The sequence below is a fragment of the Xenopus laevis genome, chromosome 2S (genome assembly GCF_017654675.1).
Source record: "Xenopus laevis strain J_2021 chromosome 2S, Xenopus_laevis_v10.1, whole genome shotgun sequence".
Classification (NCBI taxonomy): Eukaryota; Metazoa; Chordata; class Amphibia; order Anura; family Pipidae; genus Xenopus; species Xenopus laevis.
Window position 1 is genome coordinate 128578660 of NC_054374.1, and position 144179 is coordinate 128722838.

The window sequence follows — 144179 nt, forward strand, 5'->3', positions numbered from 1 at the left end:
GGCCCCCATACATGGGCTGATAAAAGCTGCTGACAAACAGAGTCAGCAGCTTATTAGCCCATGTGTGGGGCCATCTGACGGGCCCTAGGACCCACGATTGGATCAGCCCCATACCGCCCACTTTAATTTGGGCATATCGGGCAGAGATCCGCTCGTTTGGTGACATCGTCAAACGAGTGGATCTCTAGGTCTATGGCCACCTTTAGGGAGCAAGATTGTCCTGTTTTCAGTGGTGCATAGGAAGTATTTTGTACCAGACCCTCAACGTTTAGTAGCAGCCTATCTTTGTCCCAACCCCACCTCCGACATTATTCAACCCCACACAGTATAACCAGCCTTTGTGTTTGATCCTGCTTAATGAGGAAGCCCTTTGAACCTATGGAGCTTGCATATATCGTGTGCATGTGCACATTAAAGGTGTTTTTTGGATGCAAGTACAGTTGTTCACATTTATTCAATAATGATAGCCTTTACAATAATTAAAATAGAGGCTCTGGTGCCTTTATTGCAGAAGAAACAAAAAAAATCATTATAAATAAATGCACTTTCTTAGGAAACAAGGCCACTGTTTGCTCATTGAGGGAACATTGCATTGAGATGTTTTTTAAGTTCTTGAAAGTGGTCAATCACCAAGGCAAGCAGTTTTATAGAGAGAGAAGCATGGGACAAATACAGTGAGAAAGCAGTCCATAACTGGGAATGAACTTCCCATCGTTCTTAAACAGCAACTAACAGAAGGCACAAAGAGAAGCCCCACATGCAGTTTGTGTGCGGATTGAAAAGTAAGGTGGTGCATCTTCCAGCAATATATATACATTTCCTCATCTACAAAAGTGTCCTGGAGGCTCTCCATTATGCAAGTTCTTGCTTTACAACTGCCAGTTATCGGTGATCAAGCTCAGTCACAAAGCTCCAGGTCACTGTAGCAGGAACAAACATGACTCACTGAATTCTTAATTCAGCACCATGGCTGTCAAGGTTTAGACGACTTCCTCGTGTAGGAGTCCAAGTGATATTCAGGTAAATGCTCTGAAACACAGATATATTTGAAATTCCTTGGTCGATATCAAAATATAAGCAGCTTGCATTTATTTCGGTTCTCTGACTTCACCTTTGAATTGTTTCCCCTCCATTTATTGTTAGCCACTGCACTTAATAGTTCTACTGGAGCCATATTTGAAATGTCAAGAAAGTGAAAAGGACCACGGGGTGCCATCTTGAATAGGCCGCAGTGCTTTCAGTTTTAATGAAGTTTAATAAAAGATGATATGGGCTTAAAGCTCAGAAGTGAATTCACTCCAACGCCTGTAATGTGCTGATGCCACAGCAGTGACCCCCTGAAGCAGAAGGGGTTAAGCGTCAGAGTGCAGGCTGAGGATGAAACGTTTCCGATTACAGTAACGTCTTTCTATTCAAAATAGCATTAGAATAAAATATAAGAAACACCCGCATAATCAGACGGATTTAGCCTTCTTGCCACACAGTTTATTGAAAAGATCAGAGTCTGTGGAGGGGGGAAACACAGAGAAGGTTAAGAGGAGTTCTGCACTGTGCCATCTTCACTCCAGTTTGTCACCCAGTCCTTTTTTTTAATGGTCCCTGTCTTCTCCTCCCACATCATTGGTCTCGCTTCCATTGGGATCTTCACGGCATGGTGCTGCGGCAGCTTCTCTTCTTGGAGGCGTCTCCTCTTGAAAAAGCCACACTAGGAAGAGATAAGAAATGTAAGGAAGATGTGGAAATGAAATAAAGAAGTCTTAAGGCAAGGGTCCCAAACCTTTTTTTACCACCATCAGCCACATTCAAATGTAAACAGAGTTGGGGAGCAACACAAGTATGAAACATTTTCTCGGGGGGGGGGGAGGTACAAAATAAGGTCTGTGATTGGCTGTTTGTTAGACCCCATGTGAACTGGAAGCCAATATGAGGCTCTGTTTGGCAGTACACCTGGTTTTTATGTAACCAAATCTTGGGATAGCAGAGCACCAGGGCCAGAACTAGGGGTAGGCAGAGTAGGCACGTGCCTAGGGCGCAAAGCTGGGGGGGCGCCAGGCACGTACCTCCTACGCCGGCTTGCCTTGGGCGCCTAAGCAGCACGGCCCGGCCCTGCAGAGCACAGAGCAACAGCGCAAGACATTTCTTTTCTTAGGAAATACATTTTCAGCCGATTGTACCTAGTTGGTCAATATGACCAGCAGGTGACACTGCTGTTTCAAATTCATTATATGAGCATGGTTAAATGTCTTTTGAGAGTTTACATTTCCTTTCAGGCATTGCAGCTAGAATCTAAACACACAGATTAATATTGCATATCAAACAATAAACAATTATCTCTTTAGTTTTACAGTTTGATCAGTTGTTTTTATATTGTAGGTTTTTAGTTCACACATTCTATTGATATACAAAATAAACTTTTTTCTATTAATATTGGAACACAGCAACAAACTCAGAACATAAACATGCCTCCCTTCCACTTTGCCGTTAATGAATGCCATTTAGGTAACAGGCCTTAGTCATGTTCTTGTCCTTTATTCTGACCATGCAATATAACGCGTGCAACCAATCATATTGGGTTAAGCAAAACCACTTAAGGAGTAGTCCCATTCACCTTCAAATTAACTTCTAACATTATGTAGACAAGAAAATGAATAAAATGTGCCAGGTAGTAAAGTTTCTGTACCAGATTCTAACTGCAGAGTTGCACAACAGGGTTATTAGCTGCCGTCTACAGGTGCATCAAGCTGGTGTCTGTCTCCCTGGCATTCAGAATTCTACTATGCATGCTACTGGTCAGCAATTGCTGCTGGGGAGATAGACACCAGATGTGGCATGAGTACTTACCTCACTGCACAACTCTGCAGATAGAGCACCAGTGCAGGGGGTTAGTTAGAGAACGGAACCTGTGCAACAACAGGATAAGTAAACCTTTAAACAAGTGAATATAGAATTGACGAGAGTGGTATTCTAAGCACTTTTGTAATTTACATTCATTATTAATTTATGTTTTATTACAAGATATTAAGGGATACGTGTACTGTTAATATGAACTAATTTTGTTACCACCGCGCCACCTACTGGTCAGTTTCCCACCATTCTGACCACCAAGTAGTCAAGAAAGAAGTTGTTGAGAAAGAAAGAGGCTGCTCTGATGTTCTGTTTAGGAAAAAAATTGAAACCCTTCTCAAATCTTTCCTAAGTAGAAGAACATCAGAGCAGCCTCTGTCTTCTCCTGACAAATTCCTTGACTACTTGGTGGTCAGACTGGTGGGAAAATGACCAGCAGGTGGTGATGTTGTAACAAAATTTGTTCATATTAACAGTAAAAGTATCACTTAATAGCTTGGAATAAAAACAAAATTAAAAAAATAAATAAATAATGACTGTACATGTTCATCAATTATGTATTCACCTATTTTAAAGTTTTACTTATTTATCCTTTAAAAAGTACATTTTTAATGTACAAGGTGGAAAGAGGTCGAAGTACTATGAAGGCAGGTAAAACGTACATATTTAAGTAAAAAAAAAAAAAGAAGAAGTTCTACGTATACTCTACCCTATGTAATAGTGTTCACAGGCCTGGATTTGTGGTACGGTCACTCACAAAAACTTGAGTCTAGGGTGGCAGAAATAAATATCTTGCACGGCAATCCCTAGTGCTCCAGAACCAGATAAACACGGGAAGGGGATGGGGTATAGGGAAGGTGGCCGATAAGCAGTGGCGGCATTGGGACTACTGGGGTGCTGGGGGTGGGACTGCACCAGGGCAGTCCATCGGGGCTCACCGGCGGTTTGCTCGTACATGAATCCACCGAGAAAATCACTTCTGGAGGGGGCAGCAGCACGACCTGCACCTGGGCCCCATGCTGGGGTTAGTTACATTACTGAATGGTGGCCTAGAGGAGCCCAATTTGTCGCCCCTAATCCTGAGTGTTAAGCAGCCCTGGATCCTTGTCCCTAGATGCACATGTGGGGATAAAGGGCTGATTTCTCAATGTTCAAAATCACATTTTACCACAATTTAAGGGTATTTTTTTTCTCAAAATTTCAAATTAGAGCTTTCAAAACTTAATTGTTATCGATTTATAAAACACAATATGTTTATGTTTTTATTCAATCAAGTTTTTTATATTGGAGTTTTTTTTTATAAATATGAATGCACTCAAGTTTATTCAAATTTGAAAAAGACTCCTCCCTGTATTCTTATCCATGCGGAATAAATCTATCCAGCGCAGAAAAGGCACTACTTAATCGGCCACTGGAAATTAACTTAAAGGTGAGTTAATCTTGTAATACTTCTTTAATAAAAACATGAGTCTATTAGTATGCAGCTTAAAACACACGCGTGCTGCTGTTACCAGCTAGGCCTCAACCTCTGCCTGCCTGCCTCGGAAGGCTGTACCCCCAGCTGAGCCTGGTAGTAGTTTGTAGTATACTTGGCTTGTGCATTGCTCCTCTTGAAGAAACCACACTGGAAGTCGAGAAAAGTTGTGAATTTGTGCTACGTATGCATGCCACGTCTAGCTTGTAAAACACAAATAGATACATAGATACAAGCTTAATGAATGATTAAAATGTATTCAGAAACAGATATTTTGCTGGAAAGAATAAAATCAAAAGAAAAGTTCCTTCTTTAGGCCAGTCACAACATTAGCATTGTTCTGTGAGCAATAGCGGCAGAAATCATATATTGTTTCACGTACTAAAAGGCAACCGAACCTTTCTTAAAAATGCTAAAATTTGTTGTCTGTACAACTGCTTCCCAGGACTGCAGAAGATTTAAAATCTTTAAACTAAATCTTTACATCTTACTAATTTTCCTCATTTTAAAATTCAAATTCTTGGCTCAAGATATTTGAATGAACAGTAACACCAACAAAATAAAAAGTAAAGAAGATGTAATGTTGTGCTGCACTGGTAAAACTGGTGTGGTTGCTTCAGAAACTCTACTATAGTTTATATAAAGAAGCTGATGTGTTGCCATGGGGGCAGACATTCAAGCGGAAAAGGAGAAAAGGCACAGGATACACAGCAGATCACATATAAGCTCTGTAGCATACAATGGAATTCCTCAGAACATACATGTTATCTACTGTGTATCCTGTGCTTGAATGGCTGCCCATGGCTACACAGCAGCTTGTTTATATAAACTATAGCAGAGTTTCTGACACAAACACACCAGTTTTATCAGTGCAAGGCAACAGAATATTATATTGTCATTCCATTAACACACTTTTAGTTTTCAGTGTTACTGTTCCTTTAAATTATTTCTTTTACCTGTCTAAAACCCCTAGTCCTTATCCATCCTGTTTATTTCTCTCCTGTACTGTACTTGCCTAAAGCAAAGGTTTGTTCTTCATGACGTCTCCTTTAAGTGGTATAAAGAGGGAGATACAAGAATAAAAACAAGTTTGAGGCAAATATCAGTGGACCAGACAGTGAGAAACAATGTGCAAACTGGTAATGGGGAAGAGAACATGGGAAACAGATAGAATAGTAACTAAAGATTTAAAGCAGGCCACCCCCCACCCCCCAAATTTAAGGACAAACTAAAGAGGCAATAAATATGCAAATATAAATACTAAAAGGTTAGGCACCAATAAATAGAGTATTAGAGACTGTGGAAGGCTGAAACCATAACCAAAGGCATGTGGAATAGATCAAATACTGCATGGAAGACAGAAAATAAATCTATACGGTAGCCTAGCAATAGTGTATTACTGAAAATCCAAACATTACCTTCCATAAGATGAAAACAAGAAGAGCGAGCAGCAGTATTCCAGCCAGCACTGCAATAAGGATAATCCACCAGGGAATGCCTCCAAGAGCAGCCACTCCATAGTCTGAATACAGCATCACATTTATCTTAAAGAAAACAAAATAGTAATAAATATGAAATGAAACTGTGATTTATGTTGAGGCTTAGGTCACACAGGGAGATCCTGGGTGCTATACGTAGCTGTCCAAAAATAGGTCTATCTGTTTATATGGATTAAATGGCTAATATCTATTAATATCCATGTCAAAAACCTAAACGTTTGCCCTAACGGATATATTTTGGTTACAGGAAACTCTGAAAAAAAACAAATGTGCATGATTATATATGTTGCCCAAAATACTACAGAGAAGCTCATGCTGCAGGATTCACACTGTAGTAATTCAGAAGGTTTACCCTAACATGTGCTGACCCAAAACATGGTATTTAAACATGTTAGCAAAATAAACGTGAACAAGACTTTGGGGCATGATGGAATGATGGCTTCTCTAATGGATCTGCTTTATTGAATCTGTTCATTAATAACTAGGAGGGGGTTATTTTTGTTTAATGAAGACTATATGTAGATGCAGAACAACTGAAACCCTCCGGGATGTGTCATTCTTGAAGGGGGATCTGGGCAGCAGATGAGATTCAGCATCCTCAATGTGAGGTTATTAACTTATGCAGGTTAGTTATAACCTTAATTTTGTCTAAAAAAATAAATATACTCTGTGCAAATTGCTACAAGTAGCCCAAAATGGAGCACAGAGACCTGCAACTTCTCCCATGGATACATCATTGCCTGCATTAGCTAACTTGTGCGTCATTCATTTCTTTCCCCACTAAGGCAAATTGGAAAGAGCTTCAGAGGGGGACGAGTCGTATTTTTTCAGATGCCAAGTAACTGTGCACGTGGGCAGAAAATAAAGATATACATATTGTTGAATCAGGTTACCAACTTCAAAACAGGAAAGGTGGGAGGCAATTAAAGAGAACATAAAGAGAGAGATTCACTGATACCTGTGTGGTGGCATCTCTCAGAACCAGGTTCTTGATAGAGGACTTTACAGTAATGTTTGCTCTGACAACCACTTCCAAGGAACTAACAGATGGGTATTCCTGGAGAAGAAAACATGGCAACAGAGGGCACAAGGTAAAAAGCAAGAATGTTTCATGTTCATATCTGCAGAGTTGGGCTTGCCTACATTAATATGATCTTACCAGATATTGAGACAAATAGAATAAAAACAGTAAAAACTGATTATATGTAATTTTACTTATGGTGTAGCAGGCTTTAACTCAGTCACTGTGTGGCTCATGGACACTGTACAATGAACATCGTTTCCACAAAGGTATAGCAAACAATCTAACTATAGAGGAATCAGACCCAGCAGTTGCAGGGGGCCCAGGGAACAGGGGGGCCTGGACTGTGGGAACTGCTTTCTCTATAGCTAATTAAAAAAAACCCTCCTCCTCAGCCACTCTCTTACCTGGGACAAAAGTCTGGGTGGGTGGGTGTGGGCTATGTGCGGGGCAGAGGGGACATGGGTGAAGGCAGGTGGGTGGGAGGATGGGGATTGCTTAGTGCGTCAAGCCCTTCTGAAGATTTTTTGCAGGGGGGCCAGGCGCACTCTATTTACACCACTGCCGCTGATAATTAAGGTTCTCACAGCTGCAAAGTCTTTAGAAAAGATTCATACAATGGGCAAGATTTAATACTATGAAAATTCCAACTTTCCCAATAGTGCAAAACTAGCGATCGTAACCTGATCTCCTTCTCCTAGTCTGTTCTGTTCTCATTTGATCATCAAGCCTTAATTCATCTTCACACCCCAGTATTTCTTCTCCCCTTTCTTTCCTTACTCTGCATATTACTTCCCTCTCTGTCTGCCCTCCTCAGTTCTTTGAGATTTTTACATTTTTTCTCCCATTCTGAATCCACATTTCTCTTACTGTTGTCCAACACTAAATAACCTTCTTGATTCCATTCTATAATCTCCTCTATTCCATTTCTTCCTTAATCATATCTATAACTTTTCTTTTGCTTTTCTTTTACCATATGCATATACATTACATAGTAGCCCAAAAAGTTGCCTCTATATGAAGCACAGGTGAAGCATACACATTAATGCCAGTAGAAAGGGAAGTTTGGGTGAGATTCAGCGCGGGCAACAAAATGCCCATGTGCCATTGCCCTTATATTTGCTGGTAGTCTAATGGTGCTGCTTATTCTTTTACATTATCTACATGAAGTGTAAGAGCACAAAGGCGTGCAAGAGTAAACTAATGAAATCTAATTGCTGATATGTTTTTACTGGTCAGTACACTAGGACAACTTTGCCACGTGTAAGCTCCTGTGAGTTTCCTACTTTTGTTTCCATTAGATAAAAGGTTATAAGCCTCAATGAAGAGACTGGTAACCATTGGTTCAATCTGAGACCCTAAGGCTGCAGGAGAACCCGAAAGGTATAGGACAACCTCTGGACAACCTCTGGATGTTTTGGGGGCCCTAAAATTAATTTGCTGTGGGGCCCAGTAACATCTGCTTATGTGACCGGGACTTCATATGGCTCGGCTATTAACTGGCAGACACCTTTTAGTGTTTCTGGTTTCATTTACGCAGTAATCTAAATAACAGGCTATTTTAGAACAGGGGTGTATGCAGCCATAAAAGATCAGATTGGATTCTCAGAATCATAACCATTAACTTTTCCCACCCAACTTTTCCCATCAATGTTTCTTCAAATTATTGTTTTAATTTCAGTTGAAATTTCTGCAACAGTTTTGCTGCATTCAAACAGTTAAATCAGCTTATGTATCAAAGCTCTCTCCTGCTTCAATCATTGGTTTTAATGAGTAAAATGATATTTCACTTTTGATTCACTCAACTCATTGATTCGAACAGGTGTCATAATCATGGTTGTTATAATTAGACACAATAGACAAAGGAAAAATGGGAACAAATTGTATGTATATTGTATTTGATTGAATAGTAACTGTATTAATACAATTCTCTCTTACATGACTACTGGAAGTTTTGTCCTTGGCACTTAAAATTGAATTTCATTGTGTTAGCAATTTTTTAATAAATCTGCCACTTAATGTAACCATCAAAGTGCCAGAAAAAGATGCATAAAACAGTAAGAAAAAACAAGCCCTACAGGGATTTTACCTCCAATAAACTGCTGTTCCAGAGCCGACCATGAACTTTTAGCACCACCTGCTGGTCAAAGCTGTAGAGTGGGCATTGGAAGACAACACAACGAGCAGTACCTCGCGAGCAATCCTGAAACACAATGGAGACACAAAGTTTAATGCACAACTCCTTATGCCCTGACACATTTTTCATAGACATCTACATTTCATTGTCACCTACCATTGGCAAAGTTTCCCATCTGGAGTGAAATAATCACCAAAATCAAATCCTTGGGTGAAATGTATTAATTTAAAGCACAGAGATTGCAAGTGAATCTATTCACCATATTCTTTAGCAAATCAAGTGCAATATGTCCCACTGTACAGACAGAGGAGCTGTTGCAATTTAACATCTATGTCATGTATACTTAGTACTAAATGAATGCTAAGTGAGGGGATTTAATGAGGGCTGCTTGTGTACCTGCATTTCAGATCCCACAAAAAAGCAACTTCCAGCACAGTTGAAGGCAAAAGATATTTTCTTAAAAGCTTTCTGCTAATTTTACTTCTCATGTTTCCTTTTAAACTCAAACATAGAATTTGTCTGTTCTTAATGAATAAATATATATATAATTTCAATATACCCTGTTTATAAGTAGGATATATATTTAATTTTCTTCAGAATGCACTAATTAATTACATAGTGGCCGGTGTTCTTGGTTGGCAGAAAGTGCTACTTGCCCAACAAACACCAACTACATACACCAACACTGAACTTTTAAATTCTGAACATGTAATATATTGTGGCATTGGCATAAGTCACTGTTGGCATTTACGAGAAATACACAAAGAGCTATATTTGAGAAGGGACATACAAACACCAAGGATCCTCTAATATAAAGTGTCTCACAATATCCCAATCTTTTCCCATGTTATATGCTAGTATCATGCCTTTTAATACATACTCTTCTCCCCCTTTGGGACTTGGAAGAAAACAGTCAACTGAGGCATCATAGTAAAGACAAATACAGAACATAAATGCCTTTTTTCTGCTCGGCAAATGAATATACATAGGCCATGATTCTACTACATCTCACTCGACACATACAAATCCAAAAAGAACATTCTTTACCAGAATGACGTCCTTTTTCTTTTCTGGGTAAGTTAGAGACCATCGACTAGCTGAATTTGGTGTTTGATCCCTTTGCATTGTATCTGCAGCTCCTGCAACTGTGTTCTGAGCATGAAGGAACCAAGTAGTGGGAATTAGAGAGAGATTAGTTAGGTGTTGTTCCCTGTTTTCAACTATTCTGTAGAATTTGAAGCCTATAAAGGAGTCTTGCCTACCAGTTTTAGGGGATTGATGGCTTTAATTGGGGTGCAGTCCATGCTGCGATTAGACTGCTCCTTTTCCTTAAGTTGGATTGCCATGGGGTACAGAAGCCACTTCCCATTCATCATTTCATGTGGCCACATGAGGTTCAGGAAGGCAGAACCCAGTGTACGTAAGGATTTCCCCCTGTTAGAGACCTGAGAAACAAATGCAAACAAAACACAGGAAAAGTTGAATACAATGCTTCCAAGGTAGGAACTCTAAGTCACAACATTGTACCCACATGAACAGTATGTCCATTTGTTTTAAGCAGAAGGAGAGATAGCTTCCTTAAAAAAGCATTTCAAATTAAAATACATTTTTGCTGCCCACAATGGAATTACAGTGGTGCATATATTAGAGTAGATTAGAGAGATTATGTAAATCAGACTTAGTTTTATGTTTTTTGTATGGCTATGGGCATACAAAATCAGTATTAAATCTAAACGTACAAAAGTTTCCCTACGAAGCTTTACTGGAAATCCCACCTGAAAAGGTCTCTAAAATGAAGGTCGAACTTTTAAATTACATATTTCTAGCGGCAAGACAGACCATTGCCAAATCCTGGAGATCCTCCACTATAAACGTTGCTATGTTCAAAAAGAAGATTGATTGGATCTTCACTAACGAGAAGCTAACTGGGATTGCAACAGATAATCTCCAAAGGGTTTTAAAGATTTGGCATCCATGGATTATATATAGATTTAATGGTACCCTCCCTACCTACTCACACTATAATGCTATGGACCCCCATTATAGATAAGCGGAATTCTAATTCATCCTAGGCAGTTAAGACTCCAGCAGTTTAGTTACATTAGTTTTGAGTTATTGTCTATTTCCTTTTTTTCTCCTTTGGTTTTAAGTTTGATTTTATTGTTGTTACAATATTAACCTACACATGATATTCCATGACATGATAAGTATCCTTCACTTCCACCAGAGGTTGACTACTGATTTCTCATATTTAGCTAAATAAAAAGGTACAGAATGTTATCACAACATATGGAACTGTTAAATGTTGTCTAATGGGGATAAACTCCCCGCTACTCAAGCATATTAAGCAATGTTTAACTTAAAACCTAATGAGGATCATATCTGTCAGTAGCTTCTGTCAACTTAAAGTGGACCTGTCACCCAGACATAAAAATTTGTATAATAAAAGTCGTTTTCAATTTAAACATGAAATCCAAATTCTTCTTTTTTATTAAAGCATTCATAACCATTGTAAACGTATTTAAAAATATCAGCTGTCAATCAAATATTACCTGCCCATCCTCTATGCCTTAGGAATAGAGGCAGGGCAGGCAATTACTTTCAATTTCCATTCAGCAATTCCTAGATGTCACTGCTCTCCCCACATTACCCCTGTCTCCTCATCATTTAATTGTGTAGCCAGGGCATGGGGATGAACATCAGGTCCCCCATTCTGGTGCACAAACAAGATTCTGAGATGATGCAAGGCTTACCTTAATAACGGTGTCAACAAAATGGCTCCTGCCTACTCACAACAATTATGAATTCCCAGACCAAAGGAAACAAGATTCAAATAATTTACATAGTGTAATTGAAGTTTATTTACCGTAATGGCAATGACAGTGAATAACTTTACAAATAAAAATATTTTTTTAAAAAAAACCAAAGTGTGTGGATAAGATGCATGGAAATGCTACATACAGTAAAAGTGTTCCCTTATTTTACACAGTTTTTTGTTGTCCCACCAATATGTAATGCATTTCACTGATTTTACATTTTCCTGGATTTTACACATTTTTTTGGTCCCCTGAAAAACATAAAGTGGGGGTTTTATTGTATACAAAATAATGTATAAACCTACTGTCACTTCAATATTTATTGGGCTGCCCACATCTTCCTCTGTTCGCATTGCGGATTCACCTCTCACTTTCCCGCTATAATACAGTCTGTTTGGAGTCGCCCCCCTGCAACAAAAATTGCCAAAGACACTCAGATACAACCTTAGAGATGCCAGCCAATCATTATATACAGTCCTGCATACACCCAGGTCTATTTTGCACTGTGCAAAAGACAATTTTGTAGCTTAAGAAACAAGAATATTCCAGCTTGTTTTTTATTTTTTTTAAAGGTAACATTTTTATTGTTTAAACCACAAATAAAACAACCCAAAACCAAAAATAATAGACATTTTACAGTTGTGATTGATATAATAGTTACAATTTGTGTTGGTACAGATACAGTGTCATGTCAATCGCTGACATTGTTAATAACAGTTGTTCGTGCCTGTGTAGAGTTGAGGATTTAAAGCAAATAAAAGTAGGTTATATGTGTTCCATGGGTCACACCAGGCACCCCAAACTTTGTTGAATTTTTAATGGAAGAACTCCCTCCATCAGCTGCCTCCAGAAGGGTATGGTAGGAGTGGTATTCCCCATCCAGTGCATAATCACTGTTTTTTTTTGCGTAGAACATAAGGGAGCGTAACCCGAGTTCTAGCAGAGTTGGTTGGTATTAGATCATCAATCACTCCAAGTGAGCATACCACCGGGTTGACTATCTGTGGAGTGCCCAGTTTAGTGGCTAGGGTCTCCATTACTTTGGTCCAGAATTACTGGACCAGGGGACAGGACCAGATTATGTGTATAAAATCAGCACCTGGAAGTTTACATTGGGGGCACAGATCGTCTTGACTTTTCCCAATTTTAGCTTAAGAGGAGTTATGTAAACTTGATGGGGAATCTTATATTGTATAAGTCTGTCCCTTATCAAGATTAAGAAGCTGTAGGCTGTTTCTATTGCCTCCTCCCACATCTCATGGTTGAGGTTCCGGAATAGCCTGTATCCATAGGAAGTAGGCTCTATTAAATGGGAGGTTTGACCATTACCATGATGTTCTGGTATAGTCTAGACAGTAGTTTAGCGGGGAGGGTGATAGAGAGCATCCTCTATATTGACCGTGGACATTGTTGGCGTAAGAGAGTGGAGGATGTTCCAGCTTTTAGCAGATATGTGCCACTATACCTACATAAACTTTAGCACTGCTATTCTTTTCTACTGAAAATTCCCCCTGCCTCCCCAGCTCCAGTAGAAGGGGTGTATTTACTATATAGGCTTGTGGCTGGGGTATCAGCTTTAGGGAGGCGGCCCTCTATATTGTAAATAAGATTTTTATTAATAAAAAAAATCTGCTTCCCCGCAGCCGCCAATTCTTCTTCATTAAATCCAATGGAAGGGGGGAAGAGGGTAGTGGGTACATGGTGGGCATTGATCTAATAGAAGTGACGTAATGCTTAGGCAGTTTACGTGACTTCAACGCATGCGCATCATGTCACTTTTGTAATGTAATGTAATGTGCCAATAGCACACACTGAGTTCTCGTACAGCTGGAAGTTGAACAACTTGTTGAGTGAAGGCTCATTTGTGGATGGACAATGTTCTGATAGACTGGAGGACAAATATAAACAGTGCCCCAGCCTATAAAAACATTGCCCCAACACAACAGCACAACGTAAACCAGGAAGCTGCTCAACTTCAAGCCATGTTGGAAAAGGGTGAATTGACGGCAGGCAAAGGAGCACATCCATTAGAGTCTTAGCCACACACTCTTATTAAAATTTGAATGTGCCACTATCCCTTTAATTAGTACCAAATATTTTCTTTATTCCAGCTATGAACGTGCAAATTGCATGGGTTATTACAGAAATACTGTTTCCCACATGAAGGACTTACCCAGACACAGACAATGGAAGTTCAATGATCACCTTGGCTCTGGCCTGTACTGCTGACAAGTTGATCTGCTCACTTATTCTACAATGACAAAGGCACATGTACATACATGGCTTGCTGGGTTTTCTCCATAGTATTATTACATAGTAATATAATGGTATGATAAATTCTGAACACAATATAGAGCTACAACAATTTATAGAAAAGCAAGTATATGGTAAAGGATCTTTTGCACTGGGGCACATCCAATGATGATGGCCATTCTCAGCCTTGTTTACATATGGAGAGATACTTAATATGTTATAATTTTGTATTTTAGCTTCTGCTTTTCATGTAGTAAAGATATAACCTAATTATTTTCCTCTGTAATTTGGTTTGTCTAATTCCCTTTGATGGTCAATATTCATTTAACTATATTTTTGGATTGTTAAGTCTAATAATAATAATAAATCAATAGTATGCCAGCTCTTTCCCATATCTGCCCTATGTAGCTTGGAAATAGTTTGCCCGGATAAAGACAAGCTTCCATGGATCTCACAGAAATGACATTATCAGAATTTATCTGCATTGGACCTTGTGTGCTTTGAATTAATGCAGGACTGTCTGGTGATGTGACTGTGAGTCTGAGAAAATGACTGAATTGCTAATAAACTCGCACACAATCAGGCAGGGAAATATATCAAGTTCTCCATGGGCTGATCTGGGCAGTACTGGATCCATACAGCAGCCTGCACTGACTGCTAATGCTAATCCATAGAAGTAAGTGGCAGTTTAATTAGAGCATGTGAGTTCAATTAGATTTGAAACTCCCTCTGCATTAAATGTTTAGACTCCATTTACTCTCACAGCTCTATTAGGCTTCTGCATAATGACATGAATGTATGAATACAATATGCAGTTTATATGAATAATTCTGTATTCCTCCTAGTCAAGTAACTAAGATTATTGAGGAAAAGGTTGTTAATAAAGGGTTCTCTTGTGACCCTCCAACTATTAATGGGTACTGGAGTAAAACACGTTATGTGTGAGGCCCCACTTTTATTGAATAGTCTACAATACTGTTTTTAAAAGATATATATAAGGAAATAGTTTTAATCATCATGAAATCTTCAGTTCATTGTTGAAAACAGTCAAGTAACTAAGGGCACATTTCCTGGCATTCAGACATCCTCTCTCCAACCGCATGTCATTTTAGTTAAGTTTAGTTCAACACATGTTATGGCACAAGGCAGAGGGTGTAAAGGAGACCAATACTTACAGTCTGGCCTATGACACAAAGATGCAGAGAACTAGCATGCCCCAGACGCAAGTGCTTTTTGAATGAGCACTTTGGGGGGGGGGGTAATTTTGTACCTGGTAATGATGTAGCACTAGCATCTTGTCATTAATAAGGCCACTGATTTTTACATTCCTGACACTTAATCTTATTTTGATAGGCACTGTGGAACATTGACTATCTAAGACCAAACTAGAATCCATAATTTGCCCTTATTTATCAATAAAAAAAAGGGGAAAAACTGCAACTTTTTCGGATTGTCGCAGGAAAAAACTATTTTTCATGTTTGCTGCCTGACAACCATGAACAATGTTGGTTTTTGTGGAAAACCCAGCATCAAACCCCGAAAACTCGGAACATTTTATACGGGTTAAAATACTTCAAATGGTTAAGGAGACATCTGCCATTAGCTTTTACATACATTTGGCAGGTTTTAGATGGATTATTTTCGGATTCAAACTTGGAATAGATTCTGGGCATAATTAATTGCGAGTCTTTTTTACCACAATTTTTTCTGGCTATTAGCTTCAAAACAGACGCCGAAAAAAAAAATCGCATCTTAATAAATAACCCCCTACGTGTACAGCCTGACTGTTAATGAAAAAATGCTAAAAGCTTTATAATTACACATATAACAAGATAACATAAATTATTAAAATCTTACGTGGCCAGTTCAAGTTTCACATCCAACTCTGTGGTCTCTATAGTAATTCCAGGGGTGCTAACAATCAGGTAAAAAGTGATCTGTAGAATAGAAACCAGCTATTGAGGTTGCACAAACAAAGCAATACAAGGCAGTTAATAGACGCAGAGATAAATACATAGCTAGAATGACAGCTAACTATGCAAGCATAGCCCTATTTAATAAAGGTAGCTTGGGTGAGGAAATAACTGATATTTAAACCGTGAACCATTTTAATGTCACAGAAATATTCTGTTCTTATGAGAATATCACCTCCAGAGTGTCACTGATACTTATTTTGCAGATTTTGGGGAACCCTGCTGGTCACTTATTCACAACATTTGAACTCTGCATGACAGTTTACTATCTGGGTCTAATTTTAAGGAATATCTGTAAAATGCGAGCTGCCAGGTGTAAAATTATTCCTTAGGAATGCTTGAGCCTTTACCAGAACTAAACTGAAAATGATGCTGCCCATGGAGGCACACTTTGCTTGTGTTGAAGCTATTCATTAAAGCTCCTTCATGCTCCTTGCATCTCCGTACTGTTGATGTAAGTGGCGTTGTGTCCATCAAACCTCTGTTGCTGAATAATACACAATTCCGTTTGACCCTGCCTGGCCGCAATTATACTGGAAAAGCTGCTTTCTGGGTAAAACATGCCCATTTGCACCCAAAATTGCACTTTGTACTTATAAAAAATCCCTAAAGATAGTGTGAGCCTGGAATACAAATTAAGTTTTCATTACTCAAAGTTTGTTGGCTGTCAAGAGTTTTAATACAACCCAACATATCCAGCCATTGTGCAACCTGCCTACCAAAGCTTTACTGCAATGTAAACTGTGCTTGTGACCTGCAATCTGATATTGCTCTGATCAGGCAAAACCCTTGTGATTTTGAGACTTTACTCAATAAACATGCCAGTAATTTGAATCAGGGAATTGGGAACTGATTACTGTTTGATGACAACAGCAGAGAAAAGGGATGTGTTGAAAGCATAAGTAATAAGAGCATTAAACCTTTATATTTTTCAATGGGGACAATTAAATATATTGTGGACATTGACGAATGACGAGGGGTAGATAGTATTAGTATAGCTTCACAATGGATAAATGCTTAGCAGCCCTTTGCATTTAGAGTATGTATGTGTTTTTACACTTCATCATTTAGCAACCCACAATTAGAATGTTGTTTTTGTACACTAATACATGAATAATGCTGACTATCTCTTGTTTTCCCTTCTTTTTACCAGTTATAGGAAGAAAATACAACAATAATACTGAATGAGAGAAGATTAACCGATAAGAGAAGAAATGAATAGCAGGCAGATAAACTGCAAATACCTCAGCATCCCGCTTCATGGGATTTCCCAGTTCACATGTCGCCTCCGAACCATTCACATTGGAAATGCAGACTATTTCCTTGTCCTGAATGGAAAGAAACACAGGAAGTTGAGCAACCTGGGGAGGCCTCATTGACACTGCAGGCTCTACAACATCTGTGATTTTTGTCAGATTTCCTTTAATGCCAATGGGACTGTTGCTCCATCTAGTTTGGTCTCAGAAATGTTTCTATAGGCTGCATGTTGGCAGATTTGTTTAATATAAGTCACTTATTGCCATAAACAGGACTAGAATTTGTCTTCAAAAGATCTGTTCCAAATTATACTAAAATCTGAGGTCTAAATCAGGCTTAATGCTGCCCCCTGGCTGTTTATATGAATATCAGAAAATATATCAGAAAACCTGTTAGTGAACTAATGTGAATTAGCTATGAATTAGCTCGAAACCATTGCTGACCAATTCGTGCATCATTAATAACCTTAAAGGAGAAGTAAAGCTTAACTAAAGAAGTAGCTAGAAATGTTGTACATTATGTTTTGGGCTTCTGTACCAGCCCAAGGCAACCACAGCCCTTTAGCAGGGAAGATATGTTTCTCCAAAGATGCCCCAGTAGCTCCACATCTTCTTTTCTGCTGATTCACTGCACATGCTCTGTGCTGCTGTCTTAGGGACCCACTCACAATATACTGTAAAATAGAAATGTCTGATGAGGCTGATAAGTAATTAATACAGATACTTATTACATGGCAGTACAGAAACTAGTGCAACTGCCATCAGAATGTAATAATCAGCCCTGTAGCATCATCTTATATTACAGACCAACCTAATTATTTTCTTTATAATTTGCAACAACCCCTAAGCTTAGCTTCTCAACAGCTGCTCAGAGCCCACTGAGCATGGGGGGGTGGGAGTGTCGCAGACACTTTCCAAGATGGTTACCTCCTGTGACACGTTTGAAGTCCTGGATCATTGCTGCTATTGAGAAGCTGAAACATTAGGATGGTGCAATTGGTTCAGTATATAAAATATGGCATTTTTAGCCACATTAATTGTTAGGGTTTAGTTCTCCTTTAAGTACTCCTCTAATGTGCTATAGAAAAATCATAATGACATAATGCATTGTGGGAAAGCATCAAGTCACAATACCGGAGATGTGCCTGAGCCGTCAGTGGCTTGGCGCACACCAGAGTAAGACAGGGTATCTGCAAAGACTGCACTCAGCTGGGCTTCATGAGCATCATCTCCATCCACCATTGGATTCCTGGGCTCTGATGGAAAGTTAGTGACTGTAATCTTAAGGGCAAAGTCCTTCTGGTCGGTCAGAGAAAACACTGGAACCTCATTTTCCCTGAAATGTGGGAAGAGAAGATTGGAAAAAACCTTAGGAGGACATGCTTTTTCCACAGTTGTGATGAGGCTTCTCCAAGACTGCAGTCACACTCACATACAAATGTACATACACATTGTTCTCTTTGTGGGATACTCAACTCCAATATGTTTAACTGACAATATGTTTAACAGTTACTATTCCCCCTTATTTTCAAATATAAAAAGATGAAATTACAGAAGGGCTGGCGTTCTGTTAAGCTGAACGAAAATGCCAAATGGAGTATTAAAGCTGTATCACTGTTGCACCCAATTATATACATATATATGATGAATATATTGTAAACAGAAAACACTAAATGCCACACTACTAAATATCAATGGCATATTGTAATTAGTGCTTAAAGGACCAGTAACATCAAAAAATGAAATAGTTGTAAAGTAATAAAAATATAATGCAGAGTTGCCCTGCACTGGTAAAACTGGTGTGTTTGCTTCAGAAACACTACTATTGTTTATATAAATAAGCTGCTCTGTAGTCATGGGGGCAGTCATTCATAGAAGAAAAGGCTCAAGTTACACAGCAGATAGCAGATAAGCTCTGTAGAACATAATGTTATCTGTTATCCACTATTTATCCTGTGCCATATTTATAGCCTTTGCTACTCAGCAGCTTGATTATATGAACTATAGTAGTGTTTCTGAAGCAAACAGATCAGTTTAACCAGTGCAGGGCAACAGTACTTGATATTTTAATTACTTTAAAATACTTTCATTTTTTGGTGCTACTGTTACTTTAACTTATATGCAGAATCAGATCCTATACATACACTGGCAGTGGCACAAACTGGTTTGTGTTGCCTACACGGGAACAGAAGACGTAGCTGAGCTGCAGGTTACTCTGACAGATCTTGTCTTCTCCACAGCCTTCTTTGAGAAAATTCACCTGAAATTAGGTTTAAAAAAAAGACAATTTCATAGTGGCATTCCCAGCGGCTCGCCATGGGATTATGTTATAAAACGTGCAACATAGGTCAAGTCACCTAAAACAACTAATCAGCAGGTGCACGTACCTATAAGTTGTTTAGAAGCAAAACTCTTATTGATTGCCCTACTTCTATATCCCTCACCAACCACTTCCTCTTTGATTCAGTTTTGTCTAACAACAGGAGGTACTAGTAGAAATTTAACTATATACAGATGAAGTTGGCAGAAATCACAATCAAGAGATAACTGCTTCTGGGGAGGGGGGAAGTCCTGTGTCCCACAGACATCCCAAGAGAAAAGGATTTAACGGTGAGTATTGCAAAATCCCCTTTTTTCTGGAGGAGTCTTTGGGACACAAGGACCCTGGGGACATACCAAAGTTGTCCCATCACTCTAGGGCAGGTAGAAGGGAGGCCATGACTTTTACACAACTGCGGCCTGCAGCACCTTTCTGCCAAACCGCGTCAGATGCCGCAAAGACCTCAAAGACTTTAGTGAATGAGTGAATGGATGACCAGGTAGCAGCTCGGCACACTTGCTGTGTTGAGGCTTGGTTCTGCTGACTTGAAAGGGCAAGTCTCCTCTGAAACAGCTGAAACTGAAAGAGCTGAAAGTTATGACTTAAGGGAACCAATGGACAAACCTTTGTCCATGCCAGTTTGCAAGAAGAACAGAAAGCGTGTTGAATGGAGTGTTCTGCTGGAGACACCAGTCCTGATAAGTCTTCCAAATGCGGTGGTAGGTGTGTGCCAACCCTGGTTTGCAGGTGACTAGCATCATAGAAACGACTGATGAGGAGAACCCTTTCTTGAAGAACAAACTTCTCAAGAGCCACGCCATTAAAAAACTATTCTCTGCTTGTTCTGGCCCGGCCTGCCTGTTCCTGGTGGTGTTCTTCCTTCCAGTATCCTGGTGAGACGATCGTGCCCCTTTGCCTGTCCAGAACCGTTGTCTTTGCTCCTCTCTCAATTAAGACCTGGCGGCATACGATTAGCCGAGGGCTCCTCCCGAGGTGAAAGGCGGCGGTTAGAGGCAGACAGGGCAGCCATCAGGGGGGGACAGGGGGGAGAGTTGTAGGGGGCCCCGAGGGTAAGGGGGCCCGGCCACGCCACACTTACTTGATTAGCCGGGCCCCCATCTTTCTGAGAGCTGCTGACTTCGGGAAGGCATGGACGTTTAAGGGGCCCTGGCCACCAATTTTCTTATAATGTGGGGGGGGGGCCCTGGCCACCAATTTTTTTTTCTCATGTGGGGTCCTAGCCACCAATATTTTTTAATGGGGGGGCCCTGGCCGCAGAAATTATGAAGCAGTCCTGTCTTCTTAACGACACTAATAAAACTGAATCAAGCAGGAAGTGATGAGGGCTATAGCAGCAGGGAGGAGGAGTCTCTTCCTCATCTCTAGGGTCATGTCTCCTGCTGGTGGATGCTATACCCCAGGGTCCCTGTGTCCCCCAGACTCCTTCAGAAAAAAAAAATACATAATTTCTCTTACCTCTGTGGTATAGACATTTCTTTCTACATCACTCAGAACAGGCATGAGAGGGGGTAATAGGTCCACAGATGGCCGGCCCCTGAGATTTGCGTTATGTATGTTGTACGTCAGTGTCACTGGAATGGACCGAAGCTTGTCTTTGATACCCTCCTAAAATGAATAGTTAAGGTTGTTCTTTAGTCTAGAGCTGCTTAGATATACTGTACTTAAAGGTGGAACAATAATTATCCAGATCTTTAAAGTCTCAAGACTTTGGCTAAACAGAAATGATTTGACTCACCACTGAGATCCAACCTTATTCCAAGACAAATATGAAATCCCTTCACTAAAATCAATTACCTAATTTTCAAGCCTAACTTTCCACCTACACCTAACTGCATTAACACTCCATCAGTTGGGCACACATAGTGCCTTGCTACCAAATATTCAGGTTCCCCATTATTATTATTATACTTAAGAGATATAGCGCTGACATATTCCATGTGGTATAGCGCTGACATATTCCAGATATCAATATATGTTTCTGCTCCATCACACTAATATAACAGTACTCCTGCAAATAAAAAGCAGTCTTACAGAGGAATGTGAACCTAAGATAACTGGGCACATAAAATTATTTCACAGCAATGGAATCATATCCAAAGTATTTATTTCAGAAGATGCTTCATTCTGCTAATGAGATTGAAGAAGGGCTAGGGTACCAATAGGCTGAGAAGGCAGGAACGGAAGGCTCAGTATAAGTAAAAACGCCAAGGCTACTAATTATGAAAATACTAACATGATCATTTCATTCTTCCAGAGGAATGCGTCTGTACCATAGCTATTTGTGTTGTGTGTGGTTCCTGCAATTAAATGATTATCCCTATCATACCCTTCATCAATATCACTATGTAATATACACTATAAATGTCACTGAAGTGTTGATCGCTATAGAAATTATAAGAATCCTTAAAAACATGCATTTAGTCTAATAAAATGATGACAGGAGACACTTGCCTGTGGAGTCCCAAGCCAGGGTGAGCAGAACACTATTTGCAGAGCACTAAAGAACTGAGTGTCCATTTGCAAGGAGTTTAGTTCTCCCATGTGACAGTCTGATTAGTTCTCAGTGACTTGGTGAGGTACAATGACCTGCCTAATAAATTGGAAAGTTGCCCCATGATGACATTTAGGGGCACATTTACTTAGCTCGAGTGAAGGATTAGAATGAAAAATACTTCGAATTTCGAAGTATTTTTTTGGCTACTTCAACCATCGAATTGGCTACTTCGACCTTCGACTTCGAATCAAACTAAAAATCTTTCCACTATTCGACCATTCGTTAGTCGAAATACTGTTTATTTCAAAAAAACTACAACCACCTACTTCGCCACCTAAAACCTACCGAGCACCAATATTAGCCTATGGGGAAGTTCCCCATAGGCTTTCCTAGCAAATTCTGATCGAAGGAAAATCGTTCGATCAATGGATTAAAATCCTTCGAATCGTTCGATTCGAAGGATTTAATTGTTCGATCGAATGATTTTTCCTTCGATCGTTTGATCGAACGAATTGCGGTAAATCCTTTGACTTCGAAGTCAAAGGATTTAAATTCGATGGTCGAATATCGAGGGTTAATTAACCCTCGATATTCGACCGATAGTAAATGTGCCCCTTTCTTTAAAGCACTGATACACCATAATTCTCAAGCCAGTTGCTTACATGCCCCCATTAAATGAAGAGGTGATGATTCCAGGAGTGGTTCCAGGCATTTCACATTTAACTAATTGGTAGATGGCAGATGTCAATATCGGGTGCCACCTCCTTCTAGATAAGCAACAATAGCATGTAGCAATGTGCCTCTATAGACTTCTTAGGTATATGGCAGAAAGTGTAGCACTATTAGGTGCAAGGGTGCCATATGCAGAAAATACAGGGCTTCCTCGTGTCTCCTCAAGCTAGGGGCATGACAGGGGATGCCCCATGGACCACTCACATCCAATCAACATTATCTTTCCCTTTGGCCAAAGTAAGGCGCATGTATGCAATCAACTGGTATTCGAGAGTACCAATTAGCCCCACTTCCTTTTGAATCCCAGTTGAACAGATCAGTGTTTCGTCTATTGCAATAACGTGGTCTCTTTTGCTGGGGTCTGTCTTTTCTGCTCCTTAGGATTACATGAGCTAGGGAATTATACTGTGTGGATGAACAGAACAAGTGCCAGTCACCTGTAGCTGGAATGTGGCAGTAGTACAGCTAGTAGATTGCTTGTGCAGCTCCACAGTGCTAGTATGTTGGTATTCTAAGTCACTGGAGTGGCGCTTTAGGAAAATCACTCGGCTTGACTTTCCTTGAAGTCTCCTGTCTGCTTCAGCCTCAAAGACACATTTAAGAGCTGCAAAGACAAAATATAATTGGATAGGAAATGGTATGTAAAGTAATGACAACAAGATTCCACGATCATTTTATAGCTAGAAATAAATTGCAGGTTTTTTTTTCAGTTAATAAGTGTTTTAGAAAGTGGTTATCAGTTTAGCAAATCATTTAATCTTAATAAATCTCCAATTTTTGGAATTGTTTCTTTTACATTGTCAGTCACATGGTTGTCATATTCTTTGTTGACTTTTAGCAATCCCTTTCTGAAGTGGAAGTGAATTCAAAAAACATAATCTCTTTCAATCTGTGCCCATTTTCCATGTGAAATAATATGATTGTGAATGTGTTTTATAGAAAACTGTACTTACTGATTTGAGGATTATAATTTGCAGGGACAGCACTGTAACTGAAACACGCTCTTAGTTCCACACTACAGAAGAACAAAAACAAAGAACAAAGTGAGTTTTAAACATCTGAAATAAAGTCTATGGGGTTAACCCAAGATTGCTTAATAGGAGCCCTTCAAACATCCTATCAGGGCTGACAGAAACTAATATCTGGCCATAAAACACATACAGCTATGTGACTGTAGGCACCCTGCATAATAAACTTCAACAGTGTCGGACTGGGACACCAGGGGCCCACCCAAATATTTTTGACCAGGGGCCCACCAATTAATCTTAGACCAGGGGCCCACTCTTAGTACTATTATTCTTCCTCTCCTCACTCAACCTCTATTCTCCTAGTCTCTTTTCTTTACATACTATAATCTATTATTCCATCTATTTAGCCTCTTTGTTCTCATAGAACTAGGTAATGGCCATGAAATAGGCCTACTGTTTAGCAGCATGAAGGACCACTGACACCTGGGCCCATTGGGACTTTTCCTGGTATCCCGGTGGGCCAGTCCGACACTGAACTTCAATAGTATAAAGGTGACGGTTATTTCTAAATCTGTAATTTAGGGGCATACAGTCACGGCATAATCATCAATAAAAACTATAGAAGATGGTTTGACCAGTCAGCTCTTTTCATTATAAAGTTTAGGGTTAATGCTACTTCTATGTAAAAACAGATTATGGGGCAGATTCACTAACCGGCGAAAAGTCGCCAGCAACCGCTTCGCACACATCACTACACTTCGCCAGGCGAAAATTCGCTCAGACAACGCTAATTCACTAAAATGCAGAGTTTCGTCTTGGGTGCCGAACGCTGGCTACTTTTTGTTAGCGTTATTTCCGCAATGCGAGCAATTCAAGGCGAAGATGCACTAGCGTTCATTTCTGCCTAGCGCAACTTCTCTAGAGGTCTTGCGCTGAGGTTCATTTGCATACGGCGGGAAATTTAAAGTTGGGTGGACATCTTTATGATATATGTTGCAAACTCATTACATTTCTACTGTTAATTACACATGTCCAGGGAAGCTTAATAAAGACAATAGAGCTGTTATAATGCCCTACACATGAGCCCACTGTATGGTTAATATTTAATATGTTAGAAAATGTATGCAGGAAACTTGTTACCCAAAATAAAACTTTTAGGACTTTTGCAGACTATCACTCTGAAAAAAGGAAAAGATGCCCGCGTTTTTTGAACTTGATGCTTTTTCCACTCAGAATATGATGTAAGTAACAAAAGAATGAGGAAGATCGATGCACTCCAGTGCACTTCGCCTGGTCTGAACTAGCGAAGGCAAGTCTTGCAAAAGAGGTAACATTTAGAAAAATCCTCATTTTAGTGAATTTGAGGAATAACGTCCATTCGCCAGAGCGAATTGTAGCCTGGTGATAGAGTGCGAATGAGCGCTAGCGTCTATCTCTTTCACTAGCAAATTGGTAAATTGCCAATGTCCCTGCGGGCGGTAATGCTGGCGAATTGTCGCCAGTGTTTGTCCCTTCGCCCCCTTTAGTAAATCTGCCCCTAAATATTCAGAATGAAAATTATATACAGATTCCCTTGTATGATAGAAAAATGAAGAAAGAAAAGGCTAGACATAAAAAGGAAGCTCTATATTCAGTGATTACCAAATACTAAACAGTCACCTTTCCACTTTTGGACCATAATGGGAAAGAGCCAAAAATGTATTTACAAGACGTACAACCAGAAAAAAGCACAGTAGCTGTAGTAACAACATAAACCAGTGCTCACCAGACTCCAGTGCCGTGCTTGCAGTTTTCATTCTCTAAGTCAATATTTTGTGGAGTGATAATGACATCCTTCAGGACATGGATGACAGTGCGTGACCTGTGAATTATACAGAAAAGATATGAAACAGGAAGCAGACCAAAATATTACATTAGTAATTCCCTGTACTCCATATAAAGTAAGTAACTATTTCATCACCGCTCCACTCAAGTGTATAAGAATTAAAAGTAAAGCACTTACCTAAATAGCACCACTGAGTCAGAAAGAGATCCCACCAACAGATCAGGATAGGAGTTTCCATCAACGTCTAATCCCCCAGACAGAGAGTATCCAAAAGTCTTTATTCCAACACTTATACCATCCAGAATCTAGAGGCATTGAGAAAAACAAACCAATACAGAAAACATAGAATAAAAAAGGCAATTGTGAAGTTTTATTGAAAAGTGAAATATTACATGGGATGAAGCAGAGTAAAACAGTAAAAGTGAGCATGTAGTGAGGAGCAAGTCAGTTAAGAACTACAGCTAAACAGTCACAGAGTGTGGTGATTCTACTAACTATTTATAAAAATATGGGCCTGGAGCAAACACTAGTATTGTTTATGGGACATATGGGGGGTTATTTATCAAAGTCTGAATTTATCTCAATATTTTCTGCTACAAACTCCGAACAAGCCCGCTCTGGTTTTTTACGCTTATTTATTATTACATTTTTTCCAAAAATTTGCATTGCGGGAAAAATATGATTTTCACAATTTTTTCAGATTTTTCATCTGATTTTCATGATTTTTGTGGATTTTTCACCCGAAAACTCAGATTTTTTCCCCAAAACCAGCGCACATCAAAAAATCATTGGGACGTCTCCCATTGACTTATATGCAACCTTGACAGGTCTGAGATGCTGGATTTTCTGATTTTGACTTTTCCATCCTCGGGTTTAATAATTTTCGAATCGTGAAAATTCATCCGATTTTATCACAAAGCTTTAGTGATTTTAGGTTTCGGAGTTTAGTAAATAACCCCCTAAGGCTTGATAAAAAAACCAATGACTTGGCATGCTAAAGCACACACCTAGACTGGATGCATCTCTAATTTATTCATTTATTTTTTTGGAATTTTTGCATCCCTCCCTCAAACACTCCACTCCCTCCATAGACAATATTTAATATATTTTGAGTAAGTAAACAAATAATATTTGAACATTATAATGGTTACTTTTACAATCTAAATGCCACATCTCAAGCAACAAACCTGTGCCGGTTTGGTAACTAATCCTTTGGGGCTGCCATGATAAATATAAACTTTCCCATTTCCATCATAAGGAGCTCCAATGGCAATATCTGTGAAAAATCGAAATCAGAATTCACTGAACTTGAATGGACATAATATAAATAAATATCTACTGACATATCTGAACACTTATAGCATTTCTCTCGTTTATTTTTATTATGATGGGGGGGTAAACATATATTTGCTGATATTCTCGGAACTAGAATACAAAATTTAATAACTTGATGTTTATATATAACTGGGAAGTCTAGCCAAATGTAGGGCTTCAAAGAGAGGTAATCTGAAAATAGTCCAAGACCACTGGTCTAGAATTGAATCTAGCCGATCTTATAATATCTTCATGAAGGCATGCCTACTCCATAGCTCTGAATACAAGGTTCAACAAGTCATAATCAAATATGTATTAAAAAAAGGCACATGTTTTACGTTTGCATGAAAACAGACCTTTGAAACCATCCTGGTTAATGTCTCCCAAACTGCCAATTGCGATTCCAAACATAGAACCATCAGAGCCATTGAGTCTGAGGGGGGGTGATTTATCCAGTTTTCCAGCCTGATTCATATACACGTAAACAGCACCACCAAACTCCTCTTTCCGTGAAAAGAAATTAGGGGAGCCCACAAGCAAATCCATCCACCTAATGAAAGAGGGAATCAAAATGATGAATCAGAACCATAGAAAAATGTCATGCCAATTAATGCGGGCTTTTAGGGATTGAAAGTATATGTGTCACATGGAGGAAATGATAGACTGAAAATCTTCCCTTTATACATATCCTTCTTACAGTTATAGTTAACTGGATTATTCAATATCAGTCTGTGAGTTTACCCTGAATGACAGATATTAAAGGGATACTGTCATGGGAAAAAAAAAATTCAAAATGAATCAGTTAATAGTGCTGCTCCAGCAGAATTCTGCACTGAAATCCATTTCTCAAAAGAGCAAACAGATTTTTTTATATTCCATTTTGAAATCTGACATGGGGCTAGACATTTTGTCAATTTCCCAGCTGCCCCTGGTCATGTGACTTGTGCCTGCACTTTAGGAGAGACATGCTTTCTGGCAGGCTGCTGTTTTTCCTTCTCAATGTAACTGAATGTGTCTCAGTGAGACATGGGTTTTTACTATTGAGTGTTGTTCTTAGATCTACCAGGGAGCTGTTATCTTGTGGTAGGGAGCTGCTATCTGGTTACCTTCCCATTGTTCTTTTGTTTGGCTGCTGGGAGGAAAAAGGGAGGGGGTAATATCACTCTAACTTGCAGTACAGCAGTAAAGAGTGATTGAAGTTTATCAGAGCACAAGTCACATGACTTGGGACAGCTGGGAAATTGACAATATGTCTAGCCCCATGTCAGATTTCAAAACTGAATATAAAAAAATCTGTTTGCTCTTTTGAGAAATGGATTTCAGTGCAGAATTCTGCTGGAGCAGGACTATTAACTGATTCATTTTGAAAAAATTTTTTTTCCCATGACAGTATCCCTTTAAACAGAATTACACTGGATAAAAGATATTAAATAATAATGAAAGAAGTATGCTTGTCTAAGGGTTGTACCAAGTACATGTATGGGACCTGTTATCCAGAATTCTTGGGACCTGGGGTTTCTGTAATTTGGATCTCATACCTTATGTCTACTAGAAAATCATGTAAACATTAAATAAACTCAATGAGCTGGTTTTGCTTCCAATAAGGATTAATTATATCTTAGTTTGGATCAAGTACAAGGTACTGTTTTATTAATCTAAATAATTTAAAATTTGGATTATTTCAATGCAATGGAGTCTACAGGAGAGGGCCTGTCTATAATTCGGAACTATGTGGATAAACGATTTCCGGATAACGGATCCCATACCTGTAACATTTCTCAGAGGGCACTGTATACCCTGAGCTCCTGATTCTTGACACCAAAATCTATGTTTAAAATATTCATATCATGTTGATCGTCTCTGGCTGATAAAATGTATAGGGTTCAGATTCAGTTTGTAATTGCTTTTGCATTCACCAATTTAATAACTATATATTTGGTACAACGCTGAGTTTTTTTTTTTACATTTCTTTACAATAACAGAAGTATAAACAACACTTACCCATCATTGTTGAGATCCTCAATAGCAACAGAATAGCCAAATGATGATGCCAGTGTCTCTCCCCATAAAGTCAATTCTGGGATGAGCTGGCTTCCATTGTCTCGCCGAAGAATAACCACAGCACCTGTATGATTTGCCCGGGGTGCCCCGCTTACAAAGCTCAGTCTGTTCCGCCCAGTTACCCCCCACCCTGAATCGACTGAGAAACCTAGAGAACGTAGGGTAATAATCACAAGAGTTATTTCTGTGGCAGTGGAGACTGTACTAAAACAATAGAAAGAGCAAAGTACAAATGAGATGTTAGCAAGAAGAGAATGCAGAAAGGATAGCAAATAGCTTGCAGAATAATGTCAGAGATAAACAGTAGACATTCTTGAGCTAAGAACAATATTGTTGCCTGTTTTAATAGATTAGTACTGGTTCTCTTCCAACGTTAGCTGTACAAAGTTATCTTGAAAGCAGTAGTAAGTTTGGGGCTATTTGGAATTATTCTATTTTTTTTAATTTTCTTAATTTTTGGCAAAAGATCAGATCAGATCTTGTCCCAAGTCAGTTTACCCATCTCTAGTGTATCCCTAATTAACTGGAAAAACACTGCCTAGTCAGAGTTTCAGTTGTTAATTTACCTATGGCGTTCCCCAACCTTTTGAACCCCGTGAGCAACATTCAGAAGTAAAAGGAGTTGGGGAGCAACACTAGCATGAAAAATGTTCCTAAGGTGCCAAATAAGTGCTTTGATTGGCCATTTAGTAGCCCCTATGTGGATTGTAAACCTAAATTGAAGTTCTGTTGAGCAGTGCACCTGGTTTTTATGCAGCCTGGAATTCAAAAATAAGCATCTGCTTTGAGGCCACTGGGAGCAAAATCTAAGGGGTTGGAGAGCTCATGAGCTACTGGTTGATGATCACTGCCTTAAGCAAACATTGTCAGGATATAAACACAGCATCACCTATACAGACAATAGGAATTATCCATTTATACTGACTAATGTGGCCAGAGGGGTAAATTTACGAATAAAATGTGGAACAGAAATTTAGGCATTGCAATGGCACACTGTCCTACTAGGGCCAGCCCATCATCTCTAATTATTCTGGACATGGATCAGCTCCCCCTCATTTCCCAGCCTCTTGTGTTTGAAGCAGGTGAAGCAGCAATCAGGTTCACTGGAACAGCAACATGGAGGGGTGAGTGAGTGAATGGAATGAGGGGTTAGAGGTGCCAATCACATTCAAGCCCATTGGCTCATGGTTCCATGACACCAGCAGACAAAGGATATTGACTACAGGGTTAAACATTAAATCAGTTTAGAACATATGCCATCCATTTAAAATTGAAATCTAGAATTCACTTATTTTATGGCCCAAAACCACTGGAAATAAGACTAATTGGGAAAAAGACCATAGATCCCAAAGTTGTTGTTTTATCGCCCAGCCTGGGATAAAGAATCCTGAAGGCTTGGACACTGTTTAATATTGATATTGAACATTATTAAATAGAATTGATAAATAATTAATTTCTTAAAAAATAGTGGCTCTTGTGTATTATATAGACAATAAAGTACCCCCTCTAGTAAAATGTAAGAATATTATACGTTACCGAGGAGTTTCATGACCATATAAAAACACGAGGCCGAAGGTCATGGAACTCCGAGGTAACTTCTAATATCCTCCTATTTTACAAGAGGGGGTACATTATTTATTATAATACACTAATTTCAGTGAGTCATGTGACAGAAATGACATCAGAACTCACCGTTTATAACTGATGACATCAGAACTCACCATTTATAAGGATATAATTTACAAGATATTCATAGCTTTTGTGTATTATAAGTATATTATGAAGTGACTAAGGAGACCCATAATCATATAAAGAGACAGAGCCGTAAGCTTAACACAAATGCCATTAAGTCATGTGACACAAGTGACATCACTAAGCACCATTTATGACTAATGACATCATTAAGTACTGTCTATGAGGCTATATTTTACAGGTCATTTATGGCTCATACATATTATAAAGGCATTGTGGCCTACAATCCAAACTATTCCTATTTATGAGATAATATAATCTCATGTAGTTTTTTCACCAAAGTCAGATTCTAAGCAAGTTTACTAGACTTTTGCTACCTTTATGCAATTCTCTTACTTTGCTTTGCAGCTGTATCTCATTTTGCTCACATATATACACTCGCTTGAGGCATGAGCAGGAATATCTGCACAACATGCAGCAGAATTGGAAAACTGTGGCCAAATCTGCAACACCCAACATTTTTCTTTCTTTGCTTCTTTATACCTATGACTGGAAATATGCATATTTATCTTTTTTAATCTCGACAGAGCCTATATCAAGATCTAGTGGTCATAAAAAAGATGATGTAATAATTAGGCCATGCTCTTCCTGTTATACAATCTACAATAATGTTAGATGGGGTTAGTGACCCCAATTTGAAAGCTGGAAAGAGTCAGAACAAGAAGATAAATAATTCAAAAACTATAACAAATAAATATCGAAGACCAGTTGAAAAGTTGCTTAGTATTGGCCATTCCATAACATCCTAAAAGTTAACCTGAAGGTGAACCACCCCTTTAAGAATAAGTGCTGAAGCTTCCGCACTGTTTGAACACAGACACTATAGCTACGGCCCACCTAATGCTTATCAGCTGGCATATAAATTAATGTTAATTCAAAATGATATGCCAGTTGCCACTAATAAATTGAAATGGATACAGGAAAAGTAGGTTTTACTTATTTTCTCTAAATAGAAGATAAACACAATTTATAAATAAGGAAGTGTTTCCCTGTATGTATCACATCATTATAGAAAGTGAATAGAATCGCAAGTATTACCCACTAACTAAAATAAATCTGTAAAAATGGATGATTTTAAACTTGGTTTTAGCACAGCCACGAGCAGGGCAAGGAATATACTGCAGAGATACCATAGAAGCAAAGCAGTAAATGTATGGGGGAGAAGGGTAAGGGAATGGGATTAGTCCTTAGAAACAGTATATTGAAATGCAGATCCTGCATTTACATGCTTCCCAATAGAAGAGCAACTGGGTTCTAGAATATCCTATCATGGAAAGCAATTGTCATTATTGTAGTAGATATATTAAACAAGGTAGGGGAAGCAGAGCCAAATTAGGGGCAGCATGGGTAAGTGGCAAGTGAGCATTCCATTGCCAAGAACTAAGTATATGTTGGTATCTGGTTCTTACATGAGATCTTGTGACCTTTACTGTCTTCATCCCAGATGTTCTGACCTAAGCTGAATCAGGCATAAGGAAATGGGCAGCAGGGCATATGAAGCAGGCTTAGAAGATGCAAAGCGGTTAAGCTGATGAAAATCAGGAAAGACACTGATGTCATTTGCAGTACAAGCAAAAACCATCAACAATAAGTCAAACATATAGTAAAGGCCAAACTTTTGCTCCTCTGAGGATTACAAAACATATATAAGCAACCAGGCAAATTGAGATTTGTTCATAATTGACAATAATGGAAATGTGGACTTAGCAAAGCTGTGTAACACACACAATTGAGCTTTAAGGGACTGTACTCATGGTTATGTTATTTTACTACCTGGTGGCAATTTTCAAACAATTTACATCAATATGGTGCTTTAAATTGGCCTTTAAACATATTGAGAATGTTTAACAATTTATCAAGTAGCATCTGACCAGCAGACAGATACTTTGTGAAGTGGATTCTCAGCAGTGGCGTTGCATGTGACATTCAATACAAAAGCATATGACATAAAGTCTACCATCAAGGGACAAAAGACATAGCAGATGGATGAGGGTAGCACGCAGGAGGTGGGAGCTGAACCCAGGCCCCCACACATTATATGCAAGTTACAAACCTAAATAGCTATTCAGAGCTACGTCATGACCCAGTCTGGTTCCCTTCTCCCTGGGCTCCATAGTTTTATACACCAACTGATCCGGATCTGAACTATCAATGTTTGTGACAAACAAGAGTCCTGTGCCATGAATGTGAATGCCCCCCAAGGTGTGGAGGAAGTGAGGAAGGGAAAAGAGAAAAGAAAGGAGACAGCAAGTTAGAAAGTGCAGAAGATATTGTCATGGCATTGGAAGCTCCAAGAAAGAGGAATAATGGGAGAGAAGACTAGAATGGCATAGTCACCACTTGGCCAAATAATCTCAGGCTTTTAGTCCCAAACTGTGCATGGTCAAAAATACAATTTAAAGCAGCCATACCCTGATGAAATATAATAAATGCAAGGCAAAAAATGTCCCAAGTGCAGTACTTATGGGCATTAAAAACCTATGTGCTTGTCCCAAGACAGAAGCAAATTTTTTTTTTAAATCATTGTTTGAAAATGTATTAAATCTGCAGAAAATCCAGACAAGACTGTGCATTGATTTTTTTTGAGTTGCAATCGGTAGCTGCGAATAAACTATTCATATTACAAAATGCCCCCAGGAAATGGCTTACAGTTCGGATTGACAATTATTTTGGGATCACGCGTCTCTTGTGCACTTTGTTCACTGGGGCAAAGCTGAAGAAACAACACAAACCATAGATTGTTGTGATTAAAACAATAGGCAAAAAGTATGTTTGGCACAAGCCCCGTTCATTGAACCCGTGCTGAACAATGGGGTATACTGTCCTTTAAAGGTCCTAAAATAGTGCATAAATTAATTTATTGAAGGTAACATAACTTTAACAGGCAATAAAGCATTAGACTGTAGATTAAGAGAATATTCATTTTCTGAATACTGAAATTAATGTGGAATAATATGCATATCCTAGGGCATCAGGAGACACAGCATTGCCTATTTATATCCACTAGAGGTCTGTGCTTCACTATGAGGCTAGAAATGCAGAACAAATGTTGTGTACATGATTATTCACAACATTTCCTGCCTAATGTGAAGTTAAACTCTTCATAATAGGAAGCATTTTCTAGCCCAGGACTAAAGATTCTTTGCATGGTGCTTTTTTTGTTAAATAAGATTTACACCCCTGAGGCCTAATCCACTGTATTAACCTCTAAATGTCCTATACTACTGTTAATACCTGCAGGTCCCACTGTATATTGGCTTGCCTGGGACTTAATGAAGTGCATTACCTGTATCTCTCAATAATAGCTGGTCAGTTTCCTAATGCCTGCAGGATCCTGGCTCAAACTGTAGAATGTGTAATACTGTATGAGTTATATGGAAATAATTTAGTATTTTTAATGCCACGGTCATATTCCAAACAACTCAAAATGCATACTTCTGTAGAATTGCCCCATTATGATCTACATCCATAAAAGCATTGGTGGCATTCTGTTCCATGGAAAATATTACTTATATTGATTTGATAGAATTTATATTGCTATATTTAACAAACTACTATTTCTATTTATCCTTAACATAATAAATATCGAAATGAAAAGCATGAAATAGGAGGGTGATTTAGACAAGCTGTTTGTTGACAGTGTCTTGAGATATGCAGATCATCAGCTAAAGGTCTACTGGTAGATCCCGATCTACCTTTTGGGCACACCTGCATATGGTGGGGGTCAGGAATTGCTGCTTTAAATGGCATTGGCAACAGTTAAAATATAGGTGTGTGGAGCAAATTTGTGCCTATATTTGCCCTAATCCCACCCTGAATTTCTCTCCATTTTCCTCTCTCTGCAACATCCGACCATGACCTCATACCAAAATAACTGTGGTGTGGCACAGGTATCATTTCTGGTTTCTGGCTTTTCTCTCCAGCAACTTCATATGGGCCGTCATCATAAGTACCCAGGGCCAGGGCACTCTGATTAAATAGCTCCACCCGGAGCTCCCCTGGCAACCACAGTGGAGATAAGAGAAAAAACAGTCACATATACAAGTTAAAAGACATATTCATTTGCAGAAATACAGCACCAAGCACAGATCATATAAACATTTCATGGGAGATAAATAAAATTAAAATAACCATGAATAAAAGGGGTCTCTTTTACATATGTTGTGGAGTTGTAATAAGATTGTGTCATACTGGGGATCTATCTTAGACACTTTGGATATGGTTATGCACATAAAGATAGATAGGTCACCAAAAGTGTGTATTCTGGCTATTTTACAGGATCTTAAACTTAGTCAGCCCTAGCTGCTCTTCTTACAGGAGGCTTTATTATTGGCCAAGAGACTCATTATTCAGAATTGGAGAAACATCGCTCCCCCTACATTTGCCTGTTGGAAGCAAACCATGATGGATATATCCAACATTGAACAATTGGTCTATATTAAAAGGGGGGTCCCTACTAAATTTAGTAAAATTTGGGGTCCTTGGTTGGATGTATTCCCTCTCCCACATAATCGCTTGCTTGTTGGGTAAATAACTGTTTAAGAGATATGTTGCTAATATGACTGTGATGCTTTTCGCTACATGTTCCCTAATATTCATGTATCATTGTGATTCATGTTGCTCTCCTATGTGGTGCTTAGCAGAGATGTTGATGTATAGTGCATTATCCTTATACTACATGTGTGTATTCTATACTTGACTTGATGAACAGCGATGTGTTTTCTCTGTGCTTTTGATGTAAGAACTTCTATGATTTTTTTTGTCTCTTTATGATTTCAATAAACTACCTGAGTTTAAAAAAAAAAATAACCATGAATAATTTATATAATGGGGATTTGACCAGAACCAGCAAAAATATTACTATATAGTTAGTATTTTGCTCATCTGAAACATTTTTGAATGGTTAAATATTGTAACAAAACCTCAAATTCTGGTCTTTATATGTCTCATATAATATATATGTGCAAAAAAAAATATCTCACATATGGTAGAAAAACATGGTTGCATAGACTTACGTTGTAGACTGCAATGCACTTGATGTCTAATCACATGGTGCACCAGTGCCACATTGAATTTATTCAAGTCACATATAAAATATAATCAGCCCTGTTCTTGAGGTTAAATGTAATGCAAATGCTATCTTATATTATGTTCCAGTTGTAAATACAGGATTCCATAAACAGTCAGTTGTAGATTTATAGGAAGGGGGATTGGGTAAGAAAAGTCATTAAAGAAAAGTCAATTGGGAAAGTGGAAAATGTTCTTCATCAACAAGGCAGTATTGGGTTTAGAGCAAGTTAGCTGTAGATTAGGTGATTTTTTTGCCTTATTAGACCTGGACAAGACTTGCTCTTTGTATTACATTAACCTGTAAGCCATCAAAAAGCTGATTTGGGGTCTCCCAGACTCCCACCTAAAGGCCTTGGTCATTTCCTTTTTCTCAAGTTTTGGAGATATAAATTAACTGGGCTATGTACCTTGTTTAAAACTGTAGTAGGAAATTTCACAGTATTCAGGAGGAATATCATGACCCCATCTAAACATCATAAGACCCATAGGTTAAGGATTTCTTCTCTATAGTAAACTCAGGAAAGAGGTGTAAAGAGATTCGTTAGTGCTGTTTTCCAACATTTCCTTAAACTGTTTCATCTGTTGGATTAATTAATAATAAAGGTTTTGGTGCTGTAGACATTTGTACCCAGCTTTGCTGAGAAACAACTCCCAGCTCCTCTGAAGGCTATCCGCGTATCTAGTTGTAGTTCAGAAACATCTGGACGTGTATTGGCTGATTCTCACTAATCTAAACTAAATGTCTCATATACTGAGAGAAATTATTTAAGAGATCCTCTACCACATTTATCTTTGTCTTCATACAAGCAAGTCTTTATCGTTTGGACAGTCTGTATCTCCAACGCTTACCCTTCCAGTTGTATGTGCCTGGGGCCCCAAACATGATATAATGATTGTCATTGGTGAATCCAGCAGATATTCCTTGCTGGCAGAATCCAAACATCTCGTGTCCCAATGCTCGACCCTCACAGAACTTCCATTCCCCTCCATCTAGGTCTTCCCTTATGGTTAAATCTTCACTCAGAACAAAACATCGGCCAATCACATCCCGAGTCTCAGAAAGCTGATTTACTCTCTGGCGAGTTTCATACAAGTGCGCACATGTCTGCAATGGCGAGGTGAGAAAATGACATTAAATGGTATTGATGATAATTTGTCTGAGGAGTAGGCTAGTGCTACTTTACATTCATGTAGAGGCTGGTTTACTAAAACCCATTGCTACATTGCACCAGAGCAATGGTCCATAGCAACCAACTGGTGCCCTATACTCCACTCTAATTGAAATAGTTTATCTTATGATTGTACAACTGGAGGCTCGTGAACTGAATGTGCCCCCCAAATTATTTCTATGGCACCCAGGCTGCTCCAGTGTTCCACAGACTTCTTATTATACTTATTTCCAACTATATATTTTCACAACTACACGTAGGGGGGTTATTTATCAAGGTTCGAACTTATTTCAGTATTTCTAATATCGAACTTCAAGCAACTCCGAATTTCCGAGTGGACCTTATTTCTTAAGAAAAAAAACAGAAAAAATAGGGTCAGGCAAACTTCGGAGTTTTCCCTAAAAACTCTGAATTGTTCCGAGTTTTCCACAAAAACAATATTTTTTGCGATGAAACCCCGAAATCATTGGATATCAGTACAGACCTGGGACCTTCCCCATTGACTTATACAGGACCTCGAGAGCTTTTAGATGCCGGGGTTTCCGATTCAGAGTTTTTAGACCATCGGACTTTAATAAATTTCAACAAATTCGTAGGTTTTTTTTACGAATTATTAGAGGTCCGGATATTCGGAGCTTGATAAATAACCCCCGTAGTGTTGCACAACATTGCTTTGCCAAATGATAAGCCTGCTTGTTTGCTCTTACTTCTGTTCATTTTATTTATTTTTTTACCTTTACTTAATTTTTCATTAATTTTGAAATATTGAAATATATTATTGAAATATATAAGATTAACTTGTATGTAGAAAAATGTATCATTAGTAGAGGTAAGCCTTTATATGTAAATCAGTACAGTGGATTAAGATGCCGTTTCTTTGTATTTTTGAATTTAATTACAAGCTTTAACCTCTTTTTACAACATGAGTATCCCACATGCAGCCTGACAGAGAGGAGGTGACATTCAGTATGATCTAGATATTGATCATTTGCAATTGGTCTTCATTTGTTTATTTTTTTATGTTTTAAATTATTTCGGTTTTTGTTTGGCAGCTCTCCAGTTATCCCAGCAGCTATCTGGCTGTCAGGGTCTTACTTATCTTAGTAACCAGGCAGTGATTTAAATAAAGACTGGACCATGAATAGGGGAATTGAACTGGAAGTCACAGTAACAATAACATTTTCAATCTTCAGTAAACAGTAGTTTTTTGCCTGCTGTGATCAGTGACCCTCCATCTGAAAGCTAAAGAAAAGGATCACAAATAATTAAAAAGTTGCTTGGAGTAGGACATTCTATATGATACTATTTGGAGAATGTAATATATTAGCCAAAAAAACTTTGCAAAGACAATGTTAGCGACCATGTTTGCGTCCTTTTTGACCGATTACAGACCTCAACAACTTCCTTGCAAATTTTGCAGCCAAATCACTTTTATACATTCGCAGTATAAGTAATATAATTTCGTAATCGCAAAGTATATTTTGCAACCAAATTTTTAACTAACCTTTGCTTATTGATGTAATATTCTGCAGCAAAGGATTTTACATCGCGAGCTGTGCTCAACATTCACAAAAAAAACATATAACACATCTGTTGCGATTTTTAATACATTACCCTGTAACTGTAAAGGTGAAGGAGAACATGTGTAGGTCTACCACTTAGCTTAGACCATGCCCTGTTGGGGTTTTTCTTTTAAATATTTCTTATAGATGTAGGGGTCTATTGTCAGAGGCAACCTGCTTTTTCTATAATAATTTAGGACACATTAGGAATTACATAGAAACACACGGGTATGGTTGGACCCAGGATACAGGCTACATTCTCTGCATTCTGACACCTCTTGGAAAGATGGAAACTTCCACAAGTGTTGGGGTTCACTGATGCACATTCACAGAACGGCGCCGGGGAATATATTTGTGAAACCGCCGCAAAAATTCGCCGGCGTCCATTTTTTTTGATGGTGGCAAATTTTTGCAGTGGTTTCGCAAATTTATTCGTCAGCTGCAAATCGCGGGAATTCCCCGTGAATTTGCACCTGGCGAATAAATTCGCCCATCACTATTTATGTCACTAATACTGCATGTTCGCTATTGTACAGCAACTCAAGAGCTCTGTTATTAGTATACTTTTACTGAACACGCTTCTGCATTCCTGCATTGCCTAGGGACCCTGTGTTATGATTATAAGGGCTGAGATAAATAAGCCGATTCAATGGTCGACCCATAAGGCACGCATCCCAAAAAACTACCGACAAATGTAGACAAATATAAACAAATTATATATATAATTAATAAATATGTGAAAAGTAATGAGATTAATCATGGAGATTATTTATCAAGGTCAGATAAATTCAGTTAAGACAAGTCTGAGAGCTGCCAGTGTTCATGAACTATGAAACATCTCTAAAAATAACCCTGGGTCTGCTCAGGCCAAGCCTTCACTTGTAGAAAAACTGTTTGACAGAACAGAATGGAAATATATTTCAAGAGTTAGTCTATTGTTTCTTCTAGAAATTATGGAATACTGGAATATAGTGGCAGCATGTTTCTAACATAAGCAAAATACAATTCCTCTCTTATACTGAGCATGTCCCTGGGATGCTGGTTAATTCACATGCCGCGATCTATGGAATTCAAAGCAATAGCAATGAGTCTTTGGCAATGCATGGAAAGAATGAGAATTAATGTTCCTGCATATAATAGCAATGGTCTCTCTCTGTTCATGTAGAGGGGTTCTGCACTGTATAAAGCCATATAACTAATATGAGTTTGAATGAGACCAAAAGAAAAGCTACTATGTGATAGTGATATTATTCTCCAATTAGAAAAATCACACCCCTTAGTGCTCCGTTTGTTCTCCCCCAGCACAGTTTTTGTAAGTCGCCCAGTGCTCAAACCTCACCACAGTAGAACTTAGCCTAAACAGGGGTGATTCTGGGGCTCAACAGCCTTCCAAAAATGCCGCCCCACCCCATCCTCCCCATGCGTACAGATTTAGCATGGGAGCTGGTCACTGGGGGACCGTATCACTAAAGCAGGGAGTGAAATCACACTCTCTTCACTAGAACAGTAGAATTTTTGATTTAATAACTGGTAATTTCAGCTCTTAAATTCACCAGGAGTGTTTTTTTGTAAGACTTTTGTAAGGACTAGGCCCGCTCCGTACCTTAAACTAATTCTGCTTCCCCCGACCTCCCTCCCCAGAAGCCCTGGACCGACGCTGGTAAGATTCTCACCTTGCAGCAACCCTGAGCCTGAGCGACTGTTCATTTCTGAAAATACAGTACATGGCAGAATGAGACTGCAGTGCACTAATCGTATACCCTCAGACAGATCAATCCTATTCCACCCTGTATTTTCAGAAGGGCACAATCCTGCTGGCTTCTGTAAAAAGACAATTTTTCAAACCGTGCATTTTTTTTAGCTATCCAATAGTGTTTATGGGCATTTATTCTTGGAAAAACACAGTGAAATATTTCAATCATCCCTTTTTCACCCATAACTTTGTAAATAAGCCCTTGTGTTTCTTAAGCTGGCCATAAACGCGCATATTTTAGCCTCCAATCTGACAAACAATCGAACGTCGCAATCTTCAACCTGCAACTAACCATTCAGATTAAATAAAGTAGTAAAAGAACAAATCAGATGATGTTCTGGCCGTGACAGCAATCGTACAAATGTTGTGTCCGACAAATAGCAGTGACAGATCCATTCATATCATCAATACGTGCAGAAATCCTCTAATCTGTCTGATCGACTAAACGACCGATCGTCATGGAACGAATAATAATTATTATTATTATTAAATTATTATTATAATTATTATTTTTTAATGAGAAAAAGGGAGGCTGTGCATTAATCCAATATACATCATTAATCACAACACATCTGCTTTCAAAAGCATCATCCCTCATCCCACATTAATAATGTATTAGAGGAGAAGGTCACCATGAAGGAGACAAAATCATATAAAAAAACACAGTGAAAGCAATCAATACTCTCCTGCTGCGCTGAGCTGTGCAAAGGTTACAGAGACGGCTCCATCACAACAATTACCATTTTTATTTTAATCACTGCAAACACAATGTACGCTCTGATTGCAAAGGGTGCCGAAAGCATTTGTATGATGCATTTGTATAATGATCAAATTCTGATTCAAAGAGCTGTTTTAAAGGCAATCAGTTCCATTTCTCACATGGCTGTTTTCAAGCTAACAAGTTTTGTAACCATGATTTTCCCATGCTTCACTGGGGGTGCAACATCTTCTTGTATCAATGACTGGTCTTCCCATATATTTATCTTTTTCCATGTTATTATCATTAGCATCAAGCATCATTTTTTCTGGCCAGGTGACAACACTTTGCTTCACGTCAAAACACATTTCATAACTATATTCCATTTTTCGTATATAAGGTCATATTTTTATACAGCTTTTTAAACATGTCCCTCAGTGACAGAATGTAAATTGTCAGGGAGCATTTGCCATAATCCTGAAAATGCTTCAATCAATGTTTTTAGCATTGATTATAATGCAAGGCAATCCATGTTATAGGAACAATTTTATGTTTTAATGTAAAAAAAAGAGTTTGCAAGTCAAATAAGCCTAAGTATCCAAACAAATAGTTTCTTTCATTTAATTACTCTTAAATGCCACCTTCTGATTAGTGGCTTGGGTTATTAGAGCTGAAGCAAACTTTGCTACTTGTATTATACTTAATTAATTGTTCCTGAGAAAAGCTGTAAAGACAAAATACTGGTTGACAAAGAGATTTTGCCATGAGTTCTGCAGGAACCCTGCTCTTATTCTCTTTCTATACTCAGTGGTGCAGCAAAGTCATTTACATGATTATGTAGGTTGACCCTTTTGCAATTAGATGGATGGCAGATAACTGTACAAAGGCTGTTAGGGTAGAACGGCCTCTCATTGGACGTCAGTAGAATAAATCAAATAGCAGGTGTGGACACGTTACAGAAATCATCCAGACAGTGAGGCGGGTAAATACTGATCACTCTCTCCCACCACATGGACAAAAGGAATTTTTGTGTTGCTGTTGCTGTGACTCATTTCTGCACAGTTATTGGCATATGTTCCAGCCTTTCTGACTCATTCCTGTGCTTTTTGGTTAAAGTCTCACAAATTACATTTATTGCAGGTGGAGTAACGACTTGGAAACATATTTTTATACCAGTCTGAAACAATAAAACTCAGAAAAGCAGAAGATTTTAAAAGCCACTTGCAATATAATGTGAAAGTATTTCTAAGTATTTAATAATTATATCTGTTTGTCCATCGTTTGCAGGTCCAGTGAATAGTGGCTGAATAAATAGTGACTGCCGATGACATCTTACAGCATCTACAGATTTATAATTGTATTTATAATTTTAACACTAAGGGGCACATTTACTTTGCTCGAATGAAGGAATAGAATAAAAAAAACTTTGAATTTCGAATGTTTTTTTTGGCTACTTCGACCTTGGAATTGGCTACTTCGACCTCCGACTCAACTTCGAATCGAACGATTCGAACTAAAAATCGTTCGAATATTCGACCATTTGATAGTCGAAGTACTGTCTCTTTAAAAAAAACTTCGACCCCCTACTTCGCCACCTAAAACCAATCGAACCTCAATGTTAGCCTATGGGGAAGGTCCCCATAGGCTTTCTAAGGTTTTTTTGGTCGTAGAAAAAAACGTTTGATCGATTGATTAAAATCCTTCAAATCGTTCGATTCAAAGGGTTTAATTGTTCGATCAAATGATTTTTCGTTCGATCGAACAAATTGCGGTAAATCCTTCGACTTCGATACTCGAAGTCGAAGGATTTACCTTCGGCATTCGAATATCGAAGGTTAATTAACCCACGATATTCGACCATATGTAAATCAGCCCCTAAATGCTGCAATCCAGACTCTGGAAATGTTAACTGCACGTTGCATAAGATTTTTTACTTACTGCACAGCCAGAATTAAGGTTAAATACATTGCATTATGGGTTAAAAAATCCATCTTTTTGTGTCCAAAATTTTACTCTGCACTTGACGTGGTAAATGACCCTAACAGTTTTGGACTGTGAAGAATAACATTAAGTTACAACTCACCACAATTTTCCCCCCAGGGCCTTGGCTCTTCACAGTGACCCCAAGCCATTGGTTTTCCTTGCTCTCCCGAGATGTATCAACTGGGATAAACAGAAGGGGAAAGTTAGAGAAGCTAACATAACATATGAATGTAATATTTTGCAAGATTTTATCAAGGATAGTTGGGAAGAACAGATCATTATATTCTTATTACAGCCAGGCAGATTATGATAAGATTATCTGGTCACTAGGCACTCTCTTACCCTAGCAACCATGCACTGGTTTAAATGCTAGACTGTCATATGAACTGGAGAGGCTCTGAATAGAATAGAAATATAATAAATGTAGCCTCAAACGTAATCTGCCTTTGGTTGGTAGGGTCACTGACACCAAAAATAAATATCAATAACAGCATTTTCATTTTTAGGCTGTTTAAAGGCAAAATTAAAAGGAAGAAAACATGGTTCATAATGGGGCCATAAGCACATTGGTAATTGGAAATGGCCTCTGGTGAAGAACAAAATTTGTGATCAGTGCTAATTTAATTCTTTGTGTGTCATTGCCTTAAGCTAAAAGGTTTTTAAACAAATTTGCACATACACGGAAGGCATTGGAATAGGGGCGGAGAATCTTTATCTGAATAAAGAAATAATTCACAATACTCCGTAATATACCCTGCAAACACACACACAGTCTAACAGCCATGTAACTTACCTCCACGGTCAATATCAAGTCGCATACAGTCCTTTGGCTCTGTAGTAAGTGGACATCCATAGAGACCTCCAGTACGATTGGCATATTGATTTGGTAATGCTGAAGCCTGAGGAGCTCCAACCAAAAGCCTGCAGAACAGGACAGATTTTTAAATCAATGCTTTGTAACATACCAAACATATCAAAGAAATAAGATGGATGATCTTGGCATGGGTGCACAAAGGTAATTTCATAATTTACATATTTTGTTATTACAAAATAACAGTATGGCTTTTCATAGGGAAATAGCTAGAGGCTTAGGTGCCCAGGTGCAAAATGTGTTGCAGTGACCCCTTCATTATTACACCCATATACATAACTCCCCACGCTCACCAGTCTCTGTACCCCATTCTGTCTATCCACCAACATATCTCAATGCCTACTTGTAGTATTTTGCAGTGGACATACAGTTACAGCCACGGGCTATTAACCAATGCCCTAGCACAGAGGGATGCACAATTACGTAGAGCTTTTTAATGCTTAACAATATCTCATAATATAATTCAGTATTCCCCAAAGGATGACAACTTTGCCATAACACTTCTACCAACAGCTCCTGTGCAATAAACACTGGGCATGAGGATAAATGCCAGCACAGTAACCTGCAAGAAATACACACAAAGGAAACTACTAACCCTTTCTCATTCTGCTTTACTGTCTGGGAACCAAGCAGAACACAGTAAAAGCTGTTCACTGTTTGAACTTAAGACACTGTGCCAACAGGAAAAACACAAATTCTGAACCTTTTTCAAGATATGAAATGTTAGCTTCCATTTGCCCTGGCTGAATGCAGAAGCAGTAACTCATTTATGTTAAAACAAACAAAAAAAAAAAGATTGCTGGCTACTAATCTCAAGTGGACCAACTTGACGATGGATCTATATGCTTGTTAACCCCAATCACTCAAACCAATTTAAACAATTTAGGCAGATCAAGCATAACACTCTTTTGAGACGATTGAGGTAACTAGCAACCACACGGTAATTCTTACCGCATGGAACGGGAATCGGGATGGCCTGGGTGTCCAAACCCCAGGCCTTTCACTTGCAGTCAAACAATTCTAATCCAAATAAAATGAACTCAGCTTTAGCTTGGCACTCACCGCGTCTATCTGATGGCCCGGGTGCTGTGCCCCGAACCCGTAGCTTGGGCGAATCAAATCTCCAGACAAGAAAATGCACGCACTCCTGCAGCCGTGGTAGTTGAGGTAAAAGAGTCAATTTATTTCTTCATGTTAAAAGTAGCGTCCTGTGCAATAAACACTGGGCATGAGGATAAATGCCAGCACAGTAACCTGCAAGAAATACACACAAAGGAAACTACTAACCCTTTCTCATTCTGCTTTACTGTCTGGGAACCAAGCAGAACACAGTAAAAGCTGTTCACTGTTTGAACTTAAGACACTGTGCCAACAGGAAAAACACAAATTCTGAACCTTTTTCAAGATATGAAATGGTAGCTTCCATTTGCCCTGGCTGAATGCAGAAGCAGTAACTCATTTATGTTAACCCAAAAATATCTGGTACCACTGCCAGTACAGCAATACTGACTTCCATTGCAACTAATTTGTGTCTGCTTTTGTACTACTGGTTATTATATATGCTGGCATATGTCTAGGTCCCAAACGTCATGTTGACCCTACTGCCCAGGAATCAACCAGAGGTCTAGTTAGCGAAGTTATATATATGTTGGCTTCAGACGGTTATGAGCTAAACAGGGGAGCGGGGCTGACCAAAGACAACAATATAGGGGGAAATATCATCTGTTGTACTGGATGATAACAACATACAGTATGAAAATAATGTGTTGACGTGTCCGTGTGGTCTGATCTATATAGGTGAGACCACACAGGTGGTGAAGTCACGCATTTTTCAACACTGCTCGAGTATAAATTTAGGCAATACTACATTACCTTTGTCAAAACATTTTCTGGATAAGGGACATACTGCGGATCAACTAAGATTTATGGTACTGGAAACGGTGCCTCCGTTAAAAAGAGGGGAGGATAGAGAACTCAATCTGAAGAGAAGGGAAATATGGTGGATTAATAAACTTAAATCTTTATATCCATCGGGTTTAAATAAGGATTACAAACTTTTTTTGTATCTATGATTATGTATATGCTAAAACGACAAACTAATTGAGAATGCAAATTATGAGGTCTGTTCCTCTTTACTGATTTAAAAATGTCGTTTTAAAGGAGAAGGAAAGGCTAAAATGAAGTAAGCTTTATCAGAAAGGTCTATATAAATACACCAGTAAACCCTCAAAGTAATGTTGCTCTGAGTCCTCTGTCAAAAGAAACACAGCATTTCTTTCCTTTTATTGTGTACTCATGGGCTTCTGTATCAGACTTCCTGTTTTCAGCTGAAACCTCCAGGGCAGGGCTTGAGCATGCTCAGTTTGCTCCTCTCCCCTTCCCCCTCCCATCCCTGCTGTAATCTGAGCTCAGAGCTATGAGTGAGCAGATAGAGACTCAGGCAGGAAGTGATGTCACACCAAGGTTATATGGCAGTTTCTATCCTAAACAAACAGAGACAGTGTCTAGAGCTGTTTACTCAGGTATGGGAAAGCATTCTGCAGAATAAATATAGCATTCTAGCTTGCACAAGTGTGGCTAATCTGTTGGCAATAAACTGTCTTGGAGCTTTCCTACTCCTTTAATGTTGTGGTTCATTTGGCTTGATAAAGGGCACACAGTCTCTGAAACGTCCCTGCGATGTGATGTATTGAATTTTTAATACACTTATACATAATATTTGAGTGCTGCTTAATTTGTTATATTTTTTTATATGCACAGTATATATTATATATATATATATATATATATATTTATATATATATATATACCCATACAGTAAACAGCAAAGAGTAGAGTGCCTGGATACTGTAAGTGGGACAGGGTATATTAGGAAATGGATGCCACACTACTGAGCCAGCACTGACGCATGGACTTGAAATACTGTTAAGGCGACAATATACCAGCAACTGTGTCGGATGCAAGAAATGTTACAGTAGTAACACTCTCTTGGCTGCAGCTGTCCAGTAACCTCATTCACATGGTGGTATATTTATTCCCATGATGAGGTATGATTCTGGACACACTTATGCAATATAGGTGCAATGTAAATGTATCACAATTTTTCATCTTGTTCTAATGCTGGAATCAAGAAGGTTTTTGATTCATGTTGCTAAGTTGTGTGACCTAATATATTTGCATTGGCACTGGCCAGTTCAGCACAAAATTCTCCTATCTTAACGACAAGCATTCAAAATAAAACGATGAGAGCTTACAATCTAAGGTCACTATGGCAATGAAACTTTTTTTGGTCAATTTTAACAGGCACCTGCCAGTGTGGAAGGAAACCAGAGTAATCCAAAGAAAACCCATGCATGCAAATAGTGCCCTGATTGGAACCACCCTAAAATTTAGAACAGGGAGGTTTCAGTGTCCCGAACAATAAAACTTGAATGAACCTAAAAATCAGTAGCGCACATTTATCAATTGTACAAGGACACATAAGTTTATAGTCAGCATAGTTAGAAAATTTTAGGGGCATGGCACCATGTTCTCTCTTTCCAAACAAATGTTCCTTATAAGAGATTAGCAGGAAATTGTTCTGTGCCATTTACCAGGTCAGCTCAGTTTTCAGTTGAAAAGCTCACCTCAGGTGGCAGCACCAACCATGGGCGGCAAAAATGCTCCTAGTACCTCGAAAAGCCAAATGTCTGTTTTTTAAGCCGGAAATTCTAGTCCAAGTGAGTGCAATGGGGCAATCGGCATTCTTGATGCAAAGATTGCCCCCCCCCGGCTCAGGAACAGGTAAGCACTGGGGAATAAGGGTGTTGGGGGCAGCATTGCCTCAGGTGATTCCTGCATTAGAGACGGCTCTGCATAAAACACATATTAAAACTATATAAGGTCACTGTGTCAGAATTGCCTTTTAAAATCCTTTACTTTGCTCCACTTCTCTGTCCCCTGCTGTGTGTAGTTTGGTATAGCGCCAGCCAAACATTACACCCTGTGTCACCACTCCTAATCCTCAAACAGAACACAGATAGAGCAAACTTCTATGCATTTAACGCTTTGTGCTTTCTCAAGTATTGTTTTAATAACAGCACATGAAGGGGCACATTATCGCCCATGGAAAAATATCCTCTCTCATGTGCCATAAAGTGCTCAAAATACCTGCCCATCCACACCCATTGAAATCAATGCATGTAAACTATTTTATATGCAGCAATCCCAGGTTATCACACATTAATTCTTTCCTCTGCATTTTTCATGAGTACCCAGGATCACAACATGTAAAATGTTTTACATGCAGCAACTCCAATTTGTGTGGATAGACAGGTATTTTCGGGCAATTTATTGCCTGCAGAAGAGGAGATTTTCTGCAGATAACAGAGCATCCCATCCATCATGGTCCTTAAAGGGCAGTTTACAGTCACATAACATATAATTTACTTAACCATACACCACAAATAATGACTTTGTTTTTTTACTATTTATAAATATGAATCAGCTTCATTTACCACCATCTAATAAAAGCTAAGTGGCTGTGCGTCACAGTGGCTGGAAGTGATATTACTGGATACATTTTTTACCAGCATCTGAGAGATACCAGCAATGAATGTATCTGTTGCTCTATAACAGATCCATAAAGTTCAGGGAGCATGCTCAGTAGGAACAAAGACTTCTGATGCTGCTGATGCTGAGCAATGTATATATGTAATACTGTATATATAACAGACTATAAAAGTTAAGTCAGCTTTCTGGTTTACTATGCTGCTACTGGAAAGCATGAGGGGGGAAAACAATTGTATTTTTACATATTTTATAGATGGCCATGTTTATGTCAGCATCTCTGAAAATATTTTTTTTTGTAGCAGCTACTCAGGAAAGAGCCCGTGCTTGTGTCAGGTGCCTGGAAACTGCCTTGGCTTGAGGTCTGGGAATAAATGATCAGAGAGCTGCACGGGAGGAAAGGGAGGAACTGTACTGGCATCTGCATCTATGGAACACGTAGTAGGTCAGGAATCCCTAACCAGTGTGAGACTGTTGCACAGTGACCCCTGCCATGGCATGTTTGTGAGTCTCTCCATTTGAAGACATTCAACTATACAAATAAAAACGATATCATTTAAATGGTAAATTGCTTAGTTCCACGTATGACTTTATTTAAAATATACTTGAACACAGATGCCCTATGAACAGCCTACCTTCTGCATTATACCATGTTGTAAGCCAAATGCAGCCACAATTAGTTTTTGCCAACTGGTGTCACTTTGTACTTTTTATTTATTATTATTATTTCACTGGATTGGGGCGGTGTGACCCATTAGGGCATTAGAGGGGCATGAGTCACTATTAGGTTTGGTGCAAGGAAAGGAGGAAACCACCCAAGCTAAAAAAAAGGACATGCTGATCCACAACCATTTGCAATTTCGTGTTTGGAGCACTTTTTTTTTGGCTTTAAGTAAGGAGAAAAAAATGTTGGCATGGTATTTGGCAGTATGGGCTAAATTGCATTTGTTTCCCAATAAGTGATCATTAATCTTTTGTTTCCCTCTCTGATTAAGATTGTATTTGATAAGTACCATTCCGGAAGCAATCATTTATTCAGTGCAATGTATCACTCATGTGAATGATTTAGTTGTGCAGTGTTGCACTTAATTACAGCTAAAAGAACTCATTATTAGGCATTTGCACATGTATTAATCGCTAATCCACTGGTTTTTGGCGTTGGGCACAAAGTTATTGAGTTGTATGAAGAGTTCAGCACATTAAAATGAAAACTAAAGCCTTAAAATTAATATGACCTAGAAATGCTATACCAGCCCAGAGGTTCAGCAGTCCTATTACTGTAATGACCTCTGCCTTCAACCTTCTTCATATAAACTTTCCATTTTGAATCTTGTTAGGACAATTTTTGAGTGTATAGTTGCACTTGCCACTGCTTGGTCCATCCCACCCCTGTCCTGTTCTGAAATGAGTGCGGTGTTCCTACTGACCCAGGGCTGGATTTGAAGTTACGGCACGCACCCCCACTCCTGTATGGTCCATTGCCAGCCTTTAGGTGGTGAAACCTTCCTTCTCATGCACGCCCGCGAGCACGATCACGAGCAGTGGAGGGATGTGGCTGGGTGGCCTTGCCACTAATCTGGGCCTGTATTGACCTTCTCTGGAGATGGCAGTAACCCCAGGGTTCCCACAGTGGTTGAATCAATCGCTACATACAGTACACTTGCATTATGTATAACATTTGTAGGCTACTTCTCAGTTAACTTTTAGTTCCCTTTAAGCACCAGTTTCTGCAGATGAAAGTGTATATGATGAATATGAAGTCAGTCTCTAGTAATTTTCCAGCCTTCCATTCCAACTCAAAGGTTGCCGCCTCACAAGCATTTTCCAGTACTTTTCAATACATCTGTTACTGCACAAAACGTGGACTGAAATGAAATCACGCATCTTATTTTTAAGCGTCTTTAATAATTGTTTGCACATCAAGAAATATATCTAACGAAAAGCAATAAATGTGTTTAAGGCCACAGGGATGTATTTTAGGCTTGCTGCTTCCCTTGTAGTGAGAGGTCTAATGGAGGTAATAAGTTCAATTGAGGCCAGTCTGCTGTAGTAACAATTGAGTATAGTTATCAAACAGTGAAGTTAGAGATCGCCACAGTCCGCTGGAGTGAAATTCCGCCACTCTCCATTCATTTCTATGGCATTTTTAAAAGAGTATTTATCAATGGGTGAAAAGTGAAAATTCACCCTTCAATAAATATACCTTTCAAAATTCCATAGAAATGAATGGAGAGTGTCGGAATTTCACTCTAGCGGACTGTGGCAATCTCTAACTTCACTCTTTGATAAATATACCCCAATGTCTTTCTAGGCAAGGCCTGCAAAAAAAAAATAATTCACAATTGCTGATGACTAACAATGGTGCAAGGCTCAAACAACAATTTAAGCCATTAATACCAAATCAAAACCTTTGGGAAATTTAGAAAAAGGCAAATAAATGTTGAAGTTACAGTGACCCTGTACATAAGATTTTGATACTATAAGCGCAAGAACTTTGGGTTTTGAAGTGGTGAAAGTGACTAATTAAAGAAGATAAATAAACATATTACAGTATTGGGAACCAATAGCTTACACTTCTAAGGGTTTGAAATAGGTCACATTAGCCACGTTTGGGAGAAGGGATTCCTCAAAATATTTTACCAATAATTAAAATTGTCCAAAAAGTCACACGTGGTATCCTAGAAAGCTATGTGAGTTTCTTGTGGTGGCAACTCTAGCTTTGACTTGCAGTGATCTTGCAGGTAAAGTTAAGGAACCATGGAACTGGCGGGTATTTAGATCAAAGGTTGGCTTGTGTACTCCAGATCTAGAAAACCAAATCAAACTAAAGCTCATATAAATATCCCCTGGCAATCTGGATTGACGTTCCTTCCCTGTTAAAAAATCTGAATAGAGTTATTAAACAATCTTATCTTTAAGGTAGAGAGTGATATTCTGAGACTATTTGCAATTGGTCTTCATTTTTTATTATTTGTGATGTTTTATTTAGCAATTTCATCTAGTTGCTGTTGAAGACTGGAATACAACTATGAGAGGGCTTGAATAGAAAAATGAGTAATAAAAAGTAGCAATAGCAATAATTGTATAGCTTTACAGATCGTTTGTTTTTAGATTTGTTTTTAATGACCCCAAGTTGAAATTTGGAAAGAAAGAAAAATAAATAATTCAAATCTATAACAAAGAAAAAATGAAGGTCACTTGAAAAGTGGCTTTGAATTAGCCACTCTATAACATATTAAAAGTTAACTCAAATGTAAATTACCCCTTTTAAAACTCGGAATTTCAGCTCTTAGGGCAGAGACACGTGCTCAGATTCAGGGAGATTTAGTCGCCCAGCGACAAATCGCCTCTTCTTCGGGGAGCCTAATCTCCCCAAACTGCCTCCCGCCGGCTACAATCGAAATCACTGGCGGGATGGCACTTGGATCGCTTTGTTTTCCGTAGTCGCCTGAAATTTCCTTGCGAAGTGGAAACTTTCTTGCGAGCGTGCGTCTCTTCGAGAGAGTGTGTCTCTGCCCTTAAAGTTACCAGGAGCTCTTTGCCAACCCTGGTAACCTGTGGGCTGATGCACCTGAGGTGAGTTTCTCAATTTGTCTCATAGCAGCAGCGACTCTGTAAACAACTACACTCCAAAATATACAAAATAAGAGATCAAAAGATGCAGAGGGAATTGTCCTTTACTGAGACTGCTTAACTAGATGTTGGGGTACTCTGAACATTAATATATTTTTTATGAATAAATTGAATTATAATTCCTGGTAAGTGAATGGAGCTTGTTCCACAAGAAATCTGCAGAGTTGTAAGCACTGGCACTGCCCTGCCCCCATGACAGCAAAGGGGAAATAAACACTCCACTCAAACATGCCTTTGGAAATGCTTACTCTATAAACAGCATAATATTTTAATTGCAGCGGCTAGGAACTGTGCATGAGAATATGTCAATCCAGTACCTCCTGGGACAGCAGTGCCTCTCCATCAGCACACACTCTATTCCCATGCACACTATCCCAGCACAGATGTTCCCAGAGCTAAAGAAGGAATCCAGATTTCTGCCCCCTTCACGGTTTCTAAATCAAGAATTCCAGTACATCTAAAATTTGTAAACCCCAAAATAAAATGTCACCTAACGAAAGAAAAATATAATTCTGTACAACTTTCCATTATTCGCTCAATAAAAGTATTCTGTGGTTTAAAGTTCTTAGTAAATGTAATTGCTACTGAAAGCAAAATTTTGTTTCTTCCCATTTCTGCACTGCTTGATCTGTCTCTTATAACAATGTAGCAAAAGTCAGATTTTTAGCTTCCTCAGCTAATATCGGCTACACTGTTTCAAAAGTTAGAACATTAAAGCGGTGGTTCTCCTTTAAGTTAACTTTTAGTATGTTATAGAATGGCTAATTCTTCCAACTTTTCAATTGGTCTTTTAATTATTCTTTTGACTCTTTCCAGCTTTCAAAAGGGGGTCACTGACCCCATCTATAAGCAAACAAGTCTGTAAGTCTATAAATGTACTCTTATTGCTACTTTTCTATCACTCATCTCTCTAGTCAGGCCTCTCTATTCATAATTCAGTCTCGTATTCAAACCAATGCATGGTTGCTATGTAATATGGACCCTATCAACCAGACTGCTGTAATTGTAAACTGGAGAGCTGCTGAATAAAAAGCTAAATAACTCACAAAACCACAAATAATAAAAAATGAAAAGCAATTGCAATTTGTCTCAGAATATCACTCTCTACATCATACTAAGGGGCAGATTTACAAAGCTCGAGTGAAGGATTCGAATTAAAAAAACTTCGAATTTCGAAGTGTTTTTTGGGCTACTTCGACCATCGAATGGGCTACTTTGACCTTCGACTACTACTTCGACTTCGAATCGAACGATTCGAACTAAAAATCGTTCGACTATTCGACCATTCGATAGTTGGAGTACTGTCTCTTTAAGAAAAACTTCGACCCCCTACTTCGGCAGCTAAAAGCTACCGAAGTCAATGTTAGCCTATGGGGAAGGTCCCCATAGGCTTGCCTGTGATTTTTTGATCGAAGGATATTCCTTCGATCGTTGTATTAAAATCCTTCGAATCGTTCGATCGCAGGATTTGCGCTAAATCGTTCGACTTCGATATTCGAAGTTGAACGATTTTAGTTCCTGGTCGAATATTGAGGGTTAATTAACCCTCGATATTCGACCCTTCTTAAAGTTAAATCAAAGGTGAACAACACCTTTAGGGGCCAAACAGATACTGCTTTCACTGGTTATATTATCAAATGCCTTTTTTAATGAATGCATATTGAAACGTTGCTTAGAATTGCAATTTCTCATATTAGCAGCTCTCCAGTGTGCAATTTCAGCAATCTGTTTGCTAAGGTTCAAATTACCTTTAAAACCATGTTCTGATTTAAATAACTGTACTAATATGAATATGAGAGGGCCTGAATAGAAAGTAGCAATAACTATAAATGTGTAGCCTTCCACAGCATTTACATTTAGATTTTTAAGTTGGGTTAATGACCCCCACCCCCCTCTAGTGAAAGCTGGAAAGAGTCAGAAGAAGGCAGCAAATAATTCAAAAACTATTTTTAAAAAATGAAGACCAATCACAAACATGCTTAGAACTGGTCATTCTATAACATTCTAAAAGTCAACATATTATGAAACCACCCCTTTATGAAAGGGATACTATCATCATATCATTTCCATTTGTACCTATATCAACTTGTGAAGGCCAATATGTGTATACGCCTAGAAGGCAGATATTAGGCCTTATTAAATATAAGTGGGTGCAACACTAGGCACGAATATAGCACAGATTTCTGGATAATGGATTTCCAGATATTATCAGAAAATTCACGGATCCGCACACACTCTATTTATTTTACTATGAATGACCTGCAACAATCCTCATTAATTCCAATAGATTTACTATTGTGTTATGAGCCATTACTAGAGCCAGGAAGCAGAATGACCGACATGGACATGACCAGACAAACAGTGCCATGAATGGTATTCTCCCTACTAGGAACAACCCCCTAACCATTTTCATAGCCTTTGCAAAAAAAAAAAAATATATATATAGATATATATATATATATATATATATATATATATATATATATATATATATATATATACCGTATATATATATATACCGTATATATATATATACCGTATATATATATATATACCGTATATATATAACATTTAAAGTGGACCTCTCATCCAGACATATAAAGCTGTATAATAAAATATCTTTTCAAATAAAACATGAAATCCAAATTCTTTTTTTTCATTAAAGCATTCATAGCTGTTGTAAACTCATGTAAAAATTTCAGCTGTCAATCAAATATTGCTTGCCCCTCCTCTATGCCTTAGGAATAGAGGCAGGGCAGGCAGTAACTTTCACTTTTCATTCAGCACTTCCTAGATATCACTGCACTCGCCACATTCCCCCCTCTCTCTTCACCATTTAATTGTGTAGCCAGTGCATGGGGATGGACATCAGGTCCCCCATTCCGGTGCACAAACAAGATTCTGAGATGATACAAGGCTTGTCTTAATAACATAAATGGCTCCTGCCTGCTTGCTATTTCCCAGACTGAAGGGAACAAGATTCAAATAATTTATATACTGTAAATAAAATTTATTTTATAGGTTCAGCCTGAAAAAAAGTATTTAACAAAATACATATTTTTATTTGCAGTGTAATTCTAAAAGGTCTATATGAATATGAACAAATGTAATTTCCTTTAGACAGCCGCTCTCAAGCCTTTCAAGTTCAAGTTCACACATTTGCCTTTTGCAACATGCTGCAACTGGATTCATATTCAGGATTGGTGTCACATATAACAAAAGCAATATTCTCAAACTATCTCTGCTCCCCCCCCCATATAATTTTGAATGGTTGGATCCCTAGGCAATGCCAAAGATTCTCTAAATTCCTCCTGCTGCCAACATCATAATTGCATACCTTCAAGTGTTGTTTGTAGAGAGAGAGACACACACACAAGAATGCACTGTGCAAGGGGTGGGGGAAAACCTTAATTAACTAGGGCATTTCTCCATATTTACCTTACTTATATCTGTGGTGTAGGCAGATACAAAGGATATTGCTTTGGGAGAACACACAATAAATGCACATCTGGGAGGAAGCCCACTGTGACATTGATATCTGCTTCCCACAATCTGACAGCTGTACCAGAATTAATAATGTGGTGACTGATGTCCAGAAAAATTACTGTGATCTGTCACATACTACTCCATTCTACAATGTGACTTTATATTTCATTAGTATCTGTTATGTGACTTAAAGGAGAACTAAATCCTAAAAATGAATACGCCTAAAAATGCCATATTTTATACACAGAACTTATTGCACCAGCCTAAAGTTTCAGCTTGTCAATAGCAGCAATGATCCAGGACTTCAAACTTGTCACAGGGGGTCACCATCTTGGAAAGTGTCTGTAACACTCACATGCTCAGTGGGATCTGAGCAGCTGTTGAGAAGCTAAGCTTAGGGGTAGTCGCAAATTATCAAGCAGAAAATGAGGTTGGCCTGTAACATAAGCTGATGCTCAGGACTGATTATTACATTTTGATGCAAGTTGTGCAGGTTTCTGAGCTGCCATGTAGTAATTATCTGTATTAATTACTAATCAGACTTATACTGTGACATTTATATTCTATGTTTACTGTATATTTTGAGTCGGCCCCTAAACTCAGTTACTGACAGCAGCACAGAGCATGTTAAGAGAAGAAGACGGGGAGATATTGGGGCATCTTCAGAAGCACATACCTTTACTGATAAAGGGCTATGGTTGCCTTGGGCTGGTATAGAAGCCCAAAATATAATGTTTACATGCCAGCAAAGAAAGGTTGATCTGCTGCCTATCGCTCCCTGAATGTGTGTGGCTGAAAGGGATCAGATACACATGATCTTGTGCTTCCATTGTCCCTTTCCCTTTTGCTGAAACATTGTCCTCTGCTTTTCTCTTCTGGTTTTCCATATCTCCAAATCCTCAATTTTGAATTTAACTAGGATCTAATTTATACGATTTCCTAAGGAAACAACATCAGTGGTTCATTATCAAACATTATTGACATAAATTTAAAGAAAAATAAATTAACATTGTTTTGAGCCTGCTATTAGATTTAGTACCACAGAGCAGGGTCCTAATTGCCCTATGGGAAACTCTGTATGTCTCTAAACTCTAAAATGCATAATAAGTGTGCTAATTCACTGTTGCATTCTGTTTTGATTTGATTTAACTCACTATCACATCTCATTATATGCTGTATCTTACTTACAGTAGAATGTCTGAATCTTTCCCACTGAAACTAATTTAGAAAGGGTTCAGGATTCAGTTGGGTAGGATCTACTATAAATGTTATTTCTTGGCTGCTAATTCCAGGCCAAAATAAAAGAAGAGCAAGTGACAATTGTCTAAATTAGCTCTGCGATAATACATAGGAGTAAATTTACTAAAGGGCGAAGTGATTAACTATGGTGAAAATTCGCCAGCGTGACGTCATCTCGGTACTTCGCTGATTTATTAACGGGCACAGGCGTAACTTCGCTAGCAAAAAAGACTGACGCTGGCGCTCATTCACACTCAATCACCAGGCGGGGTGGAGGGCACTTTTGTTTCATTATTGTCTTAAATTTCTTTTTTGTTCCCTAATTTTATTTATGGTGTAAGATAGTGATGCCCAATCAGTGGCTTGTGAGCAACATGTTGTTCTCTGGCCCCTTCCCAGTGGCCTCAAAGGTGCTTCTTTTTGAATTTTTGGTTTAAAGGAGAAGGAAAGGCTAAAATTAAGTAAGCTGTATCAGAAAGGCCTATATAAATACACCAGTAAACCCTCAAAGTAATGCTGCTCTGAGTCCTCTGTCAAAAGAAACAGAGCATTTCTTTCCTTCTACACATGGGCTTCCTTATCAGACTTCCTGCCTTCAGCTTAAACCTCCAGGGCAGGGCTTGAGCATGCTCAGTTTGCTCCTCTCCCCCTCCCTCCTCTCCTCCCTGCTGTAATCTGAGCCCAGAGCTATCAGTGAGCAGGGAGAGACTCAGGCAGGAAGTGATGTCACACCAAGGTTATATGGCAGCTGCTATCCTAAACAAACAGAGAGCTTCTAGGGCTGTTTACTCAAGTATGGTAAAGCATTCTGCAGAATAAATATAGGTTATAGCTTGCACTATTGTGGCTAATCTATTGGCAATGAACTGCTTCGGTAGCTTTCCTTCTCCTTTAAAGCAAAATTTAGTTGTATAAAAACCAGGTGTCTTGCCAAACAAAGCCTCCAGTAGACTTCCAGTCCAAATGGGAGCTACAAATAGTCAATTTGCACCCCAAGGACTTTTTGCAAGCTTGTGTTGCTCTCCAACTTTTTTTTTACATTTGAATGTGGCTCACAGGTTAAAAAGATTGGGGACCCCTGGTGTAAGGCAACACGGGCTCCTGTTCTGATACTCTGAGTCTTCTGTTGGGTCAGGAAACCATCCACAATTAGCTCCTCAAGGCCTATTATGCCTCAAACCCATAATTAGTCAGAAAAAGAGAATAGCTATTGCAGAGTACAGACGGCATAGATATGAATAAAGCAGTTCCATGCCTATTGATCCTTTTTTTAATTTTAGGATCATGAATTATGTATAAGTTATCCAAACATCAGATAAAATGGAATCAGTTGAATACTGAGTGCTGAACGCACTGACAAAAATATCCCAAAGTCTTACAAATGCCAATAAGATTTTATTTAAACCAAATATGAAGCACATCAAAAATCTGCAGCAACCATATTGTCTTTAGCATCAAAATTATACAGTTAAAAATGCTTTGTAAAGGGCTAATTTACAAAAAAAAAAATTCAAATGCTGCTAAGTACAAAAACAGCGACGTTCCTTTGAAAACACCTTATCTGCATGTCTTTCCACAAGTATAAGCAGAAGCTCCTCTGGCCTTAAAGATATCTACAAATGTAATTGTTGTTGGAAACAATATTCGCCTTTCTCTTCTCTAAACTGCTGATTGTGACTCTTGAACACCACAGCAGAATCCAGCTGATCTATAAAGAAGTATGGAAGTTACTGTGGGTTTGAAGACTGAAGCAAAGCAGGCTTCTTCTATACAGTTGTAAGAGTCAGAATTAGCGCTGAAGAAAGGGAGAAATAAATGTTGCTTTGAATTGCAATGGCTAACTTTGTTTTAATAAATGTATATTGGAAAATGTTTCCAAATATTGTTTTTTTCATTATGGAAAAAATATGGGTGACGTTCCACTTTAAGTGAGTAGTCAAAAAGATATAACAGGGCAAAAAGATATAACATTTGATCCATTAATGAGGCGATTATCCCTGCTGATTTTCTTAAACAAGATAAGGTAGATCTCTACGGGAAGAGATGAACACTATCCCTACATATATTCATGAGGTCTCTCAGCACCAGCATTTATCATCTCATACAATATTCACTGGTACAACTGAAAATACTGCTGTTCCAGAGAAAGGCTGGGTACTCTCCAACTGCTTCCTTATTATAGATTCATAATCATATTGGTGGAAGGACAAAATACTGTATTGTGCTGGATCTGATCAGTTTGGGTTTCCTTCTCTCTAAGGCAGTGATCCCCAACCAGTAGCTTGTGAGCAACATGTTGCACCCCAACCCCTTGGATGTTGCTCCCAGTGGCCTCAAAACAGGTGCTTATTTTTGAATTCCAGGCTTGGAGGCAAGTTTTGGTTGTATAAAAAACAGGTGCATGGTCAAACAGAGCCTCAATGTAGGTTGACAATCCACATGGGGGCTACCAAATGGCCAATCACAGCCCTTATTTGGCACCCCAAGAAAATTGTTCATGCTAGTGTTGCTCCCCAACTCCTTTTACTTCTGAATGTTGCTCATTGGTTCGAAAGGTTGGGGATCCCTGTTTTAAGGTAATAGGTCTACCTGTACCTGGCATATAGCAACAAGATCTGTGCAAATATCTAAAAGTCCTGATGTTACAAGACCATCTCAGGACTGTGCATAAGTAATGATCCACTGTGTTAAGCAGCCCACACTTAACCTTTTTACCCAACACCTTGACCACGTTTAACTCTATAGTCATGGTGTATGTGCCTCCAAAAGTGTATTATGTTGCAGTATGATGCTCAGGATCTCATGTTCAAATCATCAAAACATTAAAATTACAGAATAAATACAGCAAGGGGTGTAGCTTCACCTGTGTAACGTGATTAGAATGTTTAATCTGCTGCAAAAGTCACATCATGGTCATTATCAGTACAGCCCAAAAGTGTATTGTGCAGATTAGATTGCTCCAAAAAGACATCCCACAGCATGCAAAACCCCCAATAACATACCCCATAGTCCACAGTTTGCCTACAATGTATAACTACCAGTGTTCCCAAACATGAATCAAACATTCAAAATTGACTCAGCAGCGCATCACATATCCATAGTCCATAAAGTATGTTGAGTTTATTGCATAGTCTGTAGTGTCCCTGTGAGTGCAACCCTGCTCCCCAAATAAAGCCCCCCATAGCTCACATTTCACTAACAGTATATCACAATGCCAATCATTTCCACAGCATTATATAATACAGAACCACAGAGCAGCAACAGCAGCACAGAGTAAACCAAACAGAGAATGACAGAGCCCACCACATGGAACCCAAATTGTAGTTCACAGCAGTGTAGCAAGTCCATACCCACGTTTCTAGCCACTATGTATGGGATAAAACATGTACAGTACACACATCAAATTTGTTCAAGCTGTGTGTTCATTCTAGCACACAAACATTATGACACCAGTGTTCCCAAACAATTGCAGAGCGTTTTGTGTGCAGAGTACTCATTTTTGTGGTGTTTATACAAATGGCCTGTAGGTGTCACTGTGCACATGAGTGGTGCTGTGCATGCACAGTACTTTCTATACAGCTTGGGGTGTTAGAGAAAAGCTACTGTTGATGTGTAATGGCTGCATGAACCTGCTAATAAAGCACTGTTATACTCTACTCATCCTCGACTACCAAAACACAACAATTCTGTCCCATGATACAATTATTTCATATCACACTTCGTATCATTGGTATCAAAACAACAACCCTGTGACTTTTGAACTTCTGACCTAGTTGTAAACCAGATTCTCTGCCAAATTGCCACCAAAGCATTCAAGTTATCTCTCATCTGTTCATGCCCCTCTTTCAATAAGATTCCACTGTTAGTTTGACTGAACTATTCTCTTACAGTCAGTCAGTAATATCCTCTATTAAACCGTGAACAATAATATTTAGGCACCTTGTACAGTAAACAAGTTTTTAATTGCTCTCCATCTGTTTTCTACAAGGATATCACATTCCAAGCATAATACAGCCACAAGGAGTTGCCAGACTGAAGACTGGGAGTGTTGGTGCTGCTCCCCCAGAAGAATGTTTCTGGAAATTATTTCACTTATTTTAATTAAAATGATGAACCAAATTCATTCCTGTGCCTGACACTCCCTATCTGCACCTGCAATGCTTCATTGTGTTTGCCATTAAAGGCTAATTAGAGAAGGTTTACTGTAAGGATTGGGGAGGATTAATGGAATGAAGGAAAACAAACCAAAAAGTGTAAGGGACAAATAAAAGGCAGGATACAGCCAAGTACAAGGAAAGCTGAGGCCTTTGACATAAAAAACAGATGTAATGCTTGTGAAATCATACATATACTGTAGCTTTACACATACAATAGTGCATGCAAAGAAGTGTGCCTAGATTAATGCTAATTATTTGCATTATTATAGACTCAGTCCAAAGCCTTAGAAGGCTGCTATAGCTGAACCGCACTCAAAGATGACAAAATGTGCTAACCTGACAATGAGACATGGAACCCAAACATTTATTACACAGTGAGCATATGAAAGGCCTGGCTGAAAATATTAGAGCTATGATTTATTAACATGTCCACAAACCAAACACTGGCTTTGTTGTCTATGTGTTGCAGGGGCTGTTAAAATAGATCAATGAAACATATACTTGATTGGGCATCTAAAGGATGTAGGATCATCTCAGTCTGCCCATCTTCAAAACAGGTCACTCAAACCAGTCCCGCTATGTGGCACGAGCCATACAGGGAAAGATTCAAGCACTATACCTTCAACTTAAGCCCAAGGCAAGTCAAAGGCAGGTAATGTTGGGAGATGTTGTTTCGCTTAAACTGGAACTGTAGAACCTTGTATACAGTACAGCTGAATTGAGCCAGTAATGCTTTATATATATCCTAGCATCCACAGTTGAGAGAGCTTTAGTTTTGATAATAATGAAATCCATAAGAGAGGAATTGACCTGGGCCTGCCACCACTGAGGACAGCAATGACAAAGATGCTCCAAAAAGTTTAATAATGGCTCTAAAGTCTAAAATTCTCAGTGCTTAAAGAAAAACAACGTTTCATAAAGTTCATTAAATATATATCAGCTCCTGCCTCAATGCTTATGCTATTGACTCTGACTTTTACCCAGGGGTTAGTTTGCAGTTCAGGAGGCCCTTAAATTAGAAAATTCCTACAAAGGATGCCCTATGTCCTATTCCTGCTGTGCTCTGGAGAAATGGTACAATGTCCCTAACCGCAGCAACTTGTTACATCTTCAGCAGAGCCACATGGAGTTACCATGTTCCTTTGATCTGTAATGTGTCTGTTATTATACTGTAACTGATTTAAATCACCTTTTCCCTACAGTGATAGGGAACAGGATAGGTCTGCTGCAGGAAGAAGGCACCTACTGATATTATACTGTATCCCTGCAGACCCCAGCACAGTGCCATGACAGAGGGGGTTGGAAGGTACCCTATGCAGGAAGCTTCATGTTGGAGAGATCTCCTAAATAGGGAATAAACCCCTGAGAATCTGAATATTTTCACTGCCTTTACTTCCCCTTTAATATTTAGATATTTAGAAGATTGTGCAGTCTTGTTGCAAACAGACAGTTTAATCTCATGATAAATGTAGAGTGTTCTCAGGACTCACATAATTCAGATAAAGAATTTCAGAAAGTGATGCTGTACCAGCCGCTACAAAGCTCAGGGTGGAAGAATGCAATGGCAGCAGGACAAACTGACATGAAATTCTGAAGATAGGGCTGTAAACAACATGAAAACAAAGTGGAAAGATCGCTGTTCGGTGTAACTTTGTTTTGCATTGTTAAAATAACATTATCTCCGCACTGGGCAAAAGAGTTTCCTTTGGGAATCTCAGATTATTTATATGTATAATGATGCTTATATATTGAGGCATTCCATTCATACAGTTTAATATAACACAGCAGTACCGCCACCAGAGAATATGACTGATATGCTAAGGGCACTAGTCATTCCTCACCATATATAGTATATAATAGCAATCACCTATCACCTTTTGATTAACCCTGCTGCGTCCACAGCCAAGTAAATTATATGTATATAATTGTGGAAAGTGGGCATTTAATAGTTTTTTTTGTATATCGCTAGTCATATATTATGGTTGCTGAACCATCATTTATCAAAAAAACATTTTTCACATGAAACTGCATTTATACATAGAGGTCAGACAGCAGGCCAGCAAGGGCATCAAAGGCAAGATGTAAAGACTGAATAGGATTGAGGTACTAGTAGGGTTGCCAGATTTCTAGAGAAAATTACCAGCCTTCCTATATTTTTATGCCTTTTTCCCTATTAATAACATTGGCATCAACCATAATTTTTTACCAGTTATGCAAGTAAAATAACAGCAACTCTATTGGCAACAGTATTATCCAGAGGTCAGAACAGGACAAGGCAGGCCACAGGCAAACCAAGTCAAATAACAGACAGAAGTCCTAACATCCATGAATTTACAGGAATGGAGAGCAGTAACCAGGCAATGCTGAACAAACAATTGTACCCTACTAAAGCAGTTATGACACCAAAAGTGCTCCCTGCTGAGCCACCAACCCATAATAAAAATGTGAGTTTCCATTTTGGATAACTTGGCTGAGGTCTCCTAAGGCTAATCTCATACAAGACACACCATGTGACTGCTCATAGGCTAATGCAGAGCCTTTCAGTGCAGAGCAGACCTTTAATGCTTCTGAGCTCTTTAGCAACCACTGTGTCTGCTGGTTTGTTTGTATTACTGTGTTCCAAGTGATACCTGTCTTTGTTACTACATAGGTTGTATGAACATGTATCATGGGAAACATATATTTTGATTTGATATTCTGATGTTCTCTGTGCACAAGGCAATGTGATTTCATACCTCATAAACTATATAAAGAGATTATTTTTATACCAACATATGTGCAAACCCAACATATGTTATTATTGAACAAAACCCAGCACAGATCAGGATATCATTGACTTCTACATTACTTTTAACACCATCAAAGTTTAATTTTTTTTTTCCTCTGAAAAAATTGCGTTTTATCTTTTAAAAGTCCTTAGAGTCTATTTGACACTTTAAAAGGATCCAGTGGTTTTGCATCTGGGTTGAATGACTGGATCACTGGGGCCGCTCTGTGCAGTTTATGATTAGACATGATCTGCATATACAGTACATACAAATGGGAGCATTAAATCAGATGATCTGCATGTCTCAAATTCTAGGCTTGTTCAAGGCACAAATCATACTCATTTTGTCAACAATGACTGAATTGGGTGACAGCACCTCTCCACATACACCAACATCGCCCTATGAGATCCTGAGAATGGATTATAGCTACACTCCACATGAATCTATTCTGCCGGGCTCTGCCCATGAGACTGTGGAGTAGAGATCCCTGAAAACCAACCTGTGTACATTAAAGTGATTGTTCACTCTACAACACTTCAGTTCAGTTGTTTTCAGAAATAACAACTTCAATTGATTCCTATTCAAACAGCTGCCTGAGTTTCATTAAAGGCAGCTGTTTGAACGAATACAATAGTTGCTAATACTTCACATATACTGCTGAGAAATGTATGAACTAATTGTATCAACTAAGGGCTCTTACACACGGCCGTTCCGACCTGCGCTCCCCTGCGTTCCGTTTTTTTGGCTTTCAGCCGCAGGGGAGCGCAGGAATAGACGCAAGTCATTATTTGAAATGGGGCTGTACTCACTCAGGCGCGTGTAGGCGCCGAACGCAGGAAAAATGCAGCATGTTGCGTCTGAACCTGCGTTCGGCGCCTACACGCGCCTGAGTGAGTACAGCCCCATTTCAAATAATGACTTGCGTCTATTCCTGCGCTCCCCTGCGGCTGAACGCCAAAAAACGGAACGCAGGGGAGCGCAGGTCGGAACGGCTGTGTGTAAGAGCCCTAAATGTAGCAAATTATAACAGTTCAGAATCTGCACCTGGATCACTGAGCTGCCAGACTGACACACCAGAGATAAGAACATTAAAGGGGCCAATTTATTAAACTGCAACTTTTTCGGGCTCTGGCTTTTTAACACAAAAAATCAGATGATCCTTTTACTAGTAGATCTTTTTTTCGATTTGTGGTTTTAGCGGTTTTCGGGTGTTTTTGACAAAGTATATCAGATGTAGATGCCTGAGAATAAGCAACCATCAAATTTTGAGCAGGCTCATTTCAATGACAAAAGCTTGTGTCATATTTTGCCAAATGCAAACTCCACTGAAATCTATGGGCAAATAGTTAATGGAATGAGGGGAAAAGTTTTCTAAAAAATAAAAAAATAAAAAAATCTGACCCTTTATCTGGTATGGGATTGTGTCATTTCACAAAATCTATAAAACTTTTTGTGAAGTCTAGGGTGATTTTTTTCTTTGGGGGTTAGTCAGGGACAAGGTGAGAAACGTGCCTCAGATGGCATTGCCCCACAAGTTGCCAGAGAAGGTAAAAATTCAGCTCTTCTAGTGTATGAGAGCGCAATGGTGCTCTCTGAATATTGATGTACCCTGCTCCATCCAGGATAAGATAAGAGCACTGAAGGGGGGCAGCATCACAGGGCAGCTTAGGATTCCAAATCCAAAATCCAAATTCCAAGTCCCCCATTGTTGATTTCAGTTAGTTGGCACACAGATTCTTCATGTAGAATAAACAGGGTCACCTTGAAAGATAATCCCCCAGAATCCAGTCATGTGGCATAATAAATGTAGTGCCAAGACAATGCACAATGCCACCTGAACAGACTGAAGGACAAATACAAAGCAGTTTCCTTGTACAATAATCAGTGGTGTCGCAAATGATGTGGTCTTCCCATCATAATGAAGCCCCTTTAAACTTAGGGAATACATTTTTCATAAACATATATTGAATATTATGCCCTGGGCACATGGTAGAAAAAAATGTAGAACCAATTCTATGCATAATGCTGAGACAGTATGAGAGATAAATACAGTTCCAAATCAGAACACATGGCAGTACTACATATAATGCCCGTATGTTGCCAGCCCTCCCATGTATAAGCACATTTAGGCAGTCACACAAACTAAATACAGGCACACACACAGAGTCTGACATACTCAGGCCGGCATACACAGACACAAATGCAGACTCAGTAAATACACATGTTCTTTGGCAGGCATACACAGTACTCAGACATACTTAGGCACCACACACAGGGGGTCATGTAACAACACTGGGAGAATTATATATACAAAAAATTGGGACTCAACCCCCAGCCCATAAGCCCAAATGCTGTAGTGATAGAAATAATTGTATGAAAAAAATCAACATATATAAAAAGGCAATATTTATTCAACACCATGCCATAGCACCCTAACTAAAACAACTTAAACAGAAGCAGTGCTGCATGTCTAAGGAGGGATCCCTCAATTCAAAAAACTTAACCCCATCAACACTGGGAGAATGTGCACCTGGGCAGTAACCCATGGTAACCAACCACATTTTTGCTTTCATTATTCAACTGATGACAGATGGCTAAAAAAAAAAATTAATAACCATAGGTTGCTATAGGTTACTGCCTGGGTTTAAATTTGACCAGTGATGATAAATGAGCTCCACAGAGTTTAGAATGCACCCAGACACACACCCCTGCAAACTCAGACACAGGTGCCCACTGAACTTGCATCTTTTTCTGACTTTCTGACTGACATGCTTATGTGAACTGCAGTTCCCAGCCTCCTCCCTGCACTGTTTGATCCGGGCACTTTACAATCAGCAGCATGCTTACACCCTGAGTCCTGGAGGCAGCATATTTCCCCTCTAAGGTGGTAGATTTAACTATTTCCTTCCAGATTTTGCCCTCCGACTGTGCTGGAAATCAGGGTCTGCCCCTGGGAACTCTATATGGTAAAACTTACCAGCTCATAGGGTCAGGATTCAGTTGTTTGTGAAGGGCCAGTGAGAAGCCAAATAAACTGCCCTTTTCCCCATCTTTGGTCAGTGTGTTGGTGACATCCAGATTGAAAGTTTGTATCCTGAGTGCAGAGAGCAGTAGCAGGCAGGAGAGGCAGAGGGGAGCACCCAGCTCTGCAGGCATTCTACTTAGTCTCCTGTGGGTGGAGAGCTAGAGGAAAACAGTGCTAATGAGCCTTGTGCAAGGTCATTCACTAGATCAGCCCCAAGCCTTGTCTGCTGTCATGCGAACATGGGAAAGTGAGGACACAGAGTGAGGTGCTGGTGACCAGACGGAGTGCAGCATTCACACAGTGACCAACCCTATCCAGGACTTGAGAGAGTGCAGGGAGGTGGGGTGGGAGGTGGAAGGAAACAGAGACGATAGAAGCTTAGTCACTTTCTCCTGTGACATCAATACTCACTTACAGGACATGGGTGTCAAACTGCCAGTCAGAAATCTGAAGGGGGAACCTTGCCATCCAGTGATGTCAGTACTCAGCATATGACTTCATATTACAAATGGAAGATTCTCATGCTGCACTGATGCAGATTCTCTTATTTAGTGTGAGGTACAGGTGCCCTGCTCCCAGATCCATTTTTGTGTCTGATCCTCACTCTGCTGTGATCTAGCTTTGTGCTGGGATCCATGCGCTACAGCAGGTTTTGTAGTGCTGCAAAGGTCAGTGGAGCACATCTGAAGGGACTCCACTTTATATTGATGACATAGGTTACGGCATGATAAATGCTCTTGGAAAGAAGCAGAATCAAATTTCCAGCACAGGTGGAGCGCAACATCTGCTTAAGGGAGTTCAATCTAAGCCTGAGAGAGGAAATTTGCTGCCACAAGAACCTGATGGTCTGCCTGGTATCAGCATAATGTTGCCTGCACAGTGCAGAGCTCAAACTGTGCAGGGAGGAAGGAACAGAGGAGGGTGGGAATTGCAGTGAGTTCAGATGAGCATGTCAGTCACAAATGCATCCAAATTCAGAACTTCTAAGGGAAACTGCGAGTCAGTGCGCCAGCAAATATATGATAGATATACTAAAAAAAAGGGGTGCTTCTTGGTTTCAAGTAACGATATACAGAAATACATAATATACAGGTATGGGACCTGTTATCCAGAATGCTTGGGACATGGGGTTTTCTGGATAACGGATCTTCGTACCTTATGTCGACTAGAAAATAATGTAAACATTAAATAAACCCAATAGACTTTGCTTCCTAAAAAGTTTAATTATATCTTAGTTTGAATTAAGTACTATTGCTATTGGTATTTATTATTAAATATTAATATTTGTGCTCATGGGGTGATCCTTGCTGCTGCTGCCTCCCTTCCCTTCCCCCCGGCGCTCACCTTTTTTGGGGGGGGCAGGACACTAGCACAGAGAAGCCCTATTGTACCCCCTGCACTAGAAGAGTAGAATTTCCAGTTTGAAAACCAGAAGTTTGTCTCTTAAAAAATTACCAGGTACTGGCCCTCGGATGCTTATATAGAAAATAGGGCCCTGGTTAGTGGATTTAATTAGAGGACATAACAGATCCTGATTGAATTCTGGGTGTTCACGGGTATGTGCCACTGTGCATGCTAAACTCTATTATGTGTTATGCCTAAATATGCCTGTGTACTGTATGTATGTGCCTGACAAAAGAATGAGGGGGGAGCAGGTGTGTCAGGTGTTATCATTCATTTGTGAATGATAAGTATACAATTTGCCTTTGTTTTTGTTTTATATTATATAATGTTTTATTCTAAGGAAAATAATTTCATATAAGTTTGCTTTGTTTTTAATTTTTCCATTTTCACTTAGATACAATGTTGGATGAACTATCTTTTGTCCTTTGGGGTTATGGAACCTCTATTTCTTCTTTGCGAAAGGATCTAATAAAACCTGTTTTACAGCTACTGGTGCAGTCAAATGGTTAATGGATCAGTCCACAAAAGAGAAGGGCAGGGAAATGTTCAAAGATAGAGAGACGGGTAAAAATAAACTGGAATTATCTCCAAATAACTCAGTGGGAGGTTTACCAAAAAAAGGAGGGAGTGGAGTATTTATCTTTGTGTAGGGGATCCTGGAGAGGAGCAGACAGGGAATGGGAAGCTAAAATAACTGTACAGGCCCATTCTCAGCCCCAGTAGCAATGAAATAGGATACATTCTGAATAAATGCAAGAAGGCAAGAATAAATGTGTCAATTCCAATTCCTTTACCTGTTCCTACAGTGGAGCAAAAATGTGTTTTGGACCAACATCTGTGAATACCTAATTTCAGCAAATGTAACATAGTTAAATTGGGTGGAAAAAGACCAGATTACATCAAGTTCAACCCCTCCAAATAAACCCCAGTGCAATATCTATATTAATTGTAGATTTTAGGATCACTATAGCCTTGGATATTCTGCTTGTCCAAGACACCATCCAAGCCACTCTTAAAAACATGAAGTCATCACAACATCACCCGGCAGTGCATTCCACAACCTCACTGTCCTCACTGTGGAGAACCACCTACGTTGCTTCAAATGAAAGTTCTTATCCTCTAGTCCAGTGATCCCCAACCAGTAGCTCTTGAGCAACATGTTGCTCCTCAATCCCTTGGATGTTGCTCCCAGTGGCCTCAAAGCAGGTGGTTATTTTTGAATTCCAGGCTTGGAGGCAAGTTTTGGTTTCATATAAGCCAGTTGTACCGACAAACAGAACCTCAATGTAGGCTGACAATCCACATAGGGGCTACTAAATGGCCAATCACAGCCCTTATTTGGCACCCCAAGAACATTTTTCATGCTAGTGTTGCTCCCCAACTCCTTTTACTTCTGGTTGTTGCTCACGGGCTCTAAAGGTTGGGGATCCCTGCTCTAGTCTGAAGGGGTGTCCTCTGGTGCAGTGATCCATTTAATGGAAGAATAGATCTCTCACTAGCTATCTATAATGCCTTCTAATGTACTAATCAAGAGTAATCAATGTCTCCTTGCAATGTCTATTCTCCAGCGACAACAACCCAAGCCATGACAATCTACCCTCATGTAACTGAAAACATATCAATTGATTTTTATTCGTAGAGAGGAGATGCATCCAACCTCCACAGTCCTTACCCACATCTTTTATCATATAAGCTTCTCATCTGCCCGTGTTAAAACCCATGCTAACAAATGCATGTTAATACTTTTCCAGAGCTCTTCAGTGCCATGGACCAATTATTTAGTACCAAGCACCCATTATAATGCCAGAGGATCCTTCAATGAGAATGAGTAAATCTACCTCCATCTTCTTTATTTATACAAATGGTGCATGAATCTTTAAGCCAAATTTGCCATCAACACATTTGGATCTTTTAATAAATTCACTGACAATAGTGGTTAAAGAGTTTATGAGTTTAGTCATGGTTTTCGAAACCTCCAAAACCATTAAAGTTCAACCATTAACTAAAAAAAGCCTCTATGTTTTACTGTTCCCAATTCTAAATCCTTAAAATCTCTGCTGCACTGAACTTTGAGGGAACCAGCTAACAATGTACCCCCATCTTATATGAACTGTTAAGAACAAGAACTGGGACAGATATTACAATTGCAAGCTTTGCAAATAATTTGGGATACAACCAATTTGAAGTGGAAACTTATTATAAAGTACTAACCCGCTGTTATTTTGTATCTCATTAGGTCTGGAATTATCTCTCCTTTCAGCATAATTTGATTAATACGTGGTTCTTAGACACCTAATTTATTGTCTACAGTTGGGAAAACATTGATGTACTCTTTGCAATGTTTAATGTATCATCATGCTTCTATGTACATTTCTGTACAGATGGGGAAGCAGAGAGGGGGCACTATGAAGGGTAGGGGTTTTTATTATTGGGGGGTTTAGTTCTCCTTTAGTGAGGCAATTATCTCTGCCACAGTTCCTAAAAAAAGATTAGGTCGTTCTATGTGGGAAGAGATGAATGTACTCCTTCATAAATATTCATGGAGTCTCTCAGCGCCACAATTTATCATCTCATACAATATTCACAGGTACAAATGCAAATATTCAGCTGCTCCAGAGAAAGGCAGGGTTCTGGAACTGATCCGGACTGTTTGGGTACCCTTTGCTCTGAGCATTGTCTCCACTGCTCTCAGCTTCAGTGTTATTTGATCTGCACTGAAAAATACAGCTTCCACTGCACGGATCATAAATGTATTATACTATATAACTACTGGTTGCCCAAAAGTGAATGGAAAATTTCAAAATTCACCACGCAGCATCATATATCCATAGTCTCTCAAAAACAAAAAAAAAATCACCCCTACTGGCTGTAAAGTGCCTCCAAAGTTTATTATGTAGCCTGCAAATTTCCTGTTGCAACATGGGAACCCTTGTGCCTTCCAGCAATGCATCACTCACATTTCACCCACATCACAGAACTCCAACACTTGGTATTATTAAGATTGACCTGGAACTGGTGGAAACTGCAGCAGCAGAGTAGCAAGTCTGTCATAGCTACTCTCCAGCCACTATGTTACCGTATGGATTACACACTATACATACAAAAATCAGAGGTCGCGAGTGGTTGTCAGACATTTTCAGTTAAAGCCCACCCTTGGATTTGGTTGGGACCCTCTTAGCACATTACATGGTTACAAATAAGAAAATACTGGTGTATTAGTCAGTCAGATGCAGTTGCAAGAATTTTTATGACAGCTGTGAGCAATAAAATTCAAACACCTTATACAGTAAAATTTATTAAAAATTGCTCTCAATCTATTGTCTACAAAGAAATCAAATTCCAAACATAATACAGCCACAAAGAGTTGCTCGACCTTAGCCTGGGAGTGTTGGTGCCGCTCCCCCAGAAGAATGTTTATGGAAATTATTTCACTTGTTTTAATTAAAATTATGACCCAAATTCAATCCTGTGCCTGACGCTTCCAAATGTTTCATTGTGTCTGTCTGCAAAGCATTTAAGGCTTATTAAAGATTTACTGTAAAGATTGGAGAGGACTGATGAAATGAAGAGACGTAAACCCAAAAGCATAAGGGACAAATAAAAGGCAGGATACAGCAAATATAATATAAGCTTCACCTCATGGCTTAGTGCAAAGCTTTCGCTGTGTCCTTGAGCAGCACACAAAGATGACAATATGTGCTACTGCTAACCTGACAGTGAGACAAGAAACACTATTACTGCACAAGGGGCATTTTTCTTTACATCCTAATGCAAACTAAACATTGGCTCTATAGACTCTCTCTTTGTGTTGCAGGGGCTGTTAAAATAGATTGTTGAAACACATAATTAATAAGGCATGTAAATGTAGGATGTCCTGTTATTAATCTGCATGATTTACATCATCTCAGTCTGCCCACATCAAAATATGTCACCCATGACCTGGTATGCATCCACCATGTATACTGTACGTGAAATAACCAATACAGGGAAAGATTTAAGAACTGACTTTACCCCCAGCTTTAGACCAAGTCAAATTTTGTTTAGCTAAACCTGAAATTGTACCATAGTGTGTATAGTACAACTAAATGGAGCCAGTAATTTTGTATATATCCTAACATCCAAAGATGTCACTTATCTAGAGCAACACATGCTGGATTATACCTGAGCACTGACATACCCTGAGCACTTTTCAAATTACTTGCAGAGTCTTCTAACCAGGAACTAGTTCCATGTGCAGGAGTCCCCTCCAATCAGAAACTTCCTATATTGAATTATGCATCAACTTTATTTCAGCGCAAAACTTTGAAATAGTGTTGAAATAGACCCTAAATCAGTGATCGAACTAGAAGTTACTAGACTTCAATAACATAATCAATTTAGGGCCCCTCTTATACCATAAAAAATGATCTTTCACAAACATATGCTGAAATTTTGTAATTGTCACAACTCATCTAGCCCTTTAATCTTCTTGAGCAACAGCTGGGTCTGCTGGCTCTGTTCATATGGCTCTAGTCCCTGGGATACCTGCCTTCCTTACTGCATAGTTTGTTTTGCATGAGATTTTAGAGTCACCCTCTGAGAAAGTAAGATAAAAATGCCTAAATCACAATCTTCCACGTCCAGTAAAAATAATGCCAGCTCTATAGATTTTCACAAGATTTTCTTTTACAGAAGGAAAGAACAAAAAGCACAAGTGCTGCCATTTTCAAGTGATTACAATCACAAACCCTAAGGGGTTATTTATTAAAATCTGAATTCATCTCACTATTTTATTAAAACAACTTTGAAAATTTGGTGTGGGAAAAGACTCTATAAATTCGCAATGCCATGAAAAAAATTAAATTGGATGTTTTTTTTAGGATTTGGCACCTGAAAACTCCAACTTTTTTGGATTATCAACTGAAAAAACTCAATTTTTTTTAATTCTCATACGATATCCAGAGCAGATTATGATATATTCCATTTTTAAAAGGGACGTTGGGGCAAATTTACTAAAGGGCAAATTGACTAATGCTAGCGAAAATTCGCCAGCGTGACGTCATTTTGGTACTTCACCGATTTACTAACGGTCGCTGGAGTAACTTCACTAAGATGCAAATTTTACTGAACGTTACCTCTTGCGCCAGACTTGCCTTGGCCACCTCAGACCAGGCGAAGTGCAGTAGAGTAGATAGGACTTCCTCAAAAAATTGTTGGAAATTTTTCTAAGTCCCAAAAAATGCTGGTGACTTTTCATTTTTCAGGGTGATAGGCTAGCAAAAGATTGTAAATTTTTTCTGGGGTACCCAGCTTCCCCCCCAACATTTCCTAACATATGGCACATAAACTATACACTGGGCTCATGTGTAGGGCAATATAACAACTTTATTTTCTTTTATTAAGGTTTCCCGATCTTGTGTAGTGTAATGTATTTGCAGCAACATATACGTCCATTGAACTTTAACTTCCCGCCGTATGCAAATTAGCCAATGCTAACGCAACTTTGCTTTGCATGCCGCAGTAACATTAGTGCAACTTCGCCAGCGTTCAGCGCCCTGAACGCAACTGTGGATTTTAGTGAATTAGCATTGTCCTGGCGAATCTACGCCTGTAGAAGTGTTGCAATGTGAGCGAAGCCAACGCTGGCGAATTTTCGGAGATTAGTGAATTTGCCCCATTGATATCTACATGACCAGGTTTGAGATTCTGACTTTTAAGGTATAACAAATCTTGAAAAATTCAATTTTTTTTCTCAAAAAAAACATAGTGTTTTGCCCTTTAAAACACCAACTAGACTTTAGTAAATAACCCCCTAAGTGCCTGTGAGACTGTAACATATCATTGTACTGTATTACAGAAACATAGAGGCACATGAACCTTAAAAGATGCAAAGTCTCACGTATTTTTATTTGAATTGTTCTAGTAGTAGTAAACACATTTAATATTTGTAGACAACTGCAACCATAAGGGTAAGGCCACATCTGGCGATTCGGGGAGATTTAGTCTCCTGTCGACTAATCGCCTCTTCTTTGGGACGACTTATATCCCTGGCTTCCCCCTGTCTTCCGCTGGCTATAATGAAAAATCGCCTGCTGCACGGCACACGCGGCGCTTCATTTTACAAAGTCGCTGGAAGATGCCTCACAAGGAAACTTCGGGCGAATTCGGAATATGAAGCTGTTTGGGGATATTAGTCGACCCCAAAATCAAACTCAGAAGATAGATTTATTTGCAAGGTGCACCAAACTGCAGATTTAGCAATACAGGAAATCAGACAGGTCCGGACAGAGAATTCTGCCCTTCACATTTTGTTATACAATTTTATACCCAGATCAAACATCATTAACATTTTAGATTACGTATTTTACTTGAAACAATCTTATTGGTCATCTTAATCTTATGTCATTGGATTTTATAATTAAGCATCATTTGTTACAGAGGTTTTTATGCTTTAGCTTGTCTAGACATAGTTTCTCCTTTTTCTTATTTATTGTCTGAATTCTAGGGGCTTTTTATGTGCCAAGCAAAACAATTTCAGTTCCTATAACATTTTGTAAATTAGCAAGCAAGAACTTTAAGCTTAAACTTTTACCTGCCTACATTGTTAGCTTGACCTGACTATGAGGCCCAGTTAGCATATTCAATCGTAACAACAGATACTGACAGTATTAAAGAAATTATATGAATATCATGCAAGGGACATGCTTCCCTGTGGATTACATTATTGTCTAAGGGTATAGGGCTGTGCTACTACTTTTCTCATACAGTAGCCCTATTTGTAAAATGATGGCTTAATCTCATCTCTATCACTTTCCTGGTCCTGGCTAGTTTGAATGTAAGAAGAGCATGTTCCTAGTGTGCATGCACCAGTTTTGATCCAGGTATGCAAAAGGCACAGAGAAGGAGGGAGAAAATGAAATCTGAAAGAAATCTGCAAGGTGAGATGGGAGAGACCATAACTGATGTATATGAAAAATTGTACAGGAACACTAAACAGGAGTGAGCTACATGGGCAGCTGCACAACACACATAACAATAAAACCTAGACAACTTGTCTGCATCTGGCACAGGCTTCCGTGTGTACAAATATAGAATGTGGGCACAATGTAGCAGTAGTGATGGGCGAATTTGACCCGTTTCACTTCACCGAAAATTTGGCAAAATGCATTGAAATCTATGGGCGTCAATTTTTTTTTGTTCGCTCATTACTACTAGAAATAACATAACATCTAATCTTGAAGTCCAAAATTGTGGCCAAAAACTTTATTTTAAGGTTGAACCCTGAGAGTCCCCAGACATGGAAATAAAGTATGCTGGAAGATTTAAATTTTATTAGAAGTTTTAGCACAGATCCGATGGTTCTGCAGCTGGGCTGAATGATTCATTGCTTTATTCACTAAATCAACCCAATTTCACATGAGCAATCACTAATTACCTCTTTGTTTGCAAATGAGAAAAGCACATCAACACAAAAGCCAAGAATCATCATTATTAGGGCTCTTACAGACGAGTGTTTTTAGCTGCGTTCCCCTGCATTCCGGTTTCATGCTTTCAGCCGCAGGGGAACACATGTATACAGCGAACGCAGGAAAAATGCAACATGCTGCATCCCAACCGTTCGGCGCTTTCATGCGTCTGTGAGAGTACAGCCCCATTGAAAAGAATTCAGTGCGTCTACTCCTGCATGAAACCGGAATGCAGGGGAGCGCAGCTAAAAACGCTCATCTGTAAGAGCCCTTAAAGTTGTCTCAGACCTGTGACACACATGGCATCACATCTATAAAATCACGTATAATCACCTCGTGGATTTAGGTACAAAAACAATGGAAGACCGGACAACAGTAAATAATATGTGGGTGGCTTTAAGAGAAGGTTATTTTAGACAACAGCATGGCTATGCTTATATTTAGCTTTTTAAGGGTGACAAAAACGCGGAGTAGGAAAACATGGAGTAATCCTAATGATGTCATGCTGTTAGTCATTTGTGCCTGTCCCTTACAGTGTGGCCTATGAAAGCTCAAAGGTGGCACAGACAATACTGGTCATTTACAACCACATGTGCAGAGTGCAGTTTTGAATACACTATCACCACGTATTTTAACAAGAATTAAGCATTTTTTCTATAATTCCAGCTTAATTGTGGTTGCGACTGAGAGCTGCAGTTGGTGCAATTGCATCTGGATGGTTTTATTTCCAGCACTCAGAGTGAAAATAATGCATCTAATTCTTTATGTGCAATTCCACTGCACCTCTTAATGACCTGGAGGTGGGCATTGAAAATACTGTTTCTATTTTTGCAGATGATACTAAATTGTGCAGAGCTATAGGTTCCATGCAGGATGCTGCCATTTTGCAGAGTGATTTGTCTAAGTTGTGAAACTGGGCAGCAAACTGGAAAATGAGGTTCAATGTTGATAAATGCAAGGTTATGCACTTTGGCAAAAATAATATAAATGCAAGTTATATACTAAATGGCAGTGTGTTGGGAGTTTCCTTAAATGAGAAGGATCTAGGGGTCTTTGTAGCTAACACGTTGTCTAATTCTGGGCAGTGTCATTCTGTGGCTACTAAAGCAAATAAAGTTTTGTCTTGCATAAAAAAGGGCATTAACTCAAGGGATGAAAACATAATTATGCCTCTTAATAGGTCCCTGGTAAGGCCTCATCTGGAGTATGCAGTTCAGTTTTGGACTCCAGTCCTTAAGAGGGATATAAATGCAACTAAATTGGTTAGAGGGATGGAAGACTTAAATTATGTGGGTAGACTGTCAAGGTTGGGGTTGTTTTCTCTGGAAAAAAGGCGCTTGGGAGGGGACATGATTACACTTTACAAGTACATTAGAGGACATTATAGACAAATAGCAGGGGACCTTTTTACCCATAAAGAGGATCACCGTACCAGAGGCCACCCCTTTAGACTAGAAGAAAAGAACTTTCATTTCAAGCAACGTAGGGGTTTCTTCACAGTCAGGACAGTGAGGTTGTGGAATGCACTGCCGGGTGATGTTGTGATGGCTGATTCAGTTAATGCCTTTAAGAATCGCTTGGATGATTTTTTTGGCAGACATAATATCAAAGGCTATTATGATACTAAGCTCTATAGTTAGTATAGGTATGGGTATATAGAATTTAATTAAAAGTAGAGAGGGGTGTGTGTATGGATGCTGGGTTTCATTTGGAGGGGTTGAACTTGATGGACTTTGTCTTTTTTCAACCCAATTTAACTATGTAACTATGTACCGTATATACTCGAGTATAAGCCGACCCGAGTATAAGCCGAGGTACCTAATTTTACCTATGAAAACTGGGAAAACTTATTGACTCTAGTATAAGCCTAGACACAACTACAGCCCTGTCTCCCAGCAGCGCACATTCTGCCAAAGTGACCCCCCAGCGATCAACCGGACTTCTTTGCAAAGTTGATGGTGACAGAGAATTGCCAAACGGATTACTGTGTGCATTGTCCCACTGTCCCACTACCATGTGCAGAGGGTGCTGTTTGATATTGCCATCACTGTTAATCTTTCATATAACCAACAGAGGGCGCTGTGTGATATTGCAGTCACTGTTATTCTTCCATATAACCAACAGATGGCGCTGTGTGATATTGCAATCACTGTTATTCTTTCATATAACCAACAGAGGGTGCTGTTTGATATTGCAGTCACTGTTATTCTTTCATATAACCAACAGAGGGCACTGTGTGATATTGCAGTCACTGTTAATCTTTCATATAACCAACAGAGGGCGCACTGTTATTCTTTCATACAACCAACAGACGGCGCTGTGTGATTTTGCAGTCACTGTTATTCTTTCATATAACCAACAGATGCCGCTGTGTGATATTGCAGTCACTGTTATTCTTTCATATAACCAACAGAGGGCGCACTGTTATTCTTTCATATAACCAACAGAGGGCATTGTGGGATATTGCAGTCTCTCCCCAAGTGAACTGTTGGTATAGGAATGATTAAAAGTGACTGCAATCTCAGCTACTCGGGTCGGGTACCACTGACCCGAGTATAAGCCGAGGTAGACTTTTTCAGCACATTTTGGATGCTGAAAAACTCGGCTTATACTCGGGTATATACGGTAACTATTGATCCTGGCTGCAGTAGGGACCATGGAGTCACACCTTAAAGGTTCTGGGTTCTCCTCTGTCAACCGGCATGTTTGTGCTCAATTTATGTGAACAGACTAGCCAGGCGCAATGGCACCATGGTAAATATAAAGATCAACAGTGTATCAGTCAGTGCTATATAAATAAGAACTAATAAGTGTCCAGTCACTGAACATCCATTCAGCCTTCTTTTTTATTCCATCTCAAATAATGCACCCCCTGAGTATGGGTATTCCTTTCACTAGCAGTACTCATACATACTACATTATAGTACTTACCAGCTCATAGGGTCAGGATGCAGTTGTTTGTGAAGGGCAACTGAGAGGCCAAATAAGCTGCCCTTTTCCCCATCCTTGGTTACTGTGTTGGCGACATCCAGATTGAAAGCTTGGATCCTGAGTGCATAGAGCAGTAGCAGGCAGGAGAGGCAGAGGGATCACCCAGTTTCACAGGCATTCTATTTAGTCTCTATGGGTGGTGAACTAGAAAGAAGCAGTACAGGGCTTCCCTTCTAATGACCCCCGGGTAAGGAAGATCATTCACTAAATCAGCCCCAAGCCTTGCCCGCTGCTGTTACACGAACATGAAGTGAGGATACAGAGATGAGGGAGTAAAGTGATGACCAGGCAGAGGGCTGCTTTCACACAGTGACAAGCCCCCTTTTGCTCCAGGACACTAGAGTGCAGAGAGGTGGGATGGGAGGGAGCAGGTGGAAATGAACAGAGATCCAAAGGAGTTTCCAGTTGCACTCTCTTTATTTGGCAACAACCTGCCCCCTCCAAAGCCACTGCTGGTATATGATTCTGCTGTTCTACATTTTTTAGTATTTTCTTAATGAAAGAAGCCTTTCTCCACCGAACTATAAGGAGTGTCTGGCACAGAATTTACCCAAGGGCTGGGTCATTTCATGCTATAACCTTTCTATAAGGGGCAGATTTATCAAAATGTGAGTTTAGATTTTAATAAATAAAAACTCACCCATAATCAATTCATTCTTATGGAATTTGTACAACCATATTTATCAAATTGTTAGTTCTTTCACCCATTGATAAATATGCTTCCAAAAATCCCATAGGAATGAATAGAACATGGGTGCGTTTTTATTTAATAAAATCTAAACTCACATTTTGATGAATCTGCCCCTAAGAGTCACCTATTACCAGTTTGGTCTTAATCCAGTCATCAGGAAAACATTGTCTCTAATCAATAGTTTTTACCAATTGGCAATCTATTTCTGCAACATTTGCCACATTTCCCTCCAATAATTTATACAAAAATGCTTGCTTTTGCTATTGATTCACATTATCAATAGGCATTGGAAAAAATTATCTTGAAATTAGTGTTTTAGGGAGTGAATAGACAGGGGTTGTGTACAAGAGAGCAAAGAAGTAGGTAGAGTCACAGCCATCCCTTTAATATTTAAGATAATAATCACTGCAGATTTTTTTGTTCTTTTATTTATATTCGCAGCCGGGATATTTATCATTGATATGCATTTCATTCTGTCCCAGACAGTCTAAACTGGGAGAACTCAGGTGCCGTCATATAGATTTGGAAATGACTAGCTTGTGAGAAATAACATGTTCATGTTCTGTAGAAAGTCATTTTGATATGAACCTGCCAAATTAAAAAAACATATAAATTTTTAGCCTCTGGCTAAATTAGAGCCTGGTAAGTTAGAGGCCTGTCATGTGGGAGATCTTTCTGTGTAAGGAATGGAGAGGCAACAAGGATGGGTAGCTCAACTCACAATATATTGAAATTTATAACTTCAACAATTTAAAAGAGTCAATTTGAACATAGGACTCCATGGCTGTACTGTGTCATACTTTAAAATGTTAATATTTTTATTTGACTATTTTCATAGATGGATAATGCAGAGCAGATTGTACTGGTGCATTTGGCACACAATGCTCATGGTACACCTTTCATTTATCAAAAAAAAAACCGGTTGATTTAGTTAGGGGGTTATACTGTACGTGCTTGGTCCTTGCAAGGTAAATAATTAGCTTACCAGTGCAGAGATGAAAATGCAGTAAATGAATGCACCTTTAAACTCGATTTTTCTAAAACTAACTATGTTAACTGTTTTTTGCGGGTAGCAGCACATTTTTAGTATTATAGGGCATTGTCGCAGATAGTGCTTTGTCACCTGAAGGAGTGTGCATCTGACAACAAATCATCTAAAAATACGTATTTTGCCTGACGATGGGGCCTTGGTGCTCCGAAGGCTTGTAATGTATTTTTATTGTAAACCAATATAGGTATCACTTCTACAATACTTTTTGTATTTCTTTTTTTTTTATTTGTTATTTTTGCTACTGGCTAACACAGTACCACAGTTTTTGTTTTGTGCAATATCAAGAAGAAACAGGTCCCTGCTGCTCAGCAGGTAAGACAGTTCCAGATGAAACATGGAAGGTTCAGACTTTCAGATTATAGTTGCTTTGTGTATGGGCAAAGAACAAGTTAACCAGCTTCATTTTCTCTGGAGTAGAGGTCTGGGAGCAAATTACGAAGACATTTTCACAGGGCCCTGAGTGTAGTAAGTTTTTCCTACCTATCTATTTTTAAACTCCATTCGTTCTTGTAAGATTTAAGGACATGGATTTTTTGGCAGAGCACCTCTATGCTGCTGGATCATTTCCAGACAATAGAGTGGAATAAATAATAGAGTAGTGTGGAGTTTCACAATGGTAGGAGATCAAAAGAAACCAATGAACCATATTGACAAATTTTACCTGAGTGGCAAAATACAATAATAAAGCCACTGTAAAACTAACTGGTTTACGGTAAAGGCAAGGTGGGCTCTGCCAATTCAGAAAGAGTAGCACAGCCCCTGGCCTGGACCCAATAAAACTGTACCCCCTGCACTCACCGATGATGGCCCTGACTGGCATGTATAAAAGGAGTCAGTGTCTGCTAGGTTTGTCACCTTTTCTAGAAAAAAAATGCCAACCTTTCAATGTTATAACATTCTTCCCTATTAGTAAAATTGGCATCAAGCAAGGTAGGACCGCCATCAGAAATCGCAGGGCCCCATACGACAACATTTCCTGGGCCCCCTGGGCTGCGCCCACCGCAAGCCCCACCAACAGGTCTGTCCTCCCCAACCCACAGATCCACCCCCCACCACCCAGTAAAAAAAACAAAAAAAATATCGGTGGCTATGGTTCCCACATGTTAATAAAAAGATATTGGTGGTCAGGGCCCCCCATTAAAAACTATTGGTGGCTAGGACCCCACATGAGAAAAAAAATTGGTGGCCACCCCCCCACACACACACATTATAAGAAAATTGGTGGCCAGGGCCCCTTAAAGGAAAACTATACCCCCCAAACAATGTAGGTCTCTATTAAAAGATACTGAGTAAAACAGCTCATGTGTAAAATCCTGCTTCATGTAAATGAACCATTATCATAATAATATACTTTTTTAGTAGTATGGGCCATTGGGTAATCATAAATAGAAAATTGCCATTTTAAAAAATAAGGGCCACCCCCTGAGATCGTAAGATTCACTGTGCACACATACAAACCACATGTAAGGTCACATGAGCCAATTAACAGACAGAGTTCTGCCTTTTGCTTCCTCACTTCTTCCTGTTACAGTTAGTGTTGTAGTATTTCTGGTCAGGTGATCTCTGAGGCAGCACAGATAGTCACGAAATGGTGGTTCAAGGCAAGAGATGTAAAAGGGCAATATTTATGTAAATATATATTCCAGTTTGGTAAGATTCTTTAATATGTCATTCAATTTGATATAAACTACCTGTTGCTTAAGTATTCATTTTGGGGGTATAGTTTTCCTTTAAACATCCATGCCTTCCCGAACTTTTTTTTTTTAATACGAATGAAGCAAAGACATCCCCGTACAGTGAAACGGAATGTATTTGCTACATATGCCTGGTGTTTAACAGTAACGTGGTCTCTAGTTTGTGTAGGTTTAGGACTGGTCTTTTGGGTTATACCTGGGTATTCATGAGTTTTCAAATTGCATTGGGGGGGGCTTCTGCAGATATAATATCAAGTTACAGATAATAGTAAGATGTACGTGCTCCATTGAATTGTAAGTTACTATAATTATGGTACAGTTGTGGGATCCGTTATACGGAAAGATTCGAATTACAGAAAGGCCGTTTCCCATAGTCTCCATTTTATACAAATAATCCAGATTTTTTTAATGGATTCCCTTTTCTCTGTAATAATAAAACAGTACCTTGTACTTGATCCCAACTAAGATATAATTAATCCTTATTGGAAGCAATACCAGCCTATTGGATTTATTTAATGTTTACATGGTTTTCTAGTAGGTATTAAGATCCAACTGATGTACAGGTATGGGACCTGTGATCCAGTATGGGTATGGGACCTGTTATCCAGAATGCTTGGGACCTATTACCAGAACAGGTATGGGAACTGTTATGCAAAATGATCAGGACCTGGGGTTTTCTGGATAATACATCTTTGGATCTGCATATCTTAAGTCTTCTAGAAAATCATGTAAACATTAAATAAAGCCAATAGGCTGGTTTTGCTTCCAATAAGGATTAATTATATCTTAGTTTGGATCAAGTGCAAGGTACTGTTTTATTACTACAGAGGAAAAGCAAATTTGCATTATTTAAATAAAATGGAGTCTATGGGAGATGCTCATGCCGTCATTCAGAGCTTTCTGGATAACGGGTTTCCCGATAATGGATCCAAACTTGAATACATTTCACTCTGCATAATGAAAATGTAAAATATATCGTAAAGTTTGCTTGAAGGCACTTTCTCTGCTGGCTTATTTCGAGATTTTCTCTGATCTCTGATGCCAACAAATGGGTTAGCAAGGGGTTATTCTCGTTACTATATTTTTCAGCATTTTTATTGGTTTTGCAACATATTAAGTTACAATCCTTTTGATTAAAGTGCGTTAACATAAGAATTGTTCAGTGTAAGATGTTGCAGTCAGTTCAGTGTTGGCTAAAAGAAATGGTTGTAATCTAAACAAAATAAAATGTAAGAAAATGAGTAAATCAATATACCATAATAATGCTAACTATAGGTATGGGAACTGTTATCCAGAATGCTCAGGGCCGGGGTTTTCTGGATAACTGATCTTTCCGTTATTTGGATCTTCAAACCTTAAGGCTGCTAGAAAATCATGTAAACATTAAATAAACCAAATAGGCTGTCTTGTTTCCAATAAGGATTAATTATATCTTAGTTGGGGTCAAGTACAAGGTACTGTTTTATTATTACAGAGAAAAAGGAAATCATTTAAAAAATTTGGATTATTTGGATAAAATGGAGTCTCTGGGAGATGGCCTTTCTGTAATTTGGAGCTTTCTAGATGATAGGTTTCCAGATAACGGATTCCATACCCGTAATAAAAAGTAGCAATAACAATACATTTGTAGCCTTACAGGGCATTTGATTTTAGATGGGGTCAGTGACCCATATTTGAAAGCTGTGAGAAGGCAAATAAGTTAAAAAAAAAACAAAAAAAATGAAAACGCATTAAATAATTGGAGAAAATAATTATAAATAATTGGAGAAAATGCAAAGATGTGTAACTAAACTGGTGGAAGATTAATATTAAATTATGAGGGCAGACTGTTATGGTGGCGGTTTTATCTTGGGGGGGAAAGACACTTGCGAGGGGATATAATTCTTCTTTACAAGTACATTACAAGTACTCAAGTGCAATATAGACAGATACTGGGGGATCAGCAGCTGGGCTGACCTGGTAGGGGACTAAGGCCAGTCTTTGCTTGTGCGACTGCAGGGCTGTGATTGGCTAATTACTAATTGGATGTACAGTAAATATACTGGGTGATGGGGAAACAACCTATAGCAGAAACTTGTACAGGTATTGGATCCATTATCCGGGAACCTATTATTCTGAAGGTTCCAAATTTCGGAATGACTTTCTCCCATAGGCTCCATTATATATAATAAATAATCCACATTTTTAAATATAATTTCCTTTTTCTCTGTAATAATAAAAAGTACCTTGTACTTGATCCAAACAAAGATATAATGAATCCGTATTTGAAGCAAAACCAGCCTATTGGGTTTATTCAATGTTTACATGATTTTCTAGTAGACTTAAGGTATGAAGATCCAAACTACGGAAAGATCAATTATCAGGAAAACCCTAGGTCCCGGTGAGAAGAGACTAGAATATGCATAGGAGAGACCTGAATAGAAAGATGAGTAATAAAAAGTGGCAATAACTATAAGGGGCAAATTCATCAAGGGACGAATATCGAGGGTTAATTAACCCTCGATATTCGACTGGGGAATGAAAATCCTTCGACTTCGAATATCGAAGTCGAAAGGATTTTGCGTAAATACTTCGATCGAAGGAATAATAGTTTGATCGAAAGATTAAATCCTTCGAATCGAACGATTAAATCCTTCGAATCAAACTATTAAATCCTTCGATTCGAAGGGATTTTAATCCAACAGAAAAAAAAAAAAAAATTAAGCCAAGCCTATGGGGACCTTCCCCATAGGCTAACATTGAGCTCGGTAGCTTTTAGGTGGCGAACTAGGGGGTCGAAGTCTTTTCTTAAAGAGACAGTACTTCGACTATCGAATGGTCGAATAGTCAAACGATTTTTAGTTCGAATCATTCGATTCAAAGTCGAAATCGAAGGTCGACATAGCCCATTCGAAGGTTGAAGTAGCCAAAAACACTTCAAATTCGAAGCATTTTTTCTTCTATTCCTTCACTCGAACTTAATGAATGGGCTCCTAAATGTGTAGTCTTGCAGAGCATTTGTTTTTACGTGGGGTCAGGGACCAAATTTGAAAGCTGTAAAGGGTCAGAAGAAGAAGAAGGCAAATAATTCAAAAACTATAAAAAATAAAGGCCAGTTGAAAAGTTGCTTAGAATAAGCCATTCTATAATATACTAAAAGTTAACTTAAAGATGAACAACCCCTTTAAGGCAAACAACCCCAAGTGGGATTCACAATCACTAGACTTACAAGACTTTGAAATACAAGGGCATTTTTGTTGCACAAATCATTTCTCCATATTTGTGGCAGTTGTAGTTGGGTTTTATGGTGGGAACATTACAAGAAGAGTATGACACACAGCTCCGACACGCTTAGGGCAGGCAGAGTATGGCACACACAGGAGGCATAGAGCAGGCAGAGTATGGCACACAAAGGGAGCATACAGAAGGCAGAGTATGGCACACACAAGGAGCATAGGGCAGGCAGAGTATGGCACATACAGGGAGCATAGGGCAGGCAGTGTATGGCACATACAGGGAGCATAGGGAAGGCAGACTACAGCTGGAGACAGGGAAACCTATCAGGACGACTCTAATATTAGCAGTTCACAGGCCCGGATTTAAGGAAAGGCCAGAAAGTTCTGGGCCTAGGGCGGCAGAATTTTAGAGAGGCGGCATGCCACCCAACCACACCCGCATTGGTTCAGAAGCACTGGGAATTTGCAGGAGATACAATAGTTTTTAAAATGCCATGTGCACCAATCCCCAGTACTCCAGACCCGATGCTGAAAATTTCCACATGTACACAAAGGAAGGGGAGGGGATGGGGGTGATGAGCGGCAGTAGGCCCAGGGGCACCTGCATTATAAATCCAGCCCTGGCAGTTCATACTGTGCTGCATACAGTGACACAATGGTGGTGCCCCTCCAGCAGTTTGCATTAGGTGTGAACAGTGTGGGCACTTTCAGTCTGAAATGTTAACAGTAAAGGGCTTTAGGGGTGTGAACAATAGAGGGGTTACAGGTGTGAACAGTGCAGGGGGGATTAGAGGTGTGAACTATGCAGGATTTTACAATCTGAATTTGAAGTGTAATCTGTGCAGTGGCCAATTAATCTCAGTACTGATTATTATGACATTTTAAAGCTTGCAACTGGTAAGCAGGTTTTAAATGATGTATTATGGATAAAAAAGTGTTGGAATATAAATAATGTTTCTCGTGCTAGGGGTGATGTTACAGTTCAGATACACAGCAGCCCTAATGCAGTAAAGGCCCATGTTTCCTTGTGTAGCTCCATATGTCTTATCTTGACCAGCCTTTTCCATGGTTGCTTGGTGCCACCCGAGCTCCATTTTCTCCACTTGTACAGGGCCGCTGGTGCTTTCTGAGAATGTGTCAATCATGTGCACGAAGGCTTATGTCTTGAGTGGGGAGAGGTTAAGAGACTACTTTCTAGTCTTAAAATATAATAACATGTATTGAATATGTTTACTGAAACTCCGTTTCTGCATTCCAGGTATTTCGGAGCTTGGAGGACCATCACTTGGAGGTAGTATCCTTCTTTCATGAGAATAGTTTTCATGGACTAATTGCTCATGACTCTGAGTAAACCCTCTGTAACATCCCTTCATACTACAGCTCCAATGCCCTCAAACTCAGTTGGAATGGGAAGAATTTGACCTCCAATCAGTTTCTAATGCAGGAAGTTGCCAAGCAGTTTGGCCTAAAAGATGAGCCCCTTTCCAATTTTTGCAGCTCTCTTAGGTAAGTAGATGAAGTAGCAGCAGTGTGAAGAACACGTCTTTAGCGCCTTTAAGATACAAGGTGAACACTACATTCCATTCTATTGGACCTCAGGCAGCCTGCAGACCTGGCTTCTGCAGTCTGAGGGATGGAGTGAAAAGGAATGCAGGGTCTACCGAGTGGCTTGAGGGTGCTCTTGTCTATGGAACCATATTTTAGGTGTAAGTGTGGCACCGCTGGTGGAATTACGGTAAAAATAATTGGGGAAATAAGGGACACTGTGGTTGGAATTGCGGTGGAGGGAACAAAAATAGAAGGGAATATGGCTGCATATACATGAGCACCATTAAGCTACAAAGTGAACTCTGCATTCCTTGTCATTCCATTAGACCCCAGGCAGCCTGCAGACCCGGCTTCTGCAGTTTGAGGAATGGATTGAAAATGAATACAGGGTCTACCAAGCGGCCTAAGGGTGCTCCTGTCTATGGAACCATATTTTAGGTGTAAGGGGGAGCACCACTGGTGGAATCATGGTGTATTGGGGTGGAGGCACTGCTGGTGGAATTGAGAATGGCTCACTCACCACTGTGTCATGAAGACCACCTACACAGAGGTGCCTCGATACATGGTACCGTGTAAACTGCGATGGTGCTGGTGGCTGGTGGGCTCTGTGCAAAACCAAACAAAATAACATTAAACTTGTACCCAAGGGTTTTACCTTAGCAAGTGATATCTCTGTAGAAATTCTATATCATTTTGGGGGATTTTAATCAGAAATATGGCAGTTATGCAAATTAACATTAGTAAATGCTAATGTACCATTCCCCTCTGTGATTATGGGACAAGTTGCAAATCGCAGGTTTCTCTGCATTTTCAAGCCATTTGATCCCAATTCCAATTCCTTGCCAAAATGATGAAGATACACTTCCTATTAGTTTCTATGGCATCTCAATAGGTTTCAGCTGAGCAGGATTTATATGTTCTTTTTGTGGTTGTTTTACACAAAATCGCAGCATTGCAATGGCTTTTAATACATCAGCCCCATTACAAAATAGTAATAATTGAACAAATATATTCATTAGATACTGCACCTGGATATGTATCGATGAACTTCATGAAAATTGCCCGGTTTATCTCCTCTAGTTGTTTGTAGAGGGATTTCAGTTGGGCTTTGGCCTTCATCTTGTCCTGCCAGACCTCAGCCATCAATCTGATTTTCCACCACCTGGTGAATTCCAGGCAGTCTCTGGCCATACAATAATCATAGCTTGTCCATGTGATTTCGCAAATGATTTCCTTCCTCATGTGCTCCCAATCCGTCATCTCACAGATCCCCTCCTCCTTCCTGTAGATCCACTGTGAGTCCTAGAGAAATGTAAGAAAAAAGAAGACATTAAGGTTTCCAGCAGTTTGTGTTTAATCCCCAGTAATAATGAAAGTAACAATTTCTTCTCATAGGCCAATAAGCAAAACAATATGTATTTATTTCCACTAGGTGAGTTGTTACATTGATCTCTATAGAAAGAGCAAATAACATGGCAACTCTCACTAATAAGTTCTAACACTAAATATGGGAAATGTAACGCTCAGCGCCACTTTAGAGAGCAGCCACTTTAGAGAGCAGCCTTACCTGGCGATAGCCTTTTATTTAAAGTCGGTCCTTGCTTGAGCACAAGCACATCTCCGACACCCCTGCAATATAAAATAGAGATTTGGGATGGTTAGAGTTAATGTGGAGAGGTGCCATATGTATAGGGACAGCACATAAGAACAAACACGTTTACTAATATGATTTATCTGCCATGATATTATGCCCCTTTTTTGTGCTTCTGCTGAACCTGTTGAACTGGAACTATTTAAATGCTCCGATTGGCTGCCCACCTACCTTAAATTACATAATACATAATTTGCCCCACCCTGGAAATTTTCCAAGGGAGTCCCATGTTAGGGGCGCCCTGGAATAGAAAAGCATACAGTCCAGTTTATACTAGTGGGATAAAGTACATTGCTGGGGTTGGGACTGTACATTGAATTTCAGGAACAATAGTGGGTTGGGACCAACCAAGGGGGACTGCAGGGACAGACTAAAGATAAATCTCCCAACTCACAAAGGTGAGACTAAAGAAGAACAGCTATAGCTACATCTATAATGAGCAGCATGGCAACTCCTACAGCCAAGGTATAAGCTAACCTTACTGTTGCAAGCGCATATTATAGAGGGGGAAAAACAGGATCAGTACATTTGTCCCGAGGATCCCAAATGAGATGTTATCAATCTCTGGCAGGGGGTCACTCAAGGTCTTCTTTCTTCTTTTCCTCTTTGCCTCTCTCTCTCTTCTTCTTTTGCTGTCTCTCTCACAATCGCTTTCTCTCTCAAATCGGTCTCTCGCAAATCGCTCGGAATATTTCACTTTTTGGGGAGAAATAAAAAGGGGTTGTGAGCAGGAGCATAATGAGGGCTGTGGACCCTGACACTTCTAGAGCCCCAGATGCCCTTAATGGCAGTCAACTCTTTATCCTTCTACACTGTGATAAAATAGTATGCCAATGCATAAACAACAGATCCCATAATGCACTCACTATAAGGCTGTAATTGGAAGTGAGGGAGCCTGACTGCTGTTGTGTGTGTTATTTAGCTAACAAAAATTTTGGGCAATCAGGATGTAGGCTTTTATCACTGTCATGTGGAAAGGGCCTTCATCATCTCCCATGATGCACTATAAGGGTTGACCATAAGAGGTAGGTAGCATTTGTATTGCTTATAATGTCATGATCAGGGTGGGCTTGTAACAGCACTACAGATCCCATCATGCTCTATGAATCCTTGGTTATATTAATACAGGGGTCATCTCCATATTCCTATTGGTTTCCCTTTCCCCCTGCATGTACCTAGTGTGCCTGCTTCCCATAACCAGTTGTGTTCTGATCAGTGCCCCTGTACCCATAATGCACCCATAAAACCAGGAATCCTAAGGGCAGATATTTATTCTTCTGATTTGTGCTACTTGTCTTTCTACTTAAGCATCTCTGAACTGTCACCCACTCTAATGCTGAGGCCACTGACTGTTGCTAGGATGAGTGCAACCGTTGGAAAATGACAGTTGGCAAATGACCATTGGCATTTATAGCAGAGGCAAATTGTCTAATGCTTCAAATGCAACAACAAGTAAACCAAACACCCATTGCCTTAGAACTATAAGTTTTTATGGTCTCACTCCCATTAGAGATGGCATACGGGGAGATTTTAGGCACTTTGACACCCACATGTGTTAGTTGATTGGGGGTCAGGGCTGCCATCAGAAACCCATTTTCAGGTGATAGATACCCTGTTTAAGTGTAATATCTAGGTATCTGTATCCAATTAATACTGAGTTTATTTGAATATATGTTCAGTGCCTCTCAACAGGCTGCAGTTCCCGTGTACAATTGCAGAAATTTCACATGTTTAGAAAGTAATACCCAGAGAGCACAATGTATCTTATACAATCATAGTGTATTTATTGCAGAAATGTAATGCCAAGTTGCCTTTAATTACCCCCCCCCCATTCCTGCTTGTCACACAGATGCCATTTCGAACAGTTTCATGACAAGCAGCTACCCAAGCAATTAGATTGGTAGGCAGTGGGGCAATTTTGGGAGCGATGGCCCCACTACCCAAGCTACTATAAATGATGGGTGACAAAACACCCGAAATTGCCCTTTGTATCATCTAAATATGCCCCCTGATATCCCAGTAACTGACAGCCAATCGCATACATATGAAACTTGCACATTCTGAAACAACACTAATACAACACTAATAAACTATAAACAGCAGCTAGAACCAGGGCCCCCATCAGATCTCCTGGGACCCCTGACTGGACCCCCACCCCCTGTCCCCATTTAATGAAGGCCCTGCTTAGATCTCTGTCTGTAACTGAACTACAACTCAGCTACTAGTTATCAGGGGGACAGCTGGGTAGTTTAGCAATGGCTGGAGACATACAAAGATCTCTGAGGCAGTAATGGGGGCCCCCACTGAGGGGGTACAGGGGGTTCTGCATTTAGCGTAGGAAGTGTAACTTTAGTACCAAATGTCACATATAAAACAAAAAGTTTGATCCTGTTGTGGCACTTCCACATATTCCTGCACTAGCAGGGAGGATGCTGGTAGTTGTATGCTCCACTATCTGAAATTATTTTTTTTCCATCATATTCTTGCATACCAGCTTAGTTATTACCACATTTGACTTTACATGTCTAGCAGCAGGCTGTGCCCTTACATATGTTGTCAGGGTCGGGCTGGGGGTCCGGGGCCCACCGGGATTACTGTCTCAGGGCCCTGCCCCTGCGTACTCCCCCCAGTGTTAGCAGCTGTCACTGAGCTTTTGAGAGACACATACTGTAGGTACAGAGGTTTTTCTGCTCACAGTGAAAGCTGCTGGGGTCTGTTCTGAAGCACTCACTGAAGCACTTAGTTACTCATGGCCAGAGAGAGTCGCTGACTAAAGGTGGCCATACACTATTAGAGGTCACCTAACGGCTGGGCGATATCAGGTTAATCCGAACATTCAGCCCTGGGGCGAACGATCAGATTACAATGCTGTGATGGGCGGCGACGGGTCACAGGACCGCATCAACTAGCAGATGCGATCCTGGATCAAAGAAAAAAAATCAAACTTGCTCGATCTGTATCTGCCCGATTTTTGGCCGGATATCGATTGGGGCAGATAAACTGCCGAATCCGGACCCATATCAACAGCTTTAATCTGGCCGTGTTTGGCCAACTTAACTCAGAGTTGGAGAGCTGAAAAGCAGGAAGTTGGGTTCTGTTCTACTCTGTTCGACATCTAATCACTCCAGCCTTTATACATTACATTTTTTGGCTAACTATATTGAAAACATTTTTTTTGCACAGTATATCTATTTACCCAGTGTTTTTATTTTACACTGAACTGTTCCTTTAATATATATGCTCACAATATTACCCCCAAAGCTGTCTGAAGGAAAAGCAACAGACATTTGAACTGCAGATGCTTAAAAAAATAAATAAATAAAAAGCTTAGGTGTTTTAGGCCAGCCATGTGAAGCTGACTTCTGGTTCAGCACACAGAGGAATTCAAGCGGCCGTCACCTTTTCACATTCTGTTATGAAGCACTTTGGAAGTCAGATTGAAGCGCAAGATTTAAAAAGAAAACCAAAGGGGAGAGTAAGCCTGACTTATATAGAAGTTTGGAGTGAATTAAGTGTTAAGCTAACTTGGTGTTACTGGTCCTTTAAAAAGGTTTAGGGGCAATGATCCTCTCCTTAAATAGAAGTCCCTCTCATGACCATTATCCCATGTTCTATTACTTGACTGGGCGCTCCACATTTTCCGTCAGCTCATGAAACACCAAGGCAACAGTTTCTATACAATTTATTGTTCCCAAGTTGTCCATTACATTATTCTCCATTAAGGGAGACTTTCAGTGCATGGCAGAAAAGCAAAGCTGTTTATGGTTAATGCATATAATATTATTATAGCTGTGTCAGTGTGTCTTGCCTCTCATTTTTATCTCGCCATTGTTGCACTGTAATTGTGCAAGAGTAATGGTAAAAATACCCCAGCTCCAACAACAATATTGTAGCTGCATTTGGGTGTGTAAATATTGAATACAGTCTAGCTGACATTAATTCACTGTGATCCCCCCTCACCCCACAGAAATTCAGAGGCAGCAGGCCCGGACTGGCAATATGTGGGTTCTGGCAAATGCCAGAGGGGCTGCTGTATGGCTCCATAGAAAGTTACCATATAGTGGGCTGATAGGGGTCTGTTTGGGCTTCTGTGTACTTAGAATGACAGGGCCTATTTCAAGCCCGGACTGGCAATCTGTGGGATCTGGCAAATGCCAGAGGGGCTGCTATAAGGTGCCATAGAAAGTCACTATTTAGTGGGCTGGTGGGGGCTCTTTGGGCCTCTATATGGGCTGATTGGGCCTCTGTGTACCTGAAATGCCAGGGCCTATTTTAATTCTCAGTCCGGACCTGCCCTATTTTGACTCCCAGTCCAGGCCTGAGAGGCAGTGATCCCTTCAATAGCTACAAACATCCAGCGACACAATGAATGGCCCCAAAGCCTGAGGTAGAGGTTGCAACCTGTACTAAACCTACAATACAAGTTGGCAAGCCTGGGAATTTAGTTGCAGGTCCTGTCAAGAGTCCGCAGCCCCCACTAGAACCCATTAACACTTTCCCATGTTTGAATTTGCCGCTCACGAATAGGTAAGCCGCAGTGGAGCGGTCACATGACCGTGACGTCAGCTCCTTTCCTAGTATAGGAAGTAGCCGCTGTTGTAATACCGTGCGTAGCTTCATAGACACGTGACAGACAATGGCGCCCATCTAATTCAGAGCAGCAGCGTCGCCTCCATTCACTTCCGCCCACAGACTCACTGGAGGGGAACGCTATTAATCCGGTCACCGAGCGATTCCTTCTTTCATCCACATCTAAGGACTTGTCACTTTCCTCACTACCCTCAGCCATGCTGTCCCGGATCCTCAAAGAGCACCAAGCCAAGCAGACTGAACGGAAAGAATTGCAAGGTGAGATTATCGTCTCCGGTGTCGGAGGCTCAGTTGTTTGTGTGAATCCTCGAACTCAAGTGATTGCTATCGCTGCAGCGAGTATCAGGATCTCCATAGTAACGGAATTCCGGCCTTTGGGGCTCGTATCACTTTGTACATTGTGCCAACACGGAGAGTTGATATTCTTGAGAACCAAGAATATTTATCAATTATACATTGTAATAGGGTCTTGCTGCAGGGAGTCTGAAACACATTCAATCCAGAAATAGAAAAATAGTACACCGTATCTGCTCTCTTATACTAAACACAGGATAGTGCCTTTACAGCCCTTTATTTATATCACGTGAGTGGACTAAACCAAAATAGCATGCTGCACGTTCATAATAATAAACACAGCCCCCCACATGAATTGAAATGTTGAACAGTAGAGGAAGCAGATACACCATAAGTTTATCTGTAGTCACTCCCTTGTGGTCAGTGTGCATAACTTGTCTTCTCTGGGTCCCCCTGCTGAAAACTTTGGCTCCTATTCCTCCCCCTGCACCCACGAGAACATGGATGGCCCTGGGACAGGGAGTTATGCCACTGCCTGAGGTAAACTATATGAATAAAAACAATTATTCCCCACACCATGTCCCCAGCAAAGTCTGAATTCACATAAATTGCAAGCCCAATAGCTTGTTTGTAGGCCAATAAGATATCAGTCAGGGTTAGGGATGCACCGAATCCAGGATTCGGTTCGGGATTCGGCGAAAAACTTCAACCGAACCCTAATTTGCATATGCAAATTATGGGCATGGAGGAAAATCACGTGACTTTGTCAGAAAACAAGGAAGTAAAAAATGTTTTCCCCTTCCCACCCCGAATTTGCATATGCAAATTAGGGTTCAGATATGGTTCAGTATTCGGCCGAATCTTTCTGAAAGGATTTGGTGGTTCGGCTGAATCCAAAATAGTGGATTTGGTGCATCCCTAGTCAGGGTGAATATAAAGTGTACCCTAGGACTATAAGTGACAGATACATTAAATTCCCAAACCCAAGTACCGTATATAAAAATGCCAAAACCGCAAAAAGTTGTGAGTTTTCTCCGAAAGTAAAGACCAAAAATAGTATTTAAAAGTTCAAATCATTTATTAGGACATACAGATAATCGCCTAATGTGTTTTGTACCTACTGGGGCACTTACTCATATGCTATGAGCAAGAGCCCCATCATATATTCCTTCAACTCCCAGTGGAGTACAGGGCATTCGTGAAGACTCTCCATTTAGATCTATTTGTTGCTATTCTCTTGATCGCATTCCATGTTTTTCCCATCTTTATAATTTCTTCTTCCACTGATCTTCTCCATGTTTTTCAAGGCCGCCCCCTTCTTCTTGATCCTTGTGGATTCCATTCTAGGGCTCTTCTTTCTATCGATTCCTCTCCCTTACTTAGTGTGTGGCCTATCCATCCCCACTTCTTTTTCCTTTTTTTAAATGTTATTTTTGGTCTTTACTTTCTGAGCAAATGCACAGCTTTTTGCTGTTTTTGGATTTTGCACCCGTTATTTGTTTTTATTTGTTTTTTCTTTTTGATTAACAATGATACAGTTATTAGGCATTGCGCTACATACTGTTTGATATATAAAATGCTTTGAAATTTAAAGGAGGTATATTGTTTGAAAAACAAGAATGTGCCAGTGCATTTTACTCTTTTTAAATATAGAAGGAATGTGTTTAAAAGTAGGGTTTGGGGTTTATTCATAGGAAATATTTGCAAAAACCCTACGAGTCCCCACCCATCTGAATCACTGCCTGCTTTTACAGGTCCTGCAGGGAAGCCAACAGCAGTTAGGCTTACCTGATAGGGAACCGAACACTGTCTACTTGTGTAACTGCAGGGCTATGATTGTCTATCCCTCTTCTACTGTGCTTCTGGCAGGGAACACTTAAGACATGCCCACACCTTATTTGAACTCATACTGGGACTGCAGCAAATCTAATTCTTAGCCCAAAGTAAAACCAGCACCATATATTATTCATTATTGCCTAGAAGCGTAGGACTTTTATTTATGCTGTTTGTCTGATTTAAACCTAAAACATTTATTTTCCTAATTGATAACAAAGAAGTGTAGTTGATCCAGTTCTTATGTTGTGTTTGTGTACTAAACCAAGAGCAAAGTTTGGAGAATGCAAACTACCATAAATAGTTCCTTTTGGTTCTGATTGTTAGAGCATAACCTAGCTACTAGGATGGATCCTCCGTCTACTCTGCTTTGTATAGATCGTTTTATGCACTATTTAAAGGAGAAGAAAAGCTACAGAAGCAGTTTATTGCCAATAGATTACCCACAATAGTGCAAGCTATAACACTATTTTTCTGTAGAATGCTTTGCAATACCTGAGTAAACTGCTCTAGAAGCTGTTTAGAATAGCAACTGCCATGTTAGCTTGGTGTGACATCACTTCCTGCCTGCTCACTCATAGATCTGGTCTCAGAGCAGGGAGGGGGGGAAAGGGAGAGAGGAGCAAACTGAGCATGCTCAAGCCCTAGCCCTGGAGGTTTATGCTAAAAACAGGAAGTCTGATACAGAAGCCCATGTGTACACAATAGAAGGAAAGAAATGCAGTGTTTCTTTTGATAGAGGACTCAGAACAGCATTACTTTGAGGGTTTACTGGTGTATTTATATACAGTAGACCTTTCTGTTAAAGCTTACTTAATTTTAGCCTTTCCTTCTCCTTTAATGACACAGTATAACACCACTTGTGTTGGGATTGGCGTTTATGCAGCCTCCTCTCTTGCTATACATGGGGATTTGTTTCCTCTTCAGAGTTAAAAACCTAATTCTCTGTGTTACAGAAAAGAGAAGGAAGGAAGCGATTGCTGCAGCTACAACCTTGACAGAAGCATTGGTAGATCATCTAAATGTGGGGTAAGAGAAACTGGTTCCTGGAAATATTCACATTGAAACAAGGGCTTTGCCAAGCCAAATATAGCATGGTTATATTAAGGGTAAAATGTTGCGTGGTTGTTTTTTTATTTTTTATAAAAGCTATGCTAATAGTGTAGGAAGGAATGACTTGCATGTGCTGACCAGTTGTCCCACAATATAGCCAGAACCCCCCCTGTAGTACCAAGGTTCCAGGGAATCCTGTAAACAAGCCCGGTGATTGGGTGAACTAGTGGTTAGCATTGCTGCCTGAGTTCAGTTTTGACATGAGCACTATCTGCATGGTGTCTGGAGTTCTCCCTGTATCTCTGCAAGTTTTCACCCACACTCCAAAAATATACAGGTAGGATAACTGGCTCCTGATAAAACTGAACAGACCTCTAGGTCTGATTATTAGCTAGCATCATTTATATTGTTTTAGGAGTAAGAATGAGCATTGCAAATAATATAAACAACCTTTGAATTGTTTTCAATGTTGGTATGTTTCAGGTCCAAAGAATTCAGAAAATTGTAAGGCACAGGGGACTGGGAATGGGAGTCTTTATTTCAGAACAGTTCTGAATCAGAGCAAAACACCAGGGTCACTAATATTTCAGTGTAGTGCCCTCTCCTGCATGTTTATAGCTAATTACTTCATGTAATTTGGTTATTTCATCTGCCTAAAAAAATAATTGGCATGAGTCATGGCAAGATCAATAATTTCCTTTCAGAAGAAAAAGCAAATCTTTTTGCTTCTCTAGCATGGACAAGCATTCTCTCATGACTGACATATGTCTGGACTGGCTGAATGGCAAGAGGTTGAGTGTTCTGTACAACATCATTCTGATGCCTAGTGAGGATCTACAGCATAAAGAGAGAATTTTAAATATAAAAATGATCTGGTGCAACTCTGCAGTGCCAGAATGGAGCACAGAGGGTGCTTCATATAGTGGCTGCATGGGTGTCCCTTGCTAAGCCCCTTAGCCTGCACATCATTCAGAATACACAAGCCGGAACGCTTGGCAGCCCTGTATTCAAAGGAACAGTTCAGTATAAGAATAAAAACTGGGTATAGAAATAGATAGGCTGTGCTAAATAAAAAAATGTTTCTAATATAGTTAGTTAGGCAAAAATGTAATGTGTAAAGGCTGGAGTGACTGGATGTCTAACATAATAGCCAGAACACTACTTCCTGCTTTTCAGCTCTCTTGCTTTCCACTGATGGGGGCACATGGGTCATATCTGTTGCTTTTGAATCTGAGCTGAATGCTGAGGACCCATTGCAAACTCACTGAACAGTTATGTACCATGTGCACCCCCCCCCCTTAAAGTCGAATTTTCACTTTCACCCATTGATAAATACTCTTTTAAAAATCCCTTAGAAATGAATGGAGAGTGGCGGAATTTCACTCTAGAGGACTATGGAGATCTCTAACTTCACTCTTTGATAAATATACCCCATTGTGATTTCCATAAGGCAAACGCGACTCCCAACTTTTGTTGCCAGTGAGTGAAAAGCAACTGAGGCATGTTTGTTTAGGTAAGATTAAAGGGGTTGTTCACCTTTGAGTTAACTTTTAGTATGATGTAGAGAGTGACCTCCTTAGACAATGTGCAGTTGGTTGTCATTTTTTTATTGTGTTTTTTTTAGTTATTTAGCTTTTTATTCAGCAGCTCTCCAGTTTCAACATCAGTAATTGGGTTGCTAGGGTCCAAATTACCCTAGCAACCACAATGATTTGAATTAGATACTGGTATATGAAAAGGAGAGGGCCTGAACAGAAAGATTAGTAATAAATAGGGTCACTGACCCCCATCTAAAAAAGCTCTGTAAGACTACACAGTGACCCCATTTGAAAGCTGGAAGGCATCAGAAAAAATAATTCAAAAACTATAAAAAATGAAGACCAAATGAAAAGTTGCTTAGAATTGGCCAATCTATAAAATACTAAAAGTTAACTTAAAGGTGAACCACTCCTTTAAGGAAGGAAATGAGAGCACAGCTGCTATATTCAGGCAGTTAATAAATGGAGTTGTGCAGCCAATCACGAGAGCACTGCTTCTGTCTTGTTTGATACATATTGCACAAAGTGTCTTGGCTGTTATAAATGAAAGCATGCGGAGCCAAATAGTTATTTGACAGAGGAAGAATCTATACATATGGAATGCATATGCATTAAAACCATAGGCAAAAAGTATGTTTCTCTCAAGCCCTATTCATTGCACTCGGGGGCAGTATACCCCTCTTGTTCATTGTAAAGAAACCAGCCCTTCAGTCACACTGGAGAGTCATCGTCCGGGTGATGTATATAATAATATATATGTCATTTAGCATGAATGTTCCATTTCTTAATATACACCTTTAATGGAGTCTATTGTTTTTTTTCTTTACGTTTAGTGTAGCGCAAGCATATGTGAACCAAAGAAAGTTGGACCATGAGGTAAAGACGTTGCAGACACAGGCTGCCCATTTTGCAAAGCAGACGACACAGTGGATTGGTTTAGTGGAGAACTTTAACCAGGCCCTAAAAGTGAGTGTTTTACTCCAGTGCTCTCTTAATAAGCTTGTTTGGTTGGGGGAAATGTTTTCGGTTAACAGAAGACCTTTAAAGCCTATCACAGGGGCAATTTGATTTAGCCTTGCTTAACCTGTGAACAGTGGCTATGAAAACAAACTTGCCAATGGTCTGACTAATTTTACATAGATTTATTTATATTCTAAAGTCTCCTGATTAATCACTGAACAGTACATTTCAATTAGAAAGTTCTCTTAATACCGGTCTAGGGTTCCACCTGCAGGACAGGGAAAGAAATGCATACATGTTGCATAGTAATATTCCAAAAGGCAATTTTCTGTACAACTAATTTGCTTATGGATTAAAATAATCTGTGTCTTGTGCTTTACTTTTGCTTACATTTAATCTCTTATTTTTAAAATATCTTTATTGTAAATGCATTTTTCAAAGATTGGTCTGTATTAGAGTCTTGTAAAATGTGTAGCTTTCAAAAGTATATTATAGAAAAGGCTTTTCTAGTTACCACAGATCAAACAATTTATTCTGACTTTTTGCACTAGGCTTTTATTTAACCCATAGAACCAACCATGATCAGTTGAGTTCCCATTCAAGATGTGTATCAAATCCACCCTTAGGGTCTGGCCACATGGGCAGATTCGGGGAGATTAGTTGCCAGGCGACAAATCTCCTCTTCGTCGCATCGACTGATCTCCCCGATCTGCTTTCCCCTGCCATCCCGACAGCTAAAATGAAAATCGCCTGGGGACGGGCACTCGGAGCGATTCGTTTTAAAGTCGCCCATAATTGCCTCACGAGGAAACTTCGGGTGACTTCGGAAAACAAAGAGCTCAGAGTGCCTGCCCCAGGCAATATTCATTTTAGCCGTGGGAAGGCAGTTCGGGGAGATTAGTTGCTGCGAAGAAGAGGAGATTTGTCACCTGGCAACTAATCTCCCCAAATCTGCCTGTGTGGCCAGACCCATAGGGGGTTATGTAATAAAAGGCCCTAACTTTGCCCATGGGCAGAAACCCATAGCAATCAGTAGGTAATATTTACTGGTCACATGTTAAAATGCAAACATCTTATTGGTTGCTATGGATTACTGCTCCTGGGCAAACGTAGCTCATTATATTACATATGGGAGTTAGTCTTTTTTTTGGCAGTCACTTGCACTAAACCGCGATACAAGCAGGGGCGAATTTAATTAACAAAACCAAATGCTGAGCACACAAGGGCAGTTTGGCATCCCTAATGATTTGTCCGGGTGCAGTGTTCTTATTTAGCCTGCAGAGGGATTCAGATCTCATGTGTAACTAGAGAGCTACAGAGACACACAGGCTGAAGGGTTCAGCTGCTTTTAGCCTGTGTATTTTTGCAGGTTGAGAGAAGTGGAAGAGCTCAGTGCCCCTGCATCATTGATTTGTATCCAGCCTGAGTGTGCAAACACAGCGGAGCTGAAGCTGAGTTCGGCTCAAATACGCGACAGGCATGTCCATGCTGACTTCCTCTTCAGCTCCGCTGTGTGTGTGAGCGAACACAGGCTGATTGGATTTAAATCAATGGAGCAGGCCACAGAGCAAATAAGCTTCTCTCAATTTCCATTCATTTTAAAAAAATATATTCTGCGTTTAACACAGAAAATCATTTAAAACAGACATTTTATCTGCCTGAGGGATAAAATGAAGGGACTCTAAATTCTAAATTGTTCCTGCCAAAATGTGCCTAAAGACAGTGGGGGTTTATTTCAGTGGAAATCTTTAACTCTTACTAGCTGGTCGTAGCAGTTTCGTCCTTAATCTTCTCCAGTGAGGTTGACAAAATTTGCGTTCCTATTGGGATTAATATGCAATGCATATGTTTTACCACCAGTGACTTCCATTTACCCCAATAGGAAAGGTAACTTTAGACATTTCATTGCACACACCGGATGAGATTAAGCACAAGTGACAACCCCCATCTGCCATAACACTTAATTTGTAATCCGTTAATGAGAGTGAGGGTTAATGAAAGCCCTTCATCAGATATTTACAGTTAATACCTGCCATGCATTGTTAAATACATAACTATATTTAAAATAGTAATTTGAAAATAACTTCATATTTTCCTTTCTAGGAAATCGGTGATGTGGAAAACTGGGCCAGAAGCATTGAAAAGGATATGCGCATTATAGCGACTGCCTTAGAATATGTATACAAGGGTCAGCTGCAGCCGTCTGCCTCTTAATAGGCCTCACTGGCAGCTCACCGTGGAAGTATACATATAAAAGGGGTTGAGGCTGCATGTGGTTTGCATGAGACAGCCTTAGCCTCTCCAGATCCCCTATATCTGCAATTGCTAATGGTATTTTGTGCCAAGGAATTTATTTATTTGAGGCTGCTCTATCTACAGTTGTGTACAGCATGTCTGCAGTCAAGAGCGCACTAAAATGAAGATCCCATCCAGACATGTAGCCCCTGGGAGAGAAGGGATCCAAAAGACCCTTTGGAGGGCCATATCTGACTCATGAAAATATTTGTGCATAAAAATAACAGAACAGCTTTTGTGGAAAGGTTATGTAAATACTGTCATAATGATGTATAAAGTTTTGCTGTAATGTGGCTATGTAAATGGCAGTTTATTGGCCTTCACGTGCTCCTCAAAAGCTTACAACTGATGGGTCACATGGTTAATACTGAAGCACTAAATAAACAGTTGTTGAACACGCATGCATCCATATACATTTATTATACAGTAAAGTACTAAAAATATCAGCACAGGTGCAGAATTTTGACAAAGCTGAATGCCCTGCTATACAGTTTCATTAATTAAACAGGAAAAACGGGTATGATCTAACTGCAAAGATCTGATTGGTTGCTATAAGTAACGTTTTGTCACCAGTGTTAATAAATATGCCCCTTGGTGTACATCTTTAATATTTTTTCTTACGACTAGATTGAGCCACAAAATATAGCAGAGATGAGTTCCTCCACAATACTGACCATGATTTTACAAACCTCTTCTGAGCAGTGGGGTTACTTTATTTATAAGCTCTGGGCAGTAACCCATAGCAACTAAATTTTTTTCAGCCACCTGCAGGTAGAACAGTAAAAAAAAAAACATCTCCTTGGTTTCTGTGGGTTATAGGCCAGGTGCAGATTTGTTTGGTGTTTAAATAGCGTATACAGTATATACAGTTTGGGCTCATAAAAATGAGCAAAACACCTGATATCTCCGTGTGCTATCATCCCAAGCAATTCTGTTTGAATAAATTCCTATAAATGTATTTCAAGTATTTAAGATGTGTACACATACAGTTGTGTTGAGAATAATAGCAGTCTGACATCCGTAACCTGATCAATCCCTGTTTTTAGTAGAAATAATATTTCTACATGGTAAATAATTTACTAGTACGTGTAGTAGAGTAATAGTAAGCCAACAGACCCAACAATCATGACAAGGATTCTGCTGATTCTGTGTAATTGAAACATTGATTGAGGCTTGTTCCAAATAATAGCAGTGTGGAGTTCAATTAGTGAGGTTATTAATTGTGTGAAAATACAGGTGTCAATTACAGCCCTTATTTAAAAGTGAACTATTGTGAAAATGAAAGATTGTATATACACTTCAACATGCTGAAATAAGAAACGAAATATACCCAATTAAATATTCTGTATCGTTTCTGAAATAATCAAGTTTATGTACAATTCCTCTCCGCATATCTGCATTAGTTTCTTTTCATTCTGTCTTCATGCAGCAGTTGGGTGTAGGAAAGTCATTGACAGTTAGATCCAATATATCTTGTAGGGGGGCTTCCTTTCCTAGCAGAATTGGAGCTCATCCAAATAACAGATTCCAGTACAAACAAAATCTAATAAAATAACTGCCTTTTGCACAAATTCTGCATGTAGAGAGACGTGATGTCTGGTGATTTTAATAGTGAGCTCTAATACATGCAGCAGTTCTAAAACACTGATTATACAACTAAATATTAGTTCAGTGATTCAAAGGAAAGCAAAATCTTGAAACATTTTTCAGTTTATACAGTGAATGTTTAAGTTTGTAAAGGAGAATGCAGAATAACGCAAATTTAATAAATCATATTTTGATTTGAAATAGAATGTGCAGTGTTCCTAATGCATTTGTGTGGATGGAAATAAATGCTGTTTTGATTTTGAGCTGTATTCACTTTTTTAAACACACTGCTATTATTCTGAACACAACTGTATATATGCATATGCTTGTGCCCAATCAATTTTAATTATGCATATATGGGTCATACCAATCACCTTTATTGAGCATAAATGTATCCTAAAATATATGGCAACATTTAGGCTCAAGCTCGGAGACCTTTCTCCAGAGACCTTGAAATTGGGGTATTCTAAAGTCAGGAATTTGAGTAGAGGGTCTAGAATAGTTTTGATAGGAGCATATAGATCCTGGGCAAGTAGTGTTTAATGACTTAGAAATCTAGAAATATATTCATTCTGAAAAACATTAGCTTGCTTGCGTTTGAAATAAACAAGACCTTGTCAGCCCATTTAACTGCTGCACAATAAGAAGTGATCAGATTTGCATAACAGCCACCTGGCCATGTTGATGCCCCTAGCCTTTCAGCAAAACACTGGCCCAAACACAAAAAGGTGAAGGTTTGACAATGACCCAGTCAGAGCCACACTCTTGCTAATTTAGAGTATGCTTTTCAGAGAATGGCTTATTAACCCATTGGTTTTATAGTTTTAGGCATGAATGTATTGGCTTTTTCCTGCTGTGAAATTTAAAAAAGGAAAAAAGGTTTTAGCACCTCAGAAAATGCCACCAGATAAGGGATGCAGTGCACTCCTCATCTCTTGACTGTGAGATGTAAAAAATCACTTTGCTATATAGCTGCAAAGCAAATGGATTAGCCACTATTAAGCTGAAAGTCTGAAAACCTCATGTTACTGGCTTTACTGTGTTCCATAGAATTTAAACATACCGTATATACTCGAGTATAAGCCGTCCCAAGTATAAGTCGAGGTACCTAATTTTACCTCCAAAAACTGGGAAAGCTTATTGACTCGAGTATAAGCCGAGAGTGAGAAATGCAGCAGCTTCTGGTAAGTTTCAATCAAAAAATTGAGGGTTTCTGCTCCCATTGGAGGTGCCGGCGTCTCATTTTTGGATGCCGGCGAATATTCTTGGAGACTATTCTTGGACGCCGGCGACTATTCTTGGACACCGGCGACTATTCTTGGACACCGGCGACTATTCTTGGACACCGGCGACTATTCTTAGGCGCCAGCGACTATTCTTAGATGCCAGCGACCGTTTTTGCGCTTGACCCGAGTATAAGCCGAGGTAGAGTTTTTCAGCATATTTTGGGGGCTGAAAAACTCTGCTTATACTCGAGTGTATATACGGTAAGTTTCTAGTAAAATTTATTTTTTTATGGAACTGAGTATGAAGCATTTATCCACCCATTCCTTATTCCTTTCTTTGCAGTATGGCCACTGGAAAGGTGAGAGGGAACCTGAGCAGTGTAAATCACATATGGCCAAACTACAACCCTCCATCTTGGTGATTACATTGTAGAACTGCCAGAAGTATGCTTGGAATTGTACATCAACAACTTGTAAGTGTATAGGCATTTGTACACACAACACACACCTATTCTTTAGTTACAAGGGCTCTTATTATACAAGGAAATTAGTATAAAAAGTGCAACCACAAATACTTCACCTAAGTAAAAAAAAATGTAAGAGGAAATAAATGTATCTTTCTTACAATCTCATTGACAGTGGCTGTTACATTTTCATATTAACGCATCAATGCTTTCCATTGGAGTAGGGAACTGCTGGGCAAATCTGTATATTCTGTGTATTCTCATGGTGCCAACGGAATGTATCTGTGTCCTAGTGCATTCCAAACCAGGGATTTGAATGTGACCCTCCCAAAATTGGGCTTCTGCCTAAGAATATTAATTAAGTTTTGTCTGTTGTACAAGGCAGCAGCTAATCCACATTCTGATCCGCATCAGGGTAAGACTTTAACAAAAGAAATAAAGGAGAAATAGATTCCCAAGTCTCCCGGGGATAATCAAAAGGAATGCCAGTCACATGAAGGGAGAAAAGCTCTGAAAGAATCGGCCTTTGTATCGGAAGCTGAATTTGTCCTACAACACATAGAGGTGTAATGAATGAATCACAAGTTTTTTCTTTTCAATATGATTCAAAATATTGTGCATAAATAAATACAACTAATTTGCATCACAGCCATAGAAACACAGCAATGTGGACAATCTTGTTTTTTGTACCTTGTGTAGTATTCCAAGCTGGCCACGGGCGTCTCGGTCATGTTACAGCCAATGATATCTCCTTTACGTATTTTCTAGCTAATTCCACCAATCAGTAGTTTGCACTTTTCATATACCCCAACCTTCTAACCCAAAGCCCCATCTCTGTCCAATAGAACCACACACCATACCAGTACTTTTTATTAAAGACTGACCTCACTCCAGTAACATATTTATTCTGGGCAGCTTGGTATCTTACCTGAAAAAGAATAGTTTTGGGGGTTTTTTGGTAACATAACGCACGGGAACAATTTTTTTCTACAGGCACTATAATTACAACTCTGACATGTCATTTGTTAAAGTGGTTGTTCACCTTTAATCTTTAGTGTGCTCAACATTCCAATGGGCAGTTGTATTCAGATAGCAATTTAACATCACTAAGTTGATCAATCACCTCAGTTAGTGAGATCATTCATTCTGTGAAAAAACAGGTGGTAATTACAGCCCTTATTTAAGGAAGGAAGGCATTAAAGGAGAAGGAAACTCCCAGGGCGCTAAACCCCTCCCCCCCTCCCCTGTGCTGCCCCCCCTCCCTCCTCCCCCCTGGCCTACCTGTCCCCCTGGGCAAATGCCCCTAACTTTTTACTCACCCCTCTGCGCAGGTCCTGTCCACGGAGTTCGCAGTCGCCATCTTCTCCCACGCGCGTCTTCTTCCTGCTCTGACCGGCGTCTTCTGGCGCATGCGCAGTAGGAACAGGTACCGGTACGGCTCTACTGCGCATGCGCCGAATGTCACAAAGTTTTCCGATTTCACTTCGTGACATTCGGCACATGCGCAGTAGAGCCGTACCGGTACCTGTTCCTACTGCGCATGCGCCAGAAGACGTCGGTCAGAGCAGGAAGAAGACGCGCGTGGGAGAAGATGGCGACTGCGAACTCCGTGGACAGGACCTGCGCAGAGGGGTGAGTAAAAAGTTAGGGGCATTTGCCCAGGGGGACAGGTAGGCCAGGGGGGAGGAGGGAGGGGGGGCAGCACAGGGGAGGGGGGGAGGGGTTTAGCGCCCTGGGGGTTTCCTTCTCCTTTAAATATTGTGCATGCTGGTTATAGTGCATTTCTCTCTGAAAACGGATCGTTCCAGACATGAAAACGTTGATTGGAGAGGAGAAAACTAAAAATAAAGAAGTTGCCGAAAATGATAGGCTGCTCAGCTAAAATGATCTAAGATTAAAATGCTTTCTGAAAGATGTGGAAGAAAACGGAAAACTACCATTCGAATGGATAGAAGAATAGCCAAAATGGCAATGATCAGCTCCAGGAAGATCAAAGAAGGTCTAAAGTTACCTGTGATACTGTTACAATTAGAAGACGCCTATGTGAATCCAAGCTATCGGCAAAAAAAAAAACCCGCAAAGTCCCACTGTTGAAAAAAGACGTGCTGAAGAGGTTACAATTTTCCAAAGAACACATTGACTGACCTAAAAAGATTAGGTGGACTGATGAAAGCAAGAATGTTCGTTTTGGGTTTAGGGTCCACAGACAGTTTGTCAGACGACCCCCAAACACTGAATTCAAGCCACAGTACAGTGTGAAACATGGTGGCACAAGCATCATGATATGGGGATGTTTCTCATACTATGGTGTTGGGCCTATTTATCACATACCAGGGATCATGGATCAGTTTCAATACATCAAAATACTTGAAGAGCTCATGTTGCCTTATGCCAAAGAGGAAATGTCATTGAAATGGAGGTTTCAACAAGACACCGACTCCAAACACACCAGTAAATAAGCAACATCTTGGTTCCTGACCAACAACATTGACATTATGGAGTGACCAGCCCAATCCCTGGATCTTAATCCAATAGAAAACTTGTGGGGCAACATCAAAAATGGTGTTTCTGAGGCAAAAGCAAGAAATGCAGAAGAATTGTGGAATGTAACAGGTGCCAGAAGTTGGTGGACTCCATGTAACACAGATGTGCAGCAGTTCTCAGAAACACTGATTATACAACTAAATATTATTATCTCACTCTTTGTTTTTAGAAGTTTTTACACTGTCTTAATTTCTGCTATGCTCTTTGGCTCCTTGTAGCCCTTCTCACCTTAACCTGGTTGGTTTCACTACATTTAACATATCTTGTTTTTTCTGGTGGCTTGTGCAGCCTGCCTTTCTCCTGCTTCCTACTGTGACTCTCAGGGATGCACTGCTTATAATGGGAAAGCTACAATACAATTGGCAACCATTGGTCAACCTTTTATATGGGGTAATACTCAAGATTTAGAACAAATTGACCTGTTATTTTCATTTCAAAATAAATACCTGCAGTTTTCCTAATGGAGAGACATTTAGATTCTTTGCATTTAGGGCCTGTCCATGGTTCCTGGGCACCAGTACTTACAACTCTTATTTACAACTTACCTCTATAGAGCTAGGTTAGTAAACCTTGACTGGATATTACCAGTGTATTTCACTCAACCTTTGGGATTTAATGTTGGGATATTTTAAACCATTTTAGACCAAGACCCTAATACAATGAGGTTAGACATAGCCTTGTGATTCATGCTCTGTTTCACTAAAACCCATTACCCTTTCCAATAAGCAATTTTTAGGACCAGAAAATCACAATTTTCCGACCACAGCAGGGGCCTCTGGGAAGATCTAATTAGGTCAGTCTAAAAGCACGCTGTATTTCATACCTGCTGTGTGCCTTATATGGATCTGATAACTTTTCCACTGTAAGAGCTGAAACACACAGGTGGAAGCCTTATCAAGTCTCATTTTTGTGGTTTTAGAGGTTTTTGAAACCACGACTAGACTCACTTTCTCTAAAACCACAAATGTCATGAAATTTATTAAAATATCCGAACTGAAAAAGCATGATCGAGAAAACTCAGTGATCTTTTTGACTTGTCTCACAATAACTATGACTTTTTTATATTGCTACACAAAAGCCAGTGTCAAAAACACCAAAATGACTCTAAAACCACAAATAAAAGAAAGATCTTCCAGTTGTTAAAGGGACTTCTGCCAGGGTAGGAACAAGGGGTAGGCAAAGTAGGCACGTGCCTAGGGCGCAAAGCTGGGGGGGGGTGCCAGGTTCTTACCTGCTCTGTCGCCTACTCCATGTCCAGTCCCCTCACTACCCATCTTCTTCTGCTTCTGTGTGCATGCCAATTAGCGCTTCTGCGCATGCGTGCCGGCGTCAACTTGCGCATTATGCGCTGACGTCAACTCAGTGTGGCCCTGCTCTGATTTCTGCACATGCGCAGTTTCGGAAGAAGGGGGCGAAGCAGCCGGCAGGGTTGCCTTGGGCAAGAAACTGGACATGTATTATGTGCAAAGTCATTATTCCTTGCTTGTTTGTCCGGAGTTGCTGGGTGGTGACACTAGACTAACCATTTAAAGGACGAGTTATGCTAAAAATGAAAATAAGTCTTTCCACTTGATATACTACTTGTTTCTACCCTGTACATTTAAAAAAATGTTTTCTTTGAAGCAGAAATCCTGGTATTTTTAGAAGTAAGTCTTCTGTGGTCAGCCATCTTTTGTCTGTAGTCTAAATAAAACGTTAGATAATACACATGAATAACACGCACCTAAAAGACCTTTCATGCAGGAAACTACATATATTTTTAATAAAAAAAAACCTGTCCCATTGGTCTAACTATATAGAAGAAATAGGGACTGGAGAGCCTTTCAATGTATTTGATTTTCTTTATTGAAGCACTACATGTTTCGGACAACAAAGGTCCTGGCATGCACCCAAGGAAGGACCTTTGTTGTCCGAAACCTGTAGTGCTTCAAATAAAGAAAATCAAATACATTGAAAGGCTCTCCAGTCCCTATTTCTTCTATGTTACTAAGTGGAGGTGGAAAACACTGGAATCTACAAAAAGAGTGGACGAGTAAGGAATTTAACTTCCATTGTCTAACTATAGAGGTAGCAAACCCCCAAGTGACAGGGGAGCCTGTACCATGGAGTCTACTTTCTCTATAGTTGTTGATCCCTGTTGCTTTCACTGGTATTGGTTCCTGTGCACACCAGGCCCCTCTGAAGAGATTCGGCATCACATGATTCACCACTGACCTGCACTCTGGAAAGTGTGCCGGCCTCTAGAAAGTGCAGACTAAGGCCATTTTAAAACACAGGTGGAGAAAAGGCCAATCCATTGTTTTGTAGTGAGTGCATGTTGCGGATTTGGTGTGAGGTGCAAAAGTACACATTTTCACATCTAAATATGTCCCTTGTCTGTGTGGTGACAGGCCAATGCTGTTCCTGTGCACACACACAACAAGGACTGGAAGACAGATCAGTATAGTGTGCTACTAGTTTAAGTTAACATTGTTTTTTAAAGGAGAAGGAAAGGTTAAAACCAAGTGAGCTGAATAAATATAAAATTCTAGCTTGCACTATTGTAGCTAATCTATTGCCAATAATCTGCCTCTGCAGCTTTCCTTCTTCTTTAAATGCATTTAGGGCATTTTCATTTTCTGGTGTTGACTGTCTCTTTAAGGGGCTGCAACTGCACTAATACAACTGAACTGCACCACAGTTTTGCCCACTATTTTATTAAGTATACCTTGACATTTTTGTTTGCTCTCCCCTGTCGGAAGTGTTTATTCAAAGGACAAACAGCCAAGCTGTTGTGCAAGTGCCCCGGTTGAATTTACCTCCCCTTGACACCGAAAAGACTGGCAAAGGACTTAGAGAGGGCTGTAAAATATCATCATACTTATTAAACCTGTATATTTAGCATATCACGAGAGAAAGATGATCAAGGATTATTAGCACCCTTTGGCTGATGCATAATATTCACAGCTGAAAATGAAAAAGACTTTAAAGGAATATTGAAGAACAGGACTGTAGGTAGGACTATAGCTAAATATGAAGCAAACCAAGGTTACAGAAAAACAGGCAATCTTATGCCTCCTAAGCCATTAACAACAAAGGATCAAAGACTCAAGAAATATAACACAGACTGCTACTTAATAGAATGAATGATCTAGAAAAGATCTTCAAATACACAGTGTCCATGTTTTCCACCAACAAATTATTTTATTGCCAGTAGAAAAGCATTTTTGGGAAATCTGTAAAGATTAAACCACGGGCGACAAATCTCCTTGACATCATCCTAAGAACGCCTGGAGTTTTTTTTGGATTTTTTATCTGATTTTCATGATTTTTTTGGATTTTTCATCTGAAAACTCTGTTTTTTTTTACAGAAAACTTTGTGGTATTGCACGAAACCCATCGCACATCAAAAAATCATTGAGACTTCTCCCATTGACTTATATGCAACATTGACAGGTCTGCAATGCCAGATTTTCTGATTCTGACTTTTCCATCTTCGGGGTCTAAAAGTCCAATTTTAAAAAAAATCATGAATTTTTCGTGATTTTTGCATTCGGAGTTTAGTAAATAACCTCCTTATAGTCTATGTGTAATGTGTACTGTATATTGTGAGTCAGTCCCTAAACTCAGTAAGTGACAGCAGCACAGAGCATGTGCAGTGAATCTGCAGAAAAGAAGATGAGCTACTGGGGCATCTTTGGAGACACAGATCTTTACTGCTAAAGGGCTTTGGTTGCCTTGGGCTGGTACAGAAGCCTAAAACATAATGTACAACATTTCTAGCCTACTTCTAGTTTAACTTTCCTTGTCCTTAGAGCTGGTGATACACTGAAAGATCTGCTCGTTTGGTCAGGACTTCATCAACAAGCAGATGCATAAATTGCCCCGACAACATATTTAAACCTGCACAATCTATGTGTAGGTAATTTTCACCTAGATATCAATCTGGTAAACCTGTCAGGGTACCCAATATATAAGCAGATAAGCTGCCAATTGCTGAATTGGCAGCTAAAATCTACCCTTGCATGGCCACCTTTAGGCTTAGTATGGCAGATTGTTAGGGGTGGCAGACTGGCTCTACTCTTGAAATACTTATCACAGTTACATTTTGTTTAATCATTCAGTTCTTTTTATATACATATATGTCACACAAGGCTTGTTGCACAACACACCAGAAACATGAAATAGTTCAGCTCTGTGCAATATGTTGGCACTCTATGAATACATGTTAATAATAATGATAGCACGACACAGTGGCCTAGAGTGGTAGAAATTTCCTTTTTGCAATTGTACCTCAAACCACATATTTATGTAAATAATTTATTCTCCTAGTACAGAAAAGATGGGCAAATGGCTCGAGTCAAGTAATTAGCAGAGCAGCAAACACAAGATATTGACTGAGGACATTATTTGCCAAAAATAATCCTTATATTGATTACATTTGCACACACAGAAGAATGATCAGAGTATAGGTTATCAAGATGATCTTTATAGCTTAAAAAAAGAGATGCATAATAAATTTGAGTATATACAGTTGTATTTGACCCCTGGTACCTCGCTGTAACCTGCAATGATCTGCAAAGCGTTAACAGCCCATTCTCCTCCCCACCTCCTTCTCCTAGAAATAAATCTAGGAAAATCTCTCCTTTAAAGCTGATGGACTTTGGCTATGCAGCACTACATGCCTTCATTCCCCTGCTAGAGCTCATCACTGACAAAACGAGGTAGATAAGGAAACAAACGACACACCAAATCTGCTAACAGGGGAACTGGAGATCCTGCTCCACCGAGCAGCTTGTGTCCCGGGAGTAAAGGAATAGCTAAGGTAGGTGCTTGCACAGATTCAACTCGTGGCTTGGGTGCTGCAAAACAAGCACCTGTGAAAGAATTTCAGATCCAGTACATATTGAGTACAAGATCTACAACATATACGGTGCTCATGGGGAGTCATTCCTTTTATAGTTTGCAAGTTGTACAGTATGTTACCAGTAGCTCCACTTGCAGTATAATAACGTTAAACTGTTAAACTACACAGAGGTAAGTGGGCAGGAAGCTGGTTTCTGTTTGGATCTTGGCTGTAGTGTGGGTAAATAGGTGATAGTTATTGCTCAGTTTCAAGCCACTGAGGGATATCAGTCAATACTGAGTCAGTACAAGCTATTAATATTTAACTGGCACCTAGCTGGAGAAAGAAAGGGAACTGGAAAAGGCAATTATCAGTAGGGGACTTCTTGCATGTATGTGTTACTGTGCTTGCACTTATTCTCCATGTACTGAAACTGCTTACTCCATGCACTGTATGTATTCCTGTAAGCAATACCTTCCAGCGTGCAATAAGGTAACTAAGCAAACTCCACTTTAGTGCTTGTTCTCTGCTAATAAGCCACGGATTTGGCTCCTATTGTATAAAAAGATTGTCATGCCACACTATAAGGAATGATTGTACTTCAACAATTGCTTTGCCTCGTTGTCTTGTATAAATCCATCATGCAACTTGTAAGTCTTATTCCCATGAGCACCCAGCACATGCACAGGGATTCTAAAAAAAAGGTGCAAATAAAGTTGGGAAATGCCATAGTGCATTTGTGTTCAATATTCATTTTTTTTTTAACAAAGCTCCCACATTCATTTTTAGTTGTTGTTGTAGGATTCTCCCTGTGTCTCCATTAAAGGTGAAGAAACACCTGCCAATATTGCTGTTCTCTGCAATTGATATTAATTGTTTCATGTTTATTTTGTATATGTAACTCTATTTTTTAGGATCCCAATTCACCTATGTGATACCCTTTAAAGGTCCAGGATTCAGTGGGAACCTCAGGGTAACACCTCTAAGTTGTGATTCGTTCACTAACAGGCAGTATCACCTGGGTGAGACACTCTTATGGTGGAGTTCAGTACCACTATTTCTAGCTCAACCTATCTTATTCTTCTACTATAATGTAACAGCTGCTACTTCTATCACCTTGTTCACATGCTATTCTTGAACTTCACTACGGGTTTGTCTCCCTTTTCCCTCCTTGTTGGTCCCTTGTTGACACCAACTCAGAGGCTAAAGAGAAAGAGAGAAACGTTCCCTCCTACTATAACAAAGGTTGCAGGAACCAGTCATAACATCCCTAACTCAATAGGGGCAAACTGTCCCACCCAGATAACTAGGTTACTGGGCCAGGACTTAGCAGAAAATGTAGGGGATGCTCCAGAGCAAGTAAGGTATTTAACCCTATGGGTCCCTATATATGGTTCTTTTAATATACGTGTGTTTTAGAGACGTGTATGTTAAAAAAAAAGGGCCTTTACCCCAAACACAATTAGGGTTGGCACCCGGCCGGTATTTTACCTACATAGCCAATAAAACACCCACCAAGGCCTTAGCTGGTGTTATAAATTTACAGGCAATGTAGTTGCCAATAAAATTATAATTTCCTTAAATTAGTTACAAATCTATCTAAGTGCAGGTGCTGAGTATTCTCTCTGCCAAAAAGCCTCCTATTTAATTAAGTTTCAGAAACGTTGCATCTTTTCTGGCATCAGTGCAGGAGATCAAAGAAAACCCAGATCTTTTTAATAAAAAAATCTGGTACTGCTGAGTGAACTGTCAAAATCAGGACTGCCCTGCAGAAAAAGAAACATGGAAGGTATGCAGCAGTATTAGTCTCTACTTTGTATTACTTCTTCTATACACACTCTCTGTAAATTGGGTATTTTGGACACTAGCTGCAGAAATTCAAACTGGAATGCTGCTGACCAAAAGGCTAAACCATTAAAAAAACCCATAAAAAAAGAAATTAAAAATGAAAAACAACTGCAGCATCACTGTATGCATCATATTAAAAGTTAATTTAAAGGTAAACTACCCCTCTAACCACTTCTCTGCTGTAGGCTGTAAAATATGCTGTGCCAGCTGTCCATATCCCGACTACCACTGTTGTACATTTTATGGTTCTTGGATGTCCTCTGAGCTATGTTGCACTGCTAGTGTCCAGACTAGATGACACTAGGGGTGTAAAATAAAGAAATTCATCTTATTAGCATGCCATATTTGTATATAGTCTCTCTGGGTAAATTCTGAACTATGTATCCCTATAATAAAACACTCTAAGAGCTAAACAGACGAGAGTACTTGGATGTTGGTAACTTTTAGTAACATTTAAACAAATTCAACAAGTCTGATTTGAATGATAAATCCAGTGCATGAATTAGGGACAATTACAGAGAATAGTGACATGTGTTTCTTGCGAGGCGCAGCACAGGAAATGCACAGCAGGAAACAGCACAGGAAAAAAATGGTGGGCGGAGCTGTAAAATTGTTTGAGAAATATTATTTTTTTCTTTTAAAAGTTACAGTTGTGTTATTTGTGTAATACAAAGTAGGCAGCAGGGCAGCTCACATGTCAGTAAACACCAATATACAGCAAGATAAGGTTTTTTTGGTCAAAACCCATTTTAGTGAAATTGTTATAGAAATTGTATAACAAGAATTAAACTGCAAGGGATTCTGGATTGTTGGTAATGAGAAGTTGTCCAGTTTCTTATCAGATAAACAGCAAGTATTCCATCCATCACATATAGCAACTGTGTACAGAATATATGTTTCAGGGAACACTTTCAAGCCACCTGCCTATTTTATGAAGTGTTGAGATAACATAACATCTACAGGGGCTTTTGAGCTGATTCAAATTAATAATGTTATACCGTATTCTAGCCAGGTACAGCACATCTCTATTTTGGCTTGTTTCCCCTTTTTTATTTTTTTTCCTTTTCACCTTTTTTCCTTTATACCATTAAAATACTATCTGGAAATACACTTGATATGTTATATCAAAGTGGAAAGTTGTCACGTATTTTTGCTTGTCCACAATTACCTTTTAAGGCTCGCTAGATATATGTTACTGGTGTGTTCACCAAAAATGTTTGAATCATGTTGCAAGAAAATATGTAAATGTGAAAAAATTGATTAAAAGAAATATTGCAACCAAAACTGCAAAGGATTCACAGGGGTAGTTGCGTGAGTTGCAACAGTTGTGCCCAATGCCAAACTCTTGAACTTTCATCTTGTGGCTAGGGATGCACCGAATCTAGGATTCCGTTCAGGATTCGGCCAGGATTCGGCCTTTTTCAGCAGGATTCAGGCGAATCCTTCTGCCCGGCCAAACTGAATCCGAATCCTAATTTGCATATGCAAATTAGGTGCGGGAGGGTAATTGCATGATTTTATGTCACAAAACAAGGAAGTAAAAAATGTTTTCCCCTTTCCACCCCTAATTTGCATATGCAAATCAGGATTGGGATTCAGTTCGGTATTTGTCCCGAATACTTCAGGGGTTCAAAAATAGTGGATTCGGTGCATCCCTACTTGTGGCACACAGGATCATTTTTGGGGGGTTTATCTGCTGTGATGGAACTGTGCCACAGTGTCGGTTCAGTTCGGTTAATGCCACTTTTTTACACACCAGGCAGAATGCCCAGTCATTTCAGTTGCCAGAGGCCCAACACAGGTCTTGAGAGACTTGGCAGCAAATAAAGCCACCAGCAGCCATATATTAGTTGTTTTTAAAGCATTGGTATGAAAATAGCCCACAAGATCCTCCCTATTTTATCCAAGTACAGGTATGGGATCTTTTACTCGGAAACCCATTATGCAGAAAGTTCTGAATTACGGGAAGGCTGTCTCCCATAGACTTCATTTTAGAATAATTCAAAACGATTTCCTTTTTTTCTGTAAAAATAAAACAGTGCTGTGTACTTGATTCAAACTAAGATATAATGAATCCTTATTGGAGGCAAATCTATCTATCTATACATATGTGTATGTCACTGATAAAATGCATGTGTATTTGAGCTTATGTTGTTGTTGCAGAAAATGTATGTTACACAAAATGTAATGTTAACGGTTCACCTTTAATTTAACTTTTGATATGTTATAGAATGGCCAATTCTAGGCAACTTTTCAATTATTTATTTTATGTCATTTTTTAATTATTTGCCTTTTTCTTCTGACTCTTTCCAGCTTTCAAATGGGGGGTCACTGACTCAATCTAAACAACAAATTGTAAGGTTACAAATGTATTCTTATTGCTACTTTTGATTACTCATCTTTCTAGTCAAGCTCTATCCAATTCATATTCCAGTCTCTTATTCAAATCATTGCATGGTGGCATTTGGACCCTAGCAACCAAATGATGGAAATTGCAAACTGGAGAGCTGCTGAATAAAAAGCTGAATAACAAAAAACACAAATAAAAAATTAAAAGTAATTGCAAATTTTCACTACATCATAATACAAGTTAACTCAAAGGTGAACAACCCCTTCAATATTGTACTTCAGTACCGACACAAGTCCACAAATCTATATATGTTATCAGACTTTTTTGTTTTCAGTTAAATTGAAAACAATGTCTTTTTGGAAGTTTTCCTTTTTGTGGTTGCTGTTTCCATGAAAATGGTTAAATAACTAGAGATTTGGTGTTTATACAGAAGGATATATAACATGCACTTCTGCTCTGTCACATCTAAACACCAAGGGCAAATCCATAAAGATCAGGAGTGATTTGTATCTGTACACAGCTCAGACGAATGAGAGAAATGAAAATGCTATTTGCAGAAGTGCTATTACTTATATAAAGGAATTGAGGCAGTGGAAATTACAATAATGTTGTTTTTTTTAAACTTTACTGCAAAAGTAGTTGCATTAGCCACTAAGCATGATTGCTATCATTTAATGGCTTCTCAGGATTACTGGATCTACTCTGCTGTGAAGTGCTCAAGGCAGGATATATAGTTCAGACCTATACAGTATATGTATTTACAGTATGTGTGTATGTGTTGATACAGGCGCTGACCTATAATGTTGCTCTACAGCAGGGATCCCCAACCTTTAGAACCCGTGAGCAACATTCAGAAGTAAAAGGAGTTGAGGAGCAACGCTAGCATGAAAAATGTTCCTGAGGACCCAAATAAGGGCTGTAATTGGCCATTTAGTAGCCCCTATGTGGATTGTCAACCTATATTGAGGCTCTGTTTGGCAGTACACCTGGTTTTTATGCAAAAATAATCTCCTCATTCAACCTCTATTCTCCATTCTGTTTTCTTTACATACTATAATGAATTATTCCATCTATTTAGCCTCTTTGTTCTCATAGAAATAGGGAATGGCCATGAAATAGGCCAAAAGTTTAGCAGCATGAGGGACCACTGACACCTGGGCCCACCGGGAGTTTTCCTGGTCTCCCGGTGGGCCAGTCCGATACTGTTGCTCTATAATGTTAAATTAAATTGCCTTTATCTCCCTTGCAGTTTTGCACAGAAATTAGATGTGGTGCTACGTGCTTCTTTTTGCCATAGCATGGACCATTGGGTGGCTGCTAAGGGACAGGCAGAAGATTTCAAGATTCTCCAACAAATATGTCTTTATCTCTGGCTGTGACACTGGCTTTGGCAATTTGCTTGCAAAGAGACTGAGCCGAAAGGGATTCCAAGTCCTGGCTGGGTGCCTTACTCAAGCAGGAGCAGATGACCTACAGAAAGCTTGTCCTACTGGTCTCACGTGCACTTTACTGGATGTTACCAATCAGGACAGTATAAACAAGGCAGTTGAGTGGGTGAAGTCAGAGGTGGGAGACAGAGGTAAGAAATGGCAATAATTCAAGGAAATTGCATCTTCATTTTTATTCTTTATTATTTTATCTATTTATTTTATTTTACTCTTTTTTTACTCTTTTTTTTTTATTGTGGTTTGAGACATTTGGTCAGCAGCTTCTGTTATTCAAGGTTCTACACCAAAAAGATCATACAATGGCTTATTTATAACCTGAAATGCAGTTGTGGTTACACAACAATGATCACAATTGCTGCACTGATTTACACATTCATTAATGGTAATTGTGTTCAAAGCTGCTCCGTGCACTTCCACATCTTTGTGCTTAGCGCCATTTTGTCCACCCTGCCTCCTGCAAATATAGAGCAATAGCAGCTATTAACACTAGGGAACCCTGTAGGTACTGCCAGCTTGGCAGGTGACACTTGCTCCAGGATTCCAACATAAGGCTTCATCAATAGGTACAGTTTGCCAAATAGAAATCTTGCAGAAGCAAATAAAAAGAGCTGCACAATTTGGAGATTTGTTGCTTAGTACTACATACTGGATATACAGTATCTGAAGACAGTGTGTTGTCGTATATTGGAGGTGAGGTAAGTTGGCATCTGAATTAGTTAGCTGAAAACATATCCATCACAAGTCCTGTTTATTGGGCCTTTGCTAAATACAGGTAAATAGTTCCACAAAAAAAACTATACTCCGTTTATCATCAGATGATGCCTTCCCTCTGCAGTGGTGGATTAATGACTTGTGAGGCCCCTAGGCTATATACACATTGGCCCCATTCTAGGATACTGCTGGGTCTGGATGCAAGGATGCATCTCAAGCTCTCTATGTCGGGTTTGGAGTGTGCCAGTGACGTAAATGGATCTGCATGCACCTTGCCTGCCTTCTTCTCCCAGCAGGTGCACCTGACAAGGTCCAGCAGTACAAATAAAAATAAATGTTCTCATAAAAGGAAATGGAAATAATAACTTAAAAAAATCTATATGGGCCTCTGATCAAACTGGGCCCTTAGGCTATACCCTAAGGGACCTTGAGCATTAATCCACCCACCCCATCTCTCTGCACAACAATACCTGTGGCATCAAAAATATTTCATAGTTCTTCTAGCATCTGCGAAGAATTCTTTGACTGAAAAAACTATATGGCAGCCTCATCCTTAACTGAAGAATATGAATATATTTTCCCTATGTGGCCATGTGGCCTTTTCTTTCCCCTTTTCTTATTGCACATAAATAATGCAATCATTATTATCTGCAATGATCTCTTGGCCATACGTTATCAACAGGTCTCTATGGGTTAGTTAACAATGCTGGGATCGCTAATCCTATCGGGCCCACTGAATGGATGACCATACAGGACTATAGGAAAGTTATGGAAGTCAATGCATTTGGAACCATTGCTGTCTCTTTGAGCTTTCTGTCACTGATAAAGAAGGCACAGGGGCGTATTATAAACATGGCCAGCATCCTTGGAAGGATTTCAGCTAATGGAGGAGGGTACTGCGTATCCAAGTATGCTGTCGAGGCCTTCTCTGACAGTTTAAGGTATAGTATGTTGGACATTTCTAATGAGATCCTTTTGCTAAAATATATAAAATTCATTAAATCTGTAATTTCATTTTATATATATATTGCCATCTAGTGGATAGATTAGAAGAATAGTATCAGACTCCCAGTGACTTTAGATATTACAGATATCATACAGAATACAGTTTGTATCCCAGTGTTCCTTACTCAGTAGGGCATGGAAATCTGTGCATCTATGCAGTGACCAGGCCATGCTGTTTATGCTTCTGAGATGGAACTGGATGGCCACCAGACAGCGTATGTCCTCCCAAATGGCAATTGTGCCATGATTTTGGCTCAAGGCTGGGTTTTGTGCAAAGCACAAAGAGGGAATTTTCTCTCAGGGGCCACTTGGAGGAAGAATGTTTAAAAAGCTTGAAGGGTAGATCCTTATGAAGGGTTAAGGTTTTGTAAAGCTTTAATTCTTTAGAGCACGAAAAAGTCTCTGGGCTGTGATTGGCTATTTGGTAGCCCCTATGTGGACTTACAGCCTATGGGAGGCTCTGTTTTGCAATACACCTGGTTTTTATGCATCCAAAAATTGCATCCAAGCCAGGAATTCAAAAATAAACACCTGCTTTCAGGCCACTGGGAGCAACATCCAGGGGGTTGGTGAGCAACATGTTGCTCATGGGCTACTGGTTGGGGATCACTGCTCTTCATTGACAGCAGGACAGTTCTGGTCATCCTGACTCTGGGGCAAATCATAGAGAAGTGCAACTGATCAGGTAACTCCAGAAGAATGGGGGCGTTAGCATCACAGCCAGTTGGTATGTGGGAGGACTTATGTCATAAACCCATTTTAAAGTGTGTACACAAAATGTTACAAATATATACGTGTGTGTTAAAACTTTTCCATTTTGTGTGAGATATGTTTGTAATTAACATTTTGACCCCTATTTTGCTTGTGCTATTGTGATGTACCTACATGTGAAATACTCACTGAAAAAAACCCTGCTTTGTGCCTTAGACGGGACATGCAGCACTTTGGGGTAAGAGTGTGCATCATAGAGCCTGGATTCTTTAAGACGGCTGTGACTAACCTGGATTCTATTGAGCGCTCCTTGCAGCTACTCTGGGATCAGATGCCGCCTGAGACAAGGATGACCTATGGGGACAAGTATTTCCAACAATGTAGGTTTCTGCACAGAACCTCCTATTATACTATAATAGAGCTGCACCAAATTCTAGTTTTAGAATATGACTGAATACCCACCACAAATAATTGGCCCTAATCCCAAAACAAATTCAGACTTTAATCTGCATATGCAAATGAGTAAAATATTCAAAACAAATTTCAACAATTGAAAAAACTGTCATATAATACTAAGAGGTAGATTCATCAAGGATCGAATTGAAAATTTTTATTTTTTTTTTTTTTGCTGGAAAAAAAATCGAATTTGAATTAAATTCAAATTTGAATTTGCAGCTCAAACCCGTTTTTATAAATTTGATTTTTTAAATAAATTTTGATTGGTTGTTTTTTTTCCGCATTTCAAGTTATTGGAGTTGACGGGAGTTTTTAGAAACTCCCATAAACTCAAAATTCAGCCCTTGATAAATATGCCCATAACGATTTGTATTCTGTTCGCCACGTAATTCTGCAAAAAAGGCTGGGATTATGAAATCCGGAAACAAATCTGGTGCTCGTGTGACTTAACATGTATGGTTTGTTTGTGTGCATCGTAGGAACCCATGGGGTGGCCCATAATACTTAAAATGGCAGTTTTCTATTTAGAATTACCCAAAGGCACATACTACAAAAAAAGTATATTTTTATTAAAGAAAAAAGTTCTTTTTTATATAGATCTCTGAGCTCCAAGGCATGATGTCAGTATATGGAAAGAACAGCATACTACTAGCCATTTTATTATAATTGCATTTTTAACATTGGGAAAGCATGACAGTTATTCCTAGCCAATGAGGCTTCTAGTTGGGATCTTATCAGGGGCCCATATGGACTCTGCTAGATAGATAGATAATATAGATATATATAATTCAGTCCATACACTAAAAGTGTTTTATTACCTGTATTTTATGTATGGCTCTTTGCTTTGTGTTGTTTCTCTAGACCTGAAAGTGCAAAGACTCATCATGAACTTCATCTGTGATCCGGATATCTCCAAAGTGCCCAAGTGTATAGAACATGCCTTGCAAGCCCGATACCCACGCACAAGATACAGTCCAGGCTGGGATGCCAAGCTGGTGTGGCTACCAGCCTCTTATATGCCAGCATTCATTACAGACACTGTACTGGCTTTTGTACTTCCCAAACCCAAGCACAGTGTCCATTAGCAATACTATTTATACACTATGTTTTAGGATTTTTAGAGCAGTGTGTATACTCTGCTTTAGTTATATTACAATCAAATGGCCATGGAAATGCGTATCCCATAATGCAAAGTGATACCCTGCTGTATGGCATGGCATTATGTCCTTGGCAATGGCAGCTGTCTATTACATGTGGTGCCATAGTGGGACAAAATGCTCAGTGCAAAAAGACAGGTATAAAACACATTTTGGATCTAATACTTAGAATGAGGTTATGTGTAGGCTTGAGATATTTCTGTAGTGTGGAATGAATGATCTTGCTCTGGTTCATTGACCAGGGTGCAGTTTAGTGGCATCAACAGAGAAATCACTGAGGCAGATATGAGCACCCCATGCAGTGTAGTGTGGCCTGCCTATGAAATGACCCAGCAGAACCCTATTGGCCACAGGCCTAAATACAGACATTTTTCTATGTTAAATAGCTTTAACTATTACTGTGACTTTATGTTAATGAAAACTACATGTTAAATCACTTAATCAGTGTATTTTTCTGTTCCGTACACCTGGAAAACAACAACCAGACTGGGGGGAGTTATAGAAGCACCCCTTGGTATTGGCTTGTGTGTATAAAGCATATTTGACGTATTTGCAACCTATGTTTCAAAGAGTATTAACTCTTAATTAATTTTTTGCCACATCATTTTTGGTATTCAAGGATACTTTTGTTTACGAATATATTTTCAACCCAGCTAATAGGCCATAAATATCCATTTTTATATATTTTAATAGATTCTGCATTATCTGCAGTGCCCCACCACCCACACTTGAGAGTCCAGCAACAAACCCCCTCGTTAGATGTTAAAGTGGGAGAGGGTGGAACAGGGATAGCGGGATGTGAGCAGGGCAGGATCCTGCTTGGATTCTAAATATCTGAAACATAGACCTGTTCGAGACCATTGACCTGCACCTTGAATTGCAACCTACATTTTTACCCTCTTGGACCTGTGATATTATCAGAAGGTGGGCGAAAAAAGATTTTTTTAAAAATTAGCTTATATCAATACCTGTGACCCACAGCAACACAAACCCACACTTATACCCACATCCACAGGTCCGACCCACATACTGCATGTTCCTTATTCTGGCTCAAGGTTCTCATCCTTCTCCTGGGCTTCTGGATATATTTTAGACATTGCAGACAAAGGCAGTATTAAGTCACAATTTGTGTTTGGGTGTCACTTTATAGATCTTGATCTTGTTAGAGGCCTGGGCCAGCCAGTTGTTGGAAGAAAGGCAGCTTTCTTGTATGGCCTAAAGATGGCCATAGATGCACCGATAATATCGTTCAAAACTAATTTTCGTATGACATTTGGTGTATGTATGGTGGGAAACGAGCCGATATTGGCAGAAAACTTGGATATCGGTCGGCTCATCGATTAGGCTGGCCAAAAAATGGGAGCCTTTGAAGGCACCTGAACATCAGCCATTGTTAAAGCTGAATCGTCAGATACAAGTAGAATTCTATAGTTTCTACCAGTATATCTGACGATTCAGCTCTACACGTGTGTTGAAACGATAGACTTATTTCTATGGTCACCTTAAAGGTAAGGCCAGACGAGGAGATTCGGGGAGATTTTGTCGCCTGGCGACTTATCGCCACGTCTTTTGCGCGACTATCTCCCCGAACTGCCTCAGCATTTTTTCCCCATAGGCTAGAATGTAAAGTCGCCTGCGCTAATGCACAGGCGGCGATGCGTTTTCAATAGTCATCATCATCATTTATTTATATAGCGCTGTCAAGATACGCAGTGCCCAAAGTTGCCTCACTGAACAAAAGACGTGGCGATAAGTCGACAGGCGACAAAATCTCCTCGTCTGGCCTTACCCTAAGAGACTAGGAACTCAATACTCGGAGATTCTAGGCCTGATATGAGTGGCTCATTCTTGTGCCCAGGTGCCATACCATTTAGCCAAGGGAGTGTGCAATTCAGCAGTGAAATGGTAAAGCTGTAAAACCTGCTGAGCAAATTGCAGATAAATATGTTCAAGGAGGAAGTAGATAAAAACAAGAAGTAGAAGATTATTGCATATAGTGACGGTGGAACCTCTCAGCAATAAAATGAATTGGCAATTTAACAGCTGTTAATGGAGAAGCAGCTCGGTGCCTCGCCATCAAACATTCCTTAAGTAAATAAGTGGATAGTTTAGTAACCACTTCCTTGCCACAGATTGTAGGATCTACATAGCTCTCTCTGGCTACACCGAACGTGGCAAGATTAAAGGCACACTGCAGTGAAGTGGTTAGGAAATCCAGCCAAATAATAACACAATTCTCAGTTACGTTAATTTTACAGACAGTGAAGAAGGGAACATACTTTGAATAGATAATCTTATACAGTTCTAATAGTTAAAGGATAACTAAAGAACAAACAAGTTATAAATGCTTCACCTCATGTTTTGGGCTTCTTTGTCAACTCAAGTCTATAGCAGTAAAGATCTGCGCCTTCTAAGATGCCGCCAGCAGCCCCATCTTCTTTTCTGCTGATTCACTGCACATACTCTGGGCAGATCACAATGCCCAGACCTTATGGACTGGCAATATACTGTTGTGCCTATGCAATAAACAATTCACACTATAAAGAGGATTATAAATTTACATTGCATGGCAGCATAGTAACCAGTGTATTCTGCATCAGCTTTTATGACGGATATATTTTCCTATCATATGTGTGGTATGTGCCGTTAATGTCAGTTTCCATGGGGGAAAAAAGAAAGGTGTTTTATGTTCTTACGGTTTAGTTTTAAGGAAAAGCGGTGTCCCTTAAATTAATGGATGCAAGTAAGCCCCCCCCCATTCCAGCATGCCACTCCAGGGTGAATGACTTACCAATTATTAGGCTGCAGCAGAGCACGGGTTAATTCCTTTGGTGACAGAATAAATGAGCAAGGCAACTTGGTGAAGCAGGATCTGCAAATCCTAGGTGTGTTCATCTTACTGTCCTACAAACTATAACTCTGTTTTTGCTTTTGTGGGGGCTTGGGGCAGCACACCCCAAGGGAACATTACCTGGGTATTATCCTCGGTTTTGAATTGTTTTCTTAAAAAACCCTAAATAAGTTGGCTAATAACTAAAGATCGTGTATTAAATTCCCCCTCACTGGATTCCCCTATGGATTGGGCTGGCAACTCCATGTCAATCTTGTTGGTCTGGAACCAAGATGCAAGTCATTTACTGGAGTGTTTGGGGTCATTGTTGAAACCTCCATTTCAAGACCATTTCCTCTTCGGCATAAGGCAACATGACCTCCTCAAGTATTTTGATGTATTGAAACTGATCCATGATCCCTGGTATGTGATAAATAGGCCCAACACCATAGTATGAGAAACATCCCCATATCATGATGCTTGTGCCACCTTGTTCCACTGTCTTCACACTGTACTGTGGCTTCAATTCAGTGTTTGGGGTCGTCTGACAAACTGTCTGCAGCCCATAGATGCAAAAAGAAAAACCTTGTTTTCATCAGTCCACAAAATGTTGCGCCAGTGTTCTTTGGCAAATTTTAACCTCTTCAGTGCGTCTTTTTTCTAACAATGGGACTTTGCGGGGGCTTCTTGCCGATAGCTTGGCTTCAAATAGGAACTTCTAATTGTAAAAGTATCACAAGTAACTTTAGACCTTCTTTGATCTTCTTGGAGCTGATCATTGGCTTAATATTTGCCATTCTGGCTATTCTACCCATTTGAATGGTAGTTTTCCATTTTTTTTTCACGTCTTTCAGGTTTTGGTTGCCATTTTTAAGCATTTGAGGTCATTTTAGCAGAGCAGCCTATCATTTTCTGCACTTTGAGCTCACACAAACAGAAGCCCTTCAAATCAACATAGATGGGAACAAGGAGTGGATACGCAGCCGGCAAAAATATTCTGACATAGCAGCGGAAGACTAACTTTCCAACCACATTCTGTTCTATAACAAGTAGCAATCACACGACTGGTCACATACTTATGAATATGGTCAGGGACGAAATTTTGTCTGGTTCTGCAGTGTCACTTGTGTTGATGGGAAAAAATGGGGTACCCTTTCCTGAACTGCCAAATGTAGCAGGAGGGATGGTTGGGGTGTACACAAACACACACACACAAAAATGAATCGTTGGCTACATATGTTGTACTAAAATAATTCATCATTATTAAGAAAAGGAGTGCCATTGCTCTTTTGGATTTGTATATAACACTTTGCCTGAGTACCCTGTCTACAGTCCTAAAGTCTTGGACTGATGGGGGGGAGGGGACTGATAGGGGGGGGGGCATTAAACCCAACATTTCTTCAGGCAATCATAAGCTTATAATAAGTTAAGTAAATATATATTTATATATTTATATATTCTGCTTTGGGCTACCCCAGATGTACATACCCCAGATTTAGGGAGCAGAGAATATCAAGCTCTTCATCCTCCTAAATCTACAAGGATACCAAGATGGGTAGAACAAGAAAACAAAAAAAACAGAGTCCTTCAGCCGTTTCATCGCTTTATTTTGGCTTTTGAATTTTTGTGCTCTTACAAAAATGTCAACTTTTCCAAATTCCTGACTGTAAAACAAGTCAAATATGAGGGCGGAAGACACCAGAGAAAAATGGTTGCACGGAGAAGCATCGTACCGCTGGCATCACACATATGGCACACGTTACATAGAATCAAACACGGACCATTAACATGCTGCATATTTTTATAGAAATGGAACTGCACATCAATACAAAAAGCCAACATTGCATTAAGGCACTAAAGGATCATCATCTATCTTCAGCTCTCCCACCCCACATTTGTCTTGTACAGAGATCAAGTTAGGTCCCAGAGAAACACAGGCTGATTGGGTTAAAGCAGGTAGGCACATAAACGTACTAATTATATCAGCAATCACTGCACAGGGTTTCTGACATAGCATGGGCTAAAATAAATATAGGTTTATTTCAAGGTCAGAGTGTGAACCCAAAGCATTCCAGAAATCCACAGGTTTACATACGAACACATGCAAAATCTGCCCTTAGCAACCATGACAACCAATGATATTTTTGCCAGCATTATTCTCACTAACTAATGAAAATTAACTTATGATTGGTTGCTATGTGACCAAGGTAAACTAGCAAGTGTTCTGTATGACCCAAATATAGTCTAATAAACCAGGAGATTAAATCCTTAAGAGTAGTTTGTTTTTAATTCCTTTTGATTATTGTGTTTTCCTTTCACGGCAAAAATCACAGGTCTGTTAAATTTTCAATTATGTTAAAGGGGTATAAAATGCTAATTTAGACATTAAACGTGTGAACACAAGTGCAGAGTCAGAAAAACCATAATGGAATCCAAAAATAAGAAATACTACAGATTCTGCTCAACACATTGAACAAGATATTTATAAAAAATAAAAACAATGAACTGGTGATATCAAAGTATTTATATTAAGTACAAAGAGGTTGTGACATGCCATTATTCCCCATGTTAAGGTAGGAAATGGTATGTGCCATTTATGTCAAAACTGCCGTGATATGGTCCATACCACTTCCCACCTTACTAAGGCAACACAAGTAATATCACGGCAAAATCCACTCTGGACCGATCACATGACTTCATATCCACTTCTTATTCCCTTCATTAAACAGCAGGCAAAGATGATCCCCAATATCTATACAATGAAACCAGAAAAAACAACATTTAAAATGGCAGAATGTATAAGAAAAAAAATCTTTATCAGCTCATCCTGCATCTACACAAACTACTTCTTGGAAACAAAAGATTACAAGACAATTGTATTTTACAGAGCCTCTCGTTACCTGCTGTGCAATCTTGTCCCTTAAGCTGGCCATAGATGCAACGATCCGATCGTACGAAACGTGTATTCGTACGATTTTCGGACCATGTGTGGAGAGTCCCGACATTTTTTGTCCGGTGGAGATCGGTCGTTTGGTCGATCGGACAGGTTAGAAAATTTCTGTCGCCTGCTGATAATATCTCTGCGTGTATTGCCGATCGTACGATTGGGAGACTGTCACTAGCTTTGTCAGACATAACTATTGTACGATTGCTGTCGGAGGTAGAACATTGGCTGATCTGTTCTTTTACTACTTTATTTGATTGGAATGGTAAGACTTTAATCTGAATAGTTAGTGGCGGGTCGGGAGATGGGAAAGTCCAATCGAACGTTGATTCGTACGATCGGATCTTTGCGTCTATGGCCTTTTTCAACTTGAATGGCTGCCCCATGGTTGCACCACAGCATCTTATTTATGTTATGAGAGTTAAACAGAAAATGGACTGACGCAAAGCACCACAAAGGTTATTTTGTAGTTCAATAAGAAAATCTAACTTTCTGGGACTTCACAGGTCACTAAACCTTTATTTTCCCTTGGTGCTTGTCTCATGGAAATACTAGCAGCTGAATACTAAAAGATTCCCTCTTGCTCAGTTATTTTTTTAACAGAATGAAACTTATTAATATCAGTCAAAAATATTATGCCTCTACTTCAACAGCTGTCTCCCCCTAATGGGATTATCACACAGCAAGAAGTGAGTGGGGCTTGGCCTTGTACCACAGAGAGACATGGGCCTGTAAACTTCTTAGTTACACCTCAATTAAAGGACCAGTACCATCAAAAACATTTTTACAAAAATTCGTTAGTACACAACGAAAAAAAATACACCAAGTCAAATTATACTTTAAAATCAAAAAGTCTTTATTAAGAAATAACTTACAGAAACTCTGCTTCCTGTCCTCTACAGAAAAGGTGTCACGGCGACCATCCATGGAGCGGCGTTCGATTTCTCCTCCCTGGCTCTCTGCTGCTGGATCCTTTAGCTCCCACAGTGTGGCTGAATTGTGCGCATGGTTTCTTCAGCTGGAGGCCTGCTGTTCCTTATGCCTCCCGCTCATCCCGGAAACAGCAGGCAAGAAGCAACGGCGAGAAGACGACTGCTCCGGGAACGTCTCCCGCACCCTCATCATTTACAAATAAAGTGTTATTGTCTGCTGACTAGTGCGGCCTCCAGCTGACACTCCCGCTATGAGCTGTAAGTAAACAGTGCGCACGATTCAGCCGCGCTAACCTGTCAGGAAGGCAGAGTAACTCCATGAGGGCACAGCTTTCCTCACTATTGTGCTTTTAGGGGTGCCTGCGTCTTCTTCTAATCTAACTGGTTCCGGTTCTATACACGGCCTGGAGCCAGTGAAAACGCGGCCTATATTAATGCATGCCTTGATACACTTTTTACATGCAGTAAGACTGACTTGTCGCCACTGAAGCACGGAATGTGGGAGCTAAAGGATCCAGCAGCAGAGAGCCAGGGAGGAGAAATCGAGAGCCGCTCCATGGATGGTCGCCGTGTCGCCTTTTCTGTAGAGGACAGGAAGCAGAGTTTCTGTAAGTTATTTCTTAATTAAGACTTTTTGATTTTAAAGTATAATTTGACTTGGTGTATTTTTTTCAATGTGTACTAACGAATGTTTGTAAAAAAAAAAATTTGATGTTACTGGTCCTTTAAGCTTTTGCATAGCCTGAATTTAGAATTTCCCTTTGATTTTACAAGCACAAAATATGGTTGAAACAAACATTCTGTTTATTGTTGTACCTAAACATCTGCTGTATAAAAACCACATCCGCATAACTGGATGGTGCCGGGGTCACAACGTTTACTCTGCTATGAGCAACATTAGCCACAGTGATTTTATCTAATGTTCTGTATGCTGCAGGCATCTCGGAAACCATTTCAAAAGCCCCTGACACACAGGAAGTTAAAAGGGCAGTTATCCTTTTGATTTCCTATGACAGTGGAAATATGAACAGGTAACCATTTTCCTTCAGCCTGGTTTCCATGTAGGTGGCTTGCCATAAACTGTCCTTATCTCCTACCACTGAACTATAATCCACTTACAAGAATCTAAAAGGACTGCGATCTCATTCAAATGGTGCAAACATTGTTATTTGTCTGTACAATGTGCAAGTACCTCTCACATAAAGACATTAGTAATCACTTTGGAATTCTGTGTAAAAGCACTCAGGCCTGCATCCTTATTCTTCATATGGTCACAGAACTCCTCATTGACTTCTAAAATCTTTAGACTAAGGAGTACATTATTCTCTATATGACAGTAATGTTTTGCTGACTCACGTGCTGTACACATACAAGTGTTTTATCAAATGGGTGAGGCCTGGGAGTTTGATAAGAGAACATGTGAGGGGTGGATGAATATAGGCTGAAAAATCCGGTGTTCAATTAAGCCATTGCAATCTGAAGAAAACTGCCTCACCTCAAACAAAGCAATTCCCAGGGCCACTCCAGCCACAATTCCTATGTTTTTCTTTACCCATTGGTCTATTCCGGTTGCACAGCCCTGGTGGAGAGAGATCAGTGTCACAATCACATCACCATACTTCCCCTGACTTACACACTTGCTATTGAAGTGACAAAGCAGTTATAAACATGAGTGCGGAGAGCAAAACAAAACTAATTTTACAAACAGCACCCCAACATATCTGGGTAAGATCATGGGGGTCGAACTTGGAGCCTTCCAGGAGTTATGGAAACGCAATCCAGTTCCACTGCAGCTGAAGGTTCTCTGCACACTCTTTGCTACTCTAGTAATTCACTACTTACATCAGTATTTATAGTTGCACTAGGATCCTTTCCACAGCCTGCAATGATGGTTTTACAGCAGGAATCCGGCACCGCATCTGTACCGTTGAAGGGAGGATATTGCTTCCAATCAGTTGCGTTGAAGGCACCACAGCACTTAAACTGTAAGGGTAAACAGTTATGTTATATACAGACATGAAAAGACAGTGTGGTTCCCAACTCTTTATATGAGCAGAATACTTACTTCTTTCTGCAAGAGGTCAATGCTCTCAGTTATGTCCTTGGTGGTATTGTATTTGGACATGCCATTTTTAAAGGAGTCTTCAAATGCAGTGCGCAGCTAAAGCAGAGAAGAAAAATACAGGGAAAGTTCCTTGAATTTCTTTTTGGTCATATGCACAAAAAAGTGATCTTAGACAGGTTCCAAAGCAAAGTCAGGCCAGTGATGTAGACTCATTTGGCAGTGGGAGAAGAAAAAAGGAACAAGACCTACCTTATCCTTGTAAACATAGGCAGCAATAGCAGCAGCAATCTCAACCAGGAAGATCAGCACCAGCACAACAGCAAACTGGAATGGGAAAGAACAGCATTTAGAAAGGGGATTTTTTTTTCATATATATTAAAGCAGGATTTCTATTCCTTTTTACAAGTACAGGTATGGGACCGGTTATCAAAAATGCTTGGGATCTGGGGTTTTCCAGTAAACAGATCTTTCCGTAATTTGGATATCCATGCCTTATGTCTACTAGAGAATCATGTAAACATAAAATAAACCCAATAATCTGTTTTTTTTAAGATGTTCCTTTTTTGCGTGATAAAACTATTTTTTATTTGCATCACTTTTGGAGTGAAGTCCAGTTTTTGTGCCAGCCAGCAAGTGATTAGAATATGAGGGACTTTTTTTGTCACATATGGCCCTTCTCATTCAGTAACATTAGCAACGGCAGTCAAAATGTCTGTGTGCCCTTAGCTCCAATGCTATTCATGCCTCTTTACAGAACTATGTGAAAACCTCGGATAATAAATAGATAATCTGTTGCCAGGAAATAATGGAACGTCTTACCGTTGTCACCATGCAGTAGTTCTCCTTTAGTGCTCCACAGCATCCAAAGAACGCAATTAAGAATATGACAACACCCACTACAATGACGACTATAGGAGCTCCAGAGGATGCGGCATTTTTCATGATGAGAGTGTGGTTAAGCTGGATTTGCACATAGATCCCAATTGCTATCAGAGCAATACCGCACACCTGAAAAACAAAAACAATCCTTAGGTGAGTATCTTTGCAGGAGACATAAAGGTACACTGTGCTAATGTGGCCCCCTGGATGCGTATATCAGCATCTAAGCAGAACAATCTAATAACAGTCATTTGTAATAATGACACAAAAGGGTAAAAGTTGTTGTGATGTTTAGTCATTACGCAGGGAAGAAGACAAAGCTGCTTTTGTAGTGCTCTCCTCTTAAACGGACAGAGCAAGGAGAACAAATAATATCAGTGTTGCCAAGGCCTTCACACTAACTCTTCTATTCCCTGTTTCACATTTTACCATGTAAACAGTATTCTGATGTTTGAATTAGAGGTACACGGGATGTTGGCTTGACTTTTAGTGTTCCGCTTTTACTATAGAGACTGAACACATACAATAAAATCAGTGCGGGGAATGGCAGTGACATCATTGATATAGATCATGAAAACATCCCTTTACTCAGAGACTTGCACTGTGTGTGTATAAAACAACTCAAGCCCTAAGGCAGCCAGTCGCTCTAATGCTGAATAATTGGGCATTCATTACTAGGTAAAGAAAGTGGGTCAGAACACTGAATTGCCCATCCCGTTGAGTGTGTTCTTGTCTGAGACAAAGTAATGAAGAACATTATCTATTTCCTGGCAAACTGACAACTGAACTATTTCAACTTACATCACTGTGGCAAGTTTCTCATGCAACGTTCACTTCCTCATTTTCGAAAGAGAATCACATGCAACCCAACCCCAAAATTACCCGAAAAGCTGGTGTCGTCATATTATTCCCACTGTAAGGAGTAACCTGCATGTGCTTTTGTGGCCTTAATGGATTATTGCTGAAAGTTGGCCTGCACTTCTGTAATAAGTTGTCTTTAGTTGTGCATTTACAGTTTATGGCTGCAACTATAGAGCAATATTGTGTATGATTATTGTCTGACATTTTTCATACCATGGCAATCGGTCAGGTTAGAACGTTTAACTTTTAGTATGTTATAGAATGGCCAATTCTAGCAACTTTTCAATTGTTCTTCATTTTTTATAGTCATTTTTAATGGGACCTTTAGATATAATTTCCCAACGTGTGATTTTTCTTCCTCCAATATTCTCTGAATATATGACTGGTTTTGTCTGAGGTAATAACCTTGGCCGCACTGCCACTGTTTGACTGTGGTCCAAATGCAAGATCCTTATCAGCACCCACAGGGCTCCTCCCTGCTAACAACTAGAATTATCACAAGCCAGGAAGGATTATAACAAGCCAGAAATGGAGCAATGAGGTGGTGTCACAGAGGACATGGCAAGCCAACAGGGGTATTAAACAGCACTCTTCCTTTCAGGGGCAACCTAGGTTTTCTTATAGCATTTAGACAGAGATACAGTATCACAGTTTGCTATAGGGACTACTAGCTGCAAAATGTAAGGCTATACTGGCCTTTGCCCATGCTTTAAAATTATCCTTCATTTTGCCACTATTAGAATCACTACAATGCAATAATCATCCTTGCCTGAAAATGCAAATTGCTGGTGTTGGCCCCTATAGAAGTTGATTTCAGCCATCCCCAATGCATTGGACTACTAAAAAATTCACCAGAAAACCCCAAAATATCAACTATTTCTTGTAAACACTAATCTAAAAAAGTGTCTTGTAGGGAGATGCAGCGTGAATGCAACTGTAAAGCATGAATGAGCTATTCAAATGCACACAAGCAGGTAGTAGGTGGCTGCAAAGTTCAATGGAAAATGGAGATGAATGGATGTCGGATACTTGGTCTGAGTGGGTAACATTTTGTGTTAGCGAGTGCCTTATTGAGATATTAACGGTGAGTGTAATAAGAGTGTGATGGTGTTTGGGATAAAGAATGAGAAAAAAAAACAATTAACAGTGCAAAGGAATTGGCAGGGGGTGTGCCACATAAGAGACTCACAAGTGGGTAGGGAATTATAAGCAATAAACATGTCAAAATAATTTTTTTTTAATTTTACTAGCTTTGCTGTCAATACTTAAAAAATGAATGCTCTAAAGGTGGCCATACACTTAGAGATCCGCTTGTTTGCCGATGGTGCCAAACGAGAGGATCTCTCCCTGATATGCCCACATTGAGGTGGGCGTTATTGGGCTGATCCGATCGTGGGCCCTAAGGTCCAACGATCGGATCACAATGCAGGCAATATGGGCTGTCGGATCATGGGACCGCATCAACGAACAGATGCGGCCGCGATCAGACGGGATTTTTAACCCTGCCCATTCGACATCTGGTTGACTTTTGGCAAGATATCGATCGGGGAAGCCCGTTGGAGGGTCCTACACATGGGACAAAAAGCTGCCAACTCGGTCTATCGGGCACTTTTATCGGCCCGTGTATGGGGGGCTTAAGACATGATGCAGTTTGTCAGCCCGAGTCGTTTTTTTTGCAGGCTGAGAGAAGCGGATCTGCTCCGTGACCCTGCTCTGTCGGTTATAATCTGATCAGCCGGAGCTTGCATCACACACAGCATTGATTGCTCAGCCTAAAGTAGACATCTCCAGGCTGACCTCCGTTCCGCTGTGTATTTGTATGCATGCCAGCTGACCGGATTCAAATCAATGGAGCAGGGGCAAGGAGCAGGGCGCTTCTCAAAAATGCAGAGGCTGAGAGCAGCTGAGCCTTCAGCCTGTGTACCCACAACCTAAATATAAGCCAATGCTAACATTCTCTGTACCCAGACGTCATATTCTCCAAACATAATCCAAAGCTGTGCACACACATACGCTATTTACCTGTAGCATTATCTACAAATGTTTCTTGATAAATGGAGAGGAAACGCCTTCATGTCACCAGCAATCCAATCCACCAAGGGCACACAGAGGAGCCTTCTACCCACAAGATGAAAGCAACAGGACTTTTTGGACTATGAAGATTTTCATTCATCCAGGCCATGGTATATCTAGTAAATTTTTTTTTTTTTTTTTTTTTAATGATTACTCAGCAAGTCCAGTTGTTTTAGAATTACTTATACTAGATACAAAAAGACTTTTCTTTAGACAGTCTCATGTATTACTGAAACAGCGGGGAATAAAAGGTTACACTGAATTGCAACAGTTTTATTATCCTTCCAACTGCATTAATTTAAAACATTAAAAACCTATTGCTTTGTTGTGTGCACAGGGGCCTCCCAACATACATCTTCCATGAAGAGACATCTGGGTTAGTAATTACAGTAGTCTCCTGCTGAGATGATTTGTATGATCCAAACAAACATTTGGTAACGCAGAGGTCTTAAAGCCTCAGCCGTTTTGGTATGGGCTATATACTCAAAGTTGCAATTGTAAAGTAACAACATCACCAATTTGTAAGTAGAGTTTTAACTATTTTTGTTCCCCCTAAAGCAGACAGTGAAGCATGAGAATGTAGCCACAATGCACAAACATATTCCTTCCCAGTTCTGTTTGTCTTGGAGCTTTACTACTGGAGGCAATAGCAGAGGCCTACATAAACCAGCAAGTAGAGTATTTGTAGGCCGCGCACTCCTGGGCATCAACACAAAATCGCTCTTCTCCAGATAGTTAAAAGGTAAATTCTTTATTAAGACATAGTATCAATCAAACAAACTTAGCACCTGAGGTCTGACGCGTTTCGTGATACAACACTTCCTCAGAGACCTCCATCTTAATTGTAATCTGCACACTAACAGAATAAGGTAATGTTGAAGTGGAGTTTTCCATTTAAGGTTCAATGCAAAGCCAACACTGGAAATCAAGAGATCAGAACGGTGTACATCCAACACCATCAGCTATTTTTAAATTAACTTTCACTTTCCCTTCCTAGAAATATTCCATTACACACAGGCACAGCTTATTTGTCTACACAATTTGATTATTTGTAGCTGAGAGCTAACATACCAGCTTGGCCAAGTCAAATAAATAGATACCAATACCCCCACTTGTTAGGTAGCATCAAATTGACAAACTATTCTTTTTATATTTTGGCCCCTCTGAATTAGAGCTTGAGCACCCTAACAATCAGGAAGTTGCTGGGAATGGAAGATAAATAGTAGTGAACCTAAACAGAGAGATCATTAAAGGGGAACTATTTCGAAAATGAAAATTGAATATAAGCTTCTTCATACTGAAATAAGAAGCTTTCGAAATGCAGTCAATTAAAAACTCTGTACAGTTTCTGAAGTAATCAAGTTTATCTTCACTATCCCTCTCTCAGCATCGGTTTCTCTTCATTCTGTCTTCATGCAGCAGTTGGGTGTCAGATATTCATTGACAGTTATATCTAATATATCTTATAGGGAGCTCCTTTTGTCTAGCAGATGTATTAGAGCTCACTCATTAAAATCACCAGACATCACGTCTCTCTACATGTAGAATTTGTGCAAAAGGCAGTTCATTTGTTAGATTTTGTTTGTACTGGAATCTGTTATTTGAGTGAGCTCTAATACATCTGCTAGGAAAGGAAGTCCCCCTATAAGTTATATTGGATCTAACTGTCAAAGCATATCTGACACCCAACTGCTGCATGAAGACAATGAAGAGAAACAGATGCTGAAGGAGGGATAGTGAACAGAAACTTGATTATTTCAGAAATGCTACAGAATTTTTAATCAATTGTATTTTGAAAGTTTCTTCATATTAAATTGTAATTTTCGTGATAGTTCCCCCTTTAATGAAAAACTAAGTATAATATTAGCCCTCACAGTCAATCTATGCCAATAACAGAATAGGAAGGCTGAAAATTCCAAATTGTATTCCTTGGAAACCACAAGTGATTTCACACATACCGGTATTATGTTGCTCACCTACCAAAAACTTTTTTAGTGGAGTTCTTTAGAGATTGTTCACCATGAATAAAGAAGTTTTTCAATTGTTTTCCAATGCTAATTTTTTTAAACATTTTCCAAAGTTGAAGTTTAAAGTTCCTGTCTCCAGGTGCATATTCTGTTACAATTTGCTACTTCAGATCAGGGGTCCCCAACCACCGGGACCACTTGACTGCAGACAGTCCTGAACTGGGCCGCCGATCAATGAACGTGGTGCGACGAATTTGACGCCGGCACGGCCAAAATTGGACGCCGACCCCTCTGACAAGCTCCCCTACTGTTCCAGAACCCTTCTGCCCTTCACTGGTAGCAAACATTCCCCCCTGGCTGCCAATTGAACTCAAGCCACGTGCACAAGCTTTCCAGGTTTGTCTCTTTTCTGCTGCAGGACATGGTGGGCTCAGGTTCATAAGCTAAAAAGCTCCAACTTCAAAAGTAAACTAAAATGTTATATATGTGGCGCTAAACCTGCAAAAAGAACAAGTTTGCCATCCTGTGCAGAGGCCAGAAATGATCTAAATGTTTTTCAAACTAAAAATATAATGTTGTAAAGCAAAGTATCACTCAGGCTTTTGGGTGCCCTCCATTAAGAGATCTAGGACTGCTCTTCAGTCCCCCCATAATGAGGAAGGAACCTAAAAACAGCAGAACTGGTAAATTCCATGTGGTGTCACTTTACTCGTTGAATAGAGAGCATATACTAAACGCTAGTATGAGTTACTGCGGCTCCTTTTACCATCTACTTATGAAAGAAAACTGAATTACGCAAGAAAGGTTACCAGACCAGTTTAAAGCTAGGAATGTCACATTTCAGCTCCAAGAGGCACGTGAAAACAAAGTTCATAAATATGGTTTGAAAGAAATATCATTAAAATTAACAGCCGGTTCTAGGGACTGTGAAAGCAGTTTAGTGGTATTGCCAGTACCATTTCAACTAATGGCCCAGCACAATGCAGGTACAGCAAAAACACCTTGATATATAATGGCACCCAACCACAGGCCAATAAATGACTACAAATACATTAGGGAAATACTTTTAAATATCTATATATTTTTCAAATTACTTAATCACCTGAAAACAGCAGTGTATTAAAATAAGGCTAGTTGGAACAATCATAAAAACGTAATATCAGCTTTGTCTCTTGAAAATTAAAAAAAACAAAAACCTTTTAAATATAATCTGCATGCAGAAACGTACAGATAGCTCTAGCAAACCACACTGATCTGTGCTCCCTTTCACTAGGTGATGTATAAGAGCTAAATGTCTCTGACAACACACATGTACTGAGACTGCTCAGAAGAGTTCATAAAGTGTAACTTTTATCAGAACAGATTATATCATTCCATAAGGTTTATATCTGGTTTTTTGCATGCTCTCTTATAATGTGACTCTCCGTAACAAAACAGAGAGACAGTGACAACTGTTGTGTACTGCCAAACACTAGTCACAAATCCTAATTCGTAGACGGTCACACCTGTCCCCAGCTAACCCAGCCCTGCCTGCAGGCCCAGGTGTATAGAAATCATGGACTGCTGCAGCACTTGGATACCAGTGTTCTAAAGCTCATAGTTTATGTATGCCAGCTATATCCCAGCGAAATCTTTACTGCAGCCATAAGTCTGCTCAATCTGTGTTGCTATTGTTCAGCACATGGAGCAGGGCGCATTAGCAGCAATGGAGTTATGTTGAGGGAACATGCTGGAGTCCTCATTACCAGGATGTGATCTTGTTTCTAGGACAAGATAAACTTGGCTTTATCCTTGTCAACTAAATCAGCTATTATTAAGCTTCCACCACAATGGCCTTCAATGTGGTCTGGCTCAAAGCCACCTTTCCATCTGGCAGTACATTATGAATGATACAAAAGCCTTCATTCAGTCAATGGCCCTGCTTCCCTTTCCTGGACCTCCAAAGACAGAGCTGAGCAGTGGGGCCATGTTTGGCTGATTCACTACCAGCCCCCTAATGTCCCAAACAGGGGAATACTCACAGGAAGATAATTTAAACCAGGTATTCAGCACACATGTTCCTGGTTTACGGTAGATAGCCTTTTCAAAATATTAATCTACATAAAAAGTTACCTATAGGTCATGTTGATAGTTTTTCGCTGATCGTTCTGCTTTTGTAAGTAATGGTCACTTGAAAGTCCTAAACCTGACTGGTTTGCCAACCTGACTGTCCCTTCTTAACCTGTCAGAGCTTCTAATGCTAATAAGACTACTGCTGCACAAATATGGCAGCCCCCTCATTTCTTTATAATATCAAGAAAATGCTTCTTTCACACAAATTAAAAATTGTTCCATTGCCAATCACTGCAGAACTGGTTAAACGAATGTCAAAGTCAGTGATAACGCTATCAATGCTCTACGCTGCAGCGGTCCCTGCAAGAGCACTGTGTGTTCTAATGAATATGCATGACCTGGACCTGCATGAAGAAACTTGCAGCCGAGCACACAGAAAAGGAGCCGTGCCGTAACCGCTGGCCCATGGGTTTGTGGTTTTTGAATTGAGGTGTTTCCAACTCCGAATGTGCCATGTAGAAGAACCATGGCTGCTCAGTATCAGAAAAGAAACAAACCATATGCCTAACAACATTGGTCTTCAGCATTACAAGTGAGACGGAAGTGACAGGAGCCTAGTCATGTAAACATATGGTACAAGTTACAATTCCAGAGAGGGGTTTCTCTTCACGATCCCTGAAAAGTTGCCAACATGGATTGGGACAAAATCAAAAGGAACTAAAACGACATGCGGAAGAGTGAATGAAAACAGATTATATTTATTTAATGCGATACATTGGAGAAATGGGCTTAACAGTTGTGAAACATCTACGGTTAGCATTTGGGGGGGGCACAGCGAGTTCTAAGGCTCAAAGGCTTGCAGCTGAAAATTAAACCCCTGCAATATGCAACTTTAAACACTGATGTATACCTGTACATATCGCGGCAGACATGCTGTTATGGCCACGTTTGCAGTGAAAACTAATGTCTTCCAGATGAGCGAGGCATTGGCAGCACTCCATCTGTACTGTTTTGGGAGCCTTACAAATCTGACATTTTAATTTAAGGGATTATACATATTTAAAGTCTCACTTCTATGCCGAGATTAAAGCAATAAGAGTAATAAGAATAAAATTAGATGGATCCTCTTAGTTTGTCTCAGATGAGTATGACTGTAGGGACACAGCCCATCCTCTATTAAAGGAGAACTAAAGCAGTAAGCTAGAATTATTGTACATTATGTTTTGGGCTTCTGTACCAGCCCAAGGCAACCACAGCCCTTTAGCAGTAAAGATCTGTGTCTCCAAAGATGCCCCAGTAGTTCCCCATCTTCTTTTCTGCTGATTCCCTGCACATGCTCTGTACTGCTCAAACTTACTGAGCTTAAGGACTGACTCACAATATAGTACACATAGAATAGAAATGTCACAATATAAGACATTAGTAATTAATACCAATAGTTACTACATGGCAGCTAAGAAACCAGTGTGATTAGCATTTTAAAACCAGCCCTGTTGCATCAGTTTATATTACAGACAAACCTAATTTTCTGCTTGATAATTTGTGACAACCCCTAAGCTTAGCTTCTCAACAGCTGCTCAGAGAGCATGTGAGTGTCGCAGACACTTTCCAAGATGGTGACCCCCTGTGACAAGTTTGAAGTCCTGGATCATTGCAGCTATTGAGAAGCTGAAACTTTAGGCTAATGCAAGAAGTTTAGTATATAAAGTATGGCATTTTTAGCCACATTCATTTTTAGGGTTTAGTTCTCCTTTAAAGAGGCATAGGGATAACCCTAATTGTAAAATACTTCAGGATAACAAGTAAATAACTATGAAATGGCCCTCGAGTTAAAAAGGGACAATTTTAAAACTCCCCCTCCAGGCAATATTTAATATTAATTATGGACGTCTAGTTTCACTCTGGGCTAAAAAGTACAAATGAGACCTTTATTGGATCCCCATAGATCTCCTTTAGATTTACTACTTTGGATCTGAAGCTTGGGAAGGCATATTGTTCCTACAGTAGCACACCATTTCCCATGTACGAAAAGGAATTTAATTTTCAGAGGTGTATAAAGAAAAAATACCTGTCCCCTTTAGGCAGGTTCAGCTGTACCTTTTAGAGGCCTGTTAGATGCAACATAAATGTCTGACAGGTAGTGTGCCCATACTTATTGGGTTTTCCCAGGTTTTAAGTGGTTTCCAAAGTATTTGCAGTTTTATACTGCTAGGCAGGCTCAGTTCATCTGCTCCCAGAGTCCTTTACCGTCTATGCACTTTCTGGATTCAGTCGCGGCTTCCCATTTGAGCCAAAACCCTGGTGTTAGTCTATAAATGCTCAGACACTCTAAAATAGAAAATGAATGTAAAAAACAGGTTTGTGCAGTCACACCATATTGTTAGCAACACCTACAAAGTGACCACAATCACGCAGTTTAGTTGGAAACATATGACACCCACATAAAATATATCTATTATTTACTGATCATCCGTACACACTTTAGTCATAATTTGCTTATTTCCAAAGCCTATTTGTTTTAACCGAGGGCTAAAAGGAAATAGCTTTCTCTCTACCAACTAAGGGTAAGAAAAAAATGAAACGCACTGAAATGTAAGGTCACCATTTTAGAAGTTGCTTGTAAAATTTCCCTTGCATACCTGCATATTATTAACCTTACCAAGGAACTAAACAATATGTCAGTTTCCACCCAAACCAAATATTTAAAAAACACATACAAGACAAAGGTCTGAGTCCAAGGCAGCCTTTCCCACTCACACCTGAAAATCCTGTATTCCTAAACAGATATCCCTTTAAGGAAAAAAGGCAGCTCATTTTAGTATACAGCTGGCTTATAGCTAGCATGTAAATATTGGTTTAAGCAGCCACCCTGATTAAGAGCCAAGGCAGACACTGGAAGTTGAATGGCAGCCAATCACAGAAAGGCGAATAACCGCACAGAATTCTGTGAATGCAGCCATTGCACAATGAACTATAACAAAAAGACTTAATACTTTTACTGCTCCAATCTGCTCATTTCTTACACGATTAAGGGGATACCACCAATGAGGGAAAAGGTGTATTTTTTTTAAAGTGCTCATCTGCTTAAAGAGTTAAAGTTGATTTGGTTGGTTATAACAGTACAAGCCTTGTGGTTTGGTACAGAAAAGCAAAATGTCTTGTTAACCCGAAAAAAGTCAGGCTTAAAGTTATAAGGCTTCATTCACTGTTATGTATGTGACAGTGGTTGGCAAAACGTGTGAAAACTAAAAGTACCAAATCAACTATAGCAACTATGCAGCAACCCATGTTTGCTAATCACCTGTCCAAAGACAATCATCTTATTGGTTGCAGTGTGATGCTGCACTTGAGCAGTTGTGCCTTTTATTACATATGGGGTCATTTGTCTAAATAGTGTAATCTTCAATGGCTCAGTTTCTACAGAGCCAAACTTTTTTTACGATATTTTCGAATACACTCATGCCAGGGTGACATTTTTGGTTTTTAGAAGGACAAAGAAAGATGCCAATTAGTTTGATACCCCACCTAGTGATCTAATGGCTTACTTATTACCCTGGGCCAGCACTCCTGTTCTAGGTTTGAAGATGTTTGCTATAGCAAAAAGGAATAAAGCACAGCAAAGAAGAAGTTCTCTTACATAAGATTTACTTGCCCACAGTTCGTGAAGCAGACAGAAATGAGACAAAATGATCCTGAGCCGTAATCTCAAAATAATAATGACTCAAGTCTTGCATATAGGGATCTAACTGCCATGCAGGTAGTGGCATCACTAGCAGCACCAGGGGTCTTTTTAAAACCTGCTGCTGGGTAATGTCCCCTTCTGAAAAGACCTTTCTGCTACTAGGCAACATGATTTGGATACTAGAGGTTCTAAACCCAAGAACTTGCTCTAATATAACCTACAGGTATGGTTGCCTCGTGGCTGGGAAAATGATGCTTGATGCCAATGCTGCCAATAAGGGATAAAGATAAAAGTATAGGAAGGCTGGAATTTTTTCTTCTCCAATAAAAATATGGCAACCCTACCTACAGGTCTCCTATTGTTGCTATGTACCAACCCGTTCTGTAAACAAGAACTAGTGTTTCAAGGTCCACATGGTATCTAAAGTAGGAGTACAAACCTTCATTAAATATTGACAAGACATCACAATGCATACATATATGTTAATATTTGAATCATACGTGGGAAAAGCTTTTCTGGGGAACCAACTAGCAAAACCTTTAGCTTATCTAATTTATGTAAACAGATATGATTGGAGATTAATTACAGTTAAAATGTAATGCACTCTTGTATGGTTCACTCTGTCCTAACTGGACCAGATAACGGAGGCTGGGGAAACAACTTTCCATACAATATTGTATTTTTTTAAAAATACACACTGCTGTACTGTCCTTCCATACCATGCCTTCTGCCAATACCAAACTCTGTTAAAGCAACAGTAACATCAAAAAATTAAAGTGTTTTAAAGTAATAAAAATATAATGCAGTGTTGCCCTGCACTGGTAAAACTGCTGTGTTTGCTTCAGAAACACTACTATTGTTTATATAAATATTCTGCTGTGTAGCAATGGGGGCAGTCATTCAAAGCAGAAAAGGCTCAGGTTACACAGCAGATAAGCTCTGTAGAACATAATGGTGTTATCAGTTATCCACTATTTAACCTGTGCCATTTAGTTTTTTTTCTGTTTCCGACATTTCTACATAGCGGCTTGTTTATATGAACTGTAGTAGTGTTTCTGAAGCAAACAGAACAGTTTTACAAGAACATAATATGTATATTACTTTAAAACACTAATTTTTTGGTGCTATTGTTCCTTTAAGCCTTCCTCGTGCAGCAGCACACATTTATTTAGGTCCTGAGGGAAAAGGCCACCATCAAACCATGCAACCCAGCAGTACAAACAACTTTTGAGGCCAGTGAACACAACAAATTGTTATGTACACAAAGAATTTTGTGTGAAAACTCAACATTTTGTATCAATTCTGACCTGAGCACACAGTTTTTAAAAAATGCACACACAAGTTTAAAATGTGCACACAAAATCATTTTTGCCGCACGTAGCCAAGAAGGAATTAGAGGAATTGCCTTCAGTCCTGTCTCTTAATAAAACATAGACATACAAAACTTGTATAAGGTCAGCTCAAAAAACAAAGTTATGCAGGCAACTTTGTACATCTCAAGAGTTAAACAGGTTTGGTTCATAAAGATCAGATATCCCTAAATAGTAGCAAATGGGATATTACCTACTTATGTTTTGGGGATCAGGTTTCATAGCATGGTAAAAGGAAAAGCAAAGCTATTTTTGTAATGAAAGTATTATAGTCATTGCTGGGAAGGACCAATATGGAGAATTCTGGGTTCAAATCCCATGGAAACTCCTTGTAGTCTCAGGCAACAAAGCTAAGATTATAATTGCCAAATGGTAAAGACCCATGAATATAGTGCTTGCACTGGGATGTCAGGGGTCCACCAGAAAACCTTAGATCATTCTACTAGTCTATTACATTTACAAACTAGAATCTATTTTTACTATGAAATTGGCCAAATGGCTGGAAGTAGAAAAACCCACAGCGACACCCTCGTCCACTGGGAGTTTTCCTGGTATTCCGGTGGGTTGGTCTGACACTGTATCAATGCAAGACAGAGAACTGAAATTAAAGGAACAGTAAAGCCAAAGTGTTTTAATAGAATGAAAATATAATGTAGTGTTGCCCTGCCAACTGGTGTGTTTGCTTCAGATACACTTATATGAACAAGCTCCTGTGTAGCCATGGGGGCAGCCATTCAAGCACAGGATACACAGCAGATTACAGATTTCTGAAGAATCCCATTGTATACTACAGAGTTTATATGTGATTTGCGGTGTATCCTGTGCCTTTTCTCCTTTTTCAGCTTTGAATGGCAGCCCCCATGGCTAAACATCAGCATTTTATATAAGCTATAGTAGAGTATCTGAAGCAAACACACCAGCTGTCCCAGTGCAGCACAACACTACATAATATTATCGCTACTTCAAAAACATTTACATTTTCGATGTTACTGTTCCTTTATGCACAGCGAGAGATTTCCCCTGCCATCAGTTCTCTTATGGACCAATCACTGATTAGATTCAGCCTCAGTTTTAAGGTTGCCACCTTTTTCGAAATAATATACCGGCTGGGTAGTATCAAAGGGGGTAGACCCACGAGGGTAATGACAAATGGGGGGGGGCCTATGGGATTGTGCCAGCTCAAGGAGGATCAGGCAAGAGGAAAAGGGTAGGTTTTTA

At 39.5% G+C, this 144179-nt stretch overlaps 4 protein-coding genes across 10 annotated transcripts in view; 2 read left to right on the forward strand and 2 right to left on the reverse strand.

Annotated features, from left to right (window-relative positions):
- Positions 1-475: 475 nt before the first annotated feature.
- itga7.S (integrin subunit alpha 7 S homeolog) lies at positions 476-67227 on the reverse strand. 5 transcript variants are annotated; one of them, XM_041584373.1, is made up of 26 exons: positions 67137-67227; positions 66674-66879; positions 43788-43915; positions 43095-43174; positions 36680-36935; positions 34627-34758; positions 28949-29156; positions 27304-27497; positions 26821-26909; positions 25811-25938; positions 25574-25669; positions 23794-23855; positions 23278-23444; positions 21070-21219; positions 19418-19533; positions 18408-18609; positions 17262-17345; positions 15902-15981; positions 13965-14042; positions 12097-12199; positions 10238-10420; positions 10023-10127; positions 8928-9041; positions 6776-6874; positions 5737-5862; positions 476-1705 (listed from the first exon to the last, which is right to left on the reverse strand). In XM_041584373.1, the coding sequence occupies exons 2-26, from the start codon at positions 66850-66852 to the stop codon at positions 1532-1534; spliced, it is 3333 nt and encodes a 1110-aa protein (XP_041440307.1). In that variant the 5' UTR covers positions 66853-66879; positions 67137-67227; the 3' UTR covers positions 476-1531. The 5 variants fall into 5 exon arrangements, with proteins under 5 accessions (XP_041440307.1, XP_041440308.1, XP_041440306.1 ...); XM_041584374.1 differs by having other exon boundaries at positions 67133-67213; XM_041584372.1 differs by adding an exon at positions 4356-4468 and having other exon boundaries at positions 66674-67168.
- Positions 67228-93002: 25775 nt separating this feature from the next.
- Positions 93003-101371, forward strand: bloc1s1.S (biogenesis of lysosomal organelles complex 1 subunit 1 S homeolog). The gene is made up of 4 exons (NM_001094432.1): positions 93003-93259; positions 96085-96157; positions 98553-98685; positions 100783-101371. Exons 1-4 carry the CDS (start codon positions 93199-93201, stop codon positions 100891-100893), a joined length of 378 nt encoding a protein of 125 aa, NP_001087901.1. The 5' UTR covers positions 93003-93198; the 3' UTR covers positions 100894-101371.
- Positions 101372-111425: 10054 nt separating this feature from the next.
- Positions 111426-121747, forward strand: rdh5.S (retinol dehydrogenase 5 S homeolog). Of its 2 annotated transcripts, XM_041583189.1 has the most exons (6): positions 111426-111599; positions 112535-112642; positions 117068-117397; positions 118660-118918; positions 119910-120073; positions 121011-121747. In XM_041583189.1, exons 3-6 carry the CDS (start codon positions 117085-117087, stop codon positions 121232-121234), a joined length of 960 nt encoding a protein of 319 aa, XP_041439123.1. In that variant the 5' UTR covers positions 111426-111599; positions 112535-112642; positions 117068-117084; the 3' UTR covers positions 121235-121747. The 2 variants fall into 2 exon arrangements, with proteins under 2 accessions (XP_041439123.1, NP_001087725.1); NM_001094256.1 differs by lacking the exon at positions 112535-112642 and having other exon boundaries at positions 111479-111599.
- Positions 121748-125726: 3979 nt separating this feature from the next.
- cd63.S (CD63 molecule S homeolog) overlaps positions 125727-144179 on the reverse strand; it is a 21334-nt gene continuing 2881 nt past the window's right edge. The window contains exons 3-8 of one of the 2 annotated variants that reach the window (XM_018248063.1): positions 130897-131085; positions 130327-130401; positions 130078-130173; positions 129855-129995; positions 129508-129591; positions 125727-126888 (exon numbers count right to left, since the gene is read on the reverse strand). In XM_018248063.1, coding sequence (XP_018103552.1) covers positions 126823-126888; positions 129508-129591; positions 129855-129995; positions 130078-130173; positions 130327-130401; positions 130897-131085 — 651 coding nt within the window. In that variant the 3' untranslated portion in view covers positions 125727-126822. 2 annotated transcript variants of the gene reach the window in all.

Excerpts from the sequence above, each read along its gene's own strand:
- itga7.S (XM_041584373.1), bottom strand. The coding sequence starts at position 66,852 with ATGCCTGCAGAGCTGGGTGCTCCCCTCTGCCTCTCCTGCCTGCTACTG. Across the intron at positions 18,610-19,417 it reads CAGTTTGTGCCACTGCCAGT|GGAAAATGAGGTTCCAGTGT; the intron begins GTATGTATAGGA and ends CCCACATTTCAG. Across the intron at positions 5,863-6,775 it reads TGAGAGATGCCACCACACAG|ATAAATGTGATGCTGTATTC; the intron begins GTATCAGTGAAT and ends GTTTTCTTTAAG.
- bloc1s1.S (NM_001094432.1), top strand. The coding sequence starts at position 93,199 with ATGCTGTCCCGGATCCTCAAAGAGCACCAAGCCAAGCAGACTGAACGG. Across the intron at positions 93,260-96,084 it reads TGAACGGAAAGAATTGCAAG|AAAAGAGAAGGAAGGAAGCG; the intron begins GTGAGATTATCG and ends TCTGTGTTACAG. Across the intron at positions 98,686-100,782 it reads ACTTTAACCAGGCCCTAAAA|GAAATCGGTGATGTGGAAAA; the intron begins GTGAGTGTTTTA and ends TTTCCTTTCTAG.
- rdh5.S (XM_041583189.1), top strand. The coding sequence starts at position 117,085 with ATGTGGTGCTACGTGCTTCTTTTTGCCATAGCATGGACCATTGGGTGG. Across the intron at positions 117,398-118,659 it reads GTCAGAGGTGGGAGACAGAG|GTCTCTATGGGTTAGTTAAC; the intron begins GTAAGAAATGGC and ends CGTTATCAACAG. Across the intron at positions 120,074-121,010 it reads GGACAAGTATTTCCAACAAT|ACCTGAAAGTGCAAAGACTC; the intron begins GTAGGTTTCTGC and ends TTGTTTCTCTAG.